General features: G+C 45.4%; 1 protein-coding gene across 1 annotated transcript; it reads left to right on the top strand.

The window, feature by feature from the left end:
- The first annotated feature begins 36397 nt into the window (after window positions 1–36397).
- TNFRSF21 (TNF receptor superfamily member 21) lies at window positions 36398–113994 on the top strand. The gene is made up of 6 exons (XM_055000470.1): window positions 36398–36742; window positions 52726–53380; window positions 56848–57354; window positions 81531–81796; window positions 110155–110389; window positions 112719–113994. Exons 1-6 carry the CDS (start codon window positions 36692–36694, stop codon window positions 112946–112948), a joined length of 1944 nt encoding a protein of 647 aa, XP_054856445.1. The 5' UTR covers window positions 36398–36691; the 3' UTR covers window positions 112949–113994.
- Window positions 113995–144179: the final 30185 nt, after the last annotated feature.

Below are 144179 nucleotides of genomic sequence, written 5' to 3'. Positions count from 1 at the left end.
TGTCACGCAAGAAACAGAACAGTTGTCTCAAGACGTTTTAACTGTCTCTAACAAGCACCCCAACACCAAACGGTCATGCATTGGCAAACCTAGAGGTAGGCTGACTCTCTGAACATTGTGCCGTGTCGTCCTATGATGAGGCTTTGTTTATGTTGTTACCACATGTTTAATAATTGCATTTGTGTTAATGGCATCGATTGCTTGGTGTTTCTACCAATGAATAGCTGCAATGTTAAATATCTTCGTGTTCATAAAAAAAGTTATGTTGGCACCTTTTTAGCACGCTCATTCATTTTCTTTTTCCTGCAAATTGCATTTTCAGCACTTGCAGAGGACACATCAATCCAGGGCAATGTGGTGTATGGTCCATACTCACGCCCTGCTCCAGCAGAACCACACCAGTAGCGTCTTGACCTGGAGGGGCTTTTCCGCACAAATTCTGATCCAGGCTGATAATGGTGGTTTCTTGCTGGCATGGCCTCAACCGCACTTATGGGCACTGTTTGCGCTATTGGTGGGTTTCTATGATCTCAACCTTTGCCCTCACACTCAGTCCCGTTCTTTCAACCCCACAGTTCCCCCTTGTTTTTGTTAGATCAGTCAGGGCATGTGTAATCGGAATTTTGTCACACCCCCTCCCACGGCTTTCCTCAATTTTTTCCATTCCATGACTTATCGGGCCTCTGACTGAGACAAAGGACAGTTCCCAAATCAACTGCTCCGGCATACGCAATGGTGAAAATTATCCCCATTGGCACTCAAGACGTGTCTTTTGTCAACCCAAAAGCAAATAACAGAGTTACCCAGCTATTGGTGAAACCCAACCCCCCCCCCCAAAAGGGAGCCAAAATCATGTTCCGTTTGTGTCTCCAAACCAGTTCCCCTTTTTTGTTTATATAAAAAAAAACATTAATGGAAAAAATGTATTCTCTGATGTGAGGTAAGAAGATGTTATCTAAATTTAAATCACGTCCATTATGACCTGTGACAATCAATGATTTGATTGCCTCCGACGACTTCCGGTTTGGGATTCATGGAGGTCTGAAGCAGCTCCATTTGCGGAGCTGACCGGACTGCCGTTTTAAGCGGCCGGCGGGGGAAATTTAGCCCGCGGCCGACTGCTCTCAGGCGGAGAGCAGGCAAAGAACGCTCAAGACCCTAGGGTGTGCTAGATCTCGGACAAGGGGGGGCTCTGCACAACGGGTCCCCTCCCGATCCTTGAGGTCCCACCCTGCGACAGGTTGGCTACGATCTCTGCGGCAGTTCGGGGCCAATTCGGCTGGCATAAGACCTACATACCCAAGCTTCGATTGGGGAAAGAAGTGGAGAGGAGAAGTCAAAATCGAAACAGCGATTACAACCCGAGAAAAGTGAATGAGAAGGTAAAGATCACTATCTTCTGATACGGGACAGATTGGTAAAAGCAGAGAGGAAGAAAAGTAGATTTTCAAACTGCAACAGGCTAATAATAAGGAGGGGAAGACTTGGCAAGAGTTGTATTTGAAAAGAGACTAAGTTTAAAGAAGTTATTAAAGAAATTGGACTATTGTTTTGAATACTTGCGGTTATGGAGCTGTGAGAAAAAGATACCATCGCGAGACCTACTGTGGGAAGTCGGGAGACAGGAAGTACGTAATAACAATAGAGTTGCTGGAGAGAAGCGGCCCTTGCCGGAGGGCAGGAAGAAGGGAATCACCATCTTTGAAAGGGGAAGGGTCGCGGCTTCAGCGGAAAAGGAAGTAAGCCATCTTGGATTACAAAATCATAGAGGAACCATAGAGAAAAGACGCCCGACATTTTGGACTCTTTAAAAATTAATTTTTGCAAGAAGACCGGGATATTTGAAATAAAAAGTCATCTAAATTTTACGCCACGGAGTTAAGGAAGAGAGCGGACTCGTGGGAGCGAGCCAAAGCAAGCCCCACGATGTCGAAAAAAGAGTGGCAATCGGCAATAGAAAACCTGGACAAAAAACTTTTAGATGTGATTAAAGAACTTAAGGACACGAAATTGGAGTTGATTAAAGAGGTTAAAGAGGTCAAACAGACAGTAAAATCGGAGCTGTCAGAAGTGAAAAAAGGTATGGAAACAATACAAAGTGAACTACAAGGAACGCAGCAGAGAGTTAAAACAGTAGAAGACGCGATGGAGAACTTAGCAGACACGCAACAAACAGAGATGAGACTGATGAGGGGAAGAATGGCGGTTGCAGAAACTAAACACATGGAGAAGCAGCTACAGTTTCGTGGCTTGCCAGAAGTGGAAGGAAAGTCAGCGCAAGAACAGATGACTGAGGTGTTAGCTGAATACCTAGGGAAGGAGGAGGAGGAAGTTGTGGCTATCCTAGATGTGGCATACCGTGTAAATTCGAGAATTGCAACCCAGAGGAAACTACCAAGAGACGTGATTGTGCAGTTTACGACACGAAATATGAAAGAGAAGATTGTGACAAAACAGTTTCAAGATCCATTGGAGATTGATGGCAAGACGATTATCATAATGAAGGAATTACCCAGGTCAGTGTTATTAGATCGGAAAAAATATAAAGTGCTAATTCAGATCTTGAAGGACATGAAAATCAGGTACAGATGGGAGTTACCAGAAGGTGTGTCCTTTGAGTTTGGAGGGGCCAAAAAGCGTATCAGATCTGAGCGAGAGATGGAGCGATTTATAAGGGACAATGAAAAGGACTTACCAACAAGATCATGAGTATGGAGTGTAAAGTTTTATCTTGGAATGTAAATGGACTAAACCCACCAAACAAGAGAAAAAGTATTTTCCACTGGCTATTAAAACAAAAATGTGATATTGTTTGTTTGCAAGAAACCCATATTCAAAAGCAGGATGCAAAATATTTAAAAATGGGGAAACTGGGCAATGAATTTGTAGCGGCCTCTAATAAGAAAAAAAGAGGAGTGGTGTTGTACATAAAAGAGGAGCTACAGCCAAAATTTGTAATAAAAGATGTGGAAGCCAGATTGATAGCAGTGGAATGTACATGGAACTTAAAAAAAGCGTTGGTAGTCGGAATTTATGCACCTAACGGTGCAAAAGAAAGCTTCTTTGAGGAAGCAATTAGATGATCTTTCATACGACCAGATAATTCTTGCTGGAGACTTCAATGGAGTGACTAACTTGGAACTAGATAAAAAGACATCAACTGTACAAAAGAAAAGAGGATTGTTACCAAAGCTTTTTTTTGAGCTGATACAACAGGAGACTTTAGAAGATGTATGGAGAAGAGAAAATCCTAAAAGTAGGATCTGGGCCTCAAAAGACTTAGCGTTATGGACCTCATTGCACGCTCAGGGAAAGCTGAGCGTGTAATGAAGAGCACTCATTTGCCCACCAAGCTAATATTTCACAAGCTTGCAAGGCAAATGAGTGCTCGAGGTTACCAGCGGACCCCCGAGCAGTGTCGGTCCAAATTCAAAGGGTAAAAGGTGATTTTTATGGGGCGCTGGAAGCTTGGCAGGGGATTCCTCGCCAAAGCGGAAAGCCCCCCTACTTGTCCTGTTATCTGTCCCTTTAGTTTTGCGAAATAATGTAATATAGATAAAGTCTTGAGGCGTGCTAGTGTGCATTAGAGTTGATTCCACCAATTATTGGTGTTTGAGAGAAGTTGAGAATGTCAATAATTCTTAGCTTTCCTAGATATGTGTATGCAACACATGCTTTCCCCCCAACATCAATATTATTGGCTTTTGTTTTCATTAATTGAAAGGATCACTGTTATGTTTGAGTCTGAGTTGATTCTCTGATGCTTGGCTTGTTTCCTTCTCAGCCATACTTCATGGAAGAGTTGCAGCTCATCGTGCAGGGGAGGAAGAAGAGGAGGAAACACAGGAGCTTCCTCCACAGTCACCTGGACAAACCGCCCCGGAGGACTCAGAGGTTCCAGGGACAGAGCAACACTCTGGTGAGCATAGTAGTGAAATTTCCACTCAGTGGTGGTCACAAGTTGCATGGGTCAACAATTCAATAGCACATTGCTCTACTTCGGCTCCTCAGAACATATGAAGCGTTGTCCATTGGCATTCATTTATTTTCCAGCTTAGTATTTAGTGGTACAAGTTGTGCATGTGTGGGACATTGTACTGTTTGAACATGCTTTTTCCTTAAGTATTTGCTCTCCTGAAATTTAACATTTACAATTTCCAATACATGCTGCGAAGCTTTATTGAAAATTTAAAAATCAATAATGCAATTTCTTCAGATTTTTTAAGTGCACTCTTTTTTTCTTTCACAGTTGAAGAAAGCGCCCCGGGAACGTCTGCAGAGGATGCTCCCTCAACTAGTGCTCCAAGAATCCCCAAAACCCAACCCAGGAGGAGAGGTGTGGAGGACATTCTCACCGCTATGGAGGGCATGGAAGGAAGACTGGGCGCCTCCAGTAAGTGTTGTTGTGACAGGTGAGATCAACCCTTCACTTGGAAGAGTGTAATATCTATCCACTTCTCCACCTCTCCACAGTCACCAACTTGCAGGAGAGGATGACCATGGTGGAGGGGCGTCTGAGAAGACTGGCGCGAAGGGTGTCCACCCTTGAACGGCGTGACCGGCGAACGGACAGAGCAGCACACACTTGAACTGTCTTTATTATTGTAAATATGTTTGGATTGCTTTGAATATGTGTAAATAGTTTATAATGGTTTTAAATAATTGATGCAGTTAATGTTAAATTAAAAGAAAATTAATGCGTGCCTTTTGTAAATATTTCCTGTTAACCCAAAAAAAAGTAATTATTAAAATTTTTCAATTATGACATTAAATCAGTTTTTAGTACTGTTTCTTGGTGTTATTTTTGCCAGTCACTGGAAACATGCCAGGGCAGCAGTCAAAATAAAAAGCAATCCTGCAACTGAGTGTTTTGCATGTTATTACAGTCACCCTTTGACATAACCTTTCCATTGGCCCATGGAGAGGGCAAAGAGGTGTTAGCCCAAGTGGCAGAAGGACCAGGAGCCATTGTAATTGGGCCAATTTTTATTCAACATATGCCTCTGCACAGCCTTTGCTTGCATACCGGAACTGGAGTTTCTGTATTCTTGCATTTTAACAAATGTTGACAAATTTAAAGTAAGTTGTGATTTGGCCACCCTGGTAAGGTTTTTTAAGGAAAAAATATTTTCTTCAAATCCTGCAGCTATTCCTTCAAGACTGAGCATGCGACTCTCACGTTTGTTTTTCCGTTTTTATTTTTTTTCTGCATAAAATTTGGTATAACGATATTACAAAACGTCGAAAGATAGGTGTTCTATAAATCGCAGTTTCGGGGAAAAACCAGTGGCCGCGCTCATATTAGGCCCCCATTACATGAAAAGAGCTAACGAGGAGGAGAAACGTCTGTGTATGGTGACTTTCAAAAATGACTTTCGTTGAACGATCAGATGCCGTTCCCTTTATCCTTTACCTCGAATGCTCTATTTAACATTATTTCGATATTATAGTCAGAAAAAGGGGGGGGAAAGTTGTAATTATAAAAGGGCCATCGAAAGGACAGTCAATCCCCAACATTCCATTGATCAAAAAAAGAAGTATGACTAGATTCTGCATAGCCTAATGTTTTTAAAACTGCAAGGTCAAACACAACCGTTCACAAACCACAAAGTAATTGATGTTTTGAGCAGCCAATAGGAACTCTTTGAACGGCAAGAAAAATGGAGGAGGGAAAGGTTCAAAAACAAAACCCGTGAAAATTGCGGATTGCCCGTTCACGGCCACCGTTAATATCCCGCGAAGAACCCGTTCCTAAAAATTCCTGGAATATGCGGATGAGATGCGTTTGGCTGAACAGGTAATGTGACCGCGGCTCGGAATTGCGGGGGAAATCCGGAAAAAAAACGGAAGAAAAGGGGTAATGTGGATTCAGCCCGGATCGAGTTCTTCTGGGCCAGCCTGAATCCCGACCTAGTGGCCAAAGCCCTGGTACAAGATGACGCCAGAACATTGCTGGGATGGATCCAACTTGTGTGTGAGGTGGAAAACTGAGAGCAAGTAGTTAAACTTCTGCCAAAATGTCAGTTTCTGGCAGTTAGATCCCCATAGTACTCCACTGTACATACTCCAAGGTATGAGTTAAAGTTACTTTATTAGAGATTCATCAGTATCAGCAAACACAGACAAGGGCATTTGGCAGAAGTGACGTGTATAAGGTTGGAGGGGTTAGTTATAGGGAAAGTTCCCGCCTTTAGGATATGGACAGTTATGCTTCTGGTGCGAAGGAACCCGGGGGGGAGGGGTTTTGAGACAGGAGGCGAGAAGAACTGTAGGAGAGATGAAGTTATTTTCAGTTCCCAGGAGAAGCCAGCACTCAAGGACACATTCACAAGCGGCTGTGAAAACGGAAGTAGGCATCACGGCAGGCACCTGTGAGATAAGCACTCTCAGCTAAACAGCCCCCCAAATGCCACTTCCCATACTCTCAGAGGTTCAACACATAATGCAGAGCACAGAGAATACTCATGGCAGATATGTAGACAGGCATATGTGACACATTCCATGAACAGATACAATAGAGTACGGTATACAATGGTAGGATAACAATAGGGTATATCTTAATTTGTTCTTCCTCCCACATTGTCCAGCCTGCCAGTTAAGATCTTCCTCCCAAGTTCTGCTCGCAGTTCCCCCACTTTCAGAGGTAAGGTGGGCTGCAACCAGGTACTAGGGCTCCTTTAAATTTTTTTTAAAAAAATTGTTTTTCAACACATATATACAAACATGAGACAGTTATCATTTTACTTGTCGATATCTATTATCTATTTCTTTTATCTCTTATATTCCACCTTATTACATCAGTTGTGACCTCTATTATGTCATTATACAGTTAATCTTAGTATCTTAGTATCATAGAATCACAGAGTTGGAAGGGGCCATACAGACCATCTAGTCCAACCCCCTGCCCAGTGCAGGATCAGCCTAAAGCATCTCTGACAAGTATTCATCCAGCCTCTTCTTGAAAACTGCCAGTGAGGGGGAGCTCACCACCTCCCTAGGCAGCTGGTTCCACTTTTGAACTACTCTGACCGTTTATTTATGTTTACTGATTATTGTTGTTTGTCATCCATTTGTAGAAGGGTTCCCATGGTACAGAAAAATCTTCTTCCACTTGCCCTTTCATTAACAATGTCAATTTATCCATTTCCACCGTCTCCATTACCTTCGCTATTAATTCTTCTTGTTGGGGGACTCTTTGTTACTAGGGCTCCTTCAGTAGTAGTGGTGACTGCCCTCAAGTCATAGTTGACTTATGGCGGCGACCCCTGATGGGGTTTTCATGGCAAGAGACTAACAGAGGAGGTTTGCCATTGCCTGCCTCTGCAACCCTGGTCTTTGCTGGAGGTCTCCCATCACCAAGGCTGACCCTGCTTAGCTTCTGAGATCTGACAAGATCAGGCTCACCTGGGCTACCCAGCCATCTTCCTTACAGAATGCCTTTTCTCTTGAGGCTCACCTGGTTCCCATATTGCTTTCTCTTAGGCAGCAGGCTAAACTTTTCACCCAAGCTTTTAATTAAGGGGTTGATTTTTTAAAACACTATTTGACTTTGGAAACTGTTCTTTTAAGCTGTCTGTGGTCTGCTTTTATAATTAACGTTTTGATGCAGGACTGAGGCTTTTTTTAATGATGGCTTTTAATTAATATCTCTGGATGGTTTGTTTTTATTATTTTTATCTCATAAGCCGTTAAAATGTTCTAAATAAAATAATAAAAAAATCAATACAGACGGGCAAGGTACAAAGTCACATGAAACCCAGCAGGGTCGTATTACTTTGTGGTGGGTAGGAAACACCATAAGCAGAGATTCATCCCAGGTGAATTCTCCTCTCTTTGACAAATTCCTCTCTTTACAGGATGATGGCAGGTGAAGCTGAATCAATTTGATGCTATTTTCCCCAAGGTCATGGTGGCTGAGTTAGACGTAGTTTTCTCAAGTGCTACATCAAGTATTTCACTAGCTTCTTCTGGTGGTTCAAGGAAGCTAGAAGAAGCTGCAGAAAATGTACCTCATATCTAGCTCTCCTTTTCTCATTTCATTTTCACAACAATCCTGTGAAGTAAGTTCAGCTGAGAGCTTGTGATCAGTTTAAGATGGCAGAAAGGGGCCTTGAACCCAGCTGTCCAAGATCTTAACCAACGTATTGGGCACTATATCACACTGGCCCTAAAACCATCACAAGGTTGTTGTAAGGATAAAATGGAGCAGATAATAAAATGGAATGAGATCAGCCCCTTTGGCACCCCACTGGAGAGAAAAACCAGCTATCAATGAAGTAAAAATAAATAATGGAAGATTGTTTTTATTCTGCCCTTTCTTTTCAGTGGCTATCTTGGTGCTCAATTTTTTAAAGAGAGCAGCAAAAGAGAACAGGAGGGGATTCGTATACAGTTCCATTCAAGAATTAATGAAGTGTTCTGTGTGTTCCAGTTATACTGTGACACATCTTCCCCTTCCAGTTTTCTTTGCTAAAGAACAAACTACCTGATTGCCACAAGATGTCGCTGTGCTTCCGCTCTAACCTCGAGAGGCAGCGATGGAAATTTGCTTTGTGGAACTGTTTTCTACCAATACAAACCTTCTGGGAATAGTGTACCTCTCCACCTTTGCCCAGTCCTTATCTTGCATCCTTCTGTTTTCCCAGATTCTTGATTTGCAGGCTCAGATCCTGCTATTATCATTTCAGAAGGTAGACAGCAACAGTCCTGATCCTGCTAAAGTTAACAGTGACTAATCTTCAACCTGTTGTCTATTTACTTGGGCATAAAGTCCCCATTTAATGCAGCATGGTTTACATCTGAGTTAGGTTTACAAGAACTGGGCAGCAAGGCTCATTCAAAACAATGGGGCCAAAGAACTGGGCAGCAAGGCTCATTCAAAACAACGGGACCAAAGTACGGTTGACAATCTCAGGGGGATGGCTGGCGACCTCATGACCTTTGAGATCTCATCAAATGCCATAGGCATTTCCCGGTGATCTTTCTTTCTTTTTTTTAAAGCACAAATCAATCATGCTTCTTCCTCGCTCACTGCTGAGAGAGCTCTGGATGTCTCTCAGCAGGGGCATCCCTTCTTGTTGTGGCAAATAATATTTTCCCAACCACAAACATCAGCTGAACACTTGCACAAATGTCTCTGAAAGGCTTTTGTCCTTATGCACACCACAATGAGCTCTTCTGCTCTCCCACTGGAAATCCAACTGCATATGAGAAGAAGAGGGGAACTGCTGGATTTTTGAGCAGAGTGGCTGGGTAGACTTCTCTCCCCTTTCTTTCAGCTTCAAATATGAAATCACTATCTGGATGGCCAATCTTGCTCACAAGTAACACAGTTTCGTCATCGTCCTTCTGTGCAGACACACACTGGGACTGCGTGTGCGCATGCCGGCCGCGGAAAGATTTGTCTAGCTATAGAACACTGAAAAGGGGATGCTCGCCCGTTCCACACATGCGCAGTTCCGTTCCTGCCAAAATTGGCATACTTAAGGTGAGTGTCCCCCACATTCCCTCAGTTCCTTTTTCGCCGCCGTCGGAATTGGTTCTTTCTAGCGTCTTGTCTTCACTCGTTTATTATGGCCCTCTTCAAAAAGTGCCAGAAGTGTTCCACAAAAATGACCCATTCGGATGGGCACGATCTGTGTCTTCTCTGTCTCGGGGAAGGACACATTGTGCAGCGCTGTGCTATCTGCCAGTCTTTTACCCCGAAGGCTCGCCATGACCGTTCCGCTCGGCTGAAGGCCTTCCTTTGGGGAGCTAGTCTTCTTCCGCAAGACCAGGCGGGGAAGCTGGATGCTCCTCGTTCAGCCGCTTCTCCCGCTCCCGGGCCGTCATCAGAACCGGCTCATGGTTCTTCGGATCCGACTCCCTCGGAACCGGCTGGGGTGTCTGTTACCGCTCCTGCGGCTGAGGGCGCTGCACGCCCGAAGAAACGCTCAGGTTCGGAACGCTCCGCAGTGGAACGGGCTGCTTCGGCACCCCCGACAAAAAAGGCAAAGTCTCGCTCCAAACATCACAAACGAGACGTCTCCGCTCCCGCTACCCGAGACCCCTCTCCGGCTCTGGCAGCTCTTTCGGTTCCCCCGGGTGATTCCTTGCACACCCCATCGCCGCCTCATACACCTCCTCCACTGGTGGACGATGATTACATCCCGGTTCCGAGCCTCCCGGATCCGGTCATGGCTTTCGAGCATGGCTTGCCATCTGCTCCTGCCTCCATGGACCCGTCGGTCCCGCCTTCTTATTCCACTAGTCACTCACACCCGCCCCCATTGGTGAGCAGCTCACTATACTCCCAATGTGGGGCTGCACAGAAGGACAACGACGAAAAACAGTGTTTCTTACCAGTAACTGTTGTTCGTCGAGTATCTTCTGTGTAGACACACATTCCCTCCCGCCTGCCCCGCTGTGAGTGCTGTTTGGTACTACTTGGCCTCCGGCGGCTCAGGTGAACTGAGGGAATGTGGGGGACACTCGCCTTAAGTATGCCGATTTTGGTGGGAACGGAACCGTGCACGCGCAGAACGGGCGAGCGTCCCCTTTTCAGTGTTCTATAGCTAGACAAATCTTTCCGCGACCGGCCTGCGCACGCGCAGTCCCAATGTGTGTCTGCACAGAAGATACTTGACAAACAACAGTTACTGGTAAGAAACACTGTTTTTCTCCCTTCACCCTTCCTGCCTCATTTTGCTCCTTTTTCTTTAAAAAATCAATATATTGAAGAATAAATTGTGAGAAGCTGAGCCATTCAAGCAGAGAACCCTTTTTTGTCACACATCTGTACACATCTGAAGATGTAAAATCCTCCTTACTACATAGCAAGATGACTGGAGGGCAAACTTCCCCCATCTCCTCCCTCCTCCCCTCTCCTACAGTAATTTTACCTATTAAAATGTGGAATATGATTTCCTCATAGCCTCTAAAGCAGTGAGTTCTGACTCACAAAAGCTCCTGCTGGAATAAATGCTGTCAGTCTTGATGGAGCCACTCGACTTTTGTTTTATATTGCTCAAAACAATATATTTGTTTTATATTGCCCCTCTGGAGCAAATCTATTCTGACATGCTCAAGTTAATTTGGGCATCGGAATATAGGAACTCAGAATTCCACTGGGGAGCAGATACATCCGTCTGTCTGTCCTTCTGTTGAGGGAAGGGTTTTCTTAGCACCTTGTATCTTGGGCCCTGAGATTGCTCCCTCAGATAACACTTTCATTGCTGCTGGGACCATCTTGGGTATGAGACATGGTTGTCTGAGGGCTGGTTCACACTGTGAGTTGGATATTGAAGATTCATTCAGAATCTTCATCCAGAAAAGGGAGACTTCCCCTGACATCCGACGCTGCTGTGAGCATCCAGCATTAGAGGACAGCTTCTTTTGCTTGAGGAAAGTGTATCTGCTAGTGGAATGGTAGGTAGCCATGCTGGCCTATAGCAGAAGAGTAAGATTCCAGTTTAGTAGCACCTTAAAGACCAACTGGATTTCCAGGGTATGAGCTTTTGATAGTCAAGGGAGCTTTGACTCTCGAAAGCTCATACCCTGGAAATCTAGTTGCTCTTTAAGGTGCTATTGGACCAGGATCTTACTCTGCTAGTGGAATGGATCCACAGGTTCCAACCCAATATCCTGGCATGTGGCAGAGGCGACACACAGAAGTGTGCAGAGATGTACCTCGGCTTGTATATGGATAGGCCACATGAGCAAGCCAGTTTTCCTCTCTTGTGTGTGAACTAACAAGATTCAGAGCCAAGCTACAAGTGAGGAATGACACTTGCCTGGCAAGTGAACAGACTCACGTGTATTCCTGCCTGTTCACTTGCCATTCACTTGCTCTCCACTTGATCAAGTGAACAGCAAGTGAATAGGCAGGAATACACGTGAGTCTGTTCACTTGCCAGGCAAGTGTCATTCCTCACTTGTAGCTTGGCTCTCATTGACATTTCTCACCACTTGCAAGTCATGCACGCTGGGGTGTTTGTGAACCAGTCCTGACTGTAGCCGCTTCCTACTGGACATGCTTTGTGATGCAATTAGTCACACAGGGTGGGACTTGTGACACATCTGTTATATGTGGACAGAAACAGCAGGCCATGTTCCTTGCCAGGTGTTGCAACTCATAAAAGGAATGTGTGATGTTTCCTAGCAAAACCTTTTCCCCTGGTCACTCGCACATTTACAGTGTGAATTCAGCCCCCAGCTGGCACAGCCTGCTCTGGACCTGTAATTTATTGGCCATGTAGCCTCCTGGATGTCTATACAGCCGTTACAGAAAATATTGTGACACGTAAATATAAAGTGGTGACTTGCCCCCTGAAATCACAGTGGCTCACTGGTTGAGAGCTCCCCTCCTAGTCCTGTCTTTGTGCTCCTTGTGAGGAACAGTGCTATTAACATCCACCCACACTTCTAGCAATGCAAGGTCGGAGAGTAATGGAAGAAGCATTCTCCTGATGAGGGGTGCCTGTGCTGGCAGCAACCACTACCGGTGCATGGAAGCTTTTGTATATATGGTGCCTCATTTAGGCCTATGGCCTTTGCTGCTGGCTGGCCTGCCTGCGGCCCACCTACTTTCATCTTCCATGGCCTGCTTGCCCTGCAGCCTTCTTTGCCCATCCACCTGCCACCTTCTTTGCCACTGCAGAGGCAATTGATAAGATTTGTTTTCATCTCTTTATTGGGTTGGGTCTGGCTAGTATGGCGGGCCCTCCAAAAGGAAGCTTCAGGGTGTTCAAATTGCTTCCTTTCCTCTTCTAAGTTCCGCACAGTGAAAGGCTGCATCTGCTGTAGAATCGGTTCTTCCCCAGGGTGTTTTTCCCCGCAGGTTTCTTTTCCTGTGCATGTAACACAATGTTGAGGCAGTTCTTTGGACCTGCAGAATGTTTTCTTCAGGGCGGATTACATTCTGTAAAAATTACACTAGAAATTTACATTTTAGGATTTTAAAACAATATAAAACAGTACGATATAAATATTTTTTAAAAGGTACAAGAAAGCAGCACAGATGTAATCAGGCAATCCATCAATCTGCCGCCTAATCCTCCATATTAAAAGTTACTTACAAGTTGGTTAAAAAGTTAGATGGTGGATGCCTCTAGTAGGGAGGGACCTGGGTCGAATCCACATTCACCCATTACCCGCATGTTTATCGGATATCTTCCGTTTGCCTCCAATCCGCGATTTTTTCCTCTTCGTTCACATTCCTGCTTCCAATCCGTCTTTCTCACGCGTCCCTCTGGTCACACAGCCGCTCGAAAACCGCTTTTTTGGGTGGGACCTTTTTTCCCGCCCATTTTTTTAAAAAAAATTTTAGTGCACTTTTCCGTTATTTCGATCTTGCCTTATAAAGAAACATCATTGAAGATAATGATGCCTCTCTTTCCCCCCACTGACAGCACTGATGGCTCTCTCCCGTTTCTTTTTGGGGAATTTGGAAGCATGTGGGAAGCTTTCGTGGGCATTTCCTACACAGGACAATTCAGTGCCTGAATTTTACTGAAGTTTCACTTCCTTGGAGTGTCATTATTTCAATATTTCATAATTTCGATATTACAGTAATATAAATTAAAAAAAATAAAAAACTGTTAAAAAGGAAGTTTTGCGAGTCCGTTCTGAGGATGGATTCACCCCAAAATGATTTTTCAAACTACCAGATTTGATTCAGAAACAGCATAATCAATAAATCCAATGCTATGAAGTCAAAAACAGTCTTTTGCAGACTACGGAGCACTTGCAAGTTGAATCAGCCAATAGGAACTCTCGGAACGGCCGGAGAGACAGGAAGGGGGGTGGTTTTTAAAAAAACCACGTAAATTGCGCATTGGCCCGTTCACGGCCACCGTGAAACTCCCGTTGAAAACCTGTGACCACATATTTGGGAGAAATGCGAATGAAATGCGTCTGTTTAATGAGGTAATGTGACCGGCACTCGGGATTGCGTGGGGAATGCGGGGAACATGCGACTTAGAATGAGTAATGTGGATTTGACCCTGTACTGTTCCAGCAGCAAGCTGACCATATTAATCGATATGTACCAGACTAGACTGTATGCCTATAGTTTTAAGAGAAGTGCATCTTGGGAGTTGTAGTGCCTTACCCCACAGGTTCAGTTCCTGGGGCATTCAAAGCCCGCCCAAACTTGTTAAGGCCATTTCCTCTTTTGTTCATTCACACCTCAACAGGGAGAGGAGCAAGTCATCTCTCTCTCTTCACCACATTCACTGGGTCTACAAAGCTCCACCAAGCGCCTTTATGTATGAAAGATGCACCTCTCTCCTTTCGTTGTTTAGTAAGAACTGTGAGTAGAGATACCTTGAATGTATGAAGAAGTTGAATAAAACTATTTAAGTTTGTAACCCATGCGTGTGCATTGACACTTGACAACAAAGGGATGGGATTCCCTCCTCGCATCGGAATAGGACCCATGCACCTCTGTTCGGCCGGTGGGGGCCCAGCCCAGCTTCAACCATACACCTGGTGGAGTTATAATAACTCGTGTGCCAACAAACAAACAAACAAACAAACAAACAAACAAACAAAAAGAAATGCCTACAATGACGCAAATGCTGATGTCAGCGATGTCCTGCAGAAAGCCCAATCAAGAATGGGGCATTTTTTTAAGTGCAGGAAGAAAAAAAAACCAGACACCACTTTGATTTTACTCCTTGAAAAGCCCAAACCGGATCTGATCCTCCTGAGCCAAATACCCACAAAGTCTGCTTGAGTGGGAAAACCGTTTGGCTGGGGGGCTGGGGGGCTATGACAGCTCCTGGCAGCTTTGCCTGTGGTGATGTCTGTGAGTATTTTTTGAATAGCCAAGGTACTCAGGGCATGTGAGATGGCTCTGCCCCCCAGACAGCTTGCAGGGAAAATTCTGCCCATACAGAACATCCCATCTGAAGAAAGTATCCGCTGGTCTCACAGAGGCCATAGAGTTGGAAGCACAAATTGTCCTTGTTAGGCATGCTTTTTTTCAGCAGGAACATGGTGGAACGGAGTTCCGGAACCTCTAGAAAATGGTCACATGGCTGGTGGCCCCGCCCCCTGATCTCCAGACAGAGGGGAGTTTAGATTGCCCTCTGCACCGTTCAGCGGCGCGGAGGGCCATCTCAACTCCTCTCTGTCTGGAGATCAGGGGGGTGGGGCCACCAGCCATGTGACCATTTTCTCCGAGGGCAACCCACTGCGTTCCGCCACCTCTTTTCCCAGAAAAAAAGCCCTGGGCATGTATGTTCAATTTTCAACATAATGATAGGGTCAAGCTAAAGAAATTGCTTCATACTGCACGTTTCTTTACTGAGAGGGCCGAGTGCTTATGTTTTGTAAAACCTTGAGAGCATGCAACGTATCGCCACTGAGCTAGCAAGCCTAAGGGAAACATGATGCTAGTTTTATTGCTCCCAGGTAACTTCAGGGTGCCTCAGCCCCTACTGGATGCAGACTCAGCTTCTTCATTTGCAGGACCTTAATATTTAAAAAATGAAGCAAATGTGATAGTCAGTTTACCCAGTAATGAGCTTCATAATAGAATAAAGGACTATATTTTAAAACTGGACTATAATAGTATAATGAGTTTCTTCTCCTATTGCACTAGGACTACCTTTTCAGCATAAAATACTAAAATATTTATACACATTGATGGTTCCTAAGTTACGACAGGCCTTTATAATGGCCCAAATGGACTGTTTACCATCAGTGGTGCTAACTGGACAGTCAAACACATTCATACACATACGCCAAACACATTAATCAGGCACTACTCCGTGGACGTGAATGCACGACGTGAATCGGCTGTTGGCACGGCTGTCCTGCATTCCTTATTCCACTAGTCACTCACACCCGCCCCCATTGGTGAGCAGCTCGCTATACTCCCAATGTGGGGCTGCACAGAAGTACGACGACGAAAAACAGTGTTTCTCACCTGTAACTGTTGTTCGTCGAGTATCTTCTGTGCAGACACACATTCCCTCCCGCCTGCCCCGCTGTGAGTGCTGATATCTGTATTTTTGCTCTCCGGTGGCTCAGGTGAACTGAGGGAATGGCGGGGACGCTCGCCCTACCGGCTGCGTTTTTGGTGGGAACGCAACCACGCATGTGCAGTGGGGGGGGCCGTCCCCTCTAACAATTCTAAAAGCTAGGATAATCTCTCCGCGGCTGGCCTGCGCGTGCGCAGTCCCAATGTGTGTCTGCACAAAAGATACTCGACGAACAACAGTTACAGGTGAGAAACACTGTTTTTAGTGCTGCTGTAAATGGAATCAACAAACTTAAAGCATTTCTTGATAAGCTCCTTGCGTATGCTCTGGAGCATCCTACATTGCTCCAGGAATGATGTCATTTTCAGTCCAAATCGGAAGTAATGGGTCACACCAGGGGCTGACTGAGTAAAAACTGACCCCAAACACTAAACTGGGGGGCAGATTTTTATTCCATTGGCCCCCGGCACTACCCGGCACTTCTGCATTGTGCCAGGAATAACGTAATTCCCAGCACAACGTGGGGTATTCTGGAGTGCATAGCAGCGTGTTTTGCCTCCATCACCCTGTTCCTGCACTCCCCCCCCCTCTGCTGGCCAGGTGAGAGGGGGTGGAGGCGGAGGGGGGACTGGCAATCCCAACTGCCGGTAACATAAAACCAAAATGGAATATGAACTGTTTACACCTTAGATTTCTGTTTATGTAAATATGTGTATTTATACAAGAACATTTACAATATAAAAAGAACTATGTTTTAATCTTTTAATTCCTCATATATTGTTACGTTTTTATCTGAAACATTTCTGTGCCTCCTACCACCCAACTAGGTTTCCCAAGGTGACAACCATCATGAGTACCTCTTTTCTACCAAAATAAATAAATAAAACCTGCCTTGAAGAAAAGGTGGGGTAAAAATGTACTAGACAGGTAGACTTGCTCAATCCACGGGGCCGGTTAAAATGACGCAATGACTACAGAGAGAGGGTACATTCAGAAACGTGCTGCTCTGTCCGGGTGTGTGTCATCCACTAGTCAATTAAGTCTCTCTTTTATTACATAAAAGCTCTGGGCTGGGAGCAACATATTAAATCATAAAATAATAGCTGCATTCTTGGATGAGCAATGCACTCCTAATCACTGGTTTATTTCATGTTCTGCTGCCAGATTTTTAGAAATGACAGGTGTCAGGGCTTGCCGCGGCTGCCGCTGGGCGTGGCACTGGGCGGTCTGCTCCTGATGTCACAGGGGGGCCAGGGACTCTGCAGGACCCTGCTCTGTGGAAGGAGGGGCGGCATACCTCACCCAGACTCCCTCTCAGTCCACTCGCTGGCCTGCTCAACCTGGCCTGCTTACCCTCTGCGTCCTCCTTCATCTCCTCCTTCCAGGACTCTCCTCCAAGCCTCCACCCTTGCATCTTACTGCTCTCACTCCACATCATCACTCCTCACTCACACCCACCACCACAGGGCTCTTCCCAACCAGCTTTTATAGGGCTTCCTTCTACTGCCCCACCCCTCTTCCAGCCTGGCCTTTGGCTGCACCAAGCAGTTGCAGCTGGGGTAGCTGATCTGGCCCCACTGACCAGCACCCGCTGTGCCTTGTTCTCTGGCTGCCCAGCCTCCCTGCCTTGGCTGATTGCTGAAGGCATGTCCAGCTGCAGTCCCCTGGCTAGCAGTCCAGCCTCCCTGGCTGAGCTGATGGCTGAAGGTGGGTCCAGCTGCGGCTCCTTGGCTGGTTGCCCAGGGCTTCCTGCAGAGTGCCTCCAATAGCCCCACCTGGAGTGGCTTGGCTTTTGGCAACTCCTGGGCCAGGCTACTATTTTCTAGCTGGGGCGTGGCTTTGGGTTGTTGGGGCTGCTGCTGCTTCTCCTCCTCAGGTAAGGTCTTTGGGTGGGTGACTGCTGGGCTCCCAATCCCTCTGCCCTTGCCCCCTTCCGCCTTGCCTAGCCCCCTTTCCCTCCCTAGGGGAGTGGGACTCGCTGGCCTCTCTCTGTCTCCCCCTGCCTCCTGAAGCCCTGGGCTTTTGCCCCTTGCCCCTGGCACCGGCAGGTCCTGGCTCCATTTGCCTGTGGGAGGTGTTGACCTGCTGTCCCCCAGCTGCCCCCTCTGCCTGCCAGTCAGACCGGTTGGCCTGCTGTCAGCTGGCTGACCAGTTGACCCGCTGTCAGCTGGCTGACCAGTTGACCTGCTGTCTGCTGGCTGCCCCCTCTGTTTGCCCGTCAGCCCGGCTGACCTGCTGTTCCCTCCTACCAAGTCTGGGGGCTGGGACCCAGACCCCGGACAACAGGGAATTAAAAGGATAGGACGCCATGCAGGCAAAGTAGAATCGCTTGATACAGAAACAGCCATGTCATTTCCAGTTGCATGGAAGTGATGTTATTGTGTTGCTGGCAATATTGATTGGTCCCCATTCCTCCCCTCCATTTTCTTCCACCACGAACTCAGCGGCAGCAGAAATATGGAGACCTAGGGGAGAAAAATGCTGGGAGAAATGGGGAGGTAATTGGCACTGCGCCAGTGTCATGATACCACTTACTGAACAACAGTGGCATAGCATGGGTTACCAGAGCCCGGAGCAAGGCAAGTATTGCGCCCCCTAACCCGTGGACTGTTAGCACTCCCTGAGTCCCTTCCACCAGTCCAGTATTGAACCCCTTATCCCCCAAGCATGTGTATTGTATTTTAAGAAAATACTGATGTAATTGAAGTAAAAAGAATTTAATGCTCGTATACTCAAATTTATACCTCTATAGAAATGTAACAAAGTACTCCTAATTTTAAGCAATACACATTATATTGATAGCCAGTGTAACCTACCTCACTGGACTGTTGTGAAGGTTCAATAGAGGAGACGAATGTACACTGCTGTGATATCTTTGGAGGAAAGGTGGGTAAAAATGTAGTAAATAAAATAAATTCTAGAGCATTATTACACAGGGAACACTATAAAATCCCTTAAATGTGAGTGTGAAAAAGAAAATAAACTTACACTTAGTTTATATTTAGAAAAGAAAGAATAGTTCTTTTTTAGGAACTCAAAACTCTGATAGGAAAGGAAGAGACATAGATCCTATCTACCTCTCTAGTCTAAGGATGGACACGGATGGGGAGGACAAGTCTTGCATCCATTGTGGGAGATGGAGAGAAGGGACAGAAGCGTAAATAAGCTAGGAAGAGAAGGATGTCACAAGAGAGGAAGTCCTGAGAATAGCAATCTACACATCAAAGGATAGCGGGGCATTAAACAGTAAACAGATGCCCTGACCCTGACCTCTCTGTCTTTCTAACTCTTTGGTTTGTCCCCCTCTGAAACCTGAGGGATGGGGAAACTCTGGCACAGGGAGGCTCCTGTGCCACTGGCACCCACCTGCCCCTGGCTGGGTGCCAGAGGGGGAGAGAATCGGGGTGGCAGCGATTGGGGGACCCTCCTGACCTTCTGCACAGTACTCCATAATCGCTAAGATGGCCACTCATTCTGGCGCCCAGAGTGGCTCTGCTGGAGCCCGGGCTTTCCTGCTACACATGCGAAGAACCTCCATGTTCAGGGGCAGTCAACCCCCAGAGGCACAGCAGTCATTATACCATATTTGTATCTTGTTTTGTTCAGAGCATGCCCGTTCCATTCTCTGCAGAGTTAGGAATATGGCGTGCAAACTGATCCTCCATGAAATGGGATGTTTTTTGATTTACTATTCCAGTCGTCATTACTTCCTCGAATGATAAAGGAACAATTCCAGCTCTCAGAATGAGAGTATGTCAATCCACTGGACAAGAGAGACAACAATAATAATACCTGGGTGTGTAAACTTATCTTCAAGCTTGTAATGTTAAGTATAGTGATTCTCTGTGCGCTATTTAACCCCAGCGCACACTAGTGGGAACAGTGATCACAATAGTCGTGAACTCCATGGTAGTAAAGTCTGGGGTCCCTCCCTGTCCCTTTGCTGATGGATCTCTTTTGAGACAGTTGAGAAATTCATGGAGCTTGGAGGGGGTTGCCTGGGTAGGGGAGTGACCTCAGCAGGGTACAATGCCGTAGAGTCCACCAGGCAAAGCTGCCAAATAATCTCTGTGGCCTAGAGAGCAGTTGTAATTCTGGGAGATCTCCAGCCACCACCTGGAGTCTGGCAACCCAGCATTGTGGATGAGGAGAAGAAGCACTTTGGTCACCTGGAATGAGGATAGCTGGCTTGCCTATCCTTACCCCCGGCCCTATGCATATTTTTTCACCCCCGCCCATCCCTCCCTGCAGGGTCTGGTAAATGCTCATCTCCACACACCCCCATACATGCATGAGGGTGGCTGTGCATGCACGCTTTCAGCTTAGGGAGGGTGCATTGGGCACCCCAGCCCAGCCACGGAGCTTCTGCTGGGGCAAGAGCTGCAGGGCTTCCTCTTGGCTGTCTCGGCTCCTTCCCCTGCAGTGAGGCGCCCACCAACTCCCACCGAATGTCTGTTGCTGCTCCTGAGTGTGCCTGCAATTACGATACCCGTGGAACTGCATCTCCCAGCATGCTTCTGACCCAGCTGGCCCTCCAGCCAATGAGAGCGAGCAGCCCACATGGCGTCCAATTAGAAGGCCGCGGTGAGGAAGGGGGGCGCACAGCTGTTTGGTGCTGAGGTGCAGAGATCCAGTGTGAGTGTCCGCTCAGGGAGGGGAGGCTGGATCATTTTGAGGAATGGGTCTGGCTGGAGAAACTTTGCACCCCTAAGAAGCCTTAAGAAGACTGCGCCTGGGGTGACCACCCCTCTTGCCCCCGCCATGCTACACCACTGCTGAACAAACCAGAAGTGACACCATCGCATCAGGCAACATGCAAGCACCAGGGCCGGTGCCAGGGTTTCTGGCGCCTGAGGCCAAGGGCAGTTTCAGGTCTGTTGCTGCATGCACCCAGGCTGTGTAATGACGTCACTGCGTGTGACGTCATCACGCAGCATGCCACTGTGAGCCTGCCACATTGACGTGGCGGGCGGCTGGGACAGCACACAGGTGGCCTAGCCCTCCCGCTCAGTTGCCCTGCACTACCCCGGCCGCTTGCCATGCCTAGCCTGCAGCTGTGCGCCTGGCCCAGGGCGGCTGGGCGGGAGGGCTGGGAGGCAGCCTGCTCAGACTGCCCCGCGCTGCTGCCACTGGCGCACACTCCCAGCCAGACACGCCAGGTGGCTGGGGAGGTGTGCATGCGTCCTCCCAGACCTCCCACTCCATTGCTTCGCATGCTGCCCCAGACACCTGCCACGCCTAGCCCGCAGCTGCTGCGCCTGGCTGGGGGCGCATGTTGGCGGTGGTGGCAGCAGCGTGGGGCGGGAGGGCTGAGAGGATGCAGCAGCTGCGGGCCAGGCACGGCAGGTGGCCGGGTTGGCGTGTGGACAGATTCCCATCCCTCCCAGTCAGGTGCCAGCACTGCCATTGCCAGGTCCACGGCACGTGTCCTCGCCTCTGGCACCCCCTCCACGCCTCAGTGCTCGGGGCGGCTGCCGGACCTGCCTCAGTGGACATGCCGGCCCTGACTAGCACTCATTCAAAACTCTAAGATTAAAGTAATGTTAATAATCTAGTACAGGGGTCCACGACATGGCGCCCCCTAGGCACCACAGCACCTGCTAGCACCATTCCTGGTGACCGCCAAGTGTTTTTAGGAAGCAAGAAGGGCTTTTGCCCAGCAAGACAACTGATTGGTCATTGGAAATATGATTGGCTGTGCAAAGGAAGGGGGGATGTGGGGGACATGTGAAACTGATGATATCATCAATGTCACTACATCAGTTCCAGTACAGCCTGGAAGTGACAATGAATCACACTACTCTATACTAAAACTCTATGGCTTTATCATAGAGTTTCCAGCAATTCCTAGAGCTATTCATTGTCACTGCCGGATTGTACCCAGAAGTGACATGCTGGCATCTAGGCTGGAGCCTTTCCCCCTTTGTTTTCCTCCCACCACTGCTTAAAGCAGCAGCAGGCAAAAGGAAGAGCCACTGGGAGTTTTCCCACCATATGTACGCAAATGATAAACCTAGCTGTGCAGATTTTTTAAAACGTTGCTTTAGCAGCTGCTGCCAGTACAGCACAGGGCTCTTTATTGCGTGACTGAAGGTAAGCTGTCTGTATGCAAGAAAATAATTTTTAAACAACCTGTTCATTTTAAAAGGAATTCTGTTACATAGAGCTGCTGTCTGAAATGTTGAAGAGTGACTGTTAGACTTATGCCTAAGATCTCTCCCTGACATTTGGTTGTTGGCTCGGCCTCCTGTAACAGCCTCATGGTGGTTAGCTCCACTACCCATGCCAGCCATTTTGTAGTTGTGCCCCTCACCCTGTGTCAGAATTCTCAAGGTGCCCCGAGGTCCAAAGAGGGACTCCTGGGCCAGTATAACAACAGACCAACATTTACTTCTCCTCATCAGATATGAGTTCTAGTTAGATCTCTAAAATTATGTCACCGGGGAAAATGTCTGGGACGAAAACCTCAACTGATGTTTGCTTGCCTTTTCTCTCAACGGCGCATGTGAAAGCAGGAGCTTGGAATGGTTTCAGCCCATCCTTTTCTAGCATCCTTCGAAGCCGAGGGTCACTCTGGGACAGGCGAGGCTTGTGCCTCCCACTGCAGCATCAGAACCGTGACCTAGTTTCTCCCTGATTCTGCATTGCTGGGAAAAACCATGACACTGCTTGTTTATGAGGAAAAGATTTTCTTGCAGTTTACAGGGATTCAGGGACCACCTACACACAACTGAATGAAGCCAATGCCATGTAAAGCAGGGAGTAGGATGGGGGAATTAAAAAGCAGAAGGGGGACACCGCTGAGCAGGGCTTTTTTTCTAGTAAAGTAAGTGGTGGAACTCAGAGGGTTGCCCTCGGAGAAAATGGTCACATGGCTGGTGGCCCCGCCCCCTGATCTCCAGACAGACGGGAGTTTAGATTGCCCCCCCGTGCCGCTTGGCGGCACGGGGGGCACTCTAAACTCCCCTCTGTCTGGAGATCAGGGGGCGGGGCCACCAGCCATGTGACCATTTTCAAGAAGTTCTGGAACTCCATTCCCCCGCGTTCCTGCTGAAAAGAAGCCCTGCTGCTGAGGATGCTGAACCCTCCCCATCTGCCATTTCATCCCCTGCTGTAATTTCCATCCAACTCTCGCCTCCTGTTGAGCTCCTTTAATAAAAATCTCTGCAGCAGTTGCAAGGAGAAGTTCTAACTAGAGAGGGGCACGAACCAGGAAAATGCTGAACCGTGCAGTTCGTGGTTCATCACATTTCACGAACCACAAACTTTCACAAATTTGCCCCGGTTCACAAACTGGTTCGTTTGGTTCATGAAAACATCACTTCCGGGGCAGCAGAAGGTCTGCACCCACCCCCGTTGCCTAGGAAACTGATTGATTGGCACCAGGCTGTCTGCAGTGAAGAACCGAAATATGAACCAAACAAACCAGCCTAAAAGTTTGTGGCGGTTAGTCAGAAATGGGCTCTGATGAACCACCAGTTCGCAAACCACGAACCGGCCCAGTTCATGACAAACTTTGGTTCGTATTTCGGTTTGTGGCCATCTCTAATTCTAACACACAGTAAAATTGCTTTCAGAATTTCCAAAAATATCAGGATCTCTGTCTGGAGGAAAGGACTCCCCAGGATCCAGACCCTCTCCTGCCATCAGTGGAGTCACCACATGCCACTATGCCTCCATGAAGGCCCAGCCAAACAGGGTCTTCTCCATGCCAATGTTGCTTGCAGAGACACAACCCAAGCTGGCCAGTTTAGCCATGCCTGCTGGCTTTCAGGTAGGATTGCCAGCCTCCAAGTGGTAGCTGGAGATCTCCCAGAATTACAACTGATCTCCAGCTGATAGACATCAGTTCCTGTGGAAAAAATGGCTGCTTTGGAGGGTGGACTCTATGGCATTATACCCTGCTGAGGTCTCTCCCCTCCCTAAATCCCAACCTCTCCAGGCTCCACTCCCCAAATCTCTAGGAATTTCCCCGCCTGAAGCTGGCAACCCTCTAGTGTCAGGCAAACTACCTCCCAAAGGCAACAGGACTTTCATCCACAAAGGCATGCCAGGCAGCCCTGTTTTCAAGGCTTAGCATGGGAAGGGGGTCTCATTAGGCCTGTATGTTTCACAAGAGGGGAACCAAGTCCCTCTAGCCTCCCGCTGGGAGAGTTGAGACCTGGCACTTACCTTTTTCTGGCCTGGTTTATATCGTCCGTCACTTCCGGAAGTGACATCATTGCGCCAGCTGCAGGAGCAATCCTGCGCTCCGCACAGCTCCGATTTGGCTCAAATAGGCGCCAAACAAAGCGTGGGGACGCTTCCACAGCTGGTGCGACGACATCACTTATGGAAGTGACGTTGCCGTGCTGGGTGGGAGTGCACGCTGTGCGCACACTCCTGAGGTGCTTGCCGGTGGGGGGCAAGCTCCAGGAGACAGATGAGGGGACAAATCCCTGAGAGTTTGCCCTCCACTGGCAGGCACCTGGGAACCCTATGTGGAGCCTAGGAAGAGCGGCCTGGGCTATATGAGACCCGGCATCCTGCTCCAAGGAGGATCCAGTTGGGGATGTTCTTCTAGCTGCTAGGAAGCCCCAGAGAGATCCAAGAGAGTGGGGAGCACCCCAATAGGAAGGGGAGGGCCAGGGTGGCTTCGGCCTTCCTCCCCTCCATTTCTGAAGCCTCAAAAAGAGGAGGAAAGGCACTGGGACCAGTTAGCAGCTCCTCAGGGCCTCTATCGGGGCAGACCACCAGTCCCTTCCCCCCATCTGTTATGAATAGCATGATATTTATCCTGCTGTTTTTCTCATTGTTCACGTTGAAAATCAGCTTAACAACTGCCCTGCAAGGAAGATCAGATTTATTATTTCTCTATTCCCAAGGCAAGATGGAGATTCCTGTCCCTTTAATAGAAATTTAGTATGTGGAATCAGGCAGTTCAAGGTTTTCAGGGTATGGAACTAAATAGTATCATGTGATGAGTGCTGCCAATCAAAGGCCTGTTAAAGGGACCGCTAGAAAGACCCTAGGCTTGCCAAGCTCCAGGCGGGACCTGGAAATCTCCCACTATTACAACTAATCTCCAGACTACAAAGATCAGTTCCCCTGCCAAAAATGACAGTACAGAGGGGGACCAAGTCCAAGAAGACTATATAGACCAACCTTTCATTATCAATACTAACATGAATCAATTCCCAATAAAGTTAGCACAATCATACAACAATTCAATGCTTATGTCATAGAAGTAGTCAATTACAATCCACCAATCTGCAATATCTTTAAGTATAGCCAATGCTTCACACAATGAACTTTGTTTTACAGAGAGTAGTTCATAGTAACCCACCAATCATCTGTTAGTTCTTTATAGGCACCAAATCGTTGTGGACGGGGGGCTCCCAACCGACAACCAGTAGTGCTCCAGGAGAGTTGGCAACGGGAGCGCCAGTGTTTGAACCATCCCGTTTCACTCTGCTTCTTCACCAGCAAAGCAATAAATATCAGTCAATTCACAATAAACGTCCATCAGATTCAAAGCTCTGGGGTCAATGTCATGAGATTAACAACAAATGACTGCAGAGGTAAGAGACTTGATTCCATCATAGAGCTAGGCTTGCCATCTTTTAAATGGATCCCTTAAAATTGCCAACTCTGGGTTTGGAAATTCTTGGAGATTTGGGGTAGTGCCTAGGAAGGGACTTCAATTTCTTCTATTTTTTTTAAAGTTTTTTTATTTTTTTATTACCTACATTAACTAACAATACAGAGGGAAAGAAGGGGGGCAGGGGAAGGAAAGAAAAAAAAACAGCAACATATAACAACACTACACTACAAATAATGCTTTCCCTTCATACTGCCATTATTAAAAAATTAAAACTTTGTAAGATATTGATGGAGTGGTTGACCTTGCAAAATACAGATTACAATCCAAATTAAGTCTTCCTTCCCCCCTGGGCCTCGGACGCAGTTCTCTCTGAGCAACTGCAACCACAGTGCTCGTTCCCTCCCCCCCCCTTCAGACTTCAAATCCTTTTCTTCTTGCTTGGTGTCTTGCTGAAATTCTTGATTTTTGTCCTCAAAATCCCTTAGTTGATCTTCTGATGTTATCTTGTAAGCTTGATCTTTGTAACTAAACCAGATACCTTCCGGAAATAGCCATTTATACTTTATTCCACGTTCCCTCAGAAGGGCTGCAAACTTTTTATACTTAAATCTTCTTTTCCGAACTAAAAATGGAACGTCCTTCAGTATCTTAACTTTATTACCCAGAAAGTCCAGATCTGCATTGTATGAGTTGTATAGGATAGTGTCTCGGATCCTCTTAGATGAAAAATCGATGATGATCTCGCGAGGCAGCTGACGCTTCGTTGCATATTTTGAAGAAGCCCGACGGACTTCCAAAATGGCGCTTTTTACCTCTTCTTTAGTTGCCCTCGCGGGTGTCGCCAATAGCATTAAGACATGCACAACCAAGAACGTTTATGTGGGCGTTGGCTGTCTCCATCATGATTTATTCCGTGCTCAGAATTAAGGCATTGTGATTGAATAACTTCTCAGGCAGGTAAGGATTTCCTATGTCAGTGTTTAAAGTTGCAGTGGCAACTCTTCTCTTGGCTTTTGTGGAAAAGGTTCTTAAGGTTACTCTGCGATCTCCACCAGAGAGAGATTTACTTCCCCAAGAGTCATGACTCCAGTCCAGATTTTGTCCACGTGTCTGCTACTGCTAAAGTTTAGAAAGGCTGGAGATACGATTGTAGGTTTCCCAAGGTCTCATCCAGTTGAGCATCAGTTTTACATTTCATGTCTGCGTACCTGCTCGAGTTCTTCTGGGGAAGAAAATGCAAAATATACTGTAATATAATAGTAAAGAGTCCAGTAGCACCTTTAAGACTAACCAACTTTACTGTAGCTTAGCTCCTAGTATCCCCTGGGCTAGGTTACTGCTTTCCAGCTGGGCTGCAGGCTGGGGCGTGGCTCTGAGCTGCTGAGGCTGTTTCTCCTCCCTGGCTGGTAAGGCTTCAGCTTGGCCTGCTGCTGGCTGCCTGTCCACGCTGTCTTGGCCCTCTCCGTCTGCTCTAGCCCCCTCTGGGTTGCCCCCAGTCTCCCTACCTGGCCCCCTGGACTCCCACTGGAGGGTGGGGCTGGCTGGCCTCCACCTGCCCCTTCTAACCCTCTGAGGTTTGGGTGTCTCTTCCCTTCCCCCTGCGGCCGGCTGGTGCTGGGCCTGGCTGTCTGCTGAGGCAACTGGGCCGCGGTCTCCCATCCTTTTCTCCAGGTAAGCCCGGGGGCTGGACTGTAGACCCCAGACAGTTCTCTTCATCAGATGCAAATTACAAAACATATGCATATTACATATTACAAAACATATTGTAATATAACACTCTTCTAAACACTGTGTTGTGCTTTTTCCTAATCATAACGGTCAATTGTATGTCTAAGAGTCACTCTGCGCAAGATATCTTACATGGGGATGCTCAAGTGTAGGAAGACGTAATGTTAGCCAGGAAGCATAGTTTAAAAAGACAGAGCCAGCGGAGATCACTCCTCAGAGGGTTTGTTCATTTCATTTTTGCCTCCCCAAAGACTCTGCCAATTTCACTTCTCCTTTGGTGAGGCGAAGATGAAATTAACAAACCCTCTGAGGAGAGATCTCCGCTGGCTCTGTCTTTTTAAACTACTCTTCCTGGCTAACATTGCGTCTCCTTACACTTGAGAGTCCCTGTGTAAGATGTCTTGGATAGAGAGATTCTTATTGCCACCCTTTGTTTGTGTTAGTGGGGGGAAAATTGCTTTCTGGATAGATGTTCCACTCTTCCATTGATCTGGGTTATAACATTCACCACAAAAAGCAGGGGCACGTGAGATGCATACGACAGGCCTGGAGACCTACTTCCAGTTCCTGTTCTTAGTATCCATTCTTGGAAGGAAACGATATCAAAACAATGTATATGTTTAATTGATAAGGCTGTTCTTGCCCACCACTATGCCGATCCATGAATAAATAACCACACAACGCCTATAAAAGTCACTTTAATGTGGAGGATTTCGGCAATGATCATATTTCTGACCTCCTGGGAAAATGTTCCTCTCCTCCCACTCATCTCGGAATCTCTCTTTTGCCAGCGCCGATCAAACAGAGGAGCTTGGTGGTTTGGTGGCGGCTGTCGTTTCTTTTTCCGTTCTTCCTGCGTCACGACGGATCTCTTTTTGATAACAGTCTGACCTTGAAGAGAAGGCCTACTGTGAAATGATTAAAAAAAAATCCTTAATTAAAATTCAGCCCTCATCATTAAAACATGCTCTGTTAATTAGGGAGACCTCATTCAGAAGCTAGACAACAAAGGACTTTTCCATGTGGCCCAGCTCTGACTAGGAGAGCTTTGGGTCAGATCTTTTAAAGACCAAGACGTCTGCTTCAGGCATTTGGCATTTCGAATCTGGGGCAAGGGCAGACCCACTCTTAAAGAATCCGAGTAAGGGGGAAGAGATATTCCAAGCGTGGGTTAATTACTGATTCCAATTGTGTGCCCCGTTAAGTGCTAGGTTTTTTTTTTTTAAAGAAGAGTTCAGATATTGAATTTCTTACCTCTGTAGTTCTATAACGAAAGGATGGGTGGGAAAATAAAAAGTACTAGGCTAAGCAATAAGGTAAAATAATGATTCCAAATTGTTTCAGATTTTAAATTTTTTTTGGAAGTCTAATAATAAATTCCTTCAGCCATTCTGATGCACTGAATGCCTTGTAAGATGTTAATTCTAAAAGGCCTGGTGGTGGGGACAGGCGCCATTCCCGTCTGGCTTTGGATTGCCCGCTGCTTTGACCCTGTTGGAAGTGAAGGACTTTGCAATGTCTCTTAGTCTCAGACTTCGGTGAGAGAGGGGGGACATAGAGCCAAAGAGATAGATAGGTCAGGACCCTGTGTATCCTTCTTTTCCTCTGCTCTGATGCTGTCCTTTCGATGGGCAGATTGCTACTCTCAGATAATTTTCCTTCCTTCCTGTATCTGAAGAAGCGAACCGTGGCTCACGAAAGCTCATATCCTACCACAAATCTTGTTAGTCTTATAGGTGCTACTGGACTCTTGCTCTTTTCTATTCCTTCCAGCTGACACCTTCCCTCTCTCTCTCTTCTCCCTTTTGCCATCATGAGAGCAAGACCCTACCTCCATCCATCCTTGTGTAGCTAGTTAGTTTAGCATGCTATCTGGGTCATATCCTGATTAGTTCCTTATAATAAAGGATTCATATTTCCTTACAAGAGTTAGAGACAGAAAGTGTGAACTTTCTTTCCTAAGCAGCTAATGCAGTTCTGCTGTGCCGCTATGCCCACTGCCAAACAGACACACTATACCATCCTAAGACCTACCTCAAAACGTGCCCTAAGGTCTACTTCAAAAACAAGCAGGTGCCTACACTGGAGCAGGATTGTGAGACCTTTGCACACAACAGGTGGCTGCAGACGGACCCTCGAGTGCTAAGATTTTGGACATTTGGTTCCAAGTGGTTGGGATGCCAATCTGCACTCTGCTGGTTTGAATCCTACTACTCCCATGTGCTCAGCAGGTGGCCTTGGGTAAGTATAACACTAACCTTCTTCACTGCTCTGAGTGGGACACGAATCAGTCTAGAAAAGCGGCATGCAAGCACAATTATTATGAAAGTTGGGGGGGGGCAGTTAGTTCAAGACATTTGAGAAACATTGCTCTAACAGCTAGGCCACACTGACTCTCAGTATCCCCATACTGCATATGTGTGTTTATCTGTAATAAATAACTGCCAGAGTTGGGAAGATCTGAATCTCCTCCAAGCCCAAAACAACACCAGAAGAAGGCTTTCGGGAGGCCTGGTCCTTCTGTCTGCTGGGACAAAGGTTTCTATCTTTGCTCTGGTTTACTTCCTACGCTGTTACACCCCTTTGTGCTTTCAATAAGAGGGCTGCTTAATTGGAACACCGATTTACCTGTCTTTGTGGCCCATGATTCTTTCAATACACAGCCTGTACCGCCGCCAAGTGAGTTTACCCCATTAATTCCAGATCATAAAATCGGCTGTTAAGCAGGACTAAACGGGCCAGGGTTCCCAAACCGTAATATTTCTCTTTGGCTCACATGGTGACCCAGATATAAGGCAAGCATCAAGCCGCTCAGCCGTGAGGTTTTAGCTCCAGGCAGACAGGCGGCCAAACTTCTGCTGCAGAGACAATTCCACGCTTTGCTTTCTGGGTCAAACAGAAGCCTAAAGCTGCTGTCGCAAAGACAGCTAGGATTCAGGGAAGTCAGAAGAAAGCAAAGATAGCGTCATACCCTTTCTGTATCCATGCAGGTGAAAGAGGAAAGTGTATGAAAGCTGCACTTCTTAATCATACTGCACATACCAAAATGAGCAAGTAATATATCTATTCTTATTTTTAATTATTTTATTTACTTCATTTGTACCCCGCCTCTCTCTTCAATGGGGACTGAAAGCAGCTCACGTCACTCTTCCATTTTATCCTTACAGGGTAAGTTAGACAATGTAACTGGCCCAAGGTCAGCCAGCAAGCTTCCGTGGGAGAGTGGAGATTTGAACCTGGATCTCCCACAACGAAGCCTGACCCTCTAACCCAGTTTTTCCCAACCAGGGTTCTTTGAGAAATCAGCCAAGAATTCATCATTCAGGCAAAAATAAATAAGCCCAAATATCACACTGAAAGTAAATCTTTGGATGTGAACTTTATTTTGATGTTTAAGTAAGCTTTATTTTGATTTGATAATTTGATATTTGAAAAGAAATGAATAATACAATAAAGATAGGAAAATGCTTTACATTTTTGTTATGATACTCTTTACAAATAATTCTCTTTTCAAATATATATGCTCTTTAGAAATTAATTTTCTTGTCAATATTTTGGTAGTAATTGAATTGAGCTCTCCATCGTCAACTTTTTCCAGCCTGTAAACATTTTCATAGGTAGAGGTTCCTCAAGATGTGAAAAATTAATTTAGGGGTTCCTCCAGGGAAAAAGAGTTGAGAAAAACTGGTGTAACCACTACACCACATTGCTCTTTTAAAAGGTTTTTAAAAGTTTAACTGTTATTTTAAAAGTTATTTAAGGATTAACCAAAAGTTGTCTATCTAACCAAGGATTTTATCCTCACACAACCCTGTGAGGTAGTTTAAGTTGAGAGAAAATGGGTGCTCCAAAGACACCCAGTGAATTTAATGGTACAATGGGGATTTGAACCCAGGTTTCCCAAATCCCAGTTCCCCTATCCCAGATCTGTGACTCTAACCACTACACACCATTGTACAAGTACAAAACAGCCTCTGAAATGATAACAGCATCACATGCTTTACAATCTAGAATGAAGAACAGAAATTCTATTGCAGTGAGTAGATACAGATAAGGGAGTATGCTGCAGTGGAGATGCAACCTGTTGGAAATTACATTTTGTACAGCTGTGTATTGTGTAATTTTAATGCTTACGTAGACTTTGTCTATATACTTCCCCTCTCTAGTTACATTTCTGCACATGGCTATGAGCAGAGAGTACAATTCCCTTGTTTGAGTTGTGTCCCTGCTAGTTCATGTATGTTCACTGTAAGAAGAAATTTCTCTTTCTTTCTTTCTTTCTTTCTTTCTTTCTTTCTTTCTTTCTTTCTTTCTTTCTTTCTTTCTTTCTTTCTTTCTTTCTTTCTTTCTTTCTTTCTTTCTTTCTGACACAAGGCAAATTACCTAAATGTAAGAACAGGATGATCTGTACGATTTAACTATACAATAAAACTAGATAACAAAATCCGAAAACAACATCCTAAAGAGAGTATAATACATGAGACAGACGGCATGGGGACCACACCCACCTGGGGCCAGGTGGACTGCAGCCTGCAGGGAGCCAAAAGATGCTGGTGGAAAGATACAGGCATCCAGGCAGCAGTGAGAAACTGGCTCTAGGAGGGCCGAGCACCCCTCTGGAGAAGTACCTTTTGGCTGAGAACCTCGGGCCTGAGCGGGCCCAGGGGCTACTGGGAAAGGGCAGGGCCCCGAGGCAGCTAGGTTAGGCACCCAGGCACTCTTTGGGGTGGCCGAGAGGGTGGTAAGAGGGAACTGTGGGCCACATGGCAGGGTGGAGGCTGGGAACTACTTCCTTGCTTTGAGGGTATGATGCTTGGAATAAAAATCTGTTACTGAACTGACTAGTGAGCACAGCCTGTTCTTGGGGACATGGGACTCAGGAAACCTTGACGTTTGCCTAGCATGCTACAGGATCCAGTATTCCAGGACATCTGGAAGCCACCTAGCCCTGCCACATACTTAGAATCAAACAGAATTGTGAAACAGGAAAGCAATGCCACCCCCCCCCACCCCCCGTGTAATCTGTTGAATGAACAATGCAATAAAGACTGCACAAAAATTTAAGCCTCTTAAATGATGGGTGACCAGCTATTTCTCAGATGCTTCGCTAATGAGTTTGGGACCATAGACTTCACCACTCTTTTGCCTTATGTACTATCTGTTGTTTTAAATATGTGCTCCTATGAGCTACCTGTGCTTCATGTTGTCTAATGTCAGCCCTAGAATTGCTTATGTTCCGTTTCAGCATTTCTTCAACTCTGTATTGGATTCTTGCTAATGCTATATCTTTGTAAACTTGTGTTTATTTACCCTTCGGCATTGTTTATGGAAATGTCCTTGATATCGACTGTACTAATCTTACGCTCTGTAATCCGCCTTGAGTCTCAGTGAGAAAGGCGGACTATAAAGGACACAAATAAATAAATGAAATAAATATTTGGTACCTGTTCTTGGGGGGAACAAAAAGCGCATGGCAATATTGTTAGGTGATACAAACAGTGCAGACATGGGTACAAATATCTGAGATTTGTATTGGGAGCCTGGATACAGACATGATGTCTAGTTAAGAGAAAGCCACAGTAGAAATTGGCCTACATCTTAGAGAAATGGAAACATTCCTGTTGGTTTTGTTCTGAGATTGTATGCCTTTTAAGAATATGCTCACTTGTTGGATTTTGGGGTGGGGGATCAAAGTCACTGTTTTTTCAGGGTCATAGATCCAGAGGTTAGCCATGTTAGTTTGTAGTAGCAAAATCAAAGAGTCCAGTAGCACCTTTAAGACTAACCAACTTTACTGTAGCATAAGCTTTCGAGAACCACAGCTTTCTTTGTCAGATGCCACATCTGACGAAGAGAACTGTGATTCTTGAAAGCTTATGCTACAGTAAGGTTGGTTAGTCTTAAAGGTGCTACTGGACTCTTTTTGTTTTTTCAGGGTTATCAGCTTGCACCAGTCATACCTGATCCAAAAATCCAGAATTTTGCGCCCCTTAATTACCCCCTGGCCACCCTGGGGGAAGAGAATTCACACATTCAGATCGCTGAGGCGACCAAAATATAGGTTTGCAAACTGAAGCTGTATTCCAGATTTATTATCCAGTTGCGCAATAAAAAGATGAGCTCAAGATGGCAGAATTTGTCAGTTTTACAACCACGGTTTGATCTACAACTGACAGTTTTAATGTGACCCAACAGATGAAGAATTTCATCGCCTGTATCAAAAAGAGTCCAGTAGCACCTTTAAGACTAACCAACTTTATTGTAGCATAAGCTTTCGAGAATCATAGTTCTCTTCGTCAGATGCATCTGACGAAGAGAACTGTGATTCTCGAAAGCTTATGCTACAATAAAGGTGGTTAGTCTTAAAGGTGCTACTGGACTCTTTTTGATTTTGCTACTACAGACTAACATGGCTAACTCCTCTGGATCTATCCCCTATATCAGTGCTTTTACTCAAAAGCGAACCCAACATGTCCCCCCCCCCCGCCCCGTGTCACCCAGGAAAAGAAATCTTAGCAGATTTAAGCATATGACTTTTATCATAAATCAATTATCTCTGCACAGATTTGCATAAAGAATAAAACATTGTCCAGAGGAAAAAGGCACTTTGTTTTTAGGCTGGCTGGATATGTAGAAGAGAGACAAAGCAACGGATAAATGATTATACTGGAAATAATCATACAACATTGCTGGATTAGATGGAGGAGCCATTAATACATTGGTTAAAAGGCGTGTGATCAGCTTAAATGGCACTGCGCTATTTTCATTTCTTCAGAAAAAGACAATGGAAGGCAGATGGTAGAAACTTTGCCATCAATGGAACTACTGAGGTTTATTTGAGTTCAGAGCCTGTTTGCTGGAAAGGCTAAAATAGTCAAAGGGTAATTCAATTACCACTTTCAATCATCCCATTGAAATTCCTGGGTTTCATTGTAAGGGTTTGTTTGCCTTGCTTTGTCAATATCTCACCAGTTAGGTCATCGTGCCACACCCAGCCTAACTCGATCTTTCTCTTCTTTTAATCCGATCACTTAGAGAAGGGCTTTTGGCCCCAGAAAACTTGCATCATAATAAACCAGACCATTTTTTTTAAGGTGCCACAAATTTTTTTGGTCGTTTTGATTTGTGATTTGTTCGTCTTCAGGCTGTAGTATACACAACTGAGAGCAACTCCCCCCCCCTTTAATTCTGGCATTTCCAAGTATCTTCAGATACCTGTGGCTCACAAAAGCTCAAACCCTACCACAAATTTTGTGAGTCTTATAGGTGCTACTGGACTCTTGCTCTTTTCTACTGCTACAGACAAACGAACACCCATCTTGAACAGTCTCCAAGTAAATGTGTGTAAACTGGGTAGGACACATGCAGCGCTCCCTAGCTCAAACCCCATCTCAGACCAGAACTCCAGAGAACATTTCACATGGAAAAAATATTGCTTTGGAAGGTGGACTTTATAGATCTCTGCTGAGATCTCTCCCCTTCCCAAATCCCACCCTTAGGCTCCACCCCCCAATTGCCAGGAATTTCCGAATCTGGAGTTGGCAACCTTAACATCCCCCCTTTGGAAGTTTGGATGGTGCTGAAAATATTGGATTTCTGTAGGTGAGACCCTCTCGACACTCGTATGTATGTATGCTAAGTTATTTGTTAATAGCAGTTATCATCATTGTATCCAAAACACATGGTGGAAACATTGGTTAAGGCGCTGTCTAACCAAGGGTGTGAGGTCTGCAGTCGGCCCTGTGGCTAGCAAGGCCAGGCTACTTAATTTGGTGCCACCTTTTTGGAGGGGGGGGCGGGTTCTCTGACATTTGTCTCTGGAGGGCCAGTGTAGACAGCCAGCGCATGGGAAATTTGTCCTAGTGCAAAAATGTTTAAAGGAAAAAATTGTATCTGCATTCAGCTGTATGATTGTTGTGTGTGTGAATGCGTCGTGCATGCAGCTGTAACATAGCTGTGCATTTTCCTGGATGTGCATGTATCCTTGGCTGCTTAGAGTCACGTTCTACGACTTGTACAGAGCAATTTTATGCAGTTACTCCACTCCGTGCCCACTGTTTCAATGGAATGTGGAATGTGTGTACATAGGTAACAGAGTGTGTGTGTGTGTGTGCGTTGCGGATATCATGGACAGTCAAAAAGACAAGTAAGTGGGTTCTAGAGCAAACCAAGCCTGAATTCTCCTTTGAAGCTAAGATGACAAAACTGAGGCTATCATGCTTTGGCCACATCACAAGAAGACAAAACTCACTGGAAAAGACAATAAGGCTAGGAAAAGAGGAAGACCTAAAACGAGATGGCTTGACTCAATAAAAGAGGCCACGACCTCCAGTTTGCAGGATCTGAGCAAGTCTGTTAATCATAGGACATTTTGGAGGTCTTTCATTCAAAGGGTCACCATAGGTTGGAGGTGACTTGATGGCACATAACACTGATCTGAGCCCATGTGCAGAGGGAGCGGAAGATAAATTCAATAAAATAAAAATAAATAAAAACACACACAGAGAGACACACATACACACACTCCATATCCATATATGGATTTACTCTCTACATATGGTGTAAACCTGTATATATAAATCTGTATTTATAATCCATTTATACTTCATAATTTACAGATTTATATATACAGATTTCCTACACACACGCAAACACAGAGTAAATCTGTATGTACAAACCTGAATACATTTGTCAGTATAAACAGATGGAGGGAAAAAACCCTCCGAAGCGGTTATCGAACAGCCCAATGCAGAAGTATGGCCAGCGAAAGGAATCCAAATGCTACAGGGCTGCAGGGTCTGGACCGCAGCCGCGACGCCCTTTCGGGGCTGCCCTTCTACCCCCCCGGCCCTGCCTGCAGAGTCCGCGCCCGGCGGCCCAGCGGAGGCGGGCGGCTGCCTCTGTGCGCCCCGCTCCGGGCCGACGAGCCGCAGAGCAGCCCGGGGGCGCGGGCGGGGCGCGGCGCGGCCAGGCGGGGGCGCCGGAGCTCCGCGGGCGGCTGATGCAACAAAGGGCGCCGCCCCCGCGCCACGTGCGCGCCGCCGCCCGCCCCCACCCCGGCCCGGGCCGCCCTCGGCGCTCCGCCTCCCGCCGGGCCATTCCGAAGCCGGCCGGGGAAGGAGCGCAGCGCGGGCGCTATGGGCAGCCGGCCGCGCCGCTCCCTCCTCCGCCTGCCGCGCCGCGGGCGCTCGCCCTCCGCCGCCCCGCGGCTGCCGCGCTGCCGCCGCCGCCGCCCTCGGTGCCGCCCCGGCGGGGGGCGCCCGCTGAGCTCGCCGCCCGCCTCCGCCCGCCGCCCGGCCATGGGGCAGCGGGGCTGCTAGATGGGCATCTCCCGCGGCGGGCCAGGCGCGCCTCTCGCCGCCCCGACACCCGCGCCCCGACGCCGCCCCGCACGCAGCGCCCCTCCGCAGCCATGGGCGCCGCCGCCGCCGCCGCCTCCCCGGTCGTGGCCAGCCTTCTCCTGGTGAGTGGGGCTCCGGGGGGGGGCGCCCCCTTGGGGAGGGGGGTGGCCTCCCTGCGGAGCATCGCCGGTGACGTCATGGTTCCAGGCGATGACCTCATCGTTGGTACCGCGAATGCGAATCGCATCCGCAGCGATGCCCACCCGCGTTATCTTTTCGATGCAAATAGGAGAAGGGAGGAGGTTGAGTCCTGTTTTTCCCCTTTGCCCATAGAGCGGGAGCAGGGCGGCTGGTTCGGCGAGGGTCGTTTCAGGGGGCCGGCCGAGTCGCTCGGCAAGAGTTGAGTCCAGTGGCACCTTTGAGAGAGCAACAAGATTTTCAAGGTATCGGATCTTAAAGCAGGGAGCCAGGAGTCCTGAAATCTCATACCCTGAAATACCATGTTGGTCTCTGCGGTGCCTCTGGGCTCAGGCTTCTCTGCCTTTCCTGGGTGCCAGCTGAAACCCCAGCTGATGGCTGCCCCTCCGCTGGGCTGCCCAGAGTGGGGGGAGCTGCTGCTTGGTTGGCACCTCTGCTGCAGGGGGGGTCAATTGGCCACCGCTTCCGTGCAGTGAGCTCAGTCTGGGGCAGCTGCAGCAACCAAAGTGCCCATGGCCCGTGCCAAGCCTGCGTCCAAGGTGGCCCTCCGCCCCCAGCGAGGCTTCCTCAGACCTGGCATGGCCTTTTCTCGGAGGGGCAGAAGAGGGCTAGGTCTCCCCCCTCCCATTTCTTTATGGAAAGGTTTAATTCTTATAGGAGGGCAACACCTTTATGGAGAACATTGGCATTCCAGTGCCATCCTAAACAGAGTGACGCCCTTTCCAGTCTATTGAAATTAGCGCAGGTTGGCACTGTGGGGATCGGCCACTGGATTGGAGTCCAGTGGCATCTTAGAGACCAACAGGATTTTTAAGGTGTAAGCTTTCGAGAGTCAAAGCTCCCTTCTTCAGATCATGTTGGCCTCTAGGGTGCTACTGGACTCCAATCCTGCCATTCTACTGAGGACCAACATGGCTCCCCCCGGAGGAAAGAGGGTTCTGTCACCCTAATCCCTAATACCACCCATATCTTTAATCCTGAATGTCCCTAAAAAAATCCCTCTTCAACCCCTTTCTACCCAGTCAAGGGCCCTGAGGGAAAGGCTCTGCCCAAACCTCCCTTACTGGAGTTCCCGCGCTTGTGTAGGGTTGAGGGGTGGCAGGAGAGCCCCAGCTTACCCGTTTTAAAATACGGTCTCCTATTAGAAAGCGGTTGCCATGCGAGATGTGAGATCTTGCCTTTAAAGACAAGGCAGCCCGAGTGGTGGGATTCATTCTGCGCACGTCTGGGCTCCCCTTCCCGTATCCTGTTACTTTCTGGGGGCTGGATTGGGTGCAGCGATGCGTTCTTCTAGTCTGGGTGTGTCGAGCTCCGAAACCCCAGCCAGAATTACCGTGTCGCAGCGGCACTCACTTCCTGTCCAGTGATTGCATCTCTGCACAGGTTGTGGATGTCTTGATTATATAGAGAAGGTGATAACAGACAAGCACGTGAGAAAAATAATCCTTTTCTTTAGTGCCGTTGACTCTCTTCGGGCAAATGGGCATCTCAGGGCCTTTCTGACCCACCCCTGGCAAAGCCTCCCCCAGTCCTAGTTTATCCTCTTTGCAGTGATTCAGCAGTAGGAGATGGGAACAAATGGGGAAGCCAGAACCTTTAGTGTGAAAGAGGCTGGAGTGCAGCTGTGCTCATTTCTCTCCTCCAAAAAAATCTGGCTATAGAGATGCTGTCGGACCAGAGAACAGCTCACAGAGTCTAGAACTAAACAGTTAAGATCATGTTGGTAACTTGCAGAATGTTGGTAACGGAGGAAAGAGGAGAGTAACTTAGGTGGTCTTTGCCGGTTGAGGGATAAATCTATCCAGATGATATTGGGGATCCCCCGGTATGGGGGAGGGGGTTGATCCTTGCAGTCTTTCGGGTATTTTTTAAAAAGGTGGTTCACGAAAGCACATTCGGTGCGTGTTTAAGACAGCAAGCATCGTTTATTTATTTATTTGCATATGTGCGTCTCCTGCTTTCTCTAGGGAACTTGAAGATGATTTCGGTTACGGGCAGGATAACTCTGAGGCAGGGTCAATTGCTGTGGGTGCACAGTGTGTGAGAATGGCCTGAAGTAACTTTGCAAGTGTAGTGCCTGGCTGAGCTTTTGAACCCAGGTCTCCCTCCATCTAAGATCCAGAAGGGTTAGCCATGTTAGTCTGTAGTTGCAAAATAGCAAAGAGTCCAGGAGCACCTTTAAGACCAACCCACTTTATTGTAGTATTAATGCATCTGACGAAGAGAGCTGTGGCTCTCAAAAGCTTACGCTACAATAAAGTGGGTTAGTCTTAAAGGTGCTACTGGACTGTTTACTATTCTCCATCTAAGGGCTCAGGTGCACATTCTGAGTTGCAAGCCCAGCCTGTGGGTGCACACGTGACGCTACCTTCACTTAGCTTGACGCCTTAAGTTCAGTATCGTCTACTCCGTCAGAGGTCTTTCTCTTCTGCCTGGTCTTTTTGGCTGGTCCTTTTAGCTGGAGATGTAGGTGGAGAGGGGGTTTGAACCAGAGACCTCCTGCATGCCAAGCTAAGCCCCATCCCTCTCCTTTTATCAAGGAGCATACTTTAAGGCAAACATTACGCTTTTCCGTGCCTATAGATCCAGCGGAGTTAGCCGTGTGAGTCTGCAGTTGCAAAATAGTAAAGAGTCCAGTAGCACCTTTAAGACCAACCAACTTTATTGTAGCATAATCTACAATGATAGTCTTGGGAGAATACTGGCTTCCACTTCAAAGGGTTGTTGTAAGATGTGTGAAGTATCGGAACTCTGCATCTGTCCGCTGTCTTACTTCAGAGTTGTTGGGCTGTGGTGCAAGTCTTTGCCACAATAAGGAGACTCTTCCCCCCCCCCCACCTTTGCCTTGTGAACATGTTTCCGTATCCAGAATCTGTGAACTGTTAATTGTCTGTTCTTGGAAGCTGAACTTCGGGGCTCCTTTGTGGACTTGTGGTCTAGCATTTTATTATTTGTGCTGTATTTTATAGTATTTTATTGCCCGTTTATGTATTTATGATACTTTTTTAAATATATTTTTTATTTTATTAAAAGAAGGGGAGTACAGAAAAGAAGGGGTGGAAAGGGACCAAGCAAGGCAAATATTAAGCTGTGTGCTACAAGGATTGTTAAAATAGAGAATACAAAAATCTTCCCACCGTTGCACGTGGTTAATTTGTTTCATTACTGTTTTGTACGTTGATTTTAGTATTGTTGTTTTCTTGTCTTTATTGATTTTAACTTGTTCACCGCCCAGAGCCCCGGAGGATGGGCGGTATATAAATTGAAATATATAAAAATAAAATAAATAACCTTTATAGATGTTAGAATAATAATTGGAATAATAATTAAGCCTATTTAGTATATATTTTTCCAAATAAACAATGCATGCAAAATTCAAACCTATTTCTACTTGTTATTTCAGTAATTAAAAAAATGAAATATAGAATAGAATCGAAAACTCATTATTTTGTTATTGCTCCATCTTACTGTATTTATAATATGTTGGTGTTTATAATATTGTAACCCACCCTGAGCCTGCTTGCAGGGATGGTGGGGGATTGATCAATCAATCAGTCAGTCAGTCAATCAGTCAGTCAATCAGTCAGTCAATCAATCAACCAATCAATCAAACAATCAATCAATCAATCAATCAATCAATCAATCAATCAATCAAAATAGCCACAGAACTGCACTCTTGGCGTAGGTTGCCTGCACTTACTATGTCTGCGGCAAGCTGTCATCTCTCTGCCTCTTTAAGATATATTCATCCCACCCTTCTTCCTAGACTCTTGAGACAGTTTGAGCATTCTCCCTTCCCCATTTTATTCTCACCACAACCCTGTGAAGTAGGCGAGGCTGAGAGTGTGTGACTAGCCTCCGGTTACCGAGTGAACTTTGTGGCAGTGTAGGGGATTTGAACCTGGGTCTCTCGGGGCCTAGTCCTGCTCTAACCATTGCACCACACTGGCTGACCATATTGTATGAGATGGGGGCCCTATTCCTTCCACCCCTCTCCTGTGCTAATTTCCCCTTCCCTGTTCCTGGTCTCTAGCTGATTCCGCACACGTTGGATAATACACTTTCAATGCACTTTATCAGTCGTTTGAGGTGGATTTTTTGTTCTGCACACAAAAAAATCCATTCCAAATGATCTATAAAGAGGATTGGAAGTGCATTATCCAACATATGCGGAATCACTCTCTGTTAACCATGGCTATGATGCTGGTTGTTGACCAGATTTATCTTCAAGCAGGGCTTTCAGAGACACATCAAGCCCCCCTCCTATGCTTTCTTTTTACACCATTTAGGAAGTGAAGGAACCCTAGTCTATCAGTAGTTTCAGAGCTATGAGCCATGGCTGGTTTTGTGCTCCGGCACCTGCAACATCATATCTGCGTCAACAAGACCCCCCAAAACGTGCCTCTCTCTTGTGGCAATCTAGGGGTTTTGGACCTGTTGAGTTGCCTTGGTGCAGCTCCTTGGATTTGATCTGCACTGTTGCTATGGAGCTGCCTGTTTGTGGTTTGCAATGAGGTTTTTTTTTCCATTAAAAGAGCTTTCAGTTTCCTTTGCAACCCTGAAGTGTGGTTGTGGCTGCTCCATGCTGGGTGCAGCATTAATTTGAACATTTCCCTTTGCAGCTTAAATGTTCTTGGGCGTTACCAAAAGCAAGTATAATTGTTTGCTCTTCCAAGTCACAGTCTAATTTTAGGTGTGTTATGTTTTGGGTACACTCACCTGTTGAATGTTAGAGTTCAGTAAAAGTGAACCGTTTGCTTATATGAACCATTGCTGCCTCAACAGGACGTGATCCGAAAATATGCGGGACATCCTCTTGAAAATTGCTGGATTTCTAGTCGCTGGCCCTTTTCACACTACTTACCTGCTCCCCGAATGTTGCGAAACATCGTGCAAAAACCGCGTAAGATAGCGTCTTCTCATGAGAGTTTTGCACGATGTCGCGCAAAACTCTCACGAGACGATGCTATCTTCCATGTTTTTTGCACGATGTTTTGCAACGTTCCGGAAGCAGGTAAGTAGCGTGAAAAGGGTCACTGTAATGTCTGCTTAAGATTGGCAGCTTGAAAAAGGAAGCCAGTTTAATTTTAACTACTTTAGTTTTAAATTTGTGTCAAATCTTGGGTCTCAGAGCTCCCCTGCAAAACAGATTTTTGAAACGTAATGAAGCGTGCACCAGTTTTGACCAGAGATTCACCTTGCTTGTGCAATAAAATGCATATTAACTTTTTAATTAGATTTCTTGCCCGCCCTCCCTGCGAGCGGGGTCAGTGTGGGTTACCACATTATATAGCTATACAATAAATTAAAGCAATACACAATAAAACATAAAATACACAGTTTCATAATTCCAATAAAAAAGGTAAAACCACAATTTAAAATGCAGCATGTAATGGTTCACACACCAGTATCATGGAGGTAGGACAGGCAGGTCACCAGAATGGAAAACATGCAGACCAAAGGCCGCAACGGAGAGGCCGACCAGACAGTTTTCCCATGCTTCAACTGCCATTAATAATAATAATAATAATAATAATAATAATAATAATAATAATAATAATAACATTCGATTTATATACTGCCCTTCAGGATGACTTAACACCCACTCAGAGCGGTTTACAATGTATGCCATTATTATCCCCACAACAAAACACCCTGTGAGGTGGGTGGAGCTGAGAGAGCTTCGAGAGAGCTGTGACTGACCCAAGGTCACCCAGCTGGCTTCAAGTGGAGGAGTGGGGAATCAAACCCAGTTCTTCAGATTAGAGTCCCGCGCTCTTAACCACTACACCAAACTGGCAGAACACCTCCATCTTACAGGCCCGGCGGAACTGTAACAGGTCCCTTTAAATCTCTAGCCTTGCATCAGGTGACCCACAGATGCACCCAGGAATCTAGAATGTGTTGCTTTTATTATGTACTGGCTTGCCCGTTTAGAAACGAATTGCAGTTGATCATAGACCAACTAGAGAATCTTAATGTTTGGCATCATAGTCAAGTGATGTGGGGTGGAAATTTTTTCAGAACATTTTCCAAAGCTCAAATTTTCACCTGGGAAAAATTTCTTCATCACCACATAGTCTGTTTATCTGCAGTTGTCAGGGCTATTGTGGTGCAAATCTTATCGTTTTAGAGGGTTTTGAGGTAGGATGTAAGGCATGGACGGACCCCAGTGCTTGTACATTGTCCAGGCTTGTGCGTGATATATTTGCCTTCTTTTGCTAACATTATCGTTCTAAAGGGCAATATATAAATTGCATATTAGTGAATATTATTATTATTTAAATTTGAATCAGAAATTTTTCCATGTCAGATGTTCTTAAAAAACCTATATTGCTGGTCATTTTTAAAAATTTCAATATTTTTCTCTTGCCTTTTCCCCTGCACCTGAGTCCCCAAAGCAGCATACACAATGAAATACGCATTAAAAAAATAAACGTTAAGCAAAAAAATACTACTTGGAAGGCCCCCAGTATAGTTGTACAGCAAGTGAAGGGTCTCAAGGAGATGCTGGGCTGGCACTGGCTTCGCCAGTTCATATGAGGCCACGGGCTGTGGGCCACATGCCAGGAGTTTTTTAGTCCTTGCCAAAGAGTGGTACTTCTGGCTAAGCCCAGTCTTTATATACGGGCACAAAGAAGACAGGTTGATACTCAGTCAAGGGCTGCTTCCGCACATGTTGGATAATCCACTTTCAGTACTCTTTAGTGAACATTTGGAACTGCTTTTCCATGTGTGCAACAAAAAATCCACTTCCAAAGGATTGCTAAAGTGCATTGAAAGTGCATTATTCAACGTGTGTGGAAATGGCCCAGGTCTCATCCAGATGTTCCGTGTCCCTTCCTATCTTGTTCAAGGGGCGCACACATTTTGGACTTGGCAAATCTGTCTGTCTGGGTTTTTTTGGCTGCCACTGCCTCCCCCCGCCCTTCCTTTCCCCGTGTCCCTTTTCACATGCCAAAGAAACTAGGAGAGCTCTAGATCTCTGGGAAAGGCAAAAACAAAGCAAGCCTCAGCCATCTTCCAAACCCCGTAAGAGGGAAGAGACTCACAGAGGCCTTCTTGTGTGGGCATGTGGGACTCTCTATGTGTCTTTGATAGCATTCCCTTCCATCCGATTGATTTGAGAATACTCAGTGTTCTTTGAGCACCGCCTCTTGGTATTTTATCCTCTGAGAGCAGAACCACAAGTGACAAAAGGCACAGGTTGGACACTTGTCAGCTTCCCTCAAGTTTTGATGGGAAATGTAGGCAGCTTGGCGGAATGTTGAACAAGTGACAGTTGAAAAGTCCACTGGACAGCAGTCAGAGAGCCAAGCTGCAAGACCAGAATGCCTACATTTCCCATCAAAACTTGAGGGAAGCTGACAAGTGTCCAATCTGTGCCTTTTGTCACTTGTGGTTCTGCTCTAAGTCTACCCTTTTCAGTTCCTTTGGTCAATGTAAGCTGGTTGTTGCTGCTCTGAGGCACACCTATTTCAGAAAATTACATCAAGCAGGGCGAGGTATGACGGCTGTGGCCATTAAATTAGCTTTATTTCCTGATTTCTATTAGGTGAAATGAATTTGGTTGCCTGAGGAGACCTGTGGCTGCGGGAAGTGAATTGGATCTCTTTCCTGGGGGAGTTGGTAACTTTCTTTGGCACATGGAAAAATGTTGCGTAGTTGGGCTCTCCTAAGACAGCGAATCAGGCTTAAACCATTTCCTACCTTGTATGTGGCAACTAAGAATTGCCTTTAGATGACAGGACCAGTTGGCGGCCAGTACAAGCAAACTAGGATCCTTTTGTCTGCTTTAATTGCTTCATTACTTTTCTCCCCCTGTTCCAGTTTTTCTGGAATCAGAACCGATTTCTGAAAAATTGACGGCATCCAATTCTGAAATTTCATTTTTGCATCTGAAGACAGATGGAGATTTACATCAATTGAAACAGTTAATATACTCTGGCACATGTCTTTGTTTACCTTGTCTCTGTTTCCAAACATAAGATGATTTTTTTCACAAGATGCAGAGAACTAATTTACAGCAAAATCCAAAAACTAATTGTTGGAGGGGGGGGTTTAACTCCCCCCAAGGATAGTGAGATCTGTGTATGCACAGATGTTTCCCGGGAGAAAAGAACTCTGGCTGGTATTTTGGGGTGCCAGTGGAAGAAGTCAGTAGGTGGCAAGGGGAGAGAGAGCTGGGAACATGAGGTCAATATTTGAAAAACCTGCCCTTAAAAAGCATTTCACAGATTGTTTGAAAGAGAAAACATCTCAGTTCCAATTTTTCTTAAGGATTTTTTTTAAAAAAGACACGGGGAAGGGGATTTTTTTTGTTTTTTCTCCTAGTTTATCCAGGAGGCCTTCTGGACTTTTACCTCTCTGGTATAGATTCACCCTCCTTTTTTGACTTCCTATCTGTGCCTTTTGTGAGCTCTTTGATAAGCTGTGAGATTTGACTTAATCTTTTCCTTGCTCTTTGTTTCCTTGATCAGGTCAAGCTACGTTTGGTAAAGTGTGTGTGTTTATATTTGCAAGACTAGGGGTTGGTTATGACTGGCAAGTTCTTTCATAATCCAGATGTTACTTCAAAACTTCAAGTGATAATTTGCAAGTCGTAGCTAAAATACACTAAGACTAAGGGCTTTTGTAGTACAGCGGTTGGAATGTCAGACTAGGAAATAGTTATTCTGCAATGCATTTCTTGGCTACCCAAGTTCAAATCCTAGGTGCTTAGAGTGGAGTAACTCTTTGTTGGATTGCAATGGATATGACATTTAATATTTGCTTAAATGTGCCTTCTGGAAGAAATAGGAAGTGCTATTTCTGGGATACTTTGCACATTGGTTTGTTTCAAAAATCCAGAATAGGTGCAACAAACAGGATTTGGAAGTAGATGTGTCATGCACATACATCCGTCCAGCTGCATACTCTGCAGTGTTCAGAAGCAAACACAGTTTGTTGGTATGTAATGTGTGAACCCATCCTGGGTCAAGGCCTGTGTTTTTGATAGGGCTGACATAAAGTGCATTCTAAACTACAGAATAATTGAGATGGGGAATATAAGGGGATGTTCATCGCATTATGCAGAATCACATACCCTCCTCTTCAGCATCTGAGTTCATGTGGAGAAGCTGGTTTTAATTGTAGAAAAGAGCAAGAGTCCATTAGTACCTATAAGACTATCAAAATTTGTGGTGGAGTATGAGCTTTTGTGAGTCAGAGCTCACTTCTTCAGATACAGCTGTCCTTGTATCTTGGAGAGTGGAGTGATTTCAGATACCAAATGACAATAGCCGGTGAATGACTATAGCAGGAGTGACTGGATAGGGTGGGGTATGCAGAGGGGTGTAGAGAAATCAGCGTTGGTAATGAGTCAGGAAGTCCAAGTCTCGATTCAGTCCAGGTGGATGCATTGTCTTGAGCTTCCTTATCAGTTGCAATTCAGCAGTCTCTCGTTCTAATCTCGCTTTGAAATTCCTCTGCAGATACCCTACCACAAATTTTGTTAGTCTTATAGAAGCTACAGGAATCTTGCTCTTTTCTACTTCTAGAGATGGACTAACACGGCTACCCATCTTGATCTGGCTTTAACTGGGAGCTGTTTAGGAGAGTACTTTGTGTTGCTGTTCTGGAGACGAGGTGGGAAAGGGAAGGATTTCAAGCAAGGGAGATTTTCCATTGAGGACTTAATTCAGGGGCAAACACTTCTATTTATTTAATTTAGTTATTTATGTCATTTATAGTCCACCTTTCTCACTGAGACTCAAGGAGGATTACACAGTGATACTGTATTGAAACATAGATGCAGACTCTTTTTGTATTGAAACATAACAAGTATGTTTCAATACAGTATCAAGGTCATTTCCATAAACAATGCCATAGGGTAAATAGAGACAAGTTTAAACGACATAGTATTAGCAAGAATCCAATACAGAGTAGGAAAAATACTGGAGCAGAACATAATCAATTCTAGGACTGACATTAGACAACATGGAGCACTGGTGGTACATAGGAGTACATATTTAAAGCAGCAGATAATACGTAAGGCAATATAGTGATGAAGTCTATGGTCCCTAACTCATTAGCGAATCATCTGAGGCCCCCATCCCTACAGTACAGTCCTCCCATTTGAGTCAAAAGCCTCTTTGAATAGTTGGGTTTTGCATCGTTTACAAAAAGCCAGGAGGGGGGGGGTCTCCTGACCTCCTCAGGCAGGTCATTCCACAGGATAGGGGCCACCACAGAGAAAGTCCTTGTACGGGCTGCTCCTGACTTCACCTGTGTGCAGCCTGGCACCTGCAGGAGACCCTGTTCAGATGAGCGAAGCTGCCGTGGAGGAACATAAGGAGGGAGGCAGTCCCGTAGGTATGCTGGACCAAAGCCGCGAAGAACTTTATATGTAATAACTAATACCTTGAACTGAGCATGGTAAATGATGGGTAGCCAGTGGAGCGACTGTAGGATGGGAGTGATGTTCATGCTCCTGCTCGCTCCTGATAACAGTCGAGCTACTGCATTTTGCACTAATTGGAGCCTCCTAGTTAACTTAGATGGGAGACCTATGTATAGAGCATTACCATAAGTTACCATAGCATAGATCCAAGTGGCCAGGTCATTTAAAGTTATAATTAAAGTGTGTTCAGTAAGCTGTTAATCTAGGGTTGAAAGCCATGGCCTAAACAGTGTTTATCTCCAGTAGGTGACAACTGACACCTTTAATTCTTCTGTTTGCATTCCTGTGGTCCAGAAATTTCTGCATTTGCCGACCCATCCAGTTAACCAGGTGTCAGTCCTTACTCATGGTTTCTGCGTCTCAGCTAACTTATTACAACTCATACCCAGCTTTGGGAACTACTGTTGTGTTCTATTGGGCGTCCGTTCTCTTTGAGTACATAAGAGGGTTACGGCTGCATTAAACATTTTGGTACCTCTCTAGACCCTTACGGGGTGAAAGCAGCGCTTGGGATTCTTGTTTGGAGGAGTGAAGTGTTCTCAGTCTCATGTTTTCCTTCCCGTTTGAAGAAAACCGTTTGGAAAAACAAGCATTGTGCGACTCTTTTGAAAGCAGCGGGGGCATGAAACTGTATTCAGTAAACTAGCCAAAGTTTTTATTATCTTGCACTTCAATCATTTGCTTGGCAGTCCTACAAGCCTTTGCCGAATCAGCAGGATTAGACTTGGGGACAATTGTAGAATATAAACAACCTATTCACTATCTAGTAGCCGAGAGCTGGCCCCTGGGCAGAGAGGCAGACTGGCACGCCGGGGGATCCGAAAAGAGAGGAAGCCCAAAGTTTGCAGGAATCATAGCTTGGGGAGAAAACCCCCAAGTTAATGGCATCATCAGCACATCTCTCTTCTCACACACACATACACATCACACACATGGGGGTGAATTAAGGTGGATGGGGGAGCATGTGAGGGGAGGCAGTCTGAAGGCAGAGATGGCAGGGGAGTCCGTGCCTAGGAGAGGGGAAATAGGACTTTTATTCCTCTCTGAATCCTTGCAAGACCACCCCTCTTGTCTATGCATATCCACGTAAACAGAATTGTCTAAGCTTAATACGCTGTCAGTTTGAAAAATTATACACACGTCCTTGGTCCTTTTTTTGCATCTCACATTTTTTTTTTTTGCATCTTTAGATTATGCTGCATATCAATGATCTCAATTATATTTTGCCTTTACCTGATTTTTGTTTTGTCACTGGAATGAGCACATTCTTGCCTTTTTTCTTTCCTGTGAATACATTGACACTAACAAAGTTAACCGGGTTCTTAAAAACGTGCACACGTACACACCTGGGACAATCCCAGCCTTCTAGAAATCTGTAAGAAGTTCCAAGAGGTTAGAGGGAGTTTTGCTTCATGAAGGTGTGTGGATCTGTTTGAATGTTTAAAAAGGCATTTTCCCCTTAACTGACTAGCTTTATTGAATATATGTTGTGTGTTTGTGAGGGAGAACGAGGGATGGAGTACTGTGTGTGTGTGTGTGTGTGTTATTTGTGTGATTCTGTAGCCAGTATAAAGCAGATACCAGGAGAACGTCAAGACAAAATGCGCTTTCTTGCTGTGACAGTTCCTGTGTGGGCAGTAAGAAGTTGGCTTTTTGGCTCTGTTTCTATCAAGAGAAAAGCTTGAGGGAGACTTGAATGCTTCTCCTCCTGTGGAGGAACTGTGAGAGAGGCACACTTGCGTCGTCCATCTTGGATGTCTCTTCAGGGCAAGAGATTCTGTTTTCTATGTCTTGTTAATTCTGAGTTGCCTTTTTGAGACGGGTTCATAAATTCCATTTTGAAAAAGCCAGACTGATATTCTCCAGCATGGCAAACTTTGGGAAGAAGGAACTATGGAGAAGGTGTCTAGCCAAACTGTGAACAGATGACAATAAGGGGAAGAGTGTGGATTTTAGTATGTTTTTACCCCTTTGTTCCTCCAAGAAACTCAGGATGGCATGACATGTTTTCCTTGTAATATGGAATATATATTATAGCTATTTTCCTTGGATGTAGAATATATATTATAGCTATGGCAGGAGACTTCTTGGAAGTCCTGTTTGTTGCTTGCTGGTACTGCAAAGGCCAGCAGGGGAAAATTAGGGGAAATGAAATGGGCATTGTGTCAGCGCCCAGCATCACTTCAGGTGAAAGCTAGAAGTGATGTCAGGGGTGTCGCTCTAGGATTTGCCCCAAACACTATGGTTTAAGTCCCTCAACATCATGACATCACTTCTGGTTTTCAGTGGAAGTGATGTTACATGCTGGCGTAACACTGTCCTGCCAGTCTCTGTCCCTTAAATCCTCCCAGGGGTTCTGGGCTGTGGCCTGGCACCCCTAATAATAGCCAGCCTTTGAAATACTGCTCTTTGCTTGAAGAAGTCATAGAGAGTTCTAGAGAGTAGAAAGATCTTTTCTCCTTTGGGCTCCCTCAGAAATATCTTGCTGCTTTTGGGGAATTCCATCCAGTCTCATCAAACAGAGGACATTGTAGCATAATTGTCTGTTTGTGTGTGTGTATGTGTGTGTTGTGGTATGTGAGCATAGTTTTTCTCTGCTGGAAATGCATATTTGAGGCATTTTCTGGTTTTGATGGGCACCATTTTGTTGTCTGTAAGCGCATGGGATCTTGTTGACTTTCATGATACCTTTTTATAAACTATTTTAAACAGTGTTTTGTGCAAGTTTTGTCCACAGATTATGCAGTAGGGCAAATATAATTGTGCTAAGGCAAGCAATGGCAGCCAGCAACACTGCACCAAAATTGATGCAATGCTGTTGGCTGTTCCCTTTTTTTTCTTCTTTTTTTTTGCAGCATCATGTTGTGGGAATTCTTTTATAAAAATATATCTTCCTTGGCTGACTTCCCAGAATAGGGAGCAGCTGAACAGCGCAAGCATAATATAATACAGAGCCACAGAAACTCACGCTTCTCCCCCCTCCCCATGCCTGATGAGGAGAAAATGAATCTGCCTTAGTCCTAACATTCGTTTTAGAACTTAATTTATCTTTTTTCCCAGAGTAGTAATGGAGCCACCATGCCCTGTCTGTTAAATTTAATTTTGATTTACTGCGTTATTCCTTCAAGTTTTGTTGTACTGCTGAGTTGCTAAAACCTGTGCTGTAGAATTGACTCTCCCTCCGTAGCTGAAATGATTTTGTTTCTATTTACTGCTCCCCTCATTCACTTGTTACATAACTTCTACTCCTGTACGCTCCCGATATACAGTTAATTATCTCAGCTATCAAGAGGAATAATGATGTATTGCTTCTCCTTCTCTTTTGTTGTGAAAAACAGGATTTTTAATAATACTCTGAAGACAAACAAGCTATTAATTTAACATGTTTTTGTGGCCTAGAGTTTGCTTTATCAGATGCTTCCTATCAAAGGTTTGGACTAGAGATAGGCACGAAATGGGGGGAAATGAAAACTAGCATTTCGTGTTTCGTTGCATTCCACAAACCATGAACTTTCATGAAATTGTTCTGTTTCGCAAAATGATGTGTTAGTTTCGTGATTCGTCAGAACCCAGGGCACTTCAGTGGCCCCCTGCATACCTAGACATGCCAAACTCGCAGGGAGACTTCAGCAGGCTCTCCTCCGCCCACCCTCACCCAACAGCCAGCAAGAACAAATGCACTAAATAAAAATATAAGCAAAGAAAATTAAAGGGGAAAAAGGTAGGCCTCAGTCAAGCTAGGCCCCAGAGCCAGGCAATGCCCTGAGACTGTGGTTGGGTGGGGGGGAGGAAAGAAGGTACCCTCACCCAGTGACCTTCCCAGCAAGGCCAAGACCTGAAAATAAGAAAGAAGCTTTTGAGTCTCTTTTAAAGCAGCAGCAAATCCAGCCAAAAGCTCCCAATTCCACTCTCTCACTCCAATTCCCCGCAACAGGTCCTCCTCCCTCTCCCTCTGTCTACTGGAACCGAAAAGCACAAGGCAGAGAGCTATGCTTTATATAAGAAATGCTCACATATTGCAGATCAGGAGGTCTCTGGTTGGCAGACAGACCTGCCTGACAGGGTTTGGAGGGATGAGATTGGTGTTCCCATGGTTACAGAAGGCCCATCTCAGTTGCCTAGGGGATTAACCCCCCTGCTCCTTGCTGTATAGGGCAAAATGGAAGCTCTCCAGTTGGTAGGGAGAGCTGCCTATCAAGGTTATGTGGGCTAAGATTGGGGTTTCCAATGGCAACAAAAGGTCTGCAGACATTCTGCACCTGTGTTGTCTAGGGAATCAATGGATCGGCGCCAGCCTGTCTGGCATCACGAATCATTCATGAATTGAACGAATTGGCCTCCAAAGTCGTGAATTTTGTGAAAACTGTGGCCCCATGAAATGTGTTTCGCGAAACATGAATCAGCCTGATTCATCACGAAATTTGATTTGTATTTCGATTCGTGCCCATGTCTAGTTTGGACATCGGTTGCCGTGACCGCTGTTCCCCTCAGAATCTCTACCTGACAGAGTTTGCCCAACTTGCCAGCATACTATTCCCCATGGAGTAGAAGTTTGGAAATACACCACAGATTTTCATTGTCTGTGTGTGTTTGTCTATGCTTGTGCTGTAATCAAAGGAAAATGGAACATGTATTTGGGGCAGGTACAAAGATGCTAGGATACAATATCCCTCCATCTGGAAGCACAATTATTCCGGTGATTTTTTCCTGCAGGATACCCTCCAGTTTAATCCAATTTGTCAGTAATTCCTGAGGATCCAGGAGAAGGAAAGGAGGCAGGGGAAATAAACCAAAGTACCTCCTTTGGGCTCTTCTTCTTTGGAGGTTTTTAAGCAGAGGCTAGATGGCCATCTGGCAGCAATGCTGATTCTATGAACCTAGGCAGATCATGAGAGGGAGGGCAGGAAGAGTTACATCAGTGCTTAGTTCTCTTGGCTCCTTCTTACATGTCCAGGGTAAGGCTGATCGCCACCTTGGGGTCAGGCTGCAGTTTTCCCCAGGCCAGTTCGGCTAGGGATCCTGACAGTGTTTTGCCATCGTCGGGGTATGGAGCAGGGGTCACTGGGTGTATGTGTGAGAGGAGAGGTGAATTACCTGTATTATGCAGGGGGTTGGACTAGATGACCCTGGAGGTCCCTTCCAATCCTACGATTCTGTGATTCTACCTATGTATGCCGTACATGAATTTTACATGGAATTTGGTCATTGTGACTATCCACAATACAGATTGCTAGTGAAAAGGGGGAGTTTCAGAAGACCATGACTCTCTAAATCCCAGTTTTTCACTAGAAAACTCCTTTTCTCCTCTTGCTTTCACTCCCGTGCGATATGTACCTTGGAGCAGGTAGGAAGGGAAGCCGTATCTCTTGAATGGAATTGACTTTCAACTGCTGGTCAGCAGAGTTGTGCAACTTTAGTTTGCTGCGATGCGCTTGCATCTGACACATTTCTGTTTTTGTTTTTTAGGGACTCATGTTGCTTGGCAACACCAGTGCTCAGTCAAAGCTGACATCGGAGCAGAATGCCATAAGCCCTGCCTCTGGCACATACAGCCACTTCGATCGGGCTGCTAACAGAGAGCTGATTTGTGACAAGTGTCCTGCAGGAACGTACGTGTCCAAGCACTGCACAAACGCAACCTTGCGAGAGTGCAGCGGCTGCCCTAGCGGGACTTTTACCAAGCACAAAAACGGTATAGAGAGATGCCATCCGTGCCGAAAGCCTTGCAGGCGGCCGATGGTCGAGAGAACCCCTTGCACGGCTTGGACTGACCGCGAATGCTCCTGTCCACCTGGCCGCTTTCTAGCCAATGACACTTGCAACCTTTACTCCGAGTGCCCTGTGGGCTGGGGCTTGAAAAAGAAAGGAACTGACACGGAAGATGTCAGGTGTAAGCCGTGCCCTCCTGGCACTTTCTCCAATGTGCCTTCTAGCGTGCTGAGATGCAAAACGTTCACTGACTGTTCCAAAAAGAGCATGGTGGCGACGGTTCCAGGGACAAGAGAGAGAGACAACATCTGTGGCCTTCCGCCCTCTCCCCTGAATGCTGCTGGGCTTCCCTCCACTCCAGAAGAGCGTGAAGATCGTCACAACGTTGCTTCTACCACTTCTCTTCCCAAAGGTATATATGAAGCATGGCTGTTGTGCATGTTGTCTCATTTGAAGTGGCAGCTGCCGCTTTGGAATGCCCTCCCTAGAGAATCCTACCAGATGCCTACATAGTTTTAGACAAGATGGCGGCCTCCTCATTCTTTGTGGTTAGTTCCCACAATGGCAAAGATTCACACCAAGGCTTCGGCCATGATGCTTCTCTGTTGCTTGTGTGGCACACAGATGTGGCCCTGGCTGGTGTGCGACCAGCCAAGGAGAGGAAGGAGGCAAGCACACCACTCGGGGTGTGTGTGAAAAAGGCTCTTTAGCCAAGTAAAAACATTATTTACTGCATTTATCATTTGTCTGCTGTCCTTTCAGATATTTTAGCATTTATTCACAACTGTTTATTCTACCTTTTAGCAAACCTTGACGAGGTGGCTTGCAATAAAAATTGTTTAAAAGAACAGTCTTACCAAAAATTCTGCAAAAACATGAAAATAAAACTGCCTCAGGACTAGTGTTCTAGTACTAATCTGTTCACAAGTCCTATAAACTAGTTTATTTTAAACAGCCTCTGACTGATTTGGATGTTGCCTTGTTAAAAAAATGATAGATTTAAAAAATTGATTAGGGATTATACCGTGTTTTGTATACAGGTAAGGTTTATACCCTGCCTTTCTCCCCAATGGGGACTCAAGGTGGCTTTCTTTTCTCCTCCATTTTATCTTCCCGACAACCCTGTTAGGCTGAGTATGTGACTAATCAAAGGTAACCCACCAAGCTTCTATGGCAGAGGGAGGATTTGAACCTGGCTCTCCCAGATTCTTAACTACTACGCCACTTAGGCTGTTCTTTCCAGTCTCAACAAGTCTTGTTCTTCAATTCTGATGTTCTTAGAAGCTGTGATTTTAAAAACAGTAATGGCGGCAGATAGAATTCAGCAAGCCTGCTGTCTGTAGTTGTATGTCTTAAGCATTATTACAGCAAATATTAAAACATGGTATAGGATTTGTAATCAGCCTGGCCATATAGCTACAATTTTTAGGTGAAGTAAAATCCATGCTGATGTGTATACAGACTATTCCATCCTTTTCCTGAAAGCGTTATGATGGAGATGCCCCAAGTTCAGGCACTTTTGACTTCTAGATTTGGGGCATTTCTGTCCTTCCTTGAAACGTCTTACACTCTCTCCTTCTATAGCACTCCTTGTTTTACTGAAAAGTTCTAGAAAACTCAAAAGTCTGCCTACAGTTTTTAGACACGTCAGTTGTTCCTAACGAAAGGTATTGCCTGACTTTTTTGCATTAGGCTTTGACGTAACCTGTTACCTGGAAAGAATGAATTGAAATATCCTTTAGCTAGCTTTAAAGTTGGACATCATGTAGAAAGGAGCAGTTTATTAAGGCCTTTCCCAGTACACTGATGTGAGGATTGAAAAATCCTTTTAATGACTTTATCAAAATAGTGTGGTACAGTTACTGGAAGTGAGATCTGCAGGCCAAATACGCACAATGATCACCAGTCAGTCTAGAAATGAGACGACCCTTGATACAATGTTCTGCCATTGTTCCTACAAAGCCTTTAGTGTCCTGTTTTGCTGACGGAGGCTGAGGCTGGGCAGGTTGATGCTGGCGGAGTTGAGATGTCCTAATATGTAAACTGTTACCCACTACGTGGTTCGGCGCGCCCGTTCATTTCTGACACTGGCTTAGATTCTACAGCTTTGCTCCCCACGCACATGTTCCCTAGTCCTGTGTAGGCGGTTCTCTGCTGTAGGGCACATTTTTCTCACACAAGGCACTTGAGGTCTCTGTGAAAAATACCGGTCTACCACATCTGGAAGTGCCTAGAACCAGAGGAAGTGGACTCTTGTGCAGAGGACCACCTCCACAGCACCCGGGGGGAAGTGTAGGCGGAGCAGAGATCTTGGCTCCAATCCAGCATTTCCTTTCACTCCTAAGGTTTTTGCTAACACACAGTCACATCCTAGACAATTGCTTATGAACGAGGAAGCAGTTTGAGGCTGTGCTTCATTTCACCAAGGTTTTTGCTGGGTAACAAAACCAGAGAGTTCTCCCACTATTTTTCTTCTGATTTTTGCTTCTCAAAATAAATTGGGAAGAAATGTGTGTCTGATTTTTTGTGTGCGTCTTGCAATTTAAAAAAAAACAACAGTGACCAGCTTACTGGAATTTTGGAAACTCTGTTCTTAAGATTGGCGATCTGTGTGTTTTTTAAAAGAATTCCATATACATTTTGGATTCCATGTCAGTAGATCGGGGGTCCCCAATGCGGTGCCTGTGTATGCCATAGTGCCCACCGTGGCATTCACAGAAGTGTTTTCAGAAAGTAGGTGGGGCTGAGGGGGGGTGGAACTCTTGCCCAGCAGGACTTCTGATTGGCCGCTGGAGATTCAATTGGCTGTGTAGATTAAAATAATGTTGCAGTGGCAGCTACCATCACAGTGTGGGCGTTTATCCTCTTGCTCCTCTTTCTTAGCTTGTCTTTTAAATTGCGTCTCTTCTTGCATGTACTTGGGCTTCCTCTCTGTGGTTGGTTCTGCCTCCTGTGGCAGCCTTTTTATGGCTGCATCCACCATCTTGTGTCTGAATTCCAAAAGTGCTTGCAGGTTAAAAAAAGCTGGGGACCTCCTCAGTAGAAACATAGAGCTGGAACAGAACCCCCCCCCCCCAAGCGTCATCTAGTCCAACCTTCTGCACAGTACAGGAAATTCACAGCTACCTCCACCCTTTACTAGGGGTGTGCACCCAAAAAAGATTCTGGTTTCCCATTTTGGGTTTACCTAAAACAAGAAAATATTTTTGAACAACCTGAATCCCGAAGCGGCAAGCTGCTTCGGGGTTTGAGTGATTAAACCACTTCGGTATGCTCCGTAAAGATTCGGGAATCTTTACGGAGCGCACCAAAGCTCAAAGCAGCACTTTTCTTGCCGTTTGCAAATGGCAAGAAAAGTGTTGCTTTCAAGCTTCCCACCCTACCGCCTTTTTTACCCGGTGGGAGAGGGTGGAGGGAACCCCCTGCCCCCTCCCATCGAGTAAAAAAGCAGTGAGGTGGGAAGTCAGTTGAAAGCAACACTTTTTTTGCCGCACATCCCGAATTCAGAAACCAAAGCACGCATCCTTACCCCTCACTCCCCAGTGAGCCCTGCTCTGTGCCCAGAAGACGGCAAAAAAATTCCAGGATCCTTGGCCAATCTGGCCTGGAGGAAAATTTAGAAAATGAAAATGATTAACTCCAACAACTGTGCCAGTAATTAATGAAACTGACTTTTAGACTGGACATGTCACATCAATAACTGGAGTAGCACAGAGGGAACAGCCTTACCCAGAGACATGGACCCGATGCGGATGCAACAGGAAGAGATCCCTGAATGCATTCCTTGCTATTTTTCAATTTCCCACCTTCCGTATCTTCGAGTCCCCCAGTGCATAATATCTGCTCCAGTTTCTAACACTGTGTGCTTGTGTTCTGCAGGTGTGCATTTGTCAGCTTCCAACTTCTCTGCCACTCCTACGCCAAACCTGTCCATTGACACAGCAGAGCCCACGGGCCCGAGTAACGAGACATCAAAGAACGAGTCCGCGGTTGTCAGTGCGACCGCTTCGGAGTATTCGAGGCCTATGAATCACCAGCAGGTCTATTACCACAAACACGCCACGTCCGTTCTGAAAATCCAGCCAGCCCTGGAAATGGGTGGCAGCGCGAAATCCAGCCTCCCTTACAAGCCCCCTAAAAGGGGACCGCCACGGCAGGCTGCCCACAAGCATTTTGATATCAATGAACATTTGCCGTGGATGATTGTGTTGCTGCTGCTGCTGGTTCTGGTGGTGATTGTGGTGTGCAGCGTTCGGAAGAGTTCACGGACTCTGAAGAAGGGGCCGAGGCAAGATCCCAGTGCCATTGTGGAGAAGTCTGTTGTGAAGAAAACTCCTACTCCAGCCCCGAACAGGGAGAAGTGGATATACTATTGCAACGGGCATGGTGAGTAATGATGACGGAATGCTACAAATGAAATCCAGAGAACCCTGTGAGGTTGTTGCTGCTGCTGCTGCTATAGCGACTGACATGGGATTAATTACCATGTCTGACTGACTGATAGCCTGAGAAGGAGGGGGAGCTTGACCTCATTTCAAACGGAGGCTGGACAGCTGTCTCTCAGAGCTTCTCTAGCTTTGGACTTCTGCGTTGAGCAGGAGATTGAACTAGATAGCTCCGAGGCAGATCCTGAGAACGAGGGCAGGAAGGGTTACATCAGTGCTTAGTTCTTGTGGCCCCTTCTTATACACTGCGGGTAATGCCAATCACCACCCTGGGGTCAGGTAGCAATTTTCCCAAGGTCAGTTTGGCCAGAGATCATGATGGTGTTTTGCTATCTTCTGGACATGGAGCAGGAGTCACTGGGTGTGTGTGTGTGGGCGGGGGGGGAGGGAGTGTAGTTGTGAATTTCCTGCATTGTGCAGGGGGTTGGACTAGATGACCCTAGAAGTCCCTTCCAACCCTATGATTCTAAAACTCCTTCCAGCCCTAAAGTTCTATTAGAACAGATCTGTCTAAGTGTTCCAAGCAGTTTTAGACATGGGTACAGTACAGTGCCTCGAGCGGGGTGGCCCAGGCTGTCCTGATCTCATTAGGTCCAAGAAGATAAGCACTTGAATGGGTGACCAAAGTCCATGTTTGCTATGCAGAGGCAGGCAATGGCCAACCACCTCTGATCACCTCTTGCCTTGAAAACCGTATGGGGTCACCTTAAGTCAGCTGCGTCTTGATGGCAGTTCGCACACACACTACCATTTTGTACATCCTGTGCTCTTTCTTTAGGTTGGGGACAGTTATACCTGTTGATAGCGTTGGGCTCTGAGATCTAGACCTGTATCCTCCTTTGATGGGTGGCATAGCACTGCATAAATTGGGTAGTTTAAATGGGTAAAAAAGGTTTTTGTGTCCGATGGCTTCTAAAATAAGATTTTGACTTCGTTGTATAAGCAGTGTTTACGGCAGCATGTAGTGTATTGTGTACATATTGTGGAACCTTTACTTTGGAAATAGGCCCTGACCTGGATAGCTCAGGTGAGCCTAATCTCATCGGATCTCAGAAGCTAAGCAGGGTCAGTAACTGGATGGGAGACCTCCAACAAAGTCCAGGGTTGTAGAGGCAGGTGATGGCAAACCATCTCTGTTAGTCTCTTGCCTTGAAAACCCCACCAGAAGTCGCCATAAGTCAGCTATGACTTGAAGGCACTCTTCACCACCACTTTTGATGTATATTTGTAAAAATGTACATTTAAGATGTATCAGTCTAAAGTTAACTACTTAGTCAGGATTAACCCACATTGCTTCACAGTGGGACAGAGGCATCTGTTGGCACAACTTGTTCAGGATCTTTTCCAAAGAAGAGCCGCGCCGCTTTCTCCTTGTTGAAATCCGCTTGCAATACCCCTGACGTAGTAGCAGTTTGTATAATTGTTTGCATAAAGGGGTGAGCCGAGACGGTTCTTCCTGTTATGTCGATCCTGATCTTAAGCGGATTAGCTTTGTGGTCTGAGAGAAGGAACGCACAAGCTTTGTGGGAGAAAGAGAAATCTTTTGACGTGCCGTGCGTGTTGAAATCAGATCAACAGGTCTGAAGCTTTGCTTGCCCAGCAGCACCTTTAAGACTAACCAACTTTATTATAGTATAAGCTTTCGAGAGCCATAGCTCTCTTTGTCAGATGCATCTGACAAAGAAAGCTGTGGCTCTCGAAAGCTTATGCTGCAATGAAGTTGGTTAGTCTTTAAGGTGCTACTGGACTCTTTGCTCTTTTGCTACTGCAGACTAACACGGCTAACTCCTGGATTTAATGGGCAGCAATTTCAGTTCTCCAATCATCACAGTTGAATCCTCCTTCATGTATCCAGCGTACACCACTTATTAAATCCCCCAGACAGGGGCAATGTACTGAAGCATCTGATGTGAGAAGCGCCTGTGAGATTGATGCAGTAGTCCAGCCACCTATAGAATAAGGTTATTTACTGAGAAAAACAGCTATTAGTGGACCCTAAGCAGTCCTGCCTGGCCACGACAAGATGCAGGGCTTTCTCGGTCCTGGCTCCTACCTGGTGGAACGCTCTGTCTACTGAGACCAGGGCCCGGCGGGATTTATTGTCTTTCTGCCGGGCCTACAAGACAGAGTTGTTCCGCCAGGCTCATGGTTAAGGTTGGGTCTCCGCCAGCCTGGGCGGGGAGGGGGGAAAGGAAATTTAACCCCCCCCCCATGAAAAACTGTCCACCACAGTATGCATGCAAATTATTATAAGTCTTCCAGATGCTGCCACCGCACAATACAAAATATCGCTATTTTAAATGGTGTTTTAATATTTATACAGATGTAATGTTTTAAAATTGTTTTTAAATGTTGTTTTTAAATGTTGTTAGCCGCCCTGAGCCCGCTTGCGGGGAGGGCGGGATATAAATATGAAATAAGAATAAGAAGTAGTAGTAGTAATAGTAGTGGTGTAGGAAATATTTTCTTAATGCTTAAATTAGCAGAGTTTAGCAGAAACTGGGCATTGTATATAATGAAAACAGACACACACTCCAGTTTAGGTTTATAAAAATAGTTTACTACATAAAGGATAAAAATAGGGTTACATTGGTAGAAAATAAGAAATGGCTAACTAGGCTACATCTTTGCTAGATGCTAGCATTAGAGAGACTGACCTAAGAGAGTTACTTCCTTAGGCAGATCTGAGACTTACTCAAAGCCTAAGTGGTTACGTGCAAATAAGTTTACTAACTAAGTAACACAGTTTAACACTTTCATGATTGAACGTAAACACTTGCAAATTCCCAACAATATGGATTTCTTTAGTAACTTTGGGCAAGGAGTATTTGAATAACATGCCTATATATAAATCAGTAGCCATCCTCCTAGTAGCCCTCATTAACCCAATCACATCAGAGCTGAGAAGCTAAGCAGAGTCAGCCACCGTCAGTTGTTGGATGGGAGACCACCAAAGAAGATTAGGCAGTGGCAAACCACCTCTGTTAATCTCTTAGCTTGAAAACTCCTTGAGGTGGAACTTCATGGCGGCACCTTGAGTCAATTGTAACTCCGACAGTGTGCACGCACACACATGTACACCCACATCCATGGCTTCCTCGGAAGGAGGTGGGCTGTCCTTCTTTCGAGGCTTTTGAGCAGAGGCTAGATGGCCATCTGACAGCAATGCTGATTCTGTGAACCTGGTCGTGAGAGGGAGGGCAGGAAGGGTTACATCTGTGCTTAGTTCTTGTGGCCCCTTCTTATACTCCCAGGGTAATACCGGTCACCACTTTTGGGTCAGGAAGCAGTTTTCTCCAGGTCAGTTTGGCCAGGAATCCTGGCCATCTTCTGGGCATGGGGCAGAGGTCGCTAGGTGTGTGTGTGGGAGGGGAGGTAGTTGTGAATTTCCTGCATTGTGCAGGGGGTTGGACTAGATGACCCTGGAGGACCCTTCCAGCGCTACGATTCTATGTATATAAATCAAGCTAGACTTGATATACTCACTGACACTTCTTTGTTTGCACATAAAAGAACAGGCATGCGACATTATCGCAAAATCCTGATGGGTCCCCTCTTCCTTAGTAGGGCCTGTCTTGTCAGCTGAGCGCCTGTTGCCTGCAGTGAGTGAGAATTGCCTTGGGCAATTGGGCAGGGCGGGGGGGGGCACACTTTGTAAACCAAAAGAGAGCTGAGAGTTTTTCTTTCAAGCTTTCATTGTGTGCCGTGGGAGGTTAATAGGTGCTGGGTGGGCCAGCTGGCAAAATTCTCTGTGAGGTGCAAGCCCAAGCTAGTTGAATTGCTAGAGAGCTGCGTTCATAAAGGGATGCTTGCCGTTCATCTAAGGGCACAGGAGGAAATCGGGCCTTGTTTTTGTGTGAAGAGGAGATTGGGCGAGAAACCTGGCTACTTTCGAGACATGCAGTGGCTGTAAACAAGTGGACTGCAGAGCAGAAGAAATGAGGTTGTGCTGGGTTCGGAGGCCCCTCCCCAGGGTTGTGGGGCCTGTGGACATTTTTGAAATGTCGTAAACAGTTACTGGGTGCCACCATAAAATGGCAGCTGCAGGGGGCATCCGCAAAATGGCTGCCATGAGGAGTGCTGGGACCAATCACAGAACAACGGGACGTTGAAAGCGAAGTAAATTGATGCCTCCCAGGCTATTCTTTTTTCAAAGAGGTGAAGGAAAACCAGGGCTGACTATTTGCTTCGGGAAAGAGATGCTTTGCCAGAGAAGCAAAGGGGATGTGTGCAGATGTCTTTTGGGTTGGGCAAGTATGCGGCTTCCGACTTTGGAAATGCAAACTGTAGTTTTTGGCAAATTCCAAACCCTTCAGTAATGCAAGACTGTTGCTGGAGCTGCACATGGTACTAGCTTGGTGCCCCCCCCCCTTATGCGGGAAGTAGAGGTGGGGAGTGTGTGATGAGAGGTGCTGAGCCCTTGCCCTATTTGTTCCCCCCCCCCCAGGCTGCAGGAAGGAGTTAATTTCGGCCTCCTCCCCCTTTACTTTTTTGGTGCTTTAAATTGCAACTTGTCTCCTGCAGTAAGTAGGATTGGGACAGACTTGCTTCGGAAGATACAGGCGTGCATTTGTTGCATACCATCTCGGCTCAAGAGTCCTGCATTCACAAAAAAAGTTAAAGGTTTCGTGTCCCCTCCCTTTTTGTTGAATTTGCATCCTCCTCACTTCCAAGAACATAAAAAGTGCTACAGACAGCTGAGTGCTGAAGCTTTCTCACCTTCTGGTTCCTGGAGGTTGGACTTTTTTTTAAAGCGTAAGCATTTCAGTAGCAGCCAGCATAGCTCAGACTAGCCCGAATTTGTCAGATTTTAGAAGCTCAGCAGGGTTCTCTCTGGTTAGTACTTGGTTGGGAGACCGCCGAGGAAGTCCAGGGTTGCTACACAGAGACAGGCAGTGGCAAATCACCTCTGTTTGTCCCTTGCCTTGAAAACCTCATGAGAGGCCACTGTAAGTTGATTGCAATTTGATGGATCACCATCATCATTTCATTTTAGCAAGTGAAAATTGACTTGGGAACCACTCAGCCTGTAGACGCTGCTGCTGTTGTCATTGCTGGAAGTTCTCCTTATTAGACCTATTGTCCTGCTGTCTCGCCTTAATTTGCCGTTTAAGCAACGTCCACAAACCCTTGCTAGCACAGCATGGGGCACTACACACAAAACAATTGGTTCTGTGTACGAAGTAGCCCTCCCCCAGTCCTTGCTATGAATATGGAAATAACAGCGGCTGAGAGCAGTCCTCCTTCATTGCTGATGTGGGGGGAATTAAAAAAAAACCAACACTGTGCAAATGTGAATTCCTCTCTCCTATCTGCGAAGGCCCCTTTTGCGCATCATGCATCTCATTTCCGGTCTCTGTGCCATCTGCAGTATGGAGTATTCCTGTAATCTTCTTGCCTGCAGCGATCGGGAGAACTGAAATCTCAAAGGCGCTTTTTGTTCGACCAGTTGGTAGTTGGGGTCGCTGTGCGTTTGGAACGATCTGGGATAAAGCAGCTCATCTTGCTGGGATTTGAGCTCTGTTTATACCGACCTGGAATGCTGCTTCAAGAACTTGGTCCCTGAATGACGGAATAGCATCTTAGCTACAGGTCTTGTCTGGGGAATTTTTCTACCTGCCTGCCTTCTCTCCCCCATCCCCCTCCACCTTTTCTTGTTGTGCTGGCTGTGTAATAGCATCCTTCGAAACCAGCCTCCTTGAATGGGCTCTCTGATGTTTATACCAGAATCATTCTAAATTCTGACACCACAACATTGACTTTACACTCAGTTGAAGAGCTGGAGGTGGCATAGGAGTGGAACCCCACCTTACCTTAACTCTCTTACTTGTTCTTTCTGCCATGTTGACTGACTTAGCTGTGTAGTTTCCTGACAGGAGCACAAAAGCATCGTTTGTTCATAGCTTGGTTTTCCTAAGAGAAAACAGCCTTTAAAAATGGCAACAAAATTTTGTGGTCTCCTTGAACCAAAATGGCAATTACCTTTCTATGTTTGCTTTTAAGTCCCAGAAATTAAACAATTTGCATTACTTTACTTTAAATCTTTTTTAAGTTAAGGAATATATATGTATGTAATAAACGTGCATCCCGTCCTTCCTTTGAGGAGCTAAGGCATTGGTGTTCATTGTTCTCCCATGCTCGTTTTATCCTGGCAACACTTCTGAGGGAGGCGAGGCCGGAAGAGCAATTGGCCCAAGGTCATCATGAGGGGTTGGACTAGATGACCCTGGAGGTCCCTTCCAATTCTATGATTCATTCCCTGGCAGAGTCAGAATTCTGAACACAGGCCTCTGTAGTTGTGGACCAGCACTCTAATATACCACGCTAGCTTGGTGGTTTAATGCGGAATTGTTTCCATTAATAGAGCCACCCCTTGGCCAAAAAGTTCAGCCAGCACAGGAAGTGTGTGGCCGGAGGTGAGAAGCAGAAAACTTCAGCTGCTGCTTTAAATAAGCTTGGGTATGGCCTGTTGTAATACCACAGTATGCTTGACATTAGGGAGGTGGTGGAGGAGGAATCGCCTTGAGCCCAAGTAATTGCAGTGATCCTGAAGTGCAGTGGCGAAATCGCAGTAAAAGACTCAAAGTAAATTTCTCTTTGAGCAGCGTGTTCAGTTGGATAGGGAAGTGACTGAGGGTTCAATATTTTTCTCCATACTGTTTTGGATCACAAATGGAGATTGCTAGATTGGCCACTGTCTTGTGATGTGGCTGAAGACCACTTTTGGGATCCGTCTCCTTGTACATGAGCAGACGAGGGCCGTTTTCACACATCTTACTGGCCGTGCAAAATTGTGCAAACTTCCCAGAATGACGGCGTCTTCCTGGCACGATTTCCCATCATGACCCCAAAATCGCGCCAGGAAGATGCCGTTGTTCTGGGAGTTGTGTGTGATTTTGCACGGCCGGTAAGACGTGTGAAAACGGCCAAGGAGTTTAGTGCTTGGCTCATGGACTGGAAGTCAGGTTCCAACTGAAATACTAGGGCCCTGTATACCTTATAGGCTTTATTAAGTTATGAGGACATTATAGAATATGGTCCACAACCAGGGCTTTTTTTCAGCGGGAACGAGGTGGAACGGAGTTCCGGAACCTCTTGAAAATGGTCACATGGCTGGTGGCCCCGCCCCCTGATCTCCAGACAGAGGGGAGTTGAGATTGCCCTCCGCGCCACTGGAGCGGCATGGAGGGCCATCTAAACTCCCCTCTGTCTGGAGATCAGGGGGCGGGGCCACCAGCCATGTGACCATTTTCTCCGAGAGCAACCCACTGAGTTCTACCACCTCTTTTCCCAGAAAAAAGCCTTGTCCACAACTATGTGAATAACTAGTATTCTTCCACACTGGAGAAGCTATGGCAAATGCCATTGTTCCGAGGAGGAGGGACTGCATCTAGTCATATTCCTGCTCCTCTAAAGATGCTTCTATTAATACATGTTCATCTTCATGTCACCTTTACCTACAATAACTGGTTCTGTGACAAGCTGGGAACATTTTTTGACTGGTGCTTCTCCAGTATTGCTCTGAGGTATTCTGTCCTAGGATTTGCCTCCACCTGAACAAAAACAGTTACATAAAAATTGAAGGCTCCCTTTGCTGAATTCCTTGGGGTGCTCCCCCATGCAATTACAACATTTGTGTAAACCCTGTGGATGGGCCTAGTTGGGTGGTTCTCTCCCAGTTGAGGGGGCTTCATGCTACCTGCACCTGAGTAGACGCTTTCCCCTGTTAGGACAAGGTAGTATCCTACTGTGTGGCTCGGCTCATAGCCGGGCATTCCTCTGGTATATGGAGTCCGTCTTAGAATGAAAGTGGTTCCCTAGACAAAGGCTCTTTCACTAATGGGAGAAGGCATCTCGCACAAGAAACAAGTGCCTCCATTCGCAGAGCAATGCTGTATGGAAAAGCCAGTTCCCACCACTACCCTTTAATATCCCCTTGGTGAATAAGAGCGAAACTACAAGAGACAAATTACACGAGGACACTCATGTGAAGGGAATTGCAATGTTAGCCGGGAAGCTGAGTTTTAAAAGACAATCGGAAGGCTCTGTCAATTTACCAAGCTGCTAAGATCACTCCTCAGAGGGTTTATTTTCTCTTCACCTAGGGAGGCAAAGAGAAAATTGACAAACCCTCTTTGGAGCAATCTTTGCTGGCTCTGGAGAGAGGGGAAATTGACAGAGCCTTCCGATCTGTCTTTTAAAACTCAGCTTCCCAGCTCACATTGCGACTCCTTTCACGTGTGTGTCCTCGTGTAATTCGTCTCTTGTAGTTTAGTTCTAAGAATCAGAATTAACAACGAGGCTATATGCAGAAAGTGGTTAAGAGCAGCAGGACTCTGTTCTGGAGAGCCGGGTTCGATTCCCCACTCCTCCGCTTGAAGCCAGCTGGGTGACCTTGGGTCATTCACAGCTCTCTCAGAGCTCTCTCAGCCTCACCCACTTCACAGGGTGATTGTTGTGGAGATAATAATAACACACTTTGTAAACTGCTCTGAGTGGCCGTTAAGTTGTCCTGAAGGGTGGTATATAAATAAAATGTTGTTGTCGTTAGAGGTCAGTAGCCTTTTATAACTGGAGGCAAACTGTATCAAAACTCAGAGCAAGAGACTAACAAAAAGCCCTTTGCGTAACTGAAAGTGAATTGAAATGTGTGTTTACTGTTGTAAGTCATTATTATAAATATGATACAAGGTGTCCTAGATTTATTAGCATATAATTTCCTAATGGCCTTGCAGACTGGCGAGTCCTTACAGGGGCCAGGACCCAAGGACACGATTCTTTGGCCCACAAGAATCACTCATTGACCCCTCCTGGATACTAATGGACTTCCCCAACCCAGGGGGAGGCTTAAGAACAGCAAGAAAATGGGGGGGCAGTGATTTTGCCAGGGGCTGAGGCCCAAAAGGGTGTGACGGCAGCCCCTTGGAGGCGCATGTTCCAGTGCACATGATACACTAATATGACCCATGCTAACCAATCAGTACCAACATTAGGAAGAACTTCCTGACAGCTAGAGCGATCCCTCAGTGGAAAAGGTTTCCTCCAGAGGTGGTGGGCTCTCCTTCTTGGGAGGTTTTTAAGCAGAGGCTAGATGGCCCTCTGACAGCAATGCTGATTCTGTGAACCTATGTAGAGCTGTTGTTAAACCTCCCTGAGCCCGTCTGACGGGGAGGGCGGTCTAGAAATGTGATTAAATAAATAAATAAATCATGAGAGGGAGGGCAGGAAGGGTGACATCTGTGCTTAGTTCTTGTGGCCCCTTCTTACATGCCCAGGATAAGGCCAGTCACCACCTTGGGGTCAGGTAGCAATTTCCCCCAGGCCAGTTTGGGTAGGGATCTTGACGGTGTATTGTCATCTAACGTGCGTGGATTAGGGGTCGGTGGGTATGTGAGTGGGGAAGTAGTTGTGAATTTCCTGCACTGTGCAAGAGGTTGGACTAGATGACCCTGTAGGTCCCTTCCAACCCTATGATTCCATGAATATGGTGCTCACCCATTGGTCCTTGTGCCTCAGCCTCTGCCTTGCCTCACCCACCTTTCGATCCTTGTCCTTCTCATCCTGTGCTCATCCGTGCAACCTGCTGCTTTCCAGAAAGCAGTCGCCCTGCTTGGCACTTCCTGGTGACGGTATACTTTGCGTCCCTGAGGTCTGCAGTGTGTTCCCTTCTCGGGCTCACACCTCTCCCAACCTGACAAGAAGGCTGTTTAGTTTTGATACTATGCAAGTTTCCAATGCCAACTCCTCAAAGAGATTTACAGTGCAATCCCAAGCAGGGTTACTGCAATCTAAGCCCGTTGATTTCTTTTTTTAAAAAATGGAATTTTTCTTTATTTAAACTATAAGCAATAACATAAAAGCTGTAGACCACAAACACAGAAGATAAAAAAACAACAGTCTAAAAAGAAGACACACCAACGATACATAAGCAAGTGAAAAAAGAAAAAGAAACCCTTTAAACTACAGATTGAGTTGATTTTCTCCGCCACAAATATGTATCATTTCTAGAGTCTCACATATTCTAGGTTAATCCTAACAGCCCTCTTTTTTTCTATTGTTCATGATTCTTAATTCAGAAATCCCGATGTCATCAAGTCCTTATTACCCATTTCATGTAAAAAATCTATAAACGGTTTCCATTCAGTCTAAGGTCTAACTAGGGTGTAACTAACTAACGAAGGTCTTTTCCCTAATGAGCGAAGTAAGTTTTACCATTGATGCAAATTCCAGTACTTTTATCCACTATTCCTCCATGTAGGCAATGTTGGAGTTTTCCACTTTTGTGCCTAGAGTACTCTTGCTGCCATAATGAATTATAAAAACAAAGTTCCTAAGCTTTGTGGTATAGTTGGTGTTATTCTGCAGACCAAAGGAGGAGGGACAACCTTTCCCTAGCCTCCAAACACATCTGCATGACTTCAAGGATCCCCCCAGCTCAAGGTCACACAAGGGCTTCCATGGCAGAGCAGTGATTCAAATGTGGGTCTGACCCTCTGACCACTGCGCCCCACTGGTGTGCAGCCTAGTCTGTTTTAATCGTTATGGCAATCCGCTAGAATACATGGTGGTTCTGGAAATGCCTGAATTAAGGTGCAGGAAACTTAATTATTTAAATATTTATGGTGGGTGTTGGTCTCCAGCAGAACAGCAGGATTTGAGTCCAGTGGCACCTTGGAGACCAACAAGATTCTTCAGGTGTCAATTTTCCCCAATTCAATTTTCCCCAATTTTTTCATCTCTAACCCCCTCCCTTTCCCCCCCCCTTTTTGTTGACTTCCAACAGCTTTCCAACCCTTTGTCCCCTTTCCCTTACTTTTATTAGCTTCCTCTATCTAAAACAAATATATATTCTCCATTATTCTAAGCAGTACATCCTTAACTATTTTTAACATTATATGCCCAAACTGTAAGCCTTTGTTTCCATCTTAGATAAACAATTTATCCCAATTTTTCAATTTCAGGTATTTCTATATATCATAAACCATATAGATCATACATTCGTTTATATCAAACAATTTGACTTATTCTCTATATATATTACTCATTCTATCTTTTTATAATAGTTCTATATATCTCTCCTCACGTAGTCAATCAATTTGACCCATCTATATCTTCAGACATTCAGTTTGGTACAAAACTTGTCAGAAAAAAAAGAAAATATTGTTAGTTAATCGCTCCTTATATTTAGTCCTTATAATTAATTATTTTCTCTATGTTCTGTTTGTTAACCTATATATATCTATATATATGTCAATCTATTAATCTGACTGCTTATTAATTCACATTTATCTCTTCTCCCCCCGGTAAAGTCTCCCCCCTCTACTTCAATACTTCAGTAGTTCTCAAACTGCCACAGTTTTCCTCCCACCTCCCATTTCTTCTCCAGGTATTGTTTCAGCTTCTCCCAGTCTGTGTTGAACTGCCCTGAGTCCAGATCTCTCAATTTTCTTGTCATCTTGTCCATTTCAACCATATACAGCAATTTGTAAGTCCAATCTTCAATAGTTGGCACTTCTTGTACTTTCCATTTTTGCGCATAGAAAAGTCTAGCTGCTGCTGTCATATAAAATATCAACGTCCTGTGTTGGGCTGGAATTCCCTCCATTCCCAAGTTCAGTAGCAGGAGTTCTGGGTTCTTATTAATTTGAAATTGTAAAATTTCACTCATTTCTCTTATTATTTCCCCCCAGTACTGCCTGGCTACCTCACACGACCACCACATATGATAGAGGGAGCCCTCATGCTTCTTACATTTCCAGCATTTATTAGAAGTATTCAAATTCCCTAGCGCAATCTTCTTTGGTGTCATGTACCAACGATAGATCATTTTATAAATGTTCTCTTTGATATTAATACATGTCGTTGTCTTCATTGTAGTTTTCCACAAGTATTCCCATGCCTCCATTGTTATTTCTTTATTAAAGTTTATAGCCCATTTCACCATTTGTGTTTTAACTATCTCATCCTCGGTATACCACTTCAACAGTACTTGGTATACCTTGGATATTCTTTTCTTATCTTCTTTAAGAAGGGTCTGCTCTAGTTCCGAATTCTCTATTCGTATACCTCCCTTTACAGAGTCCGAATTATATAAGTCTCTGATCTGTCTATACTGGAACCAATCGTAGTTAGGTGATAGTTCCTTTTGTGTCTTTATTCTAAGTTTGGATGCTTCAGTTTTAGTTATTTCTTTATACGTTAAACATTGTTGTTCATTATCAACAGCTCTCGGGTCTATCACCTCATATGGAACCACCCACAAAGGGGTTCCTTCTTGTAGATAAATTCTGTACTTCTTCCAGATTATGTATAGACTTCTCCGAACAAAGTGATGCAGGAACATCGAGTTGACCTTTACTTTGTCATGCCATAAATATGCGTGCCATCCAAATATTTTTTTATATCCCTCTAGGGCTAATAGTTTCTTGTTCTTTAATGTCATCCATTCTTTCAACCAAACTAGGCAGATTGCATCATGATAAAGTCTCAGATTGGGCAGTTGCATTCCGCCTCTTTCCTTTGCATCTTGTAAAACTTTCACTTTCACTCGAGGCTTCTTGCCTGCCCAAACAAAATCTGATATTTTCCTCTGCCATTTTTCAAATTGTTTGGAGTCTCTGATGATTGGTATTGTCTGTAGCAAAAACATTACTCTTGGTAACACATTCATCTTAACTGCTGCAATCCTGCCCAACCATGACAAATTCAATCTATTCCATTTAATCAAGTCTCTCTCTATCTGAGTCCATAGTTTTTCATAATTGTTTTTGAATAGATCTATGTTCTTTGCAGTTAATTCGACTCCCAAATATTTCACTTTACTTGTTACTTCACAATCCGTTGTTTCCATTAACAATTGTTGTTTCTGCTTAGTCATATTTTTGCATAATATCTTTGACTTCTTTTTGTTAATGAAGAAACCTGCCAAGTCTCCAAACTCCTTGATCTTATCTATCACTCTTGGCATGTTCTCCAATGGGTCCTCTACAATTAACATTATGTCATCCGCAAATGCTCTGACCTTGTATGAATAGTCCTTTATTTTTATTCCACGAATTTCATCATCTTGACGTATTTGTATCATCAGAATCTCCAATACTAAAATGAACAACAATGGAGATAACGGGCAACCTTGTCTTGTTCCTTTACTTATCGTCAATTTCTTGGTCAATTCATCATTCACCACAATTGCTGCAGTCTGGTCTCTATAAATTTCCTTAATTGCTCTGATGAATCTTTCTCCCAATTGTAGCTTTTCCATAGTGGCAAACATAAAGTCCCAGTTTAAATTGTCAAACGCTTTTTCAGCGTCAACAAAGAAGAAACCAACCTCTTTGTCACAACGCTTGTCATAATATTCAATAGCATTGATCACTGTCCTTAAGTTGTCTCTTATTTGTCTGTCTGGCAAAAAGCCTGCTTGTTCCTCCTCTATGACTTCCGAGAGCCACCCCTTCAATCTCTCCGCCAATATCTTCGCAAAAATTTTATAGTCATTGTTGAGTAGCGATATAGGTCTATAATTTTTCACATTAGTCAGGTCTTGGCCCTCTTTTGGGATCAATGATATATTCGCTTCACTCCAAGTTTCTGGAATCCTTTGATCCCTTAAAACCCCATTCATCACCTCTTTTAGGAATGGTGCCAGTTCATTAGCCATTGTCTTATAGAATTTAGCCGTAAGTCCATCTGGCCCTGGCGCCTTTCCTAGATTTGCAGATTGTATTGCCTTACTTATTTCCTCGTCAGTTACTTCACTATTCAACTTATTTCTCCAAGCTTCCGAGATTTCTGGAAGTTTGGTTTTCTCCAAATATGACGCTATTGATTCTTTGTTTACTTCTTTTTTATTATACAGCTTAGCGTAAAATTTATAAAAGGCTCTACTAATGGTAGCCTGCTCCAAATACGTTTTGTTATCTTCACAAATTTTATTTATTATCTTCTTTTCCCTTTTCTTCTTCAATTGCCATGCCAGGTACTTCCCAGGTTTATTAGCACCCTCAAACGCTTTTTGATTCAGTCTTTTGAGATTCCACTCCAATTCTTTATTGCTCATTGCTGTTAGCTGTTCTTGAAGTATTTTAATTTCCTGGTATACCTTCTTTTTCCCTGGTCTCTTTTTTAGCTGTATTTCTTTGGCTTTTATTTTCTCCTCAATCTCTTGTCTTTTCTCCTCTTTCTTCTTTCTTGCTCTACCATTTAAGTCCATTAGTATGCCCCTTACAACCGCCTTGTAAGCATCCCAAACTTTATTGGTTGGTACTTCTTTATTCACGTTGTATTGTATGAAAAACTTTGTCTCTCTTCTCAGTATTTCCATATTCTCTCTTTCCTGTAACAAGTCCTCATTTATTCTCCATGCTTTCCTTTTTCTCTTTTTTCCAAATTTCCACATAATTGGGTTGTGATCTGAGCCTACCATAGGCATTATTTCTACCTCCTTAGTCCATAATGCTAAGTCTTTTGAGGCCCAGATCATATCAATTCTTGATAATGTAGAATGCCTTGCAGAATAAAAAGTAAACTGACTGCTTTTAGGATATTCTCTCCTCCATACATCTTCAAGAGTCTCTTGTTGAATCAACTCAAAAAAAAGCTTTGGTAATAGTTCTCTTTTCTTTTGTGCCGTTGTAGTCTTTTTGTCTAGTTCCAAGTCTGTCACTCCATTGAAGTCTCCAGCAAGAATTATCTGGTCGTATGCAAGATCGTCTAAATGCTTCCTTAAATCCTCAAAGAAGCTTTCTTTTGCACCGTTAGGTGCATAAAGTCCGACTACCAACACTCTCTTTAAATTCCAAATACATTCCACTGCTACAAATCTAGCTTCCACATCTCTCATAACAAATTTTGGCTGTAGCTCCTCTTTTATGTACAACACCACTCCTCTTTTTTTCTTGTTGGAGGCCGCTACATATTCTTTGCCCAATTTTCCAGATTTTAAATATTTTACATCCTGCTTTCTGATATGGGTCTCTTGCAAACAAACAATGTCACATTTTTGTTTTAGTAGCCAGTGAAAAGTATTTTTCCTCTTATTCGGTGAGTTTAGTCCATTTACATTCCAAGATAATACTTTACACTCCATACTCATGATCTTGTTGGTAAGTCTTTTTCATTGTCCTTAATAAATCGCTCCATCTCTCGCTCAGATCTGATGCGTTTTTTGGCCCCTCCAAACTCAAAGGACACTCCTTCCGGTAACTCCCATCTGTACCTGATTTTCATGTCCTTCAAAATCTGAATTAGCACTTTATATTTTTTCCGGTCCAGTAACACTGATCTGGGCAGTTCCTTCATTATAATAATCGTCTTGCCATCAATCTCCAATGGATCTTGAAACTGTTTTGTCACAATCCTCTCTTTCATATTTCGTGTTGTAAACTGCACAATCACATCTCTTGGTAGTTTCCTCTGGGTTGCTATTCTCGAATTCACACGGTATGCCACATCTAGGATAGCCACAACTTCCTCCTCCTCCTTCCCCAGGTACTCAGCCAACACCTCAGTCATCTGTTCTTGCGCTGACTTTCCTTCCACTTCTGGCAAGCCACGAAAACGTAGCTGCTTCTCCATATGTTTAGTTTCTGCAACTGACATTCTCCCCTTCACCAATCTCATCTCTGTTTGTTGCGTGTCTGCTAAATTCTCCATCGCGTCTTCTACTGTTTTAACTCTCTGCTGCGTTCCTTGTAATTCTCTTCGTATTGTTTCCATACCTTTTTTCACTTCTGACAGCTCCGATTTTACTGTCTGTGTAACCTCTTTAACCTCTTTTATCAGCTCCAATTTCGTGTCCTTAAGTTCTTTAATCATATCTAAAAGTTTTTTGTCCAGGTTTTTATCCAGGTTTTCTATTGCCGATTGCCACTCTTTTTTTGACATCGTGGGGCTTGCTTTAGCTCGCTCCCACGAATCCGCTCTCTTCCTTAACTCCGTGGCGTAAAATTTAACGTTTTTCTATTTTAAATGTCCCGGTCTTCTTATAGAAATTAAATTTTAAAGAGTCCAAAATGTCGGGCGTCTTTTCTCTATGGTTTCTCTATGATTTTGTAATCCAAGATGGCCTACTTCCTCTTCCGCTGAAGCCGCGACCCTTCCCCTTTCAAAAATGGCGATTCCCTACTTCCTGCCCTCCAGCAAGGGCCGCTTCTCTCCAGCCACTCTATTGTTATTACGCACTTCCTGTCTCCCGTCTTCCCACAGCAGATCTCGCGATGGTGTCTTTTTCTCACAGCTCCAAAGCCACAGGTATTCAAAACAATAGTCCCATTTCTTTAATAACTTCTTTAAACTTAGTCTCTTTTTAAATTCGATTCCTGCCGAGTCTTCCCCTCCTTTTCACTAGTCTGTTGCAGTTTAAAAATCTACTTTTTTTCCTCTCTGTTTTTATCAATCTGTCCCGTCTCAGAAGATAATGATCTTTACCTTCTCTTCACTTTTCTCGGGTTGTAATCGCTGTTTCGATTTTAAGTTCTCCTCTCAGCTTCTTCCCCCAATCGATGCTTGGGTATGTAGGTCTTATGCCAGCCGAATTGGCCCCAAAACTGCCGCAGAGATTATAGCCGACCCGTCGCAAGGTGGGACCTCAAGGATCCGGGGGAGACTCGTTGTGTAGAGCCCCCCCTCGTCCGAGATCTAGCTCACCCTAGGGTCTTGAGCGTTCTTTGCCTGCTCCCCGCCTGAGAGCAGTCGGCCGCGGGCTATTTTCACCCCGCCGGCCGGTTAAAACGGCAGTCCGGTCAGCTCCGCAAGTGGAGCTGCGTTAGACCTCCATGGATCCCAAACAGGAAGTTGAAGAAGGGAGCTTTGACTCTCGAAAGCTTGCACTCTGAAAATCTTGTTGGTCTCTAAAGTGCCACTGGACTCAAACCCTGCTGTTATTACGGCGATTTGAATAGCCATTTAAATTGCTTTTTTAAATCACTCCGCATGCAACCAGGCTTCAGAAAAAGTCAGGCCAGGGGATGGAAATGGGTTTTTCTATGTCTAGGGCTGAGGTTTGAAGTAGCCCATTTTTATCTCCGTTGTCTGCATTCTACCTTAGGACAATGATAATGTTATCAAAAGATGCCAGAGTTGTGTCTGCTGACATTGTTGTGCATGAGCACAACAGCCAGAGTCAATCCAGTTAATCTGCTCCTGGCCTTAACTGAACGGCTCGGTCAACTCTACACACCCATGGATTATGAGAACATGATCAAACCGGCCTTTGGCAGCCGTGAAGGTTTTATTTCTATTCTGGTGGGAGAAGGAAAAGTGATCTTGGTTGTTCCCCTGTGTTGCAAACCCCCTGAAAACAGCAAGCGAAGAGTGCTTTCTCTCTGCCGCACTGCGTTTTTTTGTCTGCATCCCGCCCCCGTGTTCTTTGGCATGTGTGAACCAGGACTCTGTCTGCCCTTTCTGCTCTTCTGTGTCCTAAAAGCTGAAGAGCCAAAAATCAGCTCCAGGTCCCTCCTCGGGGCCTGACGGTATATCTGATGGAGTAATGGGGAAGCTCCCAGCTCTTTGGTTCAAGCCCATAGGTGGTTTGTGTGTCCTTGCTGCGCATGGACAAGGAGAATGGCTCTGTTCCCCCCACCCCCATGTTATTGTGTATTCCTTGCTTGTGTGATGGTAAAAAGAAAAGGTTGGTTGCCCGCCTGCAGCCCTGCTCCCCATAGATTTCGGGGCGGGAAGGCAGTGAGGGAGGGTCTGGAACAAGCCCGGGGATGGAGACGGTGCTGCCGAAAGTGAGGTGGTTGACAGTTGGTGGTTCCGCACACGTTGGATAATGCACTTCCAATGCTCTTTATAGATCATTTGGAACGGATTTTTTTGTGTGCGGAACAAAAAATCCACCTTAAACGATTGATCAAGTGCATTGAAAGTGCATTATCCAACGTGTGCGGAATCAGCCAATATCTGGTTGGCAAAGATATTTTGAGAGGGATTTGAGCAGCTGGTTAAATCAGGTGTGTGGTCGGGGCCGAGAGAGGCCGATGTTACTTCCCTGGAGCAGAGAAATAAGCAAGATGGAGCATCCACGACAGGGAAGCTTAAATGTGAAGATGGCAAGCTTGAAGTGGATGCAGAGTATGTTGGGACTCGACTGCTGAGATTTGGAGGGCTTGAGTGACGGATAAAGGGAAGACTTGTGGAAGTGGTTGAGTGGTGTAAAAGCCATAGTGCTGAGGAGAATACTTGTAGGACATGTGCAACGCAGGAGTAAAGGCAGCTAAAAAGTTCAAAAGGCAAGTCTTGGGGGCAGGCTAAGACAGGAGCGGGATTTAACATAATGGGGGTGTAGATTGGGGAGAGGGGGAGGTGATGAAAAGCAAGCATGAAGAAATCTGGAGAGAATTTATTCGCACCTTATCTTTCTATCCTCCCCAGAGCCACAAAAGCAGCTTTTAAAACGCACATAATAAGAACCACATCTTAAAAACCATTAAAACCTGACAGCCACACATTATTCAAACAATTAAAAACCAATAAGACTAACAAAATTTAGGGTAGGGTGTGAGCTTTTGTGAGTCACAGCTCACTTCTTCGGATACAGCTAGAATGTGTAAATTAGTCTTATAGGCGCTACTGAACTTTTGCTCTTTTCTGCTGTTATAGACAAGCACGGCTACTCATCTGGAATTAAAAAATTAAAAGATACAGTGGGAGCGTTTGGGTTAGAAGCAGGGCTTTTTTTCAGCTGGAACGCAGTGGAATGGCGTTCCGGCACCTCTTGAAAATGGTCACATGGCCGGTGGCCCCGCCCCCTGATCTCCAGACAGAGGGGAGTTTAGATTGCCCTCCGCGCTGCGGAGGGCGATCTAAACTCCCCTCTGTCTGGAGATCAGGGGGCGGGGCCACCGGCCATGTGACCATTTTCACTGAGAGCGATTTAAACTTTTACAAACTCCCCCCTTGTTCCAGCTGACCCAAAGTGACGTCATTGCACGGTCCTGAGTTCCACTACCTCTTTTCCCAGGAAAAAAGCCCTGGTTAGAAGACTGAGGCAAGTTGCTTGCTTGCAGTAAGAGCCGTGATAGTGAAAAGACACAGAAAATAAGATCGGGATGAAAGAAAGAGGTGCGGAGTAACTGGCTGGAAGTTTGGTGTGGAAGAGATGAGTGTCCAGAGAAGGGAGGGTGACTCATCTAGGAGCCTCTAACCAGGTTGGTTGGGACCCAAAAGATGTGGGAGAGATGAAGAATATTAGCCAGAGAGGGAAGGAGTTCAAACTGGAAATGTCTGCTGTATTGAGAGGTCAGGAAGGGGTAGTGTTAGAAAGAATCCTTTAAATTGTGCAGAAGCAAAATCTTGGATCCAGGAAGTGTTTCAGTGGCTTAGAGCATAGGCCAGGAAGCCAGTTGGAGGGCAGGCATGAAGTCTTCTGCTTAGCGTCCAACTGAAAATCTGGTTCAGTTGAGATTGAATGCATCAAATAGACTGAAGCTGGCTCAGAGTCTTAACAAGCCAATTATCCCATTAGAAGCTGCTCGCAGCTTGTAAAACTCCCTGAGCTCCATCCTCTGTGGGCCGGTTCCACCTTAATGCTTTGCTTCCCCGAAATAGAGATTTTGGAGCAGTGCCTTGTTGAGAGGGCAGGGGGGTGTGCCTGAAAGTGTGTGATGTCACGGGCCATGGATGTCTCAGGATTCTGCAACCCAGCGCTTGAAGTTGCATATTTAACATCTCACAGAGAGCACAATCGTGTGTTTGTATGAAGCGCTTCCAACACTCACAATCTCAGCAGCGCTTGCCGTACGAGCCTCTAAAGTAGGTCAGTGCTATCTCTGCATTGCAGAAGGGTGACTTAAGGTGACCCAGTGACTGCATGGCTGAAATGTACCACCAATGCTACAGTTTGAACAAGCTTCTGTGCGGGACAAGTTCTGATTCATTCTTGTCAGACTATGCACACAATGTGATCCAGCGGAACTGGCTTTCTCTGTTGGAGAAACGCTATGTCGTGTTTTTCTCCAACAGATTACAGCAGCGAAGAAAACACAGACACAGATAAACCGGTACACAGCAAACAGACGAAGCAAAGCTAGGCCAGTCAGGGACTCAACAGCTGATATAATTGCAGACACAGAAAGCAAGGCATAGGTTAAGCGTGAAAGGGCCAAGATTCCATTGACTATTGCCCTACAGATTGTGCCAAATGGCTACGCCTCTTCCATACTGAAACCGTAGACGGTACCTGAGACTAGAAAGGGAAAGCGATCCTCAGCAAAGATCAGCAAGATTTGGGTCCAGTAGCACCTTAAAGGCCAACTAGATTTTAAGGTGCCACTGGACCCAAATCTTGCTCTTCTGCTACAGACCAACACGGTTAGCCACTTGAAACTGTCAGCAAAGATGTTTCACAGCGGGCAACGATGTTCCTGCTCTCACTCCTTCCCTTCCTTTCTGCTCACATAAAAGCAGAAGCATTAGAATAAATTGCACATGGGTTGAGCAAAGGAACTAGTGAGCCATAAACTAATATGTACAGATGATACAGCCAAAGAAGAATGCAATTAATGTCCCTCTAGAATAAATGGTTGATGTTGGAGACTTCATTTAATCCAACCACACAGGCGGGGGAAAACCCTTACTCTAAATCTTCTCCTTAGAGTCTCCTTTCTATCCAGAGCTTTGTTCCATACCCATTTCAGCCCAGTGTTGTGGTCGGTGAGTCGTTCCATTATTTAAGATCTTTGTTCTTAGCCCGAGAATGCCCCAAAGGTGCAGGCCTGAAGTTAAGCAGGTCAGATTCTGTAAGCTGCCTGGATGGGAAGAGAGCCTGGGGAACTAGTGAAAATCATCCTCGAGATCTTTGGAGAAGATTAGATGGAATAAACGAGGAAAATTGGGCAACTCTGTCCAGTTGCCCTCTCTACAATCTTAAGCATTCTATACTTCACAGCTCACCCTGACCTGGATAGCCCAGGTGAGACTGATTCCGTCAGATCTCAAGCTAAGCAGGGTCAGCCTTGGTTAGTAATCGGATGGGAGACCTTCAGTGAAGACCAGGGTTGTAGAGGCAGGCAATGGCAAGCCACCTCTGTGAGTCTCTTGCCATGAAAACTCCACTAGGGGTTGCCATAAGTCAGGTGTGACTTGAGGGCACACTCCATCACCACACTTCACAGCTCATTTGGGTTGAAACGGGATTATTTCTAGAAGCAGGCAACATTAAGGCTCCAGAGGGGAGGGCCTCTGGAGCACCTGAGCTCTGGGATACCATCAGATTCCATCTGCACATCCTCTACACTGAACCATTGGGTGAGGTGTCACCAGTGTGTGGATGCTGCTCAGATCTTCTCCTTTTCTCCAGATCTTGAGAGGTGTCCCGGAAACAGTAATGGACTGGATGAAGGTCAGTAATGTGAACCGCGGTCCAGGCAAGATCGAGGTGCAGTTGTTTGACCAGGGATTATGGCACCCACTTGCAGTGGATAGGGACGCTTTCACCCTAAAGTAGCAAGTTTGTAGCTTTGAGGCGGGGGATCCTGTTAGATCCATGGGCACAGGTAGAGGCTCAGTTCTCCACTGTGGCACACAGTACTTCTGCGAAACTTTTTAGCACGCTCATGAACACGCATAAAGTGGCCGTATACTGATTCAGACCACTGGTCCATCAAGGTCAGTCTTGTCACCTTAGACTGCGAGTGGCTCTCTGGGTTCTCAGGTAGAGGCCTTTCCCAGCACCTCTTGAACCTGGGGCCTTCTGCATGCAAGCACATGCTCAACCACTGAATCTTGGCCTCTCTGATTTAATCAATTTAAGGCAAGGAAATGCAGTCAACGGGATGAAGAACAAGAGGGATCTGTCTTGGAATCTTTTCATTCTGGAATAACCCTTTGGTAATGTCAGCTGGTGGCAGATTAAAATAAAATTATTAATTAATATAATACAAGTTAACAACTAGAATCCTCCTCCTCCTCCTCCTTTGTTACCTAGATGGTGGTGGTGGAGAGTGCCCTGAAGTCATAGCTGACTTATGGTGACCCCTAGTGGAGTTTTCAAGGCAAGAGACTAACAGAGGTGGTTTGCTATAGCCTGCTTCTGCAGGCTTGGTCTTCGCTGGAGGTCTCCCATCCAATTACTAACCCAGGCGGACCCTGCTTAGCTTTTGAGATTTGACAAGATCAGGCTCACCTGGGCTATGCAGGTCAGGGACCTAGATGGTAACTTGTTATATTTGTCAGGGCTTGAATCTTGCTTGGCTCAAAACTCCTGTTCCTTTGGCTATGCTATTTGCAGGATCCATTCCCCCAAATGGAAGGGAAGCCGAAGGGCAATTTAGTCAGGAGGTAAAAATATCACAGCTGTCAATGTGGGAGCCTCACTACGCTCTCTTAACCCAGCGACACTCTTTTTAATCACACTGGTTGTGCTTCAGGTGTCACTGCAAGACGGGGGTTTGGGAATGAAAGGCAGGTTGGTTACAAGAACGAGTGCTTCCTTCATCTCTTCCACACAGCTTGGAAATCCCACCACTTTTGCTTGGAAATTAATCACTTTCTCTTTTCCAGCAAAAACCTGTTAAATCTCAAGGGCAGTTTAATCCAAGTTTAGAGGGAAGAAACAAGCCATAGTTTGTGGTTTCCATAAGAGTGGGTTTTTTGAGCTCCGTGCAGAAGGGTAAGGGAGGAAGAGGCACACGTGGATCCTGTGAATTCTGTGCCCAGAACAAAGAAACTATGATTTGTCATGGTATATGAGCAATGCCGGCATGGTTAAAGCTCAGACATGATGGCTGCCTATGTATTTTGCACTGCTGACTTAACCATGATAATAAAAGGCTTCTTGTTGGAGGAACATAGCTAAGTTTTATTCTGGTTGCTTTGGCCTATAAGATTTCCTTCCTTAATGCAAATATACAAGCATGAATGCCAACGGCATCTTTTTTCTGTGCAGCTCAAGCACAGAGGGCCATGCCAAGCTCAGCACAGAGGGCTGTGTTGTCATGTGACCAACCTCTTACAGTAACAGGTTGGAACACTTTTGCATAATTACCTTAATTTGAAAATTGTGCTTTTGGCACTTGATCCATAGCAATGCTGCATATGCCATTATATCTGACTGGCCATTTGTTCAATTCCAGCATAGATAAAAAAGTTGTGCATCTTGGGGTTCTTTGATTCAGATTTCAGGGTTTGTTTGTATGCTTGTGGTACTAGCGAATGGCCAGACTTTACACAATTCTTCCTTGAAATCAAAGTGCACAAAATCTCTTCTTCCCGGCTGGAAATCTCTTGCAGTTATAATTAGCTGCTGTCCCAGGACTGCCTCCTAAAGTCAGGAAATTATACCAGTCACAGAACTTCAGTGTTCTAACTGCTCTTCTGGAAAGAGCGCCCTCCGATCGAGATCACCGTGTGGGCTGCATGGATGAAACTGCTAGGGGCTATATCCTACCACTCTGCTTGGCAAAAATTGAAGCCTTCCTCCAGATAAATGCTGTAGAGTTAGCCATGCTTCGTCTACTGCAACAAAAGCCAGTATAATGTAGTGGCTTGTATGTTGACCGAAGTTCAAAGCCCCACTCTGTCATAGAGGTTCACTGGGTACCCATGAACCAGTAGCTCACTCACTCTCAGCCTAGAGTACCTCGCAGGGTTGTTGTGAAAATAAAATGGAGGAGAGAAGGATAATGTGGTGATGTGAGAACTTCAGGTTCCCATTCAGGAGAAAAACAAGGTATAGGTATCTAAATATCAAATGTAAGTTGCGTAGCACCTTAAAGACTGACAGTATTCTAGCAGATGCTTTGAGTCGGAGTCCAGTTGTGGGAAGGCTCTTTAGACTGGACAAAAGGCATTGTGTATGTTGTGTGAGGCAGTGGTGTTGTCGCACAGTAGAGACAAGACAGCACCCCCCACACACACTTGGCACATAGAGTGCATTTTAGAGGAGGGAAAGGTCCTCCTTAACCTCTGAGGGTACTAGGATGTTGGTGTTTGCCTCTATCGGTAAACCTTCCAATTCCAAGAAAAATCAGTCCATAGATGATGCAAAATTTCATTTTCCAGAGAAAGCAAAGAAGCGTCTAGTGCCAAGTGTTGAATGTCCTTTGCAATCGTTCTTCTGGTGAGCATGTGCGAGCCACGACGGAGGCTTTAACCTGCCGTTCTGCTTCTCGACAGGGATTGACATTCTGAAGCTGGTGGCGGCCCAAGTTGGAAGCCAGTGGAAGGACATCTACCAGTTCCTGTGCAACGCCAGCGACCGAGAGATGGCCGCTTTCACCAATGGCTACTCCGCAGACCACGAAAGGGCCTATGCTGCTCTACAGCACTGGACGATCAGAGGTCCTGAAGCCAGCCTCGCTCAGCTGATCAGCGCCCTCCGCCAACACAGGCGCACCGATGTAGTGGAGAAGATAAGGGGCTTGATGGAAGATACAAAACAGGTAATGCCCATTTGCTGTCTGTGCTGGCTTCTTTTCCCTAAGCCGTCTGGCATTTTCAGTGTCACTCTGATGTTTCTGCCTAGAATATCTTCCTGTAACCCTGGCTGTGGCTGGGCCATTTAGTCTCTTGGAAAAGGCAGGGAAGCATCTCGTTCTCCTCGTTTAACCTCACTCGCCTCCTCATATGTGCTGTGAACTTTTGAAGCCACGTAAAGTTGGGATCACATTTCCTATTTTATAAAGTAAGGTGGGGGCAGTAGGGCAGCTTTTTATCACTTTCACTTTGATTAACCCTTGAAAACAGGCTGGGAGCCACCTCTCCTGATCATCTCAATATTTGTAGCAAGTACTAAGGAGAATCACAGAAGACAATCCTAACTGGGAAACAAATTGCACCGTGATGATCTGACTACATTGATTGAGTCCTAAGTCAGTCATCTAAACATATAATTGAATATTTGAAATATATACCATTAGAAAATCAAGCATCAAGCATGTAAGTACCAAGTGTATCATCAAAGAGTCTTAACACAGTCATATAAACAGGTGGTACTGGGGGGGGGGGTTCTGGGAAAAGAGGTGGCGGAACTCTCAAGAGGGAAATGAGGAAGAAACACATGGGATTCTTTGAAATCATATTATTTTCAAGCACTATTGCTGAATATTTTCAAGAGGTGCCAGAACTCTGTTTCCCCACGTTCCCCCTGAAAAAAAGCCCTGGGTGGTACATCAAAACTTAATGTTATTAGCATACATTTCTTAAAGTGCACAGTGCTCCAGGTATACAGTTAATAATTGCAGGAAAGTCCAAGGTAAGTCATACCAAAGTTTTGCTAAGCATAAGTTCTTTTTGTTGCAGGGCCTTTAAGATATGTATACTGTACTGGAGCACTGTGCGCTTTAAGAAAGGTATGCTGATAACATTAAGTTTTGATGTGCCATCTGTTTATATGACTGTGCTAAGATTCTTTGATGGTACATTTGGTACTGAGCTGCTTGATGTTTGATCGTTTTCTCATGGTATATCTTTCAAATATTGAATTATATGTTTAGATGACTGACTTATGACTCAATCAGTGTAGTTAGATCATCACGGTGTAATTTTTTTTCTAGTTAGCATCTCAATATTTGTTGCAAATGTCAAGCTCTGGGTGTGGGTGGTAGGCTTTTCAAATCAGAAGACAGGAGAAGATCACATTTCCAGTGCATGGAAAGAGGAATCTCTCTCTTCTGCTGGTTTCCTGATCTTTGGATTAAATATAAATAATACGATAAAAAGAGGTAGAGTGACACAGCAATCGGGAGAGGAACTGGAATGTTAAATGCAAGGTCAGGTTGTTCTTTCCTAATAATGGCTATGACTGAGGTGGGATGGGGGGCGGGATGACAGGTAGGAACAGCAAGGTTTGCAGCATCAAATTTCTGACAACCTGCACACACTGGAGATCTTAAGTTTATAATGCATTACAAACACTTGGTCATTTTGGACTTGTGGTTCACTCTCTGTATGTGCACAACATAAAACCGATAGCCAGGTCACTTGATAACGTGTTTTTAGTTATCATTGACTTGACAAACCTGGCCAATGTGATGTGTGATTCTCTGATCCTGATGTTGTGAACCTCAGTTGTGGGTGGTGGTTCTTTTTTTCTGGCCATATTTTGTTCCTCTTTCTCTTAGCTCATGCATTTTGAAAGACTCGATGCGTTGTGAAATGTGTTCCGTGTCCCATGGACTCTACAACATGCTTTTTTATTTCTTTGCAAATTTGACCGTGCATCAGCAGATTCTTCTTGCAACAGCAGCCTGTGGGCTTGATCTTTGTCTTTCTTTCTCAGAAGCAGCTTTTTAAGGATGCTGGATTCTCAGCTGTAACTTTAGCTAAACCATCTGCACACCAAGCATGGTTTCTGGTTCCTTGTTTTGAATAATGAATAGCTTTGTCTTGCAACGTGAAGGCAGGAGTCCCTGTTCTAATTTAAGCAGTGGAGAGCAAAGTGTTTTCTTCCCTTAATTATGCAGTGTGCAGCTGCTGTCTCCTCTCTGGGGAGGGACCATGGCTCAGAGGTAGAGCATCTGCTTTGCATGCAGAACGTCCCAGGTTCAATCCTCGGCATCTCCAGTTAAAAGGACCAGGCAGTAGGTGCTGTGAAAGAACTCTGCCTGGAGAGCCACTGACAGTCTGAGTAGACTACACTGACCTTGAAGGGCAGATGGTTGTATAAGGCAGCTGTGTGTGTGTGTATGCCCTGCTCTGTGCACTCCTGCACCAAAGATTTTGTCCAGCAAGCTTTGTCGTCCTTCATCACTGAGCCTAAATACTCTGTTTCTTTATCAGAGTTGTGCAAGCCACGATTCCACAGGAATGCGGAGAAACTGCAAAATGTGGTGTGTTGGCTGCAGATCTTGGGATTCCACTGCGGGGGGGAAACAGTTGCTAGCTCTTCGTGTTGCAAAGACATGTTTGAAAGTGGGCTGGTGAAATCTCAGGAAACGGTGCTTCATTTGGCTGCTTTGGTATGTGGTGATGGCTCTCATTTAGCTGGCTTTAAAAGGGTATTAGATTCACAGAGGAGAGGTCCATATTAATAGCAGTGATTAAACGGAGCCTCTAAGTTCAGGCAGTAACCCTCTGGATATGCATGCTGGGGACAAAACTCTTTGCATTTCACTCCCTTCTTGTAAGTCTTTCCAGGGCATTTGATTGGCTGGAAGCTGGACAAAATGAGGCGCCCTGGTCCAGCAGGGCTGTTCTTATGTTCTCAGCATTCAAAGCTGTAGAGTAGAATTTCAGAAGGGGAAGAATCAACACCCTTCTGCATGACTAGCAGAAGCAGATTGAATATACAATCAAACTGCAGATTAGTTTAATTTGCATAATATGCGCAGGCCATAGACATAGACTTTGGAGCTCTTTCTCTAGATTATCTGTTGCATCTTGATGCCTTCATCCAAGGAGGTCTGGTAGGGTGTACATGGCTCGGCCTCCTCCATTTTATCTACCCAGTTAGGCAGATTAGGCTGGTGGTATATGACTAGCTAGAGGTTACTCAGTGGTTGAGTGAGGGTTTAAACAGAGCTGCCCTTCCCTGGCTCGAGTCTGGCATTCTTTTTTTCCCTTTTTTTAATTAAACAAAATGTTATTATTAAAAAGCATACAATAAATTACAAGATAGCATAGATTAACAAGTAACAATTGGTAACTAAAACACAACCAATAACCAAATAACAATACTATATACAATGTCAAGTAACAATGAAAAGGCTTATATTCTAAGAACTACATTATAGCAATTCAAAAACAGATTTGTGAAACTTTGATACAGCCCAGATATTATTGTTTTCCAGATATTCAAAGAATGGAGACCATGTCTCCTGAAAATTAGTGCTTTTGGGAAAGTGCTCGGCTTGATAAATTTTGTCACTCAATTTTTCCGTAATGAAATGATCCCAGATCTTGTTATGCCAGACAGATAATGTTGGAACACTATTACTTTTCCAATAAGTTGCAATAACGCTCTTTGCAGCTGTTAGCAGGCTTGTTATAAGGTCCTTTCTTATTTTGGGAATTAGTAGATCGTCACGTTGATCCAAAAAGATTAATTCAGGCTTTAGAGGGAGTGTGTAGTTAGTGATGTCTTTAATCAAAGTGAGGATTTTCTTCCAAAAATTAACGACATGTTGGCATTCCCACCAACAGTCTGGCATTCTAAACGTCGTGTCACACTGGTGCTTGCAGAATAAATTAACCCTGATCTCGATCAGAGGAAATCTTTTCTGTATGTGATGGGATTCCCTCCCCACCTCCCCTGGGCCCAGCTAGTGATAAGGAAGGAGTAATCTCTTCCGTATGTGAGTCTGCAGCAAATCGTATGTTATGATTGAGTATTCTGACAGCAAATAGCTACTCAGAACTTGTACAAGGGGATATCTGATAAGTTGTCGTCTGCTCTGGATTGGTCGTCACAGTTCCTTTAGTTAACAGTCCGAGAATGGTTGGAGCATCATGCATTCATTAGCCTCCTGTGGGATGTCACCTCTAATTAAAAATCAGTAGAGATCCTCCTAATTTTTTTTTGCCTGTGAGCATCAAGACCCACGATGCCTCACAGCCCGGCTCTTCTGTTCTTCTGAAAGTCAGCTGTGTTGCATAAGCGTCTTCCGATGGCTGGGTCTGCTTGCGTCAGCAGAACGCTCAGCAGATTTTAGGAGCACATTTTCCTCTGAAACTGGACTTCTAAAAACAGTCGATTGCTGTTCCTATACAAACGCCGCATCCGAAGAAAATCAAAGCAAACTGGACTCTTAATGCAGTTGGCTGGCTGGTGGTGTCCTGGCAGGAATATACAAAGGCTTTAATTGCTCAGTAGAGAGAATTGTTTTTGTGGGTATTGTGGGTGGGGTGGGGTGTTCCTCTTGTTTGCCCTAGCTTTTCAGTTTACCTTCAAAACTTCAGACAAAATTCCATTTAAAATATACAGATATTAATGCATCTATATGTGAAAGGGAAAGGGATCTTGGGGTAAGAGTGGACAGTAAACTAAATATGAGCAGTCAGTGTGATGCAGTGGCAAAAAAGGCTAATTCAGTCTTGGGTTGTATCAAAGGGGCCATAGCGTCGAAATGGCAGGAGGTCATAGCCCCTCTCTATACTGCCTTGATCAGGCCGCACCTGGAGTATTGTGTGCAGTTCTGGAGGCCTCACTTCAAAAAGGATGTGGACAAAATCGAGAGGGTGCAGAGGAGAGTGACGAGGATGATCAGGGGTCTGGAGATTGAGCCCTACGAGGAAAGGCTGAGGGCCTTGGGAATGTTTAGTTTGGAGAAGAGGAGGTTGAGGGGGGACATGATTGCTCTCTTTAAGTATTTGAAAGGCTGTCATTTGGAGGAGGGCAGGGAGCTGTTCCAGTTGGCAGCAGAGGGTAGGACCCGAAGCAATGGGCTTAAATTACATGCACAAAGGTACCATCTGGATATTAGGAAAAACTGTTTCACTGTCAGAGTAGTTCAAAAGTGGAATCAGCTGCCTAGAGAGGTGGTGAGCTCCCCCTCACTGGCAGTTTTCAAGAAGAGGCTGGATGAATACTTGTCAGAGATGCTTTAGGCTGATCCTGCACTGGGCAGGGGGTTGGACTAGATGGTCTGTATGGCCCCTTCCAACTCTATGATTCTATAAACATTGACAAAACATGTACGTATTTATGGGATGTAAAATCCCTTAGTTTTCTACAAGCAAAATTGTAAATATATACCAAATTCTAAAGCAAGAATGCTGTCGACTGCTGCACCCTATGCTGTCTTGGCACATTTTACTCTTTCCAAAAAAGAGAAGGATCCAAACAGAAATCTAAACAGAAATCGAATCATGCTTCTCCCCTTGGTATTTTTTTTCACTGTACTGTAAAGGGATAAAGATCTTTTGCTGCTGGGGGAGCGATAAAGGAAGGGCAGTCTTTGAAGCCCCCCCCCCCCCCCGTAACATTGTGCAGCAAAGTAGTGCTTTAATCTGCTGTTTGAAGTCTTCAGTAGAAGGTCAGATACACAGCACGATCTTGCGTGCCAAGCTTCATCTCCCTTGGGCTTCACTGAGGGCCAAGCTACAAGTGACGAATGACACTTGATCACGTGGAGTGCAAGTGAACAGGGAGGAATACACGTGAGTGTTCACTTGCCGTTCAGGTGTCATTCGTCACTTGTAGCTTGGCCCTAAGTCACTCTCTCGTCTGCGCCTTCTTATTTGGTGTATGTTATCGGGGTCAGTTCTTCGTTTCTGTTGGGTGCTTGTGGAGTAGAATTCTGCTTGTTCGGCTGTTTCAAAGTGCCCTTTGTGTTAGGAAAGTCAAGTCTAGGTTTATTGTGGGTAAGCAAAAGTCATCTTGGTGGAGGATGAAAAATTGTAGCAACAAATAAAACGCTGAAATACAATCCCCACCCCCAGACATTCGGACATAACGATGGGAAGAGCTCAAAAGCTACCTTTAAAGTATAATAGTTACATTGGAGGATCACCAGTCCAGGAAGCCACAGCTGATAGAACAAAATGGTAGTAGTGTAGCTTATGAGGACTTGCCCGCTAAAATGACCAGGTATCGTGATTAACCATTTGGTGACCCCCAAAATGAATAGATAGTTGTCAGGTATTGGCCAAACATTTGTTTACAACATTGACTTAATCAGAGCAGCAAAAAAGACCCTTTAAACTCCCCCCCCCCCCATTTTCTTTATTCCTTTCTACCTACCATGATGGGTGACTTTGGAGTATTCTCCTTATCCATGTTCTCATAAACAAGCGTCAGGTGCTTGCTTTATTTATTTTGTCTGCCTTTATTGCCGAGGCCCAAGGTGGGTTACAAAATTGAGCAGTACAGCAGGAACAGTAAAGACTTATAATAAACATTGGAATAAGATTGGAGTACAAAGTCAGAAGACAGTGTGGTAGGAACAATACGTGAGATGCAAAAACGGGATTACAGAAATTTAGAAAACAAGGGAGTAAAGACAAGAAAGGCGTACAACAAAAAGTGGCATAAACTTACAGTCCCTTGTCCCTTTATTAAAGCATCCTCCCGAACAATTCCAATTTTACTACAGCTCTGTTCTTTTCATAAAAAAGCCCTCCAGAACAATTCCAGTTCTACAGTTTTGGTGTAGTGGTGAAGAGCGGCAGGACTCTAATCTGGAGAACCGGGTTTGATTCCCCACTTCTCCGCTTGAAGCCAGCTGAGTGACCTTGGGTCAGCCACAGCTCTCTCAGAGCTCTCTCAGCCCCACCCACCTCACAGGGTGATTGTTGTGAGGATAATAATGACACACTTCGTAAACCACTCTGAATGGGCATTAAGTTGTCCTGAAGGGCGGTATATAAATCGAATTTTGTTGTTTTTGTTACACATTCTGTGGAATGAAAGAAATGTAGGAGCCTTCCTGACCTCAGGAATGCCATGTTTATGTTCTTATCAGCCAGGGTCACATACATGTATCTCTCAGCTGACAGGTGATGTGTTGAAGAGGTACAGTAAGTTTAGAAAGTGGGGGCAGAACTGTGGGAATTGGGCCACAATGCGCTGAAAGAGTGGGTGCTTTTGCAACCATGGTGGTAGGTAGATGTTGATCGACAGGCCAGAGGCCGCCTTCCCGTGATCAGCCTGGCCCCTCAAGCACTTGTGCACTGTGATTGTGTGGGGAAGCAGAAATGCAAGCCCATTTGGGAATTGAATCCAACCTGCTGCCAGTCCAATCTCGACAATACTTTGCCCAGCCTTTAGACTCACGGGGCTTGCTGCAGCCGTGTCTGTGTTCCATTCCCTTTTCCGTTATCTGTGTGATCGTAAAGCCGGGCACATACACATTGAATGGAGAAGGTAATATCTTGTGTGAACTGTACCAAAGGTTAAGGAGCTTTCTTGGAAGTGCCGCATCTGTTCTCCTTCCTTTCTTCTACCAGGTCAGACTTCTCTTTTCCTGGCTGGCTAGAAACTGCCGTCTCCACAGACCACCTTGTCTCTTCCCAAAAGCACTGAGAAACAGATCTAACCTTGGAATATCCTAGTAACTGGTGGCCTGGTCATTATATATCAATCAGAGCAAGAATGTTGAAGTTGGAAAAAAATCCCTGTTGAAGTCCACTTACCGAGACACATCTGAAAATATTTTCAGCCTGATGGTAAATAACTAGAGTTAGAAAATACTCAGTCCCTTTCATCTTTGTGCGTGGTGTAGTGACATCAAGTTGCAGCCAATTCACGGTGACTCCTTAAGGTTTCCAAGGCAAGAGATGAACAGAGGGGGTTTCTCACTGTCTGCATAGCAACCCTGGACTTTCTTGGTGGCCTTCCATTGAAGCACTAACCAGGTCTGGCCCTGCTTAACTTCTGAGATCCGAGGAGATTGAGCTAGCCTGGGCCCTCTAGGTGAGGGCTTCCTTTTTGAGGGGCTTCTAAACAACCACATGGATTAGATACCTAACCCTTACAAATAAAAAAGAGTGATCCTTAAGAATCTAGCAAAATATTCTAAGTGCCTGTTTTTAGTTTCTTTCGTAATGCTGATAACTCCTGTTCGTATTTAGCAATAGATTTCGTTTTGGGGCGTAGAATGGTTGAGCCAGCCTGGATATTTCTGTTGAAGCCCGCACACTCTTATTAATGACACTTCAAACCTTACTGGTTCGTGCCTGTTGTAAATCGCACTTCTCATGAAATTTAGGTTAAGGCAGGATTAGCTTTCTGACCTGCTTTGCTGTGTCCTCTAGCAAGTGGCAGCCGTGGAAAGAATTCGAGGCACAAAATTATACAAATCCTGATAAATGTGCAAAAGTGACTGCTTGGAAACTTGAAATGCGTACTTTAAATAAAACTGACGTTTCGAGCAGACGGGGAAGGGACGAGTCCTGGAAAAGGATGACAGCCCGCCTTGGCCCTGCCCCCCTCAAGGAGAGAGCGAGAGCCTGCCTGCCTAGCAGGAGATGCCAAGCAGGGTATGACTCGGTTGGCCTGTCCCTGTCTGGGCAGAATTGTCATGTTGCTCTCTGTGGCTGTACCTGTGGCGCACACCTGCCCCTTTCAAGGCCAAAAACATTTTTTAAAATATGTCTTAGTGGTATTTAGAATTGATTTATTTTACTTCATTTATGCCCCAGCTTTTTCCACATTGGGGAGCAGCTCACATATTCTCTCTATTTATCCTCACAACAACCCTTTGAGGTAGGCTAGGCTGAGAGTGTGTAACTGTCCCAAGGGCACTGAGCAAGCTTTCCAAGCAGAGTGGGGATCCAAACTTGGGTCTCCCAGATCCTAGTCTGATATTCTAACTACTACACCACAGTAACAGTTCATCTGAGCGAAAAATCCTTTTCTACAGTTCCAGGTGTATCTTTGCAAATCTCTACAGCAAAGTTGCTAGCCGTGGCAAGCATTTCAGAATTCTTGTATACAATATGCAGAATCTTGGCACAAGGTATAGCTTTGATACTAACCTCAGAGCATGTTGAGTGTATAAGTGTTACAAACATAAATGTGCAATATTGTGGGCAGGAACTGCATTCTTTGCTGTCCTTCCCACCACCCGATTCCTGTCATTGCGTTCTGCCCAGCTAATCTGAATTACATTAAAAGTGGTGTAGCCAGAGAGAGGGTCTCCATTGCAATAAAGCTGAATCACGTTTGTGTTTTGAATTTGGCTATAATGTTCTTGAAACTTCCTTAGTGCAGATATGAGAACTCTGGACAGTTTGATCCTTCTGCGAACTGTTGCTCCAAATCAGTTCCATTAGTTTGTTTATGTCTGGTGCAGTTTGGATTGTTAGGAAATCTTCAGGCATTTTGGCCAGACATCCAGATGCACCAGACACCCCAGATTCATGAACTCAGTCAAACCCATCGCTCTCCCTCCAAAGCACTACTTCACAGTGATAAATATTTTGGAGAGGGATTTTTCCCCTCCCGTAAGAATTCCCTTAAGAAGACCTCCTCTAAAAACTGTCCTCTCGATCCCATAAGATTAGATGTTGCACAGATGTTGTGGAATGCGAAGGATTGAGATGCCACAGTAATTTCATGAGATTTGGCAGCCGACGAGGATTTTCTCTCTGAACGTGTAAAATAGTCTTCAACCTCTACGTACAGAGATAGAGGGGAAAATTAATTTCGATTTCAGGTGACGGGCATGTCAAAACAAGGTCCGGTTGAAGATTAGCGGGGGCCTGGTTTATACACGCAGTGGAATGAGGCAACAGTTTCTGAGGTGATAAAACGAGACAGTACTTCAGACATTTATTTTAGGGAGAGTTGAAAAACGTGAACCCCCCCCTCCCAAATATTTCTCTGCAAGTAGCAGTCTAGCACTGCAAGGAGTCAGCTGTCTTGAGTAGTGCATTGCAGCTCTTCATGTGCGGGGAGTTTGTGGGGGAGGGGGGGAAGTATTCAAAAATAGTCTTTTTCCTCATCTGCTCTGTGTGGAGTGGTACTGTCTGCTATACCACCCTATTTTGCTGTGTGCTAGACAAAAGCCTGTGTTCCCCTGGCCGTAAATCTACAAAAGGAAGTGGGGAAATTCTGGACCAGCCCACTGGTAAAGGATGGGTCAAATTCCTTAAAGCTCTCTTGAATAAAGTCTCCTTTAAACCAACGCATCTAGAAGCAAAGTTTGGTGTGGCCATCTCCTTAGTTTATGCGCAAGGACTTTTTCATATTTATTTACATACGTTATTTATAGTCCACCTTTCTCACTGAGACTCAAGGCAGATGACACAGTGTCAGTCAATATGATCAACGAGTGGGACAGTCAGTAAACAATAAAAACAGAGGATAGGTTGCCAAAATTTGAAGACAAGCATAATCTAAATACAGAGATGAAGCATTGCTGAAACAAAACCTATTTAGACATGACATATTAAATAACTTGGGAACTACCCAGTAGGAGCGTACTTACATCAATGGACAGTACTCAGTAGTATAGTCTACAGTCCCTGTCCCTTTACCAGAGCATCTCTGATCTTTTTGTTACAGCACAGACCTATTATTCAAGTTTTAAAAAATCTCTCCTGAATAATTCGGTTTTGCATAGTTGGCAGAAAGCCAAGAGAGCAGGAGCTTTCCTGAGGTCTTCAGGCAGGGCCTTCCCTCAGGTGGGCGCAGCCACAAAGAACACGTGTGTTGATCTAGGCCCATTTGCAGGGTGCTCTTTGCAGAAGACCCTGTTCAGGTGAGTGACGCTGCACTTTGTTCTGCACAGTGTGTGCATTGACTCCCTCTGTACTCTGTGTCTGCTTTTTTAATATGGGTAAGTAAAAATGAAGCACACAAATTGGGCCATGTGGGGTATTCTGAAGGATTAAAAGATAAAGGTAGTTCCCTGTGCAAGCTCCGAGTCATTACTGACCCATGGGGGGATGTCGCATCATGACGTCTTCTTGGCAGACTTTTTACGGGGTGGTTTGCCATTGCCTTCCCCAACAGTCATCTACACTTTATCCCCAGGAAACTGGGTACTCATTTTACCGACCTCGGAAGGATGGAAGGCTGAGTCAGCCTTGAGCCAGCTACCTGAACCCGGCTTCTGCCAGTATTGAACTCACCCTGGAAATAATCATTTTTGGCTAGGCAGGGCTTCCTTTGAATGATGCCCGGCGCAAGAGCACCATCGCCCTCTCCACCTATGCTGGGAGGAAGAGCAGGAGGGTATGGCAAGGTCATAGATCCTAAACAAGGTTCATGCCCTTCTAAATCCATTAAGACCAATGGCCTTAGAAGGATGTTAACTGCCCTGTTAGTGGTGTAAAGGATCCCTCCTCCTCCTCGTGTGCAAGAGACACGAGATCGGTGTCTCTTGCACACACCACCAGGAGGCCACAATCCATTGAGATGGTGCAGAGCAGACCCAGGCAGTGGTGGCTGAGTGTGTTTTGCTTGGGATGACAAAATGCCTTGGACTGCATGGTTGGGTTGATGCACACTGTGTACACTCATGGAATCTGCCTGAAGCTGTTGCAGGCAGAGTCTGGCTTTGGAGAGCCTGAATTGCTCTCCTTGTTTAGAGCCAAGCTACAAGTGACGCCTTACACAGGTTGGACACTTGTCAGTTTGCCTCAAGTGTTGATGGGAAATGTAGGCGTCCTGGTTTTACAGCTTGGCTCTCCATTACAGCTGCAAGACCAGGATGCCTACATTTCCCATCAAAACTTCAGGGAAGCTGACAAGTGTCCAACCTGCGTCAGGCGTCACTTGTAGCTTAGCTCTTATCGTGACCCCTTTATCTGCTGCTTTCAGCCCTTCCCTGAAAAATGCTCGGAGTGGGTGGCACTGACTCGTACAGAGCCGCCTCTAGTCTAGTAGCGTCTGCTGCGACTAGCAGATCCATTCCGAGGTCTCAGGTGAGGGTCTTGCCTAAGGGCTGTCAAAGACCTCCTTCAGTAGAGGGCACCAGTGTTGGAACACAAAACAAGGGTCGGGGGCAGGCACGTTGTTTGCTTTTTGTTTTTTGCCACTGATAAAGGGGAAAGATATGCAAACATCTCGAGTGTGTTTCTTGATGCTGTTTGCTTTGTTCTGTTTAATGTCTTGGGGTGGGGTGGGGTGGAAAGTCCCTTTTGCAAAAATAGCCATTGAGCCGCTTTAGAACATGCTATTGTGCTTTTGGTAAGCTTCTTTACCTCTCTGTTAAAATGTGTCGGCTATTATCCTGAGAAGCTAGGGGTGTGCACATGTGCACGGGGCATAGTGTCGCTTTCCCCAGAAGCACCTTGTGTTTTGTTGGGGTTTGCTGCCCCAGATTCCTCAACCTCTCGAAGCAGCAGAGTTTCATACGTACAAATGTATATACAAGCCCCTTGAGCAGACCTTGAGGTCAGGCAACAGGGAAGTGCGTACACTGCAGCCTGCGCTTGCTGGTGGCAAGCCTGGTCGGGTAGCTGCTGGAATCTGAGAACTTCGGCCTCAGAAACCTGGACAAAGCAGAAATGAAATTATTTCCTGGGGGCAGATTGTGGTTTTCTCGGGCCCTCTTGGAAGGATCTCATTAGCACTAATGGGAGCTAATTGCTTGGAGTGTCTGCAGAAAATGGCTCCTCCCTGCATTGTGTTCTCCTCTGACCTCTTCTGGTTTCCCCGCTCTGCCGTTTTTTTGCTCGCTCACTGGCAGCTTCTGCCGAGACTGAAGGCTACCAACAAAAAGGGAAATGCGGTGAAAGATAACAACGCAGCAAGCAACCCCCAAGTACTAACTATGTCTCCTCTTAAGTAATAACAATAAATACAATTCCTATGCCAATGATCAAATATCAATAATGCAATGTTTAAACACTTCTGATATGGTTCACAAATATTCAACTGTATTTCCAAACTGGCTCTCTGTGCTCAAAGAGAGTTGATTCTTAAAAATGCCTCAATATGAACAAACCAGTTCCTATAGGATCCACCATCAATAAACTAATGAAGTGCTAGTGCTAAAGTGCTAATTCCAAGTAGAAAGACATATTGCACATAAAATTCATCAAGTGAAATATAGAGATAGCATCCTTCAACAAAGAATATCCTCAAAATACTTTTTTCAAGTGTCAAAATTCATGAGTCTTAAAGTCCAAGATTTATAAGTACTGTATCTGAATAGTCCCAGAGAGTTCATAAATCTCGACTTGATGGTTCTCATGGAGTGGCTGTGAAAGTCCCTGAGTCTTCTATCTTGAGTCCTAAGCTGATTCCGCACACGTTGGATAATGCACTTCCAATCCTCTTTATATTGGATCCTCATTTGGAACTGAATTTTTCGAGTGTGAAACAAAAAAATCCACTTCCAAGCGATAGCTAAAGTGCATTATCCAACGAGTGCGGAATCCTAGACAACCCTGTCTGTGCACAGAGTGTGGGCTAGGAAAGGCACTTGGGGCAGGCCACATTCTGCTCTAGAGCTCCTGGCTGAGGCTTGGAAAAGCAGCCATGCTGAGGCTGCAGCAAAGGGAAGGCTGCTGGGAGGCGCACGGTTGACTGACCTGCCTTTGTACTTCAAAACAGCTGTACTGGGAAGGGTGGATTGGGGGATTTCTTCACACTGTATCCCTGATCAGACTCGCCTGCTGATCTTTGTCCCATGTAGGAGAACATATAGACATCATACTGCTAAATGTGATTTCCCCCTCCCCACTGGAGCAGAAGTAGAAGCAGGGAGGGGTGATTTAGATCAGGAAATCTAGGGTTGCCAGCTCCAGGTTAAGAGATTCCTAGAGATTTTGGGGGTGGAGCCTGGAGAAGTCTGGATTTGGGGAGGGGAGGACCTCAGCAGGGTACAGTGCCATATACGCCACCCTCCAAAGCAGCCATTTTCTTCAGGTGAATTGAGGACTATGGCCTGGAGATCAGTTGCAATTCTGGGAGATCTCCAGCCACCACCTGGAGGCTGACAAACCTTGTAAATGCTAGGAAGGAAGGAGGGAAACCCCTTCATGCTGCTTCCCCAATTTGATTCAAAGCATTTGTCCTTCCCTTTACCCCCCCCCTTTTAAAAAAATACTGTTTGGATCTGAGGTGCCCTTTTTGAAAATTAATTTGTGAGCATGATGCAAGCTGAATTTGCTTCCTGATCGAACAACGACGGCTGTGTTTTTGTAACAGTCAGGATTTCTCAATAGCGTTGGGCTGTCTTGCTTAGATAATCTTTTTTGCCATCTCCTTTTGGAACCCTTCTGCACCGGTGTTGAAGCTTCCCTTGGAAGGGTGGGCCAGCTCCCTTTTTACTGGTGTTGAAATGGTGCTCAGTGCCACCAGAGATTCTTGACCCAAATTTCTCTTTTCGGCTTAAACTGTCTAGACAGCTGCCACTGTGGATATTGTGTTAGCACGGAAATCAGCCGGCCGGATCCAATGCAAGCTACAGCGGGCACCCTAGGAAGTGGTAATTGGCAAGGGGGGGGGTCAGTTTTAAAAACTTTGTTCGGTGTTTGCCCTCAGCAGTTGGCTTTTCCCTTTTCTTGGTATAATGAAACCAGTGGGCCCCTGGCCTCTCTTTCCGGTCAGGGAGAAATTCCTTTCTCGTTGCCAATTGCTCATAAGCCACTAACGAAAAACAGGGACCGGGCTTTGGTGGTTTCGTTCCTTGCTTCTCTGATTTGGGCTGGAAAAGGCCCCTGGCATGAAACGGCAAGAGACTGCGATTGGTCAGAGCGGACGGCCGTGCTAATGGCCTGATCTCTGTCTGTGGACTTTCCCGTGCTTAATTATGAGTCACAGAGTACACATTAATAGCTTCCTACAGTAAAGCCTTTGAGGACGGATTTCTGCATCCCATTTGGCACCCTGAGACTCAGAAAGGAACACAAAATAACTTGCGTGCCATGTCAGCTGTGGACAGTGCATGGATGTACTGTGTAACAATGAACCCTCTGATGCGGTAGTTCTATTCATGGTTTCATGAACTGTGTACACTTGGAATTTGTTACACATGGAGTCAGTAATTTTCACATTACCTTCAACACATGTGGAATAGCCTGCGTGAGGAGGTCAGGAGAGCCCCCACTCCCTTTCCGCAAACAATGCAAACCCCAGTGATTCAAAAAGGCTTTTGTATTGTTGGGAGGGGTCTCAGATGTTCCACTAATGAGTTAGGGACCATAGACTTCACCACTAGGTTGCCTTATGTACTACCTGTTGTTGCTTTAAACATGTGCTTCTATATCAGCCCTAGAATTGCTCATGTTCTGTTTCAGCATTTCTTCAACCCTGTATTGGACTCTGGCAATTGTTATCAAAAAGAGTCCAGTAGCACCTTTAAGACTAACCAACTTTTTACTGCAGCATAAGCTGATAATGGGGAGTTCAACAGAAACCTTTCAAAAACAGAATCCAACGGGAAGCTGCTGAATTGGAATTCATATGTCAATTTGATTCAGTCAGGCTTGGGTTGAATAGAGACTATGAATGGTTATCTCATTATCAGAAGCTACTGATTGCATCTACTCCCCCCTCCCCTCTCCACTTATATATCCGACCAGTTTCTTCTTACCCTCCATGCATCTGACAAAGAGAATTGTGATTCTCAAAAGCAATAACTACAGTACAGTTGGTTAGTCTTAAAGGTGCTACTAGACTCTTTTTGATTTTGCTACTACAGACTAACGCGGCTAACTCCTCTGGATCTATGGCTAATGTTACGTCTTTGTAAACCTGTGTTTATTTACCCTAGGGCGTTGTTTATAAAATTGTCCTTGATAATAACTGTACTAATCTCACACTCGGTAATCCGCCTTGAGTCTCAGTGAGAAAGGCGGACTATAAATGACAATGAATGAATGAATGAATGAATGAATGAATGAATGAATGAATGAATGAATGAATGAATGAATGAATGAATGAATGAATGTACAGCTGAATAAGTGATTGAAACCATACATTTATGCAGGTATTGGTCCTCGGTTTCATTTCTAAAGTGAATGCATGTTGGGCTCTTCCTTACCAACAGAGGAACACTTGTACATGCAGAATGTACACGCATTCACTGTAATATGTGAACAGGGCTGCCCTCTTTTTGTCTTATCTCTGCTTCTTCGACACCAGAAGACTTCACGGGATGCAGCTCTCAGGCAAGCCCTTGAACCTCACTTCCTGGGTTGCAGACCTCTAGAAAGCTGCCACTTGGGGGGCTGCATTTTGGAAGGGCTCGCTGCAAGTGTGAACTCGCCAAATCTCCTGCCTGCCTTTGCGTGCAGGCTGACGACCACACTAGATGTTATGGCAGCCACAAGTACAACCCATGCTGCCAACATCATTTTAAAGATTTTTGCCATTTGTAAATCGTTGCAAGGCTCTTGCCCTGATCAGCACCATAGTGAGGGAGGGGGGAACCTGGTGATCTTGTCCCTTATTCCCCCACACACACCCACACCTTCTCAAGTGATGAAAGAGCCCCCACCATGGGTGGGGGGAATCAAATCCCCACTTTTACATGGAAGCTTGGTGTCTCCAGTTAACTTCCCTGTTTCAGCATGCAGGACAAAGCTGCCCCCCCCCCAGTGTTGGAAAGTGCCATCAAGTCCAAGCCAGCTTCTAGCAAACCCATAGCGATTTCAAGGCAAGAGGCGTTCAGCAGTCTGTCATTGCCTGCCTCTCTGTAGTGACCCTTGTCTTCCTTGGTGGTCTCCCATGCAAGTACTAACCAAGGTCAACCTTGCTTAGCTTCCATGATCTGACAAGACTGGGCTAGTTTGAGCTGTCCAAGTCAGGGCACAGCCCTCCTTAGAGGAGAACTTAAGATGGCTCTTAATTTCATTTTGGCAGAACTCACGTAAAGACAAATGGTTAAATCCTCAAATGACAGTTCCGTGAAAGATCTGCGGGCACAGTTAGGATTTTTAGTGTTGGGGGCATTTGTGTCTCTTCCCTCTCCTTCTTTGTGTCCTCCAGAATTTCAGTAGCAGCAACTAGGTTGTTCTAGCCTCGATCTGATGTGATCCAAACTCAGTACACCCTAGAGCTGTCTAGATCTCTCTCTGAAGCCTGCTGTTTCAGCCGCCTGTGGGCAATTTTTTTCCTTTCCATTTTCCGTAATCCTTGTGACTTGCTTTTTCCCTTCCTTTCCCTGAACGTGGGAGCTGCATAATGCACCGCTCAGTTCACATGATCGGACTTTTCTTATATGAATACAGCTTTGTGAAAATTGTGAATCGAATTAGCTGAGCGATGTGTGCGCGCGCATGCGTGTGCTGTGTGTGTGTGTGTGTTCCCTCTGTTTTCAAGAGGCCTCTATTTTTCCAAAAGCAAAGCGCTCCATGATTCAGCAGTCCTTCCATCCTTGGCTGTAACAGAATTACTGTTGGCGTAGAAACACTTTGTCGTTTGCTGACATGCACCAAAAGATGGATGAAGATACTCTCTTGCCTTAGTGAAACCAGCCCATCTTTTCACCCCCTATAATGGCAAATAATCCAAAGCTCTTTTCCCCCTTCCCTTTTTGCTTTCTGCCCACTGCTTTAAGAAGATGCTTGAAAAAAATAGAATCCCCCCTTTAAAAATAAAAGCATCGTTTGGCAGGTGATTGAACTTCTGTACTGGTTACATTGAAGAATCGCAACAGGTATCCATTTCTGTGAATTCCAGAACCTCTGAAGAGGAAACAGTTCTTAGGAATGCTGTCTGTGTTCATGTTATGCAGACTTAATTTAGGTTATAATGTACTTTTCCTCAAAGAAGCTGCATTATAAGACTGGACCAGACAGTGCGCTTGTGCGATCCGTCTACACTGTGGTGTAGTGGTTAGAGTGTCAGACTAGGATCTAAGAGACCCAGGTTCAAATCCCCACGATGCTGTGGAAGCTTGCTTGTGGGTGTCCGTGGCCCACTCACACAATCTCAACTGAAGCTGTATCACAGGCTGATGGTTGGGAGGATTAAATGGAGGCGAGAACATAACCCTTGGAGAGACAGTGAGGTATAAACAAACAAACAAAGTGTCCTGCCTACAGCTCCCGAAACATCCACAGGAGGGTGTTGCTTTCCCAGGGAACATGTATGTGTAAAACCCAGCGCGCACTTTCTAGATTGCGTGGCTGGTTCACTGGCGTTATCTGAGATGCCAGTTCTGCAGCTCAGCTTGAGGTGTGCTAGATGTTATGCACGTATGTCGTACTCAAACATTCCATCTCTGTCTGGGTGTCTGGGTCATCACAAGGTGGGGCATGGGTACCAGGGGGGCCAGAGGCAGAAGGCACATTGGTGCACCCACGCGGTTAAGGCTGTTTGCCGATCCTTTGTTCTTTCAGAATTGTAGAACTCTCAAATTGGTGGGCTCAGTGATCTCATTAGAATGTAGAGGACACGGGATTCGCAGTGATGGGGCAGAGACTTAGACTCCCCCCCCCCCATACACACACCACAAATCTCCATTCTTTCTCCTACGTGCATGTATACTCTCCAACATGTATTTTGTATAAATAGAGTATACAAAAAGCCTTCCTCACCTGCACCTTTGGCCTGCCCAGGGGGTGGGCAAAGAGAAAGAATAAAATCTCCTGACACAGAAAGGAGAGTCTATGGCCATTTCCACACACGTTGAATAATGCACTTTCAATGCACTTTAGCAATCCTTTGGAAGTGGATTTTTTGTTCCACACATGGAAAAGCTGTTCCAAATGTTCGCTAAAGAGCATTGAAAGTGGATTATCCAACGTGTGTGGAAGCAGCCAATCTTTGGCTGATTCTTGAAAGCGCATTCCTTGGAAATCTAGTTGGTCGTTAAGATACTTGGTGAAATGGATTGGGTGGGGGACTCTTTGCTTTCATGTACAGCATGCGTACAAACACAAAGTTGCGTGCTGTTCCATATTGACAGAGGAAGTGGAGCAGAGCAAGAGATAGAAACAACACATGTGCTAGTAATAACTACACTTAGAAACAGTCCTGTTACTCTCTCAGTGGTCTGTTGCTGGGAAATGTCTGCCAGAAAGCACTCAACTAGGTCCGGAGCTGTGGCAGACCACTCTTGGATGAATCATAACTCTATAGATATATGGGGGTGAACAGGGCTTTTTTCTGGGGAAAGAGGTGGTGGAACTCAGTGGGTTGCCCTTGGAGAAAATGGTCACATGGCTGGTGGCCCCGCCCCCTGATCTCCAGACAGAGGGGAGTTGAGAGTGCCCTCCGCGCCGGGCAGTCTAAACTCCCCTCTGTCTGGAGATCAGGGGGTGGGGCCACCAGCCATGTGACCGTTTTCAAGAGGTTCCGGAACGCCGTTCCCCCATGTTCCCCCTGAAAAAAAGCCCTGGGGGTGAAGCAAAGTCACTCCAGTTCTTGGATTCAACAAAGATTTCCTCCCCTGCCCCCACCAAATCCTTAGTTCTGTACGCAGGTTTCTAAAATGCAGCGGGATCTTAAAAATTGGCAACCTCTGATCCTTTGAGTCATGCCTCATTTCAGCAAGTCACTGATGCATCAAAGCTATTAATTGTTTTTAAGATCTAACCAAAACCCAAATGAGTAACTCCGTATGGCTGATGAAGTTATATGTTGGCTGTAGGTAAGCATGGGGTTTTATGGTACAGCTGAATGTCTCCTCTGTTGATGCTTGCGTTATGGCTACAGGTGTCAGAGGAGCGGATCGGTGACTAATACTCAATTTCCTTGCAGAGTTTAAAAAAGGAACAAATACTAGTGAGTTGCATAATGCGTTTCCTCTTACAGCTCTTTTTGTTTTTGTATGGGTGCAGCCGGGGAGACTAATTTTTAAATCCTATCAAGATTAGGGAAGCGTGTTGCTCAACTTGAAAGAGAACAGGCAAAAACCAGTTAGTAGCATTTATGAGTTGATGGATAATTACAAACATGTTTTGAATATCTTTTGTCAAAGAAAACGGTTCAATAGTTTGTTGCTAAGATGCACTCCCGTCTCATACTTCATTTCCCTGCCTCTCTGAGCAGGCCTGCTGCATATTAAAGGAACATAAGAACTGAAGTTCTGGGGCCACATATACACATTTTATAGAAGTGCATGAGAAACTCTGCATTATGCATTTGTGCCTTCTGTATGAGAAGAGGCATAGCAAGTCATGAAGTATTATTAGTAATACTTGGATTAGTAATAATTGGATTTCCAAATTTTCTTAGGTCTGAATAGGGCTTTAATATAGGAGAACTGACATGCTATTCTGCTGGATTTGGTCTCTAAGGTGCCACTGGACTCAAAACCTGCTGTTCTACTGCAGGCCATCACAGACTAAGCTACTGTGTAGCTGTTTCGTGCAATTGAATCATCATTAATTAGCTAACATCTATGTCAAATGTTCTTTGATTTATCTACACGTGTCCCTGTCTAGGTGGCTAAATCATCTCAATTAACCATGAGGGCTCAGATCTTAGCAAATAAAACCTACAGTGAAGCTTTATCATGAACTTTGGATATCTCTCAGCAGGCTCTTTCTACTAACACAAGCGTTTGATTTCACCAAGCAGCACTAGCCCTGTTCACATAATAAGAGTGAACATGTACTTGTGTATGTCTGTTTGCTTTACCACATCATTAGGCAATTAAAACCACATCATTAGGCAATTAAAACCAGAACAAAAATACGTAGAGAGACATAAAAATAACAATTAAAAACATTTGTCAGGGATTACCAAGGCAATGCCAAACAAAACATAGAAGTCTTCACCCCTTGGTGGAAGATGACAACAGAAGGGGACAGACACATTTCCCTGTGGAGAGAGTTCCAGAGATTTTGTGCCACGAGTGAGAAGACTCTCTCCATTTGCCTAATCCCAGAAGGTGGGTTCAGAAGATGATCCTAGTGGTTCGGTGGGTTCGTAACCTGTGAACAGAGGTCATATAACTGGGAGGACTGACTGGAAATCCCCACTCCTGGAAGCTTATCTGTGACTTTCCACGCATTCCCTCCTTCTCTTATATCATTTGTGCTGGTAGATCACTTGCACTGGAAGTTAAGTATGCAAGAAGGTCTGCTGATGTATTATATAAATTCACACAAAGCCCCTGGTTGCTGGCAGCCGAAGTTCTCTATATTATTGACCTTAACAAGGGCACTTCCGAACCCGCTGTTTGTGTAGGTGTGACGCAAAGGAGTGTTTGCTTCCCCTGGTCATAGATCCAGAGGAGTTAGCTGTGTTAGTCTGTAGTAGCAAAATCAAAAAGAGTCCAGTAGCACCTTTAAGACTAACTAATTTTATTGTAGCATAAGCTTTCGAGAATCAAGTTCTCTTCGTCAGATGCCTGCTCATCCTCCAATCTGATATATGCCCTCATGTGCCAACAATGTCCTTCTGCTCTGTACATTGGACAAACCAGCCAACCTCTATGCAAAAGAATAAATGGACACAAATCTGACATTAGAAATGGAAACGTCCAAAAACCAGTGGGAGAACACTTCAATCTACCAGGACATTCCACCAAAGACTTAAAGGTCGCTGTGGTTCAACAGAAACCTTTCAAAAACAAAATCCAACGGGAGGCTGCTGAATTGGAATTCATATGCAAATTTGACTCTGTCAAGCTGGGACTGAATAGAGACTATGAATGGTTATCACATTATCACAGGTAACAGATTCTCTTTACAGAGGCGTGATCTGGGGGAGCCCAGTGACGCCTGGTGTGGGCTTTCGGGGACCACAGTTCTCTTTGTCAGATGCAGCTGGCAGGGAGAGCTGTGGTTATTGAAGGCTTATACTACATAGGAATCTCTCTCTCTCTCTTCTCCCCTCCTCTTCTGTATCTGCCCAGTTTTGATCAGGCATCTGACGAAGAGAACTTGATTCTCGAAAGCTTATGCTACAATAAAATTGGTTAGTCTTAAAGGTGCTACTGGACTCTTTTTGATTTTGCTTCCCCTGTGACTCCAGGATAACTCGCAATTTTAAAACGGACAAAGCGGTTGAATTAAATCAGTGTGTGCCATTTTTTGCCTTGGAGAAAGCTCCACAATAAAAACTCCCTTTTCTGACCCACGTCATGCACCAGTTATTTGCAGGCATTGCATAATTTTTTCAAAGGGCTGTAAATCTTGTGAGTCACGTTGTTTGAAGGGCTGATGGAAAATACAGGTCAGGTTGCATTACCGCCAGCCAGAAAGCAACTTCATTATTAATGGACCCATTTCTCAGGGGTGGGGTGGGGTCCATCAGTGGGCCAAATCCATAGTTTTGATCAGGAAGGTGCCGCATGAGTGGGTGTCCCATGTCTGTGTTGAGTGGAACATTGTTAAGAAGGAAGCTTGCAAGGATCGTGGGTAGGAATAAGTGGGTAATTGTTTGGGTAATTCAGTCTTTTTTGTAAATACCTAGTTACATAAGACACAACCTACTAATGACCCAGCTTTCAGTGAGTTAGCAAGATGAAAAAAGAGATTGGAAGATAAACTGGGGGTTTTTTGCTGTTAGATTTTTTTGGAGGGTTGATTGCTGCAGCTGTTAAAAATGAGGGTCACGTTGATGTTCTTCAGGGTTAAACATAGGCAAGGCTTTTTTTCTGGGAAAAGAGGTGGCGGAACTCAGTGGGTTGCCCTTGGAGAAAATGGTCACATGGCTGGTGGCCCCGCCCCCTGATCTCCAGGCAGAGGGGAGTTTAGATGGCCCTCCGCGCCGCTGGAGCGGCGCGGAGGGCCATCTAAACTCCCCTCTGTCTGGAGATCAGGGGGCGGGGCCACCAGCCATGTGACCGTTTTCAAGATGTGCCGGAACTCCGTCCCACCGCATTCCCGCTGAAAAAAAAGCCCTGAACATAGGCTTGTTGCAGAGAATTTTCAGTTACCAAAATTCCTGGGGCATCTGTTCAGCAATGAGATGTGAACTGGCCTTCTTTGTTTTCAAAGAGCCAAGAACCCTGGAGAAAACGCTCCGTCTTTGTACACGTCTTCATCTGAACCACAATGTACCTTGTAAAAATGTATCCTAAAGAACTCCGCCCTCAAGGCAATCTTTTCCGTGCCCTTTTTAACAGTGACCCTGGCACCGTGTCGCTTTTTCTTTATTGGTTAAAAGTCTGATCCCCCTTGTGGCACTTGAGAGCGCCATGCTGCTTGCCCGCGGGTTTCCTGGCACCCCTTTTCTCCTTTGGCAAAGCATCTTTTCCCCCAAGACAAAGAGCCAGTCTTGGCTTTCCTTCATCTCCTTGGAGCAGGGGATGCTTTAGAAGAACCCGGGTGACATCATTTTTGTGCCCGCAGGAGAGGATATCCATCTGACAACATCGGTCTCCATCGTAACAGGATGCTTGGCTTGCAAAAATGCCCGCAGGCTCTACAAGATTGGGGACGCCTGCTTAAAACATTAGACAGATCCCAGCATCCTCTTTATTTCAGCTAATGAACTAATTGACTTTGCCTCTGATGAATCTTTCAAGCTCTGGAGACATTGGGAAAGCCAGCTTGTTTGTGTCAAATATTTGCTATCTCAGTGCTATGACATTTGTTTTCCTTTCTGCATTAGATTTCTCTTCTCCTTATAGGATATGCTTCGTTTGTTCTTCTCCCCCCCCCCCCCCCGGGCCTCTGAGAAATGTTGAGCCAAACAGCAATGCAATTGGGATGAATTTTTGAAAAAAGGAAAATGGAACACGTTTCCAGGGTGTCTTAGTGTGGTAGAAAGGGAATAATGTGTGGGTGTGTGCAATGTGGAATCCGTGGCATCACACAGTTGTTTTAAAGCATGAATACAATTCGCTTTTTCTCATCCCCTTCTGTATTATTCTTTTCCATGCACATTCATGCTTCATTCACTTCACCAACTTCTAGAAAACAAAGCTTTCATGCAGCTGGTGCCTGTCTACGTTGTTCATTCTAATGCTTTCCAATTCAACTCTCTAGTCAAGAAACCCAAAGGTATATGCCTGGGAAATCCCTGTGGGTTGTGGAGGATTTCTGGGGCATAACCTAGAGTGTGGTGCTAGGCCCGTGAAGCCTCACTGCCACGGTGCATGAGCAGCAGATGTGCCTTTGAGTACACACCACACCTCTATCTACAAATTGCTGAGGGAGATTGGACTTTAGTGGGATTAACCATTAGTGGCCAACAAGCTTCTCTCATCTTCTCATTGAAGCGCTTGTAGAATTCCCAAACAACTCTTAAAACCACGGTCTTCAGTCCACAGTTCAGGACCCTCAGATGGGTCGTAGAGGGCCAATAGCTTGGTCGTGAGCCCCGCTACAACTGCCTTTTAGAAAGCCTGGGCCTCCTTCCTTTTTGTGCTCCCTTCATGTTGTGTGACTGTGGTATCATATAGGTTCCTGTCCATGCTTGCAATTCAGTAGGTCCCAGGCAGGGGTCATTCCGTAGAAAAAGAGCTGGAGGAACTTATTAGCATAGCTTATTAGCATAACTTATTAGCATATGCCATGCCCCTTGCCATCACCGGAAGTGTGTCATTAGCATGACTGATTTGCATATGCCACACCTCCTGACATCACCTATCTTGGGTGTTTTGGACCCAATCCTGGCTATTCAGGGCCAAAATTGCACCCAAAATGGCAAAAAGGGGCTGAAAAGGGGCCCCAAATGATCAGGATGGGGCCGCTGCTGAGCAGGAGAGTAATCTGCCACCCATCAGAGGCCCGATCTGGGCCATTTCGGCCCCAATCCAGGCTGAAATGGGTCCAAAATGGCTGAGAGTCAGGTGGGCAGGGCCACCTGTCGTGACCTCTGAGGAACTACCGGAACTGCGTTCCTGCGCGTTCCCCCTCGAAATGAGCCCTGGTCCCAGGTCTGGAAAGATTAGTTTTGGCCTTAAAAACACAGTTTGACACCCACTGAGCTGCATATCACAAGAATAGACACAAAGCAAAAAGGAGAGGGGAAGAAGGAGTTGTGCAGAAGGATCTCTGTTACCAAATGGCGGGCATCCAATTGTCCCATCCCTGCTTGTCCGCAGTATATTCCTCTCCTTCCTTATTTGAACTAAGTTCAAATAGTTCTGAAAACATAAGTACTAACTGGAAGAAAGCTGACCTTTTTTGTGCCAAAGGGTTTTCTGGGAAAATGCCTGCATTTAGCTGAAAATACAAAGAATTCAAATGTTCAGTAGTTGTGTTTAGCTGCATATGTGAACTCTGGAGATGGGCGAGTCTTTGGTGGATTTCTCTTCCCGGGGGACAGCGTGTGCTTGTTTGCTGTTGTTACTCTCCCATGGCTTTATCTTTCACGTTGCAAAGCTAATAAGAAAACGTGACCCACAAGTCGCTGTTAACGGCGTGTTCAGTCGTCGCGTTGAGGTCCAAGTCACCATTGCATGTGACTCGTTACGTAACATTGATTGAAACAAAACCATTCTTGCTTGTTTCGTCTACTGAAGGAAGGCCACTTATCAAGTGGCAGGCCAGGCTTGAGTGTTAATTGGATGTACCAAAGGGGGAAACGAGGCAGACAGCGTGATAGACACGCAAGTTGTGGGTAGCAGATTGCGCGGATTGACACCAAGGTAAGAAACAGTCTTGCGAGATCTCAAGTTGTTGCAGCTCTGAATTGAATTTCTCTGGATATCTGAAAGCAAACGTAGGGAGGTGGGTGGGTGGGTGAGTTCGGACACCAGAGCGGACTGCAGCGCTTGCTCTGGGGAAATGTAAACATTCACGTAAGGTTGCATGTCTGGAGAGTGGCTTGTGCTTTCCTTTCTTGTCTTGTGTGGGTTTGGTGCAATGCTGAAGAGATAGGGAGCTTTTAGAAACTTGGAAAAAAAATACATTGCAGTCCCTGTTGTAGCAAAGCGGGACACGTGTGCAAATGACATAGAGGGCCATGGTGTTGGAGAAGTACCAAAAAGTCCATCTAAGCTCAAACTTTTTGTCTAAGAGCCAAACTACAAGTGACGTCTTACACAGGTTGGACACTAGTCGGCTTCCCTCAAGTTTTGACGGGAAATGTAGGCATCCTGGTCTTGCAGCTGTATTGGAGAGCCAAGCTGTAAAACCAGGGCGCCTACATTTCCCATCAAAACTTGAGGGAAGCCAACTAGTGTCCAACCTGTGTAAGACGTCACTTGTAGTTTGGCTCTAAGCTCAAAAGCGGGACCATTTACTCCCCAGCATAAGATCGGCCTGTATAAGCGAAATTGGTTCACTAGATGTTGATTTACTTTATTTATACCCTGCCTTTCTCCCCAATAAGGCCCCGAAGTGGCTCACATCATTCTCTCTTCCATTTTCTCCTCACAACATCCCTGTGAGGCTGGTTAGGCTGAGAGTATGTGACTTGCCCAAGGTCACCCAGCCAACTTCCATGGCAGAGTGGGGATTCGAACCTAGTTCTTCCAGATACTCTAACCACTACACACACTGGTTTTATGTCTGTACCCCACCTTTCTTCAAAAGGAGCTCCGAAGAACATACCAGGGATTTTCTCCCATTTTTATTCATGCAGCTCCTCCAAGATTCAGAAGGTTAAGCTGAGGCGTTGCGACTAGAGCAGAGATCACCCACTGAGCTTTGTGGCTAAAAGAGGATTCGAACCCAGGTCAAACCAGACACACTATCTGCGCCCACCATGCTGCTTGAAGATGTGAAGGAAGAATTTAGGGAGGCAGGGAAGAGAAGGCAGAGAGGAAAGGAGCCGGTTTATGTGGCCCAGCTGTCTGTGGGCTTTAGTGTAAAGGAGTGAAGCAAGACCTCGACCAGCCTTGGCTCGCTTTTCTCTTAGCACCGGCAGTGAATCCCAGAAGGCACAACAGCCTCCTCTGTGGAACGGCAATAGTGAAGGCGAGCTTTGTATAAGGCGTGGGGAGAGAGGGAAGGTAGAGACTTGAGGGGTTAAGGAGTCGGAGTCTACCCTTCCAGACTGTTGTTCAACGGGAAGCTGCTGAATTGGAATTCATATGTAAATTTGACTCAGTCAGGCTAGGATTGAATAGAGGCTATGAATGGTTATCTCATTATCAGAAGTAACTGACTTCCTTAACAGAAGCAAACTGATCTCCATATCAGAAGCGACTGTTTGCATCTACTCCTCCCTCCCCTCTCCACCTATATATCTGACCAGTTTCTTCTTGCCCTCCATGCATCTGATGAAGAGAACTGTGATTCTCGAAAGCTTATGCTACAATAAAGTTGGTTAGTCTTAAAGGTGCTACTGGACTCTTTTTGTGACTGTTGTGTGTTTCCGTTTATACAACTTCAAGGAACTTCCTTTGGCTTTCTTGCCGTGCACAAGACTGAGACAATAGGTTGCTCTTGCGTGGTTCCCCATCTTTGTTGCACTTCAGAATTGTGCTTAGAAAGAATGGAGGGGCAGGGCGGGTCATGAACACATGCTTTATACTGAATCAGTCTCTTTTTCCATCAAGGACAATATTATCTACTCAGACAGGCATCAGCTTTTCAACTCACTGGTCTTTTGTATCACCTGCCACCTGATCAATTTTTGATCAGGTTTTTTTTTTATATTTTACTTATCAATTTTCCAATAACAACAATACAACAATAAGATCAATCATATTAAAGCACAATGATATTATTAGTATTGTCACATGTCTCTTTAGTTATCTGTTGTATTATAATGTTCTCTCTGTTTTCAGAAATGTCTTATGGATTGATGGTTTTAATTGATCTGTAGAGTTTTTAAGAATATGAGTAGAATGAATTCACATGTCTAGAGTCATAAGATTAAGAGCGACTGACGAAATTAATTAATTGGTTGTATATCGGTTTTGGTGATGTGTTCAAAGAAGGGGAGCCGTTTTTCGGTAAATCCTGTATTTTCTGGGAAATAGATCAGCTTGTTGAATACCATCTGTGATTTTTTTCAATCCCAAACTGCAGTGTGCAGTTTCATGGTCCAGCCAGGGACTCACTGTAGTGCCAGCCAGGAAGCTGCCCTCCTTGCCTTCAGATCGGCAGAGCACAAGTTGTGCAGGGCTTGTGTAATGGCCTTGAAACCGAGCCCTTGGCATTTCTTAAATCTTGGAACTGGAGACAAAAAGAAATCCTAAACCAGCATTCGCTGGCCCTTGCTTTTAAACCCTGAAGGAACAAAAGTGAGTGATCAGCTTAGGAGATTTGCATTGTGTGTACACTCTCTCTGTCTCCCCAGCACACCTTGTTCCTGTAATTGCTTTTATCAGGAGTGCAAATCAATCTGTCTGCACTTTTGCCCCTGGATGTACAAACAGCAACAGCAGGAAACATTGGCTGTCTCTCCCTCCTGATTCTGGTTGCCGATTTCCTTGGATTTCTCCTAGTTCTGGCTGCAGGTTTCCTTGACTATCGGGTTCTCAGGTTAACCTCCTCTTACCAGAGAGCACAATAAGGGATAAATCAGGTCATCTGCAAGTCTCACTTAAAGCGGGTGGGTGAAACGTTTTATCAGTAGTCCAGTTGGGGGATGGCCTTCGGTATCATGGTTAGGTTTACGCTGCTGACTGATTGTGCCGAATGTCTTCTTGTTTTTCAGCTGGAAGCTGAGAAGCTGACCCTTCCAGTCAGTCCTGGCCCGGTCAGTCCTGGCCCTCTTAGTCCTGCTCGCTGCCCAAATCCCAAACCAGATGCAACGATTATTCCCGTGGAACCATCTCCCTTGGAGAAGAATAAGTGCTTCTTTGTGGACGAGTCAGAACCTCTTCTGCGCTGTGATTCAACCTCCAGCGGTTCCTCTGCTCTTAGCCGAACCGGCTCCTTCATTACCAAAGGTGCTGATTTTTCCCCCCAAATGAGAGTTTTATCGAGTGCTTTCTTTCATTAAAAGAAAAGATGCCTGTACGCATGATGTTTTCCCCTCTCAGCTCAAGTCCCGAATGTCCAGGAAGTGCCAGAACTATGTTCTGGCGCATTCCACCCTGAGGGGGGAAAAAACCCAACTGGTTTTATCTAGTCTGAAATCTCGTCATGTTTATCCATTCTCTTCCAACATGGAATGGAGAATACAAATGTCCACGGAATGCAGCAAACTGCGTCATATGCTTCAAAACAGTTCAGGCCTTAGATGTTGTGTTTTTTTGTCATCAGTAAGAAGGTGACAGGATGGAACATTTTTCTGGCTTAAGGCAAGAAAAGCTACTTTGGTGCACACGTATCCTCAAACATGCAGGTATCCTTGGACATATGGCTGTCTCCTGTTTTCTATCAAGATATGACAAATTTTATTGCACAGGTCTGGATTATAGTTGAGTGATGGGTGTGGCCTCATATCTGACGGGCCCCACTTTCTTGACTCATAGCTCCACCCTGAGTCTTTGCTTGGCGAGAAGTAGATTCTAGATGATCTTGACTATTGTATTGCCTCTGCTTCAAGGGTTATTAAAAAATAAACGGTGGATTCTGAGGATTGAGACCCATGAGCCAGTTCAGCTATTGTACATAGCAGCTCATTTGTCGAAACATTTGTCATGCAAGAGCTAGTTTGGTGTAGTGATTAAGAGCAGCAGGACTCTAATCTGGAGAGCCAGGTTTGATTCCCCCGCTCCTCCGCTTGAAGTCAGCTGGGTGACCTTGGGTTAGTCACAGCTTCTCAGAGCTATCTCAGCCCCATCCACCTCACAGGGTGATAGTTGTGGGGATAATAATAACACACTTTGTAAACCGCTCTGAGTGGGTGTTAAGTTGTCCTGAAGGGCGGTATATACATCGAATGTTAGTACTTATTATTTCAAGTGGGTCTAGTTGGGTAAGCTGTGTGACGTTGGGGAAAGCATGCTTTTCACCATTTCCAGAAGCAGGCTATGCACGGTGGATGGCTGGCTTAGAAAAGCACTCCTGTGACTATAGTTACTTGGCAGTTACAATGCTACCTTGAGTAAGCTGCTTCCAAGAGTGTTTAGTTATCCACAGATGTCTAGCATTTGAGTCCATCTAGAAGTGTACTCACCTTGAGGATTTGGCATCCTGTAGTGAATTTTATAAAGTCAGGCATTGGCTGATTCCGCATACGTTGGATAATGCACTTTCAATGCACATTACCAATCGTTTGAGGTGGATTTTTTGTTCCACACACAAAAAAATCTGTTCCAAATGATCTATAAAGAGGATTGGAAGTGCATTATCCAACGCGTGCGGAATCACTCACTATCTGCATCATGCCCTCAAGTGGGTCATAGAAATCCATCTGCTGGACCACAAGCCCACTTTTGGAAAGTCTTATACATGTATCGACATCAGTGTCGATGTCACCCACAAGAAGACTGGGTGGAACTCATTGCATAACCAGCAGGGTTCACAAGGCTGAGGTAGATGGATTTGCCAGAGGGATGCCAAGCCCTGGTAGCATCTACACCAGTGATGCCAAACGTGGTTCGTGTATTGTTGCTGTTCTCTTCCTTTTCCCCCCAAAACAAAGAGCCAGTCCTGACTTCTTCCACCTTATTGGAGCAGGGAGTGCTTTAGAAGTGTTCCAAGAGGCATCACTGTTGTGTCTGCATGGAGTGCCCATTTGGAAACAGCTGCCTCCACCGTAGGATGCTTGGCTTGAACCTCTCCCCCATTGTTTTTGTTGAAAATACGTCGTCTTGTGTACAGAGAAGGTATAAGACACAGAATACCTGCAGGGGGCAGCAAATCTGACAGTTAGATAGCAAAATAAGATCCTTCTTTCTTCTTCTCTTCTGTCCTTCTTGCATGTCTCCAGGTTGGTATTCTTAGGCTACTTCCTGCTTCTTCCCAGAAGTCTCTCTCTCCCAGTTTTGAGAGATAGTATATATTCTATTTCTCTGCTTTCTGTCAGAGTTGTAGTTCCTGAATAAACTCTCTTCATTCACTCCTTAATCGGACTTAGGATCATTCCTAAGATATACCAGAACCTACAGTTTTGTGGTTGGCCGCAGCCCCTTGACAGCCATTTTGGTTTTGGCCATGCACCTCCATGGCAGCCATTTTTAGGTGGGGTGGCCATTTACCCATTTTCACAGGTGTTCAGCAAGGATGGGTGCTCCTGATTGCACTAACTTTGAGGTGGGCTTCCCTTTAAAACGTTCAGGGCCTTCCTGTACCACTGGATTAACAAGTATATATCCTTATTTTCCACAGAAAAGAAAGACACGGTGCTGCGCCAGGTGCGCCTGGATCCATGCGACCTGCAGCCCATCTTTGATGATATGCTTCACATCCTGAACCCGGAGGAACTGCATGCAATAGATGAGATTCCACAGGCGGAGGATAAGTTGGATAGGTTGTTTGAAATCGCCGGTGTCAAGAGTCAGGAAGCCAGCCAGACCCTCTTGGATTCAGTCTATAGCCACCTGCCCGATTTGCTCTAGACTTTGGTCTCCAAATGCACGCTGCACATACTCTGGTTGCTGTTTGTTCCAGCTTTGGCACCTGTGAAAGACGGTTGACCACAGGCAGGATATGTTACAGAACTCGTGGCCAGTATTTTCTTCAAGGTTTCTTACCCACCTCCATTGCCAGAGGGAGAGGGGCAATTTGCAGGCCTTTGTGCCCTTTCATGTTTATTGTCTCAATTAAAATGATCTTGTTTTTCCCTCGTCCTCCTTCCAAAATGCTCCGCTCTCATTCCAGTGAGTCATTTTAAGCACTTTAAAGAAAAATTGTAGATCACAGATCTTCAGTTAAGACTCTCCCTGTTTGGGTTTGGGTTTGTGCTTAATCTGTTTCTAAACTCACCAGATCAGTTTTGGGTGTGGTTGTTTGTTTGTTGTTCCCAACAATTTAAATTTTTTGAGTCCTCATTTCAGGCCTTTCTAACCCACCTTTCATGCCCTGTTCATAAACGGAGGCACATGCGATGAACAGTTTTCGATTTTAATCCGTTTTTTTCATCAAGGTGATTCTTAAGAAAAGAAAAACGACAACTCATTCATTCATCGGCATTTTTACTAGCACAATTATTTATCGTATTTTTTTGTACCTGGACAAAGCATAAAATGCTTGGTGACGAGCTCCTCTAAAGCTATGAAATGGAAGCATTTGGGTGTGTTTTTTTTTTTTAAATTTAACTTCTTCAGCCTTCAATAAGACAATTTTGGCCTGCATCTGAATGTAACTCTGTACACTTCACCTAAGGGGAATATTTTTGCCTTGCCATTTTAGGATCACAGCCGGCTTGATCGCTTTGAAGCAGCACCCGGAGCTGGACTCCGGAAAGTAAACACGAATGAACCCTAGCGGTGGCGCATTTCACATTCTGTACAATTTACTGATTTGTGCTTTTAAAATTGTGTCTCTTTTTGTGGGTTTTTTTTATACAGATGTGGCCAATAGTTTATGGTTTCAGAGACTTCCCTTGTTCTTGACATTTTTCCCTTCTCCAATCACACTTTTTTATTAAAATGCTGCAATGTGAGACACCTGCCTCTGTTATATTTGCGACTACTGTGTTCCCCTAACAAACCATTCTACAGCAATGGCTCATTTTGGAGAGGAAATTATCAGGGGGTAGCATGTGCTACCTTGTCTTTTTTGGGGGGGTGGGGTGGAAGAGAGAATGACTTTGGAAAAGAAACTTGCCTTCTGGTGTACTAATTTATTAATAAATTCTAGGTGTTTGCTACTGTCTGAGGCTTCTGTGTTAACCTCCACACTCACTGGGCATTTGAAAATCGGAGACTGGGGGCTGCTCCAGTATGTGCCTTGTTCTTAAGTTGTCTGCCTCTGGGAGTTGGCTGTGGGCAAACGCTGAAGATTGGACCAGAGGCGTGTGGTCGTAGAGCCAGGACTGATCTCAGATTCTCTGGTCTGGCCTACCACCCTGTAGAACCATCCATACGGGGATGGAGCTGAAGGCTTCTTAACAGAGACATCTTGAACAGTGGTCTTGAACATCTTGTAGAGTGTGGTTTCAGATGGGTAGCCATTCCAGTCTGCAGGAGAAGAGCAAGTTTCGAGTCCAGCAGCATCTTAAAAGGCCAACAAGATATCCAGGCTACAAGCTTTCGAGAGGCAAAGCAAAGCTCGCTTCATCAGATCTGACGAAAGGAGCTTGGCTCTCGAAAGCCTACACCCTGTAAATCTTGTTGGTTTTTAAGTGCTGCTGGATTTGAATCTTGTTCTTGTAAGGCGTGGCTTTGGAAGGAGGGGTGCATACGCAGACCCCCACAATCTGCCCATGTCTCAACCAAAGAGCACATGGCGTTAGTAGGCCACTGAGCTCTCACTCAGGTAATACATTTCAGCCAGAAACACAAATCAGCCTTCAGCGAATGGTGGATGCTGGATCAGTAAAAGGCAAACAACACCAAGAAGAAAAATACACGTGCGGAGGTCTGGCACTGTCATAAATTCGAAGTACATTTGAGGCTACTGCTTCGAAAGAGGAGTAAACTGGAATCCCAGGCCTGGGCCCTGCCTTACCGGATTGCCTTGTCCCTTCCGGTGGTGATGGAGTGGGCACGTGGCCAATTCCTCCACCAAGGATGCCCCATACTCGATGACGCAAGCGTTTTGTGTGCCATTTGATGCACAGCGGCTCAGTTTTGTTCTACTCCTTTCCCCTTCAAAAAGGAAGGAAGATCATGCCTTGCCGTGATTACAATCACATCTCATTGGATATTGCCATTTATCTTTGTAATTCAGTAGTCGTCCGTATCAGGATTTCCCTGGGCAGGCAGGACAATCCAGTTGTGAATGCTGCAGGGTGACATCTGACAATGTGTGGGTGCAGCACTTGTCGTTGTGTATTGTGCACCATCCTGCCTTCACATCACATGAGTCTAGGAGTGCAAGATGGAGAGGGTGCGTGTCCTCTCTTCTCAAATGGGAAGGGACTTTGTAGGGATGCTAGATGCTTAGGCCACCTCTCTTGTGAGGACGTATTTCTTACCCATTCCCTAGCCAATGGGGAACAGATATTGGCTGTTGTGGGGAGGGTGATCTTGCACTTCTAAACATCGAGCATTGACTTAATTGATCCTCTTCCCTCCCCCCCCCCCCACCTGCAATTTATTATCAGTTTGTGTGTGAGAATCTTTTACGTTTGCTTCAGCATCACAGCTATGGCTTAGAAGTTAGAAGAACTAGTAAACACATCCATCTGTGGACTTGCATTCACAAAAAAGGGATTAAGTATATGTATTTTGCTGCTTTTCCCCAGATTCACATAGAATATTGCTTCTGAAATTTGAGAAGGAACTGGGAACGGAGGTCCAAAGCTGCTCTAGGATATTTCCAAGGAGTAATCTTGTCCTCTTCTTACACCACAGAGTAAAAGGCTGTCTGCTCCCAGGGATCTCCTTGTTTACTTTAGTCTGTAGAGAGGATCGTAAATCAATTCTCGGATGTAGCTTTCCCAGCTGTCCTCTAAAACGTTCCTCAGATATCAAGATTCTTGCAAATGATGCTGAAATATCTCCATGACGGGCATATTATCAGATCCTCCATTGTAAGCGGCAAGTGAATCCTTTTGTGATAAGAAAACTTGAACACACTTTGCAACAGCGGATTCCTATCTGCAAGCCATTATTAAGCTTAACTGCATGGTATAGTATGGCCAGCGTTCAGGGCAGGGCATTAGAGAACAGTGGCGTGTTCTTGGCCAAGACTAGAAAACAGCATTATGTACTGCCAAGCCTATGCACATCATGTACCACCAAGTTAATAGTTAAACGGGCTGGAATTTTTGCAAGGATGTCAAATGCAGGTGTAGGGACACATTGTTCTGCACCAAAGGTTTCCATGGAAACCTGTCTTCAGAGTGATGCGCCGTTTTTGTTCCACTCAAGTTCCCTGTTGTTTCATGCTTATCCCTGGAGTCCATTGTGTACAGAGGGTCCAGTCACTGACTGTGTTAATGTGTGCGCATTGCACCCCGCTAGGCATAACTGAAGTCCATTTAAGCATGACGCTGCCACATGAAAAGCACTTTAACAGCATAGGTGTTGTGCTTGATTGCCCATCACGTGGAAGTGATGCTTGGTCAGCATGCCAAAAAACATGTTGGCTGTATTTATGTGCCATCACCCTATCTGCCAGGTGGCACATGACTTTATAATCATAATGTGACTCCATACTTGTCTCACACCTTCCCAGCACACACGTGACTGCTCCGGACTGGCCGTCGTGCTCCTTAAATAAGTGGTGTTGATATGGCCCCTTCCTGTTTGACTTGCCTGTCTTGTATGATGTCCTGGAACATCACTGGGTTCAGCCACAGCCAAGTGGTAACCAAATCCCTCTAATGTTTGAGTCAAGCTATTCCCCTGTTATGGCCACTGTTATGGAGTGGAGTGCTAAAGAGGCAGCATGATTTGGTTCAGGACCTTCCATAGCTCGAACAGATGAACACATGAAGATGCTGTTGAATCAGACCTTTGCTCCACTGAGGTCAGTTTTGTCTACTCGGGGCCAAGCTACAAGTGACAAATGACACTTGAACGGCAAGTGGATTGAGTGGAGGGCAAGTGAACAGGGAGAAATACACTTGCTGTTCAAGTGTCATTCGTCACTTGTAGCTTGGCCCTCAGTGTGGCAGAAATTCTCTAGGTCTTTCGCATCCCCTCTTACCTGATCCCATTAACTGGAGACACCGGGAATTGAACCGGAGACCTTCTGTATACCGAATAGATGCTCTGCCACTGAGCCATGGCCCTTCCCCTGTGCTCATGTGCAGAGCCACAGATAGGAATTGAAGGACCCCTCACCACTAGTCTGAATGCAAGCAACGAAGACACGTTCTCCTCAGATAGGCCAGATGGCTGTTAAATTAAGCCCATTTGTTGTTTGTCTTGGAGTTATGCCATGTCTTCATTTTTTCTTCTGTACTTGCCTAAAGTGAAATTAATCCTGACATAAGAAAACATGAACACGGCTCTTGTCCTAGCTTGAGGTTATTGCGAATGGATTGCAGAGGGATAATGCGAGCATTTGAGCAAAGGGTAGAGCCAAATACAGTTGGAAGGATTGCAAGTCACCCTGAGCCAATCCTGCTTATGCATTCACCTAGGAAACAATGCTGTCCTGTCAAGCCACTTCCCACAATGCAGCTCTCTAAAGGCACCTGCAGTAGGGACCTTTAAATTAATTTTGGCTCCAGCAAGAGGCTAAGGTTATAAAATGGATGTTGCACCAGCTGTTTCGGAGGATTTGAAGTTGTTCCTTCTCCGCTTTATTTGCATCAATTGTCTCAACTTGGGCATGGCTGTCTCCCACAAATGTTTGCAAGTTCCTGTCGCTGTTGTCTGGCCCTCCAAGCCATTTCCACAAATGGTGGGACCGTACGCTGCATTGAAGCAGGAATCATTCGTGGCCTCTAGCTAGCCTGAAGGTCTGGCAATGGGAAGAAACAGACGATTGAGCAGAATGCAGGATAACTCAATAGGAGGAGTTGGGCCAGATTCAGATACTCTATAGAAAAAACAAGAACTCTCCCTTCCTGATCTTGTAACTGTAACACCAGATTTTGAAAGAACAGAATACTTTGCAGGAGCAGCTCCTAGGTGAGCCACCAAGGAAGCACAGGCAGAAAGAAAGCTGGACTCCCCATGTGCAGGAACCTTAATATGCTGTTAGGAGGGCATCTGAGGACGACGTAGGTTTCATTTGCTGCTTGGTTGGGCACCATGAGCTTTTAAAGGACTTATAATTCTGCTGTGGAATTATATTTTGGGCCTCCATTCCTGATTCACCTGTAAAATGTCTGCTTGGCTGTCTAAAAATTCACACAGAAGTGACCATCTACCACGTCCACACAAGTCAGGCTGGTGGTTGTGCTTCTTCAGGGGATCGGGCTGCCAAGGTGTTGCCTCCGGGAGTCCCCAACCTTTCTGGTCCTGTAGGCACTTTTGGAGGTCTGACACAGTGTGGTGGGCACTGCCACAGAGAAGTTGCTTCAGAAGGTGGAGGCAGTCACAAAATGGCTTCCACAGGAGGTGGAGCTAGATACAAAATGGCTGCCGCAGCTTACCTTCAGTCACACAGTGAACATCCTTATATTGTAGTGGCAGCTGGTGCCAAAGCAACATTTTTTAAAAATCTGCACATCTTTGTCCTTTAATGAATGAACAGCTCTGAGGATGGTCCTCTAGTGACATGCTAGTGAGATGTAGTGCTTAAAGTGTCAGGCTGGGATCTGGGTGACTACAGGCCAAGCTACAAGTGACGAATGATACTTGAACGGCAAGTGAACAGACTCGCGTGTATTCCTCCCTGTTCACTTGTGCTCCACTTGTGTTCAAAGTGGAGCGCAAGTGGAGCGCAAGTGAACAGAGAGGAATACACGTGAGTCTGTTCACTTGCTGTTCAAGTGTCATTCGTCACTTGTAGCTTGGCTCTACATGATCAAGTGGAGCGCAAGTGAACAGGGAGGAATACATGTGAGTCTGTTCACTTGCTGTTCAAGTGTCATTCGTCACTTGTAGCTTGGCTCTACATGATCAAGTGGAGTGCAAGTGAACAGGGAGGAATACACGTGAGTCTATTCACTTGCCGTTCAAGTGTCATTCGTCACTTGTAGCTTGGCTCTCAGCCTAACCTACCTGAAAAGATGGTTGGGAGGTTAAAATGGAGGAGAATGATTTTATGACATACATTGGATCTCCGTTGTGGAGAAAAGTGAAGTGTAAATATGTAAGTAAAATCTAGTTTGTGGCTATCTACATTTTGATAGAAGAACTGTAAAAATCAAGAAAGCAACTTCAAGATTTCTAAAGAGCAAAAAACCCATCCCCCCCACCTTTCTTGGAGTTTGGAGCGTTTTAGGAGTAGTATATAACTTATATTTAATAATATTTGGCAAAAGGATAGCTGATTGATTAATTGTCAATGGCAATTAGTCGGAAGAATGATGGTACATTCTTTTCCTAAACTGGTCAAAGTATTATGAGGTCTTCTCAGCAACTCCATGGGCCAAACCTCTTCTTACTACTTGACTAGATAGTACAGATTTCACCAAGGGAGTTGAATCACCTCTCTGGGCTCTAGCCTCAGAGTTTGTTGTTTAAAAAGTTTTGTATGGGGTTCCCTGTCAGGAGTCTTGGGGCATGATTTGCAGGCAGTTTAATGTAATCTAATGAAGTCTTCAACACTTCCCAATCACCATTTTAAGAAAGAAGCAAACTGCAAACTTGGGGCCATGCCAACATGCCCTAAAACATCTTTTCCTCACCCACCTCCTTTTGTACTTACAGTTCTGGGGCACTTGAAAACTTGCACTTTCTCTATTGTGATACTTTGGTTGGTCCTAATAGAAAAGTGACACTACAATTGTTTTGGATTTTGTCCATATATCAACACAGCTCAGCGGCATAGCGTGCCTTAGTGCTGCCCAGGGCAGGAGGTGGTGCCTCCAGGCCCTGTGTGATGACATCACTTCTGTGACATCATCATGCAAGGGCGCGCCCCCTGTCCAAGAGTACTCAGTGGTTCGGGCGGCTTGCCTCCCTGCCCCTTATCTCTTCACCACAGCTGTGGGCAGCTGCGGTGAAGAGGTAAGAGGCAGAGAGGCAAGCATGGCCCGAACCACGGGAGTGCTCTGGGGGGGCTGGGAGGCGGGCCGCCTGCTGCACCACCAGGGCGCCTGGCTCGCTGGGGGCCAAGCTGGCGGCAGTGGTGCAGGTGGCTGTGGTGAAGGTAGGCCGCAGGGACACCCCCCCACCCGCCCCAGAGCGCTCCTGCAGTTCAGGCTGCTCGCCTGAATGGCGAACTTTAGATTGCCCTCCACAGCACGGAGGGCACTCTCAACTCCCCTCTGTCTGGAGATCAGGGGGCGGGGCCACCAGCCATGTGACCATTTTCAAGAGGTTCCGGAACTCCATTCCACCGTGTTCCAGCTGAAAAAAAGCCCTGGTGTTGGGTGAAACTAGTGGCACCTGATGAAGAGAAAGAAGGCAGCCTCTGTTTGAAACTGGAAAGGTCAATAATGGATCAAATGGGAGCTGCCCAGTTGATACATAATCCATACTCACCCTTTCCTTCCTCAAGGGGGAGATTTCATTTACAATAGTAACTTTCTGTGGTAACATGAATTGGGAAAGTTCAAAAGAGGAGTGCTCTCTTGATACAGGTTGTAGGTCATTTTGGTGGAAAGGTTCATCCATAATGGAAGAAAGTGGAGAGGAACATGAGAAACTCAACATCTACTCAGTAGCATATTAGTTCAAATTTGAGACTGCGCTCTCCTTTCATATCATCATAGTCCTCTGGGTAGCTATGGACTGACGATTAAAAATTCATTAGAAGTTCATAAGTTCAGCCATTGTACTGCAGTTGATGTTGTTCTAGAATACTTTCTGGGAAGGAGTTATGAAATCAGTTTTTTCCTGTGCTGAGGGCCAATTGATCAGCTTAAGTTTCAATTATTAGAGCAAGGGGAGACCTTTGTACTTTTTTGGGTGGGTTCTTCGTGGGGGCCCCTATCCTCCCCCATATACATTTTTATCCAATTTTCAGTTTTTAAACATTATTCCCAATACAACTCACCATAAAAAGCAAATCCAAAATCATTAGAATTCAACAATGATTTGACAGAACTAAGAAAAACCAAACATAATTAACAACTGGGAGTTCTTGTAAGTTCAGAAACGGATCCAAGTTTGATCTGAGATCAATTCAAGATTAATACTGGACCAGAGGCTGGAGTGAACTGGATGGGTACAGATGTATCTTTAAGTTCATGGAAGCTAGAGGTGTTCTACTAACAATATTGATATTTCTGTCTTTTTGCATTGATTCTGTACACACACGCAAATATATGTACACACACAAATATTTGTACACACATGCACTTAATTCTCAATACGGCTAAAGCTGTGGAAAATGAAATCTGGAAACTGAAGCCATGAACAGGCAAAACAGATGTTTCTACAAACAAGAAAAACTCCCCACACTCACTTGCCTGCCTGGCCTGCTAGCAGCTGGCCAGAGAGCTCACCCACCCGGTTGTAAGGAGAGAAGGAAAAAGGAAGAGTCTGTAGGGGCTTTAAGGAAAAAGAAAGAAGAAATGGTGGAGAGAAAATGAGATTTACCAAGCAAGTCCTGGTGAGTCCCTCACTCGCATTTACAAATGTGGAGCCAACTTGCTGAGCATCCTATAGAGCCTGGAGGCTGGAGCAACAGAGCCTGGGAGCCAAGCTACAAGTGACGCCTGACACAGGCTGGACACTTGTCAGCTTCCCTCAAGTTTTGATGGGAAATGTAGGCATCCTGGTTTAACAGCTTGGCTCTCTATTACAGCTGCAAGACCAGGACGCCTACATTTCCCATCAAAACTTGAGGGAAGCTAACAAGTGTCCAACCTGTGTCAAGCGTCACTTGTAGCTTGGCTCTGGTTTATCCTGCTGACAGAGTTGCTTTGATGGCAAAGATGGCAGTGGTACAAATCCACTCTTCTGTTCATGTCTTCTCACACAACGAGAGTCAGCTGAGGAAGAGTATTAGATGCCAGCAGGAACAAACTCTGTAAACTGTGGCTTGTGGTGGTTTTGTATCACTTCACTCCGTAGCACCTGGGGAGCTGGAGGCTCTAAGAACCAGGCCGGAGTTCTCCATTTGTTCAGCCTTTCAGCTGTAAATAAGATAGTTTGTGACATCTGAAACAGTTACTGTGCGGCTTATAATGATGACATGAAACAAGCAAGTTCCCTCATTCTCTTCCTCACCTTCTGGTTTGAATGTCTAAGCTTCACCTTATCCTTGTAGCTTCCAAATAAAGGAGAATGTATAAATGTGCCCCCTGAAGACGTGGGCCTGCACAGCTAGCTGAAGCAAGGCCTTTCAGCCGGCTAGAGTGATAGTGCAGACCCCGCCCTCCCCTAAGAAACCTCCCAAATCTCTTAGTTTTCCTCAGATGAAAAGAGCAAGAGTCTAGTAGCACCTATAAAACCAACAAAATTTGTGGTAGGGTATGAGCTTTCGTGAGTCACAGCCAGGGTTTTTTTTTTCTGGGAAAAGAGGTAATGGAACTCAGTGGGTTGCCAGCACAGGAGACCACTCTTGGTGGGAGGTGGTGCCCCTGGTACCACATGCACGTGCGCAAAGTGTGCGCACGCTCCAGGGACTGCCCAATGACATCACTTTGGGTCAGCTGGAACAAGGGGGGAGTTTTTAGAAGTTTAAATTGCCCTTGGCGAAAATGGTCACATGGCTGGTGGCCCTGCCCCTGATCTCCAGAAAGAGGAGAGCTTAAATTGCTCTAAACTCCCCTCTGTCTGGAGATCAGGGGGCGGGGCCACCAGACATGTGACCATTTTCAAGAGGTGCCGGAACTCCGTTCCACCACATTCTGGCTGAAAAAAAGCCCTAGTCACAGCTCACTTCTTCAGATATCAGATATTGCAGATACTTCTTTGGGTATCTGAAGAAGTGCGCTGTGAGTGATGAAAGCTCATACTCTACCACAAATTTTGTTAGTCTTATAGATGCTACTGGACTCATGTTCTTTTCTGCTGCTACAGACAAACATGGCTACTCATCTTAGTTTTCCTCAGAATTTCTCAGATATTATGCCCGAACCTAACCTCCAAGTTCACCTCAGATTTTTGTTTTAAGTGAAATTCAATACCAACCTTAGATGGCTACCAAATGCAAAAGTTAACATTTCAGCTGTGGTATCTGGCATTTATCTTTGGGTTTATGGAACATGGATGGCTAGGTGTGTGTGTGTGTGGGGGGTGCTGCTTGTGAAAGGAAGAAGCCTGAAGTGCCTAGTTGCTTCAGAGAGATTGGGTTGGGGGGGGAGTTTTTGGAATAGTTATACATGCTGCTTAAAGTTTCTGGTGCTACGTCTTAAAAATCACATTTCAAAAGCCATGTTTGTGGGATGCTTGGCAGCTCCTGGATATTCACAGAATGGAGAAGTCCTTCTGGTCGCCAGGGTGGGTAGAAACTGCTGAGCTCATGGTTTCCGCAACTATCAGGCCTAACCTTCCAAGAATGTTGGCCCGCATTCCGGAAACGTCTCCCGGTTTAGGCCAGCCTATTGCCTCGTAACTCTTCTTCAGTTCCTCTTCACCGTGACGTAGCCTGCAGCTGCCTCGCCTCAGATCGCCTTTTGCCCTCATTCACTCCCAAGCCCTGCTCTTGGCTGCCAGCCCTTCATGGCAAAGAAAGTCCAAGACGTGGATGAAAGGAGCGGTAATCAGACACAGAAGCTCTGTCTGAGAAGCCGCTGAAGAAAAAAGCCGTGTGGGAAGAGAAGACTTGCATTAAATCTGCAGACAATTTGGCAGGCAGCTCTGTCGGTCTCTTGTGCCTGCTCTGCACCCGGACAGATTCTCTCTGGGCCAAGCTACAAGTGACGAATTACACTTGCCTGGCAAGTGAACAGACTCACGTGTATTCCTCTCTGTTCACTTGCGCTCCACAAGTGGAGGGCAAGTGAACAGGGAGGAATACACGTGAGTCTGTTCACTTGCCAGGCAAGTGTAATTCGTCACTTGTAGCTTGGCTCTCTCTCTTTCTGGGTGTTGAACTGAATGACCCCCCCCCCCCCCGAAGCTGTATTCAGTGAGCAAGATCAACAGGGGTGCCATTGTAGGGGTTGCTACAGACAAATGTCCTCTTTGCTGTTTACTCACACTTACGAGTATATGCCCCACTTTTCCCAACAAAGTTGTGTGAGAATAACAAAAGGCACTGGGGTGCAGGGGAGGGGAAAGGGGAGAAATTGCAGTGGGACTCCACAAAGCTGACAGCCCTCAGTGTATCAGTTCATATTACCTGAAGTTGGTGGACAAACAAGATGTAATACAACAAAACAATCAAAAGGACTGGTCTCAACAATCTGAAAACACAAAGGGACTATTGTTAGTGTGGTCTTCTGGGACCTGCGGTCCCTTTGTGTTTTTGAACAAACAAGATGTGCCTATCCCAGCTTTCACCTTTGACCTTCAAGGCAGTGGCTGCCACCGTTAAATAGGAATCCTACTTGCCTACCTAGTGAATTGGTGTTTATGGTTATTAATGAATTTATCGTCATTAAACACTACACAATAAATGCTATATAACACATTTATCATGCACTTATCTATTTTTGCACTTATCATGCTGATGGTCCATGTATTTCAACACATGGGTTTGTTAAGCCAAAGTCTGGGTATGTATTCTTTAAATTTCACTTACTGTTCTTCTGAAGATCCAGAGGAGTTAGCCGTGTTAGTCTGTAGTAGCAAAATCAAAAAGAGTCCAGTAGCACCTTTAAGACTAACCAATTTTATTGTAGCATAAGCTTTCGAGAATCAAGTTCTCTTCATCAGATGCCTGATCAAAACTGGGCAGATACAGAAGAGGAGGGGAGAAGGAAGAGAGAGAGGAAAGAAGGGGACATATATCACAAGGGGACAGAATGCAATTAGCATGGAGGCAATCAAAACATTCCTTTGCTTGGAAATGTAAACATCTCCTTTTGGTGTGCAGTCAGTTTGCCGTATTAGTTTGTAGCAGTGAAAGTATCCAATTCCTATGTAGTATAAGCCTTTGATAACCACAGCTCTCCCTGCCAGCTGCATCTGACAAAGAGAACTGTGGTCCCCGAAAGCCCACACCAGGCGTCACTGGGCTCCCCCAGATCACGCCTCTTCTTCTGAAGAACGTCTTCACCTTACTTGCTCCAAGCTGGGTAGCTGTGTTTGTCTGTAGCAATAGAAAAGAGCAAGAGTCCAGTAGCACCTATAAGACTAACAAAACTTGTGGTAGGGTATGAGCTTTTGAGAGCCACGAAGTGAAGAAGTGATCTGTGGCTCACAAAAGCTCAAACCCTACCACAAGTTTTGTTCGTCTTATCGGAGCTGCTGGTCTCTTGCTCTTTTCTACTGTTACTTGCTTCACTGAGGGAGGGGGAGCTCTCCATGTGGACATGAGAATATTCAGAAACAATTTGCAAACAAGCGGATTGCAAGAAACCACGCCGGCTCACCGTCCCAGATTCAATATTTATTTATTTATTTAAAGCACTTATATGCTTCCTTTCCACTCAAATGGGGACTCCAAAGCAGCAGACATCAGGCATGACATCATTTCAATAGCAAAAGCATTTAAAATAAAGACAATATGCAATAATTCAATTAAAAACATATAAACACACATACTGCTGGGTATTGAACTATTTTCCCATACATCTGCACTTCCAGGAAAAGAATTTTTTCTTACCCCCTGGATAAGTCAGAAGGTTATCATTTGGCACATGTAAGGACTTGTAGTGAAGGCAATGTAGGTAAGCGGAGAGCGGAGTTCAAATCCCCCGTCTGTGATGAAGCTCACGGAGTGACCATGGGCTAGCCATACTCTGACCTGCCTCACAGTGTTGTGAAGATAAAAGGGAGATGAGGTGTGTGTGTGTGTGTGTGTGTGTGTGTGTGTGTGTGAGAGAGAGAGAGAGAGAGAGAGAGAGAGAGAGAGAGAGAGCTTTTAGCTCTCAGGCAATCTTTCTTTCTTTCTTTCTTTCTTTCTTTCTTTCTTTCTTTCTTTCTTTCTTTCTTTCTTTCTTCTTTCACTTCATTTATACCCTGGCCTTTCTCCTCAGCGAGGACTTAAAATGGCTTACGTCACTCTCCTCCATTTTGTCCTCCCAACAACCTTGTGAAGTAGGCTGGGCCGAGGGTATGTGACAAGCCCAAGGTCGCCCAGCAAGCTACGGTTCATGGTTTGAGCAACCAGCTGTAAAACAATATGCAGTCCACAAGAGCAGTGGCTCTCTGAATGGACAGTCGGAAGCAATCTCCAGATGTTCTGGCTCCAGCTGGTCGGATCTCTACCAAGCTCAAGGCACCAGAACTGAGATATTTTCCCTGACACAGCTCTTGGAGGTGCCCCAAAAATACCCCACAGCTTCAGCAGCAGCTTACTGCAAATGTCTGAGGAGAAGCACATCTAAAAATAGGGATGATACTTGGCTTATTTTCTCTAAACACATTTTTGCACTTTGAATGGATTTGGGGGGCATTGAACGCGCTCCTTTTTTCTTATACTTCTGCCGTTTAGGGACTCTCTGACTCTTACATATATTCACTTACATCTAGGCACTTTTTTTAAAGGGTTAGCATTAAATGCCTACCACTGAAGCAGCAGTTTGTATAACCCTGAGCAGTTTAATTGATGATAATGACAGGTTTGTTAGATGCAGCGGCTGATGAATTTGTCAGAATGTTCTGGGTTCAAACCTCGGTTTCACCCAAGGCTCATGGGTCAGGCCTGGCAACGTGACCTCTCAGCCTCTGTTTCCTGCTTGCATAGAATAAAGTTAATTTCTCCATATGCTACAGGAGTATGACTGCTTTTCTGCCCCAGACCACTATACTGTGGTGTAGAGGTTCGGGTGTCAGACTAGGGAGATCCAGGTTCAAATCCACCCTCAACTACAAAGCTTGAAGGGGGAACTTGGGCCTGTCACTAACCTACACCTCAGGGTTGTTGTGAGGATAAAGAGAGAAGCAATGATATGCACGGTTTGTTGAAGGAAAGGTAGGATTAAAAATGTGCTTAAATAAATACCTTGAGACCATGAGTAGCGTCAATAGTGCCCAGCGCTATTCAGAGTTACAAGTATTCACCACAATTGTGGTTGGCTCCTCTCACTAGCATGTGCTGCCTCTTTTGGTTGTGAGCATTGTTCAGAGGAGGGTTGCCTCTTTCAACAGACAGAGCTTGAAGGAGCTCTCGGTCACCTTGGAATTGTGTGTGATGAATTAACTCGGAGTCGGTACAAAATTTGCATTCGGTTGGCAATTTAGGATTGTCAACTCTGGCAGCCATTTTCTCCAGGGAGTGTGCTAGCTGTAGTCTGGAGATCTGCTGTAATTCTGGAGTATCTCCAGCTCCCTCTTGAAGGTTGGCGACCCTATTTGCAACTTGGTGATTAGATTACAGTTAGAAACAAGATAGAATGGCTAGAGCCTCTCTCTCACTCTTTCTCACCCCCCTTCTCTCCCTCCCCTTTCATATCTCTCTAGCTATCTATGTAAAAAGTTCCGAAAGTGTCCTTAGATGTTTTCAGAACAAATATTCGCCAAATGCAAGTCAATTGCTTATTCAGTTATATCATCGGTGCACAATTACTCCACTGCGCATTGTGCACTGTAAGGGTTAGCGGTCGATAAAGGCTGTTCTGGCGTGTGCGGTTCCAGTAGCACAAATCAAATGAAAGGGAAGGGAATGAAGGCTAATTAAACTGGGATGAATCAGATGATGGGTTACATGAGGCTATATGGATTAAAATTAATAGTCCGGGCATCCAAAGTATTTGGATCACATACAAGTTTAAATCAGCGAGTGTGCTATTAAAATACAGGATCACATGCCCAGCAGGAGGGAGCACGGTGGCTCTGGACAAACGGGTTCCAGCCGAGAGATAGTATCGATTAGTGTCAGACTAGTATGGAGAGCCCTAGGTTCAAATCCCTAGTCCGCCATGCAGCTCGCTGTGTGACGGCCCAAGCTACAAGTGACAAATGACACTTGAACGGCAAGTGGATCGAGTGGAGAGTAAGTGGAGGGCAAGTGAACAGGGAGGAATACACTTGCCATTCAAGTGTCATTCGTCACTTGTAGTTTGGCCAGTGTCCACAGGCTAACCTACATTACAGGTTAGTCTCTTGCCACGAAAACCACAGCAGGGGTCACCATAAATCAACTATGATTTGAGGGCAGGATTTAATTTTTGTGAGCAGAGGAGAGAATTGCACTGCACTCAAAGGAAAGGTGGGATAAACACTGATAGCCAGCACAGTGTAGTGGTTAGAGAGGCGGTCTAGGATCTGGGAGACCCAGGTTTGAATCCCCACTCTGCCAGGAAAGCTTGCTGAGTAACCACAGGCCAGTCATATACTCCCTAGCCTGCCTCACAGAGTTGTTGTGAGGCTAAAATGGGGGAGAGGAGAACCAGGTGAGCCATATGGTGCTCCTGTTGGTGAGAAAGGTGGGGTACAAATCAAGCAATTAAAATAAACTCGGTAGATAAATGTGACAGACAGACAGTCCCTTTGGAAAATCAGGAATCTGTAAACCACTCATGAACATCAGCAAAAAGGGACCAGTATTTTAAAAGGCTCATTTGATATGTTAGGCCATTATGCATTACATGCCAATTTTGGGGGGCGGAGTGTTTTCTGCGTAAGAGCCACCCGAGTGGCAAGACTGGATCCATGCCTTTGAGAACCAATGTGGTGTTGTGTCAGAGCATGGAGTTGTGGCGTAACAGAGAGGCATAGAATCAAAGCCCTGCTTACTGCCAGGGGTCACTGGGTGGTTGCGCATGTGCAAACCACTTTCTCAGCCAAACCTACTTCACAGTCCAGTCGCAACTTATGTGAGCTCACTAAGCCCTGCAGAGGGAAGATGAGAGAGAAGTCTGATAAAACAAAATGCAACCATTGGCCTATAAGCAAACTAAGTTTTAAAATACTTAGGGCCAAGCTAGAAGTGATGAATGACACTTGAACAGCAAGTGAACAGACTCACGTGTATCATGACTCACTTGATCATGTAGTGGAGCGCAAGTGAACAGGGAGGAATACATGTGAATCTGTTCACTTGCCATTCGAGTGTCATTCGTCACTTGAAGCTTGGCCCATAGTCTAAACCTCCTTGTTTAATAATACGGTTCCTTGCATTTTTACTATCTTTCCTGATGGGGTTGAGGTTGTGTCCCTCTGAGTTTTCCTTCCTCATTTTGCTGGCAGTTCCATGTCCTTGCTCAGCGGGGTAGAGTTGCCCTAAAACATGAGATTGCAGTTTTCATGATCGCTCTTGGGTGAGGCAGCTGCTGGGCATATATGCCAACTCCAAACAGCTGATCGTCTGCAGGTGACAATATTAGATCTCTGCTCCCCCGGCGATGTCTCTCCCGTCACACACACACACACACACACACACACTGATCTGGGAATCCTTGGCAGGTCACTGCATTCCCAGAAACACCACATTGTGCTGTGCCAGAAATATAAAAAGGGAAGTGGTCTAGTACAGAAGAGGATTTAACTGGATAGGAATTCACTTGCAAAGACACGATGCATGCGTTGACCCTTGCAGCATTTTTTCACAATGTCCATTTTTGCACTGGAGAAGCAAAGACTGCCTGAAAAGGAATTTGTTTTATTTCTTGAATGGCTTTAGACCTCACTTTGCTGTGATTAAAAAAGACACCAGGTGAAAACAGCAAGGAATTGAAGCATTTCAAACAAACATGAACCTATCTAAAGAACAACTGTCTAAACCAGGATCCCGCAGCAGCCTAAAACACGACTAAAATAGCTCCTTCCAGCGGTAAAAATGTAAAAAGTAGTTTAAAAGAAAAAGAAAGAAACCTCAGAAGCCAATAAAAGCAATTAATGGCAATAATGAAATCGGTATTCAGCAGCAAGGATTTTCAAAAGCTACAGATTAAAACATCAAATCCTCCGGTTAGGGGAAAAAATCATCGAAAGCTTTTGAGAATCAAGGCTTTGGGAAGTTAGAAGGGAATGGTGGGGCATGATTCTCTAATCCTGAGATCACAGACCGACTGACAGACATGCCTGACTTAGAAAACAAGAGGTTCTCCAAGCACTTACATTATGAGTGATTCCGCACACGTTGGATAATGCACTTCCAATCCTCTTTATAGATCATTTGGAACAGATTTTTTTGTGTGTGGAACAAAAAATCCACCTCAAACGATTGATAAAGTGCATTGAAAGTGCATTATCCAATGTGTGCGGAATTCTTTATATGTGTCTTAATTTTAAAGTTGCTGTAAACTGCTTTGGAAACCAATTTTGGGGTTAAAAATGCAATCCTACTATATAAAAGGCAAACCATATTGGCGACAACTCACTTTTTGTTGGGAATTAGCAAGTGTTTACGTTCAGTCGTGAAAGAGTTAAACTGTTGTTTATGTTACTTAGTTAGAAAACTTATTTGCTTTAACCATTTAGCTGTCGAGTTACATTTCCTGCCATAGAAAGGGGAGTCTCTATTCTTAATGAAGTGAATGTAGGATTCTCTATTGGGCAACCAGTTTATGGGAGTGGGGGGAAGAGTTAAGTAGGAAGATATACAGAAATGTATTGCTTGTTGTTCAGTCTGAAGAAAGTCTCTGTTTAGTTCAGAAGCAAAGACAAGGGAATCAACACCCGGAGGAAATCAAACCCGGCTCTCCAGCACAATGTAGCCTGTTAGGCATTTCTTATTTTCTTCCAATGTAACCTTTTATGTAACCTGGAATTCATATGTAAATTTGACTCAATCAAACTGGGATTGAATAGAGACTATGAATGGTTATCTCATTATCAGAAGTAACTGACTTCCTTAACAGAAGCAAACTGATCTCCATATCAGAAGCGACTGTTTGCATCTACTCCTCCCTCCCATCTCCACCTATATATCTGACCAGTTTCTTCTTGCCCTCCATGCATCTGACGAAGAGAACTGTCATTCTCGAAAGCTTATGCTACAATAAAGTTGGTTAGTCTTAAAGGTGCTACTGGACTCTTTTTGATTACCCTTTTATGTAGAGGCGTGATCTGGGGGAGCCCAGTGACGCCTGGTGTGGGCTTTCGGGGACCACAGTTCTCTTTGTCAGATGCAGCTGGCAGGGAGAGCTGTGGTTACCGAAGGCTTATACTACATAGGAATTGGATACCTTCACTGCTACAAACTAATACAGCAAACTGACTGCACACCGATGTTTACATTTCCAAGCAAAGGAATGTTTTGATAGCCTCCATGCTAATTGCATTCTGTCCTCTTGTGATTTATGCCCCCTTCTTTCCTCTCTTTCTCTCTCTTTCCCCCTCCTCTTCTGTATCTGCCCAGTTTTGATCAGGCATCTGATGAAGAGAACTTGATTCTCAAAAGCTTATGCTATAATAAAATTGGTTAGTCTTAAAAGTGCTACTGGACTCTTTTTGATTTTGCTGCTACAGACTAACACGGCTAACTCCTCTGGACCTTTTATGTAGTAAACTATTTTTATAGAGCTAAACACTGGATTGTGTCCACTGCACATTTCTGCTAACTCTGCTAATCAAATTAAATATTTCCCTACATTTTTTATCCTCGCAAGTTCTCAATGCTGCTGCGAAGCGCCTGCTTGCCTCTGGGAGGGGCCCTGCTGAATCAGTTTTCTAGAGCCCGTTGTATTTTTTCACACAACGGGCATTGTTGCTAGTATATAAATATCCCAGAAGGGTAGTCATGTTACTTACTACTAGTCTCTGCAGTAAAAATTCAAAGGAGTCTTGCAGCACATGAAAGGCTCAACTTCCCTGTCTTCCAAAACCAAGGGACAAGGGCGAAGGCATAGCCCATGCCTGCCTGTCTTCTTTCCTCAAATTTATTTTACAATATTATCCGGATGTGTATTTGGCAATGCCACTGTGGTGTAGTGGTTAAAGTGTCAGACTAGGATCTGGGAAACCCAGGTTCAAATCCCCACTCTGTCATGGAAGCTTGCTGGGTGACTTTGTGTCAATCACACACTCTCAGCCTAACCTACCTCATAGGGTTGTTGTGAGGATAAAATGGAGGATAGGAGAATAATGTAAGCTGCTTTGGGTCCCCATTGGGAAGAAAGGTGAGGTACTAATGAAGGAAATAATATATATGTTCCCAGGGCTTTTTTTCTGGGGAAAGAGGTGGCGGAACTCAGTGGGTTGCCCTCAGAGAAAATGGTCACGTGGCTGGTGGCCCCGCCCCCTGATCTCCAGACAGAGGGGAGTTGAGATTGCCCTCCGCGCCGCTCAGCGGCACAGAGGGCAATCTCAACTTCCCTCTGTCTGGAGATCAGGGGGCGGGGCCACCAGCCATGTGACCATTTCCAAGAGGTTCTGGAACTCCGTTCCACTGCATTCCCCCTGAAAAAAAGCCCTGTATGTTCCTGATCTGGATCACTGACCAACCTCTCTGAGAAAGCCTTTGAGGATACATGGATCAGATGATTATGAGATACCACCTATGGCTGAAATTAATGAATGCTTGGCCCAAATTAATAAAGGAACCAGTTGTCCTCTATGTGATAACCATCTTCAAGTACTTGACAGGCTGTCATAGAGAGGACAGCGCAGAGTTGTTTTCCATTGCCCCAGAAGGTCAGACTAGAAGCAACAGGTTGAAATTAAAAGAGTTTTCGGCTAAACATTAGGAAGAACTTCCTGACAGTTAGAGCAGTCCTTCAGTGGAACAGGCTTCCTCGGGAGGTGGTGGCCTCTCCTTCTTTGGAGTTTTTTAAGCAGAGGCTAGATGGTCCTCTGACAGCAATGCTGATTCTGTGAACCTGGGCAGATCATGAGAGGGAGGGCAGGAAGGGTTACATCAGTGCTTTGTTCTCATGCCCAGGGTAATGTCAATCACCACCTTGGGGTCAGGTAGCAATTTTCCCTAGGCTAGTTCGGCTAGGGATCCTGATGGTGTTCTCCTATCTTCTGGGCATGGAGCAGGGGTCACTGTGTGTGTGTGTGGGGGGGGGGTAGTTGTGAATTTCCTGCATTGTGCAGGGGGTTGGACTAGATGACCGTGGAGGTACCTTCCAACCCTATGATTCTATGTGGCTCTAAAGAGAAGAATCCTGTTGCATCTTCCCCAGCATAAAAATGACAAGAGATTTATAGTGCAGTGCTATGCAGAGGTATGCCAGTCTAAGAGCACAGGACGGCCTTGTTAGAGTCCCTCAAAAACAGATGCTCACATCTATTCAGACGTTGCCCTGTGGATCCTCCCTCGCTTACCTCCACCTGCTCTCAGCCATCAGGGATCGACTTCTGTGAGTAAGACAGCCCAGTTTGTTTACAGCTCTTTGGGGGATGCGCAGCTACAGGACACCTGGAGCAGCTGAAGGAAGATTTTGGAAGCTCTCCTGTGCCCAACTGGAACTACAGCAGTTTCTGCTATCTGAGTGATTGGCCTACTGCTCTTTAGAATATTAATGCTAATTTGAGAACATTTCATCAGAGACAGCTGCCGAGTGAATAAAAGAGCCAAAAAGCTGAAGGACGCTCAAGTGCTTCTGCAGGCAAAGGGAGTTAGGATTTATGAAGGTTATTAGTCAGTGATTTTGTGGGGGGAAATAACATGCTTGAATATGCTCCAAAAGGACATAGAATGTTTACCAGAAGGGAGAGAGGGAAATACTGTACTTTTAAATGAAAGAGGAAAAGAAACAGCTGGATCTTCAGGGCAGGAGATTTTTGTCTATTAAATGGATTACTTGGTAAGCTAAAGATGGATTGACACAAACGCTTCACCCACCACCGGATGGTTTTCAGCAATGTCTTCATAACTGCACTTGATGGATTCTTGGAAGGGCCACACCTGGGGATGCCAGCCCGCAACATGGGGCCTGGAGATCTCCCAAAGTTACAACCAATCTCCAGACTACAGAAATAGGTTCCCTTGGAAAAAATGGCTGCTTTGGAGGGTGGACTTTATGGCATCAGAGTCAGGCTTGCCAAACACAAACGTGTCAGCCACACCCTAAAATCCATCCATTGACAGAATTCCACATGAATTCTCACTTAACATGGGAATCCTAAAAGCCATTTAAGTAATAGACAATGAGGGGATTACGCCTTCCAGTTATCTGTACAGGTTCAGGAATTACCAGCCTCCAGCCCCAATATCCTGTCCTTGAGGAACTGTGGAGTGGGAGAAAAAAATGTCCTCTCCATAGTGACAATCTAGAAATTTTCTAGGTTAGAGCATCACCTGGAACTGACATCATATCTTCCCCAACTTTGCCTTCCCCAGCCCTCCCCCCCAATCTCCTGGTATTTGCCGAGGCAGTGTTTGAAACCCTAAGAGAGTTGCCAGCATGAGGCTGACAACTGCTGGGAGACTGAGCTGTCAGAGGTGGTGGTGATGCAGTGATGTCACTTCCAGCACAGCCAGAAATAACCGCATTGCTGCTGAGGTAACAGCATTTAGCCAAAACTCTATGGCTGAATCATAGAGTTTTGACTGAATGCTAGAGTATCACTGGAAACACAACGATGCCACTCCTGGTCATGAAGCAACGGTATCACATTAGGACATCAGTCATCGCCTTCCTCATGCCACCCCCAATTTTTTCCTGCCACCCTCCCCAGCTGAAGTGAGAATCTGGCAACCCTAAATCCTAACTGTTATAGCAATCCAGCCTCTCCCTGATGATATGTATTCATTTTCTTTACATACATATGTTTTTATCATATTTATTGTATTTATATTGTATTTATTTATTGCATTTATATACACATTCTAAATGTTTCAATATCTACTGTTCACCAAATATGGGACCCTATTTGTGTGGAAAGGTGGAATATAAGTGTTTTAAAATAAACAGACAGAATACTACCAGGCTAATGGAAAGTCCGTTTTGTGGACAAAGATGTACACCATACTAAACCATTTATTTTGAATGGTTTACTGACGCTTGTAGATCCTTGTCTGCGGCAATAAACTGCATTGCAGGTCCTAGATGCCTGGCAAATGGTAAACTTGGCCTCTTGCAGCCTGGATAGAGCTTCGTTCCCCATTCGTCTTGCTCGTGGGGTTTTTTCCCCTCCTTTTGGTCCAGGGGGACCAGCTCTGGGAACAAGGTTGCACTTCTCTCTCACAGCCATTTTCAGACTTTGACCTAATTCTGGAGTCTGCCAGTAATGCTAATATTTATTGGGGCTGCGGGACTCGTTCCACTGCACATTCGGAGCCCTGTAATAACCAGCAGGTTTCTCGTTTTTTTAAGAAAAGCATGAGGGGGATCAAAAACATCACTGTCTCCTTGAGGAAGTCCTGCTGCTGCTCTGGGTAAACAAGGGCTGTGCTTAGAAAGTGAAAGCTCGTTTGCAGGGGCCAAGGAAGCAGGGGGCTTTCGTGCGCCAGCAAGTTTTTTCCATGGTTTGCTGCCCCATTAAACAGCCGATTGTTTGCTTCGGCTGGAGGGAACCTGACGGCAAGAGTTCCAAAATAAATGAGAGCCTGTGGACAGATGCATTGGCGAGAGCTTGAAGGATGGCTTGTTCATGGGAAGGCATTCTTTGTTGACATAGGTATGGGAGGGAGGGGCTGTGGTGTTGATCCGAATCCACCATGCCCTGAACTGATGCAGACAGCCCCAAAGCATGCTTGCAGCACCGTAAGGGCGCATGATGCAAGACTTTAACAGCGGTGAAACAGATTCATAGAGGCAAGGTCCGTCAGTGGCTACTAGCCATGGTGGCTAAAGGGAGCCTCCACATTCAAAGGAAATAAACCTCTTACTAACCAGGGTTAGGGCCCTGACCTGGGTAGCCCAGGTGATCCTGATCTCATCAGATCTCAGAAGCTAAGTAGGGTCGGCCTTGGTTAGTAATTGGATGGGAGACCTCCAAGAAAGACCAGGGTTGCAGAGGCAAGCAATGGCAAACCACCTCTGTTAGTCTCTTGCCATGAAAACCTCACCATAAGTCAACTCTTGGAGGAACCACACACACACACACACACCAGGGCCAGGAGGCAATTTAAGGAGGAGGGTTTTGGCCTATACACCCAATTTTTGACCCTCCAGGGCAGCTTGCTGGCTGCTATGTGAGACAGGATGCTGTGGTTAATGATCCCAGGTCCCCATCCTCGTCCCCACCCCCACTCACCTGGCCAACGGGGGGGGAGCAGGGGAATTGGCCTCCTGGGCATGCTCCTGGCCCTTGCACAATGATGTAGCTTCTTGGAAGTGATGTTATTGTGCTGCCCCGGGAGCACTCCATGCATGAAAACTTCCCAAAAGGTTAGTGCCTGCTCCCTCCTCCCACCAGGAGGGTAAGGGGACCTGGCAACCCCAGCTGTGGTGGATGGGCCAGGTCGGGTTGTGGCAATCAGTGGGGTATGGGGGGGGCAGTGAGTACTTACTTATCTTCCCAGGGCACACATGCGCCCACAACCCTGGCTGACGATGTCACTTCCGGTGTGACGCAGAAGCAATAGCATTGTGCCAGGACCCATTTTTTAACAATCGGCCTCAAACAAAGTGTCTTCGCTATGTTTGGGGCTGATTGTTAAAGAATCGACTCTGGCATGATGTCATCACTTCTGGATGCCAGAAGTGACATCATCAGCAGGGGACATGGGTACACATGCACCTGTTTCCCTGGCCTGCCTTCCTCCATGCACGCGGACTTCCCAGGCCGGCTCCTCCTGCTGATTGGTGACCAGTGGGCAGAGACAGGAATCTCTGTGTGATTGACCGCCGCTGGCAGACATCTGGCAAGGCTAACCACTTGTCTAATCCAGCTGTTTTAAGACACAAGGGGCCTGGATGAGGCCAGAAGGTTAACACCAATGGGTGAGAAATTATGTACATTGTTGTGAACTCCTCAGATCATAAAAATATAAATACATAAAGGTGGTGGCTGGAGATCTCCCAGAATTACAGTTGATTTCCAAGCAATGGAGCTCAGTTCTCCTAGAAAAAATGGCCCCTTTGGAAGGCATTATACCCCACTGAGGTCCGTCCCCTCTCCAAACCTTACCATTCCTAGGCTCCGCCCCCAAATCTCCAGGAATTTCCTAACTCAATGGCAACCCTAACGTGGGGTGGATCCAACCATCCTTCAAGGAGCCTTCCGAAGTGGCTTTTCCTCCAACAAAGACTCCTTAGGTTGGAGGGAGGCTTCTAGCTTTGCTCAGAGACTCTCTACATGAGACAACTGACATGTGAAAAACCTGTGTTGGGAGATGCAATGTTAGCCGGGCAAGATAGTTTAAAAAGACAAAGCCAGCGGCAGGGCAAAGGCTTTGCCACTGGAGCTGTGTGAAGGGGCTGTGACATGCCGGAAGGGAAACTTCAGCCCATTATAACTTCTCTAAGTCCAAGCCCAGCTCTGGAAGGCAGCTCCAGCCCATTTCCATTCCTCACTGCCCTCTGGTTGCCATCCCACACAGTTTTAGACTGGAGAGGTGAAATTGACAGGGCCTTCCTGGAGGAGAAGATGAAATTAACAAACCCTCTGAGAAGTGATCTCCGCTGGGTCTGTCTTTTTAAACTATGGCCCTTTTTGCACTTACGGTGTAAACCGCCATTTATGAGCATTCGCCCCTATCGCAGTGGCTTCGGCATTGCACCTGTTCATTTCACACTGTCCACTGCAATTTCGATTTGGTGTCTGTGCTTCATTTCAAAACCTCGGTGCAATTTTGGGCTTTTGGGGCCTTGCAATTCACGTCACACTTTTTTAAAAAAAATTCAGCATGCGTAGTAACGTTGCAATGTTGGAACCCTTCCCCCCTTTTTGCTGATTGGGCTGTCCTCTGCCCACCGGAGAGGCAATTGGTGGCAGAGTTCTGGGGGAAAACATGTACCACTCTCATTTTTTTCAATCAAGCCAGGAAAGGGTTAAAATGCTGCCGATTCATCTCCTCCCAGGAAGCGGAGGCTTGTTTCCAAAGGGCTGTGCAAAATGCTTGGGTCTTTTCCCCCTCTTTGGCAAAGTCTGAACCATGCCTGGGAGGGAGGGAAAAGCAGCCATTTAATCCTTTCCTGGCTTTTAAAGCCAGGAAGAAAGTGCAGGAACATTACAACGTTGCAACCCATTCTTGTCTTTAAAAAAAAAGAATGTGTGTGCATACCCTAAGGGAGGAAGGAGAAAGCAGCTATTTAACACTTTCCTTGATTTTAAAGCTAGCAGGGAATTAGCAGCAAGCTTAGGAATCATTCCTGGCTTTTGAAAAAAAATAAAACAGCATGCATACCGGGAGGAAGGAAACCAACGAAGAAGCAGCCTTATGACCCTCACCTTGCTTTACTAAAAAAAATGGTGGACAAGGAGTTCAGAGAGCTGAGGAGGGTGGGAGTGGTTAATTCTGCACAAACCAATCAGCTCCCAGGAAAACGGAGGGGGGGGAGAGAAGCAAAAAGGGGGCAAAAGTGTTCACATTAGCAAAATGCGGGCCAGCTGCCAGTCGGCAGCGAACTTAAAAAAACATCGGGGTATGTCCGCAGGGGGAACAATCGGGGATACAGCGGACAAAAAGCGGGACTGCATCCCATGACTGCTTTTAAGTGTGAAAACCTTGCAAACATGGGATGTGGAACAGGTACAAACGCGCTCTAAAAACCGAGTGCGAAATGTACCTATGCCTCCCAGCTAACATTGCTTCTCCCTACAGTTGACAAACACATGCCAAGGCATCTCGTGTAGAGAGATTCTCAGTGGAGTGGTAGGATAGGGGTAGGATCCACCGCACCATATCCTTGGGCCATGAGTTACTTACAGCCAGCTCTCCCACCCTAGGAACTTAATCATCAGTTAAGCTGAGATAGTAACAAGTGGCTGTATCTGTAGATTTAATTGCTGACATGGCTAAGTAAAAAAAAAAATCCATTACCTGCTCTGTATTGCTGCATACCTAGACACCTGTAGAATTCTCATTTTTTCTAAGGCTCACAAATGATGTCAACTGTATATTAAGTTGATCTTCAAAGTCCAGGAAAACCAAATTATGCTGCGACAGCTTGTGCTAGATTCGTTGGCTCTCCTTGGGTAGCAAAAGGGTGCTGTAATGCTGCTAACCAGTGCTGCTAGCATATCTCTGGACCGGCTCTTGCAAAAGCCAAGGGCTGTCGTCCAACCCTCTATCAGTCCAATTCTTCTCCAAATAAATTGTTTACTTTGAGCCTTGTTATCCCGCCCTTCCTGCAAGGAACTCAGGGGTGGTGCACTTAGTTCTCCTCTCCTCCACTTTATCCTCACGACACCCCTTTGAGGTAGGTTAGGCTGAAAGAGAATGACTGACCCAAGGTCAGTAAGTTTCATGGAAAGCAAGGATTTGAACCCAGATCTTCCCAGTCCAGCATTCTAACCACCACACTTGCAGCTAATAAATTTAATGGAGAGCTGTGGAACTTGTGTGGAGGGAGGGCGACATGGTAAAGCCTGATCTCGTCAGATCTCAGAAGCTAAGCAGGGTCAATAATAATAACAAATAATAACAACATTCACTGTATATACCACCCTTCAGGACAACTTAACACCTACTCAGAGAAGTTTACAAAGTACGTTATTTTTATCCCCACACAACGATCACCCTGTGAGGTGGGTGGGGCTGAGAGAACTCTGAGAGAGCTGTGACTGACCCAAGGTCACCCAGCTCGCTTCAAGCAGAGGAGTGGGGAATCAGATCTGGCTCTCCAGATTAGAGTCCTGCTGCTCTTAACCCCTACACCAAACTGGCTCTCCAATACTTGAATGGGGGACCACCACGGAAGAGTCTGCAAAGAAAGGCACTGGCAAACCGTCTCAGCTTTGCACTTTCCTTGAAAGCCCCTTGCTGAGGTCACCATAAGTCAATTGCGACTTGACGGCACATACACACAAACACGTACAGACACACACACAGACAAAAATCTTGTTTATTTTTCAACTTACTCCACTCTTTTGCTTTCAAAGCGCCTTGTTTCATAAAACAACATAAAATCGCTGTAGCAGTTGTTTACAAAATTGCTTTAAGAAACAACAACAGAAATGATTAGAAGAACCAGATTTGCATCTTAAATTAGTGGAGGCAGAGGTAAATACAAGGGTACGAGCGCTAGCCAGCATATCCCAGACCTACAGGATTTTAGGGCTTGATAAAAATATCTTAAAGCGAATGTCTTCTGAGCTGAGCAAACAGCGAAATGGAGGGATCTCAGTGCAAAGCTCGCATAGCGAGAGATGGAACTAAGTTTCACTCTTGCGGGTCTCTCTAGATGTGCAGGTTTTAAAAGAATTGGGTACGGGTTCCCCAGACCCAACCCGGGTTCCCACAGCTGCTGTGCGGCTGTGGGGAATGGCTGTTAAAAAAATAAAGGAGAGCCCAAATGGCCTCAAATGCTACTGGGGGGGTGGGTGGGAAGGAAGGGCTCCTGCCTCCTGCCTTGAGTCAGTCTGTTTTTGCTGCTCCATGTGGAGAATTCAGTGTACGTGGAACAGTAAAAACAGGGAAAAACCATCCCCCCGTGGTATTGTGACATGGGGAAACAACTTGAGGGGGGAGGCAGGAGACCTTTCTCTATCCTCGGAGGTGTTCTGAAGCCTTTTGGATTCTCCTTTACTTTTTAACAGCCATTCCCCACAGCTGCTTTGTGGTTGCGGGGAACCCATGTTGGGTCTGGGGAACCGGGACCCAGATCTTTAAAAACGTGCACATCTCTCTCCCAATTGTGCACCGATAGGATTGCAGTCCTAGTCTTTGTCCTGTGAGAGCACCTTTTTGCATTGCCACTGATTCTGAGCAGGAATTTTGTGATACCTAATAGGCTCACAGATTTTCATTCCAGTCTACATTTCCATGGACTAGAACCACTTCATCAGACACATCATACGTCATCAATAGGTGGATGTCCACATATGTAGGCGCAAAGGCAGAAGCTGTAAATAGCAAGGTCAAACTCAGATGAAATACTGAAAGTATAAGATGGTATGTAATGATGTCAAAGTCAAGAGAAGTACAGAGACTATACACAATAGCAGTGATGGATGATAATGTAACGTCCCTTGTTTTGCTAAACTGGTTAATACCAGTAGTGGCTGAAGAACTCCAAGTCCTCTTTGCCCTTGACAGATAATGCTAGACTTCTTGATGAACTCTTTCATGCTCGGATCTCCTTTGCTGGATCTTTTGCTGGAGAGTGGTGGTTTTTAGACCAATTGCTTACTAAGAGTGACAGTTCTCTAGACAAGGAAAGTGATCTGCGATCTGATGGGCTTAGAGTGCTCTCCAAGAGTACTTTCATTGAAATCTCTAAATGCCATTAAAAGCCGTGCCTACATTCACCAAGTTATGCACTCTGTAGGGTATATATTCCCTGTTTCATAAAGCACAGGGCATGAAGTAGGACTGTGGCTTAGTGGTAGACAATCTGCTTTTCATATGGAACTTCCAAGGTTCAACTCCCAGCATATCCATTTAAAAGGCTCCGGTGAAACTTGATAGTACAGACCTCCGCCTGAGATTCTGGACAGCCGCAACCAATCAGAGTATAAAAGAATGATGTTGATATATCAGGAGTCTGAGTCAGTAAAAGGTAGCTTAAATAAGGGACGATGGATAATTGCTTTCTGCATGCAGAAGATTTTCAGTTGAGATTCATTCATTCATTCACTCATTCATTCACTCGTTCGTTCGTTCGTTCGTTCGTTCATTCATTCATTCATTTGTAGTCCACCTATCTCTGACACTCGAGGCTGATTACACGGTGTGAGTCAATGTAGTCAATTTCAAAGACATTTCAATAAATGTATAATAAGGTATATAAAGGCAAATTGGCAAAGATTTAAAACCAGCAGAAATCCAATACAGAGTTGAAGAAATGCTTAAACCGTGTATAAGCAATTCTAAAACTGACATATTAAACAATGTAGAACCCCAATTTGTCTTCCTCCTATTGAAAAAAAATGTCAATATGTACAGGACTGTATTGTCGAAGGCTTTCACGGCTGGAGAACGATGGTTGTTGTGGGTTTTCCGGGCTGTATTGCCGTGGTCTTGGCATTGTAGTTCCTGACGTTTCGCCAGCAGCTGTGGCTGGCATCTTCAGAGGTGTAGCACCAAAAGACAGAGATCTCTCAGTGTCACAGTGGGGAAAAGATGTTGGCAGGTCATTTATATCTACTCAGGAGGGGTGGGGTTGAGCTGAGTCATCCTGTAAGAGTTTCCCAGGGTGTGGAATGCTAATGGCGGGAGGCTTCACTGTATCCTGAGGAGGTTCTTTTGCGTATGGATTGGTGCTTGATGTGCTAATCTTCTTTGCAGGGCTATTGTCGGGTATAGAGTGTTTTGTTAGCCTGGTGTTTTTCAGAACTGGAAACCATGCTCTGTTCATTCTTAAGGTTTCTTCTTTCCTGTTGAAGTTTTGCTTATGCTTGTGAATTTCAATGGCTTCCCTGTGCAGTCTGACAAAGTAGTTGGAAGTGTTGTCCAGTATATGTGCTGGCCAGATGACAAGCCGCTGGCCTACAGTCACCTTGTCTTAATGCTATCCTGAAAAAAGACAAACTTTATGTTCTACCATACCTGAAAGACAAACATCCCTTTGTCCTGGAGGAGCGCGAGAATGGACGAGAGCTTTGCACGGTTTTTACATGGCCATGTGACCTGGCATGGTATGGAGACCTAGGCTGGTACAAACAGACTCTGGGAGGTCTCTGGGGCAAGGTGGAGAGGCTACCTACATTTGCATCCTGCACCCACCTGCAACAACCTCAGTGCACTCCTGGCAGCCCTGACCAGGTGTGACACCCCTTGGCAGGTGAGGGGGCCCGTAGGAGGCCCCTCACAGCTTCCGGCAGAGCATCCCAGCTCAGGTGTTGGCTGACTTCATGGTCCACTCAAGTTTCTTGCCACTGCCAGAGCATCTCTGCAGCATGTGTGCATTTGTGGTTTCTGCTCGTGGTTTCCTGGAGAGTTTTACCTTTGCTTATCACTGGAAAGGCAAGTTTGCGAAGAGAGGCATGAATGTACACAAAGCTTCTTTCTGTTGAATCAGATATTTGTCCCATCCAGGTCAGTACCGTCTACTCAGATCAGCAGCAGCTCTCCAGGGTCTCAGGGGGAGGTCTTCCCTATCACCTCCTGCCTGATCCTTTTAACTGGAAATGCTGAGGGTTTGTTAATTTCCTCTTTGCCTCCTAGAAGGGGAGGTGAAACTGATAGAGTCTTCTGGAGGCGAAGAAGAAATTAACAAACCTTCTGAGAAGCAATCTTTGTGGCTCTGTAGAGAGGAGAAATCGACAGAGCCTTCCGATCTGTCTTTTAAAACTCAGCTTCCCAGTTAACATTACAACTCCTTTCATGTGAGCGTCCTCGTGTAATTCGTCTCTTGTAGTTTAGCTCTCAGCCCCAATCTCTTCCCATCTTCACCTCTGAATGTCTGCAGAGTTTCAGGCTAGTTTCTCCTGGAGTTATTTCCAAGGGTCATAAACAACGTGAAGTCGTCAATTGCTGAATCTGAGAATATCCTACAGAAGCTCAGTATTGGGTTGTAGGCAGCAGGATTGACGCCTGTAAAAATGTTGGAACTTAGACCCTCTGAATCTTCAAAACCTGGAACCGAGAGTGTCAGTAGCTGCAAAGTGTCTTAATATGGTAGCCATGGAGAGAGAAGATCTAGTGTTAATATATAGATGATCCCAATTTAGGATTATTTTTTTCTTAAAATGAATGCCACAAAACTGTGCTGCTACAATTTTCTTCGGATGTGTTTTATCCTCCAAATGTTGTGAGCATCTCCAGGTAATTCACAACATGTATTTCCACTCTTGAGTTGTTAATCAAACTGAGACGTGCATGGCTTCTAAATCCTGTGCCCCATAAATTTTCCTCTTATGACTTGTGTATTGAGTAGTGGGTTTTGAGAAATGCAGAGGGGTGTATGGCAGGATTTCTTTTTCCTGCATTGCAAATCCCTAGCGTTGTTGCAACCACAGGAGTACTAGGCTGGCCTCTGCATCGGGATCAGTTAAGGGTCTGTACAGTTGTACTGAATATTGTTTTTAAATAGCTTTGCACAAAACCAGACCAGACATCATTAGATGGAAACAGAACGAGTTGGTTCTGCCTGCTGTTGAACATTCAGCCCTCTGACCAGACAGCTCCATTGAGGACAAGCCACTTCTACTTAAGCAGTCCATAAAGCTGTCC

Source organism: Eublepharis macularius, chromosome 1, assembly GCF_028583425.1.
Source record: "Eublepharis macularius isolate TG4126 chromosome 1, MPM_Emac_v1.0, whole genome shotgun sequence".
NCBI classification, from domain to species: Eukaryota; Metazoa; Chordata; class Lepidosauria; order Squamata; family Eublepharidae; genus Eublepharis; species Eublepharis macularius.
This window is presented reverse-complemented; position numbering and strand designations above follow the sequence as displayed.

Bases quoted from the DNA above. Each gene is read 5' to 3' on its own strand.
- TNFRSF21 (XM_055000470.1), top strand. From the start codon at position 36,692: ATGGGCGCCGCCGCCGCCGCCGCCTCCCCGGTCGTGGCCAGCCTTCTC. The intron at 53,381-56,847 runs GTATATATGAAG...TGTGTTCTGCAG, and splicing joins TACCACTTCTCTTCCCAAAG to GTGTGCATTTGTCAGCTTCC. The intron at 81,797-110,154 runs GTAATGCCCATT...CTTGTTTTTCAG, and splicing joins TGATGGAAGATACAAAACAG to CTGGAAGCTGAGAAGCTGAC.